The following is a 112,803-nucleotide window of genomic DNA, read 5'->3' on the forward strand; positions in this document are numbered from 1 at the left end:
AGCACATTTAGGTGAGACTCCTTGTTCCTTGTGTGTGTGTTTTATTTCGATGCTGTTGGGGAAGGGAAGAAGTGGCGCTGTGCTCTATTTTGAAAATTTTAATCCTCAGTGGTATACCTCTCACGGTTTTAATTAAAATTAAATCTCCAATGCATCTGGGAAAAGAGGCTGCAGCTCGGGAGCCTTGCTCCGCCCTCCCGTGGAGGGCGTGGTGTCGAGAGCGATGCTCTGGCTCCAGCTGCTTTGTGCAGCTGGCTGGAAAGGAAAAGGGCAGCCTTAGCCGAGGGGGAGAAAATCCTGCTTCATCCTCCGGAAGGGATGGAAACAAAAGGGGGAGGGGGCGGAATACAATTGTAATTATCCAGAGACCAAGATAATAAATGATTTTTAAAAGACACAATCCCGCCTCCACCTTATCTACCTCTCCTCACCCAGAAATGAAGGGAAGAAGGACTCTTTGAGGTTTGATTTGCGGTTTGATCCATTTCAGCTGGGCTGCATAAAATTGATGAGTCCAAAAGAAGATCTTTTTTTTTTTTTGAAAGGTGTATGCTTCCTGCAAGAAGGCGTCTGTAGGTGTGTGTTTGAGATCGTACCCTCTAGTTCATTTCTTATGCAGGGGAGCCCGCCTATTTAGGATGGGGGAGATTTCTCCGCGTTTTGGTGCCCATTAACAGTGATTCCCTGTTCAAATTCTCCATCTTGCTTTGTGCTGTCTGCCCACCAGAGTGCAATTACACTAGCCTCAGGAGACTTTGCCTAAGAAAGTGGCAGATCTAGGCACTATGGCAGGTGCTGTGATCCTAATCGTCCATGCAGGATGCTGTTTCTAAGTCTGTAGGAGGGGGGACCCTCCAGGGCTTGAGAGTGGACTCTTGTCTAACACTCACAAAAGTATTGTCCAAGGAGACACACATGCTGACAAAGCAAGAGACTATTGGTCGGGGACATCCAGGCGTGGGGGTGGGGGTAGCTGCAGGGTCAGGAACCCAGGAGAACTGCTCTGCCAAGTGGCTCTCAGTCTTGGGTTTTATGGTAGCAGGGTTAGTTTCTGGTTTGTCTTTGGCCATTCTGGTTCAGGGTCCTTCCTGGTGGCTTGCGCATCACTTAGCCAAGATGGATTCCAGCAAGAAGGAATCTGGGAGGTTGGTAAGACATGTTGCCTGGCATTTCCTCTCTCCTTTTGACCTTTCCCAAATTTTTCTGGTGGGCAATAGCTTGTTAGTTCCACATTCCTTACCAGGATCTCCTGTTGTAAGGTAACTCATGCAAGTGGTACTATTGTGCCTAGCCAGGGTGGACAGTTTCAGTCAGTGGTTCCCCTAACAAGAATACTGTATTTCCCCCTGCAAGGTATTAAAGTAATGTAAAAGCAAACAAATGCATCATTCTTTTGTTGGATCCACCACCGAATTATTCAGAGTGAATTGGAAATGGATCTGGTTGAGAGTGGAATCAGACATCACTTCCTCCCTGTTCCTCCATCCCCCTGCCCTCCTCTGACCTCTTTTGAGAAGAACTTACTCCCTATCTTTGTTGCTGACAGATTCCAAGCTATGTTCCTTAAAGAAGGGAAGATACCTCTTCCGCTTCTCATTTGCTGATTAGTTTATGGAGGGACCACTTCTACTGGTCACCTCTCAGTTCTGAGAGGTTTCTTATTCCAGAAAATTTGAGGCCTTCTTTCTCGGGAGGAAGGAGCACTTTAAATTTCTTTCAATGATAACTTTGATTGAAGATGTGATTAAATGTGGTTTATGACCTGGGCTGGCTCCTGGATTCATGGAGCTCCGCCAGGGTGGTTCTGCATGGACCTGGCTGTACTGCAGCCACTCTGTGTGTGGCGGCTCAGTGGCCTCAGAGAGGCATTCTGTGGTCCTCCAGTGAAAAGGTGACTGACTGGACAGGCTTCAAGCCAGTTTTGCTTGCTGAGGATGACGAGAAGCCATTTTGCAGGCTCAAGGAAGTTGCACTATGAGCAGACAGAAAGCTGTTTTTCACAGTCCAAAGACAGTCTATGATTTAGGGAGATGTGGAATCTTTTTGAGAGATCTTTTTTTAAAAAGACCTGTTCTAGAGAATAACATGGAACCTTACACTACCATGTGTAAAATAGATAGCCAATGGGAATTTGCTCTATGGGGAACTCAAACTGGGGGCTCTGTAACAAACTAGAGGGGTGGGTTGAGGAGGAAGATGGGAGGGAGGTTCGGGAGAGAGAGACATGAGTGTACCTATGGCTGATTCTTGTTGATGTTTGACAGAGAACCACAAAATTCTGTAAAGCAATTATCCTTTAATTAAAAAAAGAAAGTAGCAAAAATAAATAAAACCCATAAAAATAATTCCTTTGTTCCATGATCAAGTGTTTCTAGATAGATTTCACTTTGGGAAGTTAAAAAAAAAAAAAGACCCATCCTCTCTGCCCCTGCCTCTGACTTCAGTCAGTGTTTGAATGTCCGCAAACCCCCAACAGGCCTGGAGACCCAGCAACAGCTCTGCCTTTGGGAGGCTCTTTGTCTCCAGATTTTAACTCGGATTGAGCCCTCTTTTCTCAGGGCATCCACGCCCTGCTGCAATGACTGCTCCTTTGGCTGAATCAAAGACCGCCTGGTGCTCTGCATCACTGCCCCCTTTGTCCTGGGGAGAAAGGCTTCACCGAGGCCGTGATCCTCCCACCCTCCTGCTTTGTCATAGCCCGTTAGCACTCCCTCCGTTCATCTTCTGAGATTCTCTTGCTACTCATCCATCTTCCCACTCCCCCCCAACCCCATCTGCCTAGTATCTTCATTCTCTCCCCTCCACAAAGTAGCTGCTGGCTCAGACTGACAAGGGCCTTGTGGGATTCTCAACACTGAGACAGAGTCTCAGTGCTGAAGGAGTATCAGTGGGGCATGTCTAGCTCTGCCCTGCCTTGATGAAAAAGCAGTCCAGAGCCAACTTCTAGAAGTAAGATTCTTAAAATGTGTTAGTTGCTCAGGTCACGTCCGACTCTTTGTGATCCATGGACTGTAGCCACCAGGCTCCTCTGTCTATGGAATTCTCCAGGCAAGAATACTGGAGTGAGTATCCATTTCCTTCTCCAGGTGATCTTCCCAACCCAAGGATCAAACCTGGGTGTCCTGCATTGCAGGCAGATTCTTTACCATCTGAGCCACCAGGGAAGCCAGTTCACAATATCCCTCCAATATTTACTGAACACCTTCCATGTGCCAGATACTGTTCCAGACATGAAAGATACAGTACAGTGGACAAGACGGTTAGGTGTGCTGAACTGAGAGAGTTTATGTTTTAGGATAGGTTGGGAGTTGAGGATGGAAGGGGCATGTGTGCCATAAGAAGTAAACAATAAGCAAATGAAAGATCAGACAGTAAAGATCATATCTTATAGCTCTTACAGTAAAAAAATGCTCAGGCTGCTTATAACCAACTAGCTTCATTACCAGGAGCTGTTTCCTCTATAGACAGATGCTCCTCAGGTGATGAACTAGCCTCAGTGTGAAAGCCTTTCAGGACCAGGAGACAAGAGAAATGCTGCTCACAGGACCACAAAGGAAAAGGCTATAGCCTAACTGTGCTCACATCCAATTGCAGCAACGGGTGGGAGACTACGCATTCTAAGTTGCTTCTCCGTCATTTTCCAATCACTTGACACTCATCTGAACCAAATTTCCTTCCATTTTTACATTTGTGAGCGTATCTCTCTGAGAGGACCTACTAGTCATTTTCAGTGGTGAAACGGCAAACATTTCATCTCTTAGTTGGCCTAGTACATCTAATGGTGTTAAGGCGAGATGCTAACCAGAGAGCTTGGCCACCCCAGACAGGTGACACATAGCTCTTTGAGTGACAGATCCACAGGTAAGAAAACTGGAAGAACAGCAGGCTGCAGCAAGGCACAGTTCACTGTTGTTTTTTGTTGTTGTTCAGTTGCTAAGTCGTGTCTCACTCTTTGCCATCCCACGGACTGTAGCATGCCAGGTCTCCCTGTCCCTCACTGTCTCCCAGAGTTTGCCCAAGTTCATGTCCATTGAATTGGTGACGCTATCCAACCATCTCTTCTTTTACCACCCTTTCTTTTGCCTTCAATATTTCCCAGCATCAGGATCTTTTCCAATAAGAAATAGTTGTAAATGAACTTGAAAATGATGATACTTTACCCACCTGGCCCCCGTTCAGGTTCCTTGGAGAAGGAAGATGTGTTAATTTCAGTGAAGGTACAAAAAGTCAATTCCTGATTATACTTAATTAAACCAGTGGAGCAGAGCACCCTAATTTGGAAGCTTTATAAATCAGAGATGGCAAAATGGCAGCCTGTTTATGATTTGTTTTGGTTGTTTGTCCCCATGGTAATTTACTTAAATTTAGACTAATTGCAACAATTAAAATCACGAACTTCCACATGCAATTTCAGACAACTCCTACTAAATGGACCTGAACTTGTCTGTGAAAGCAGTTGGCTGAATACTGGGCTTGGTGGGAAGAAGAGAACAGTAACTTCCTATTTCAGATTATACCTGAGCTCTTATATTTTCCATAGCCCGCACCACTCCTTGTGTCCAGATGCTAAGTCTTGCTATCATTGGCACTTGTTAGCTTTTTTCCAGCCACACTTCATCCATGTATGTTACTTGCTTTCCTGCAGTTAATCTAAGAGCAGAGCCTTCAAAGCTTAGTGGCCTCTCCCATCCACCAAGTCCAGAGGTTCTGCTGAGGATCTAGATGGGTTTAGAGAAAGCACTGGATCAGGTCTGCTTCAGTGACTACCTGGCAGCAAAGAATTGTGAACAGACTCCAGGAAAATCATGCCCAATGGTAAGAAATCCATGAAGCACCAGTGTTCCACCACTGTGGAGGTGGGGTTAGTGACCAAGTGACTGATTGATTGGATGAGAGTAACGACCAGACGTGTGCTGATGACCCAGCCCTACAAAGGCACTATACCTGGGTAGATAAGTTCATTTTGTGGTCTTGTGAGTCTTTGGTTGTTTATTGACTGCTTCAGAGCTATTGGTTTTCTTTTAATAAAACTCTGGAGGAGTACATAGGCAGCTAGAGTGATTGAAGCATCGGAGGTGTATGTGAAGGAGATGGTGTAGGCTAGGATGGTAGGACAGAGAGGGGCCAGATCCACAGGTCTTTAGGCCACAGGACAAGTTTAAATTTCATTTTATACCAATGGGAAGTCACTGGAGGATTTTAAACAGAAAATGGCCTGATTTTATGTATGTTTTTAAAAGACCTTTCTAACTGCTAAGTGGAGAATTGATTGCAAGACAGCAAGAATAGAAGCCAGAAGATAAGGAGCATTTTTAGAACCGTAGTAAGAGATGATGGCCTCATAGACCACAGTGGTACCAATGAAGATGGGAAAAAGTTGAGGATGCATTTAAGAATTACTTGGAGAATTTCTTTCAAAAATGGCTTAAAATCAGTAGTTTATGCTTCAAGTTCCAGAGTTTGAGTAGTATATGCTTTAAAACCTATTCCCCCTACCTCAGAATGACTGAGGATTCAGAGCTCATGGTGGATTGAGGTTAACAGTCTGCAGTATCACATTCGTTCATAATCTTTGGACTAGGGATGGTGGTGGATGGGCGAAGCTCTTTACCATGCAGGAAAAAGAGCAGAATCCTGTCTCTTCTCTTATTTCTATTATTTGAAACCTTGGAAAAAGGGAATTTTTTTCTTGCTTTATCTCTTCAGTTCAGTTCAGTCGCTCAGTTGTGTCCAACTCTGCGACTCTATGGACTGCAGCACGCCAGGCCTCCCTGTCCATCACCAACTCCTGGAGCTTACTCAAACTCATGTCTGTTGAGTCAGTGATGCCATCCAACCATCTCATCCTGTCGTCCCCTTCTCCTCCCACCTTCAATCTTTCCAACCATCAGGGTCTTTTCAAATGAGTCAGTTCTTCGAATTAGGTGACCAAAGTATTGGAGTTTCAGCATCAGCATCAGTCTTCCAATGAATATTCAGGACTGATTTCCTTTAGGATTGACTGGTTGGATCTCCTTGCAATCCAAGGAACTCTCAAGAGTGTTCTCCAACAGTTGAAAACATCAATTCTTCGGTGCTCAGCTTTCTTTATAACCCAACTCTCACATCCATACATGACTACTGGAAAAACCATAGCTTTGACTAGATGGACCTTTGTTGGCAAAGTAATGTCTCTGCTTTTTAATATGCTGTCTAGATTGGTCATAGCTTTTCTTCCAAGGAGCAAGCGTCTTTTAATTTCATGGCTGCAGTCACTATATGCAGTGATTTTGGAGCCCCCAAAAATAAAGTCTTTCACTTTTTCCATTGTCTCTCCTCCTATTTGCCATGAAGTGATGGGACCGGATGCCATGATCTTAGTTTTCTGAATGTTGAGTTTTAAGCCAACTTTTTCACTCTCCTCTTTCACTTTCATCAAGAGGCTCTTTAATTCTTCTTTGCTTTAACTATAAGGGTGGTGTCATCTGCATATCTGAGGTTATTGATATTTTCCCCTGTAATCTTGATTCCAGCTTGTGCTTCATCCAGCCTGGCATTTCACATGATGTATTCTGCATATAAGTTAAATAAGCAGGGTGACAATATACAGCCTTGACGTACTCCTTTCTCCATTTGGAACCAGTCTGTTGTCCCATGTCCAGTTCTAACTGTTGCTTCTTGACCTGCATACAAGTTTCTCAGGAGGCAGATCAGGTGGTCTGGTATTCCCATCTCTTTAAGAATTTTCCACAGTTTGTTGTGATCCACACAGTCAAAGGCTTTGGCATATTTAATAAAGCAGAAATAGATGTTTTTCTGGAACTCTCTTGCTTTTTCGATGATCCACCAGATGTAACTGTTTCAGCATATATCTCTTACGTATAAGGACTCTCTTTTTGAAAAAAGATAATCACAATATCATGTGTGTGTGTTCAGTTTCTCAGTCATTATCTGACTCTTTGTGGCCCCATGGACTGTAGTCCGCCAGGATCCTCAGTCCATGGAATCTTCTAGGCAAAAATAATTGAGTGAGATGCCATTTCCTATTCCTGGGGATCTTCCTGACCCAAGGACTGAATCCCATCTGTGTTGACTCCTGAAATGATATCTAATCTTTGCTTTTAAATAATATGAGGAAATGAAACAAAATTGGCTACTGATATTTTGCTTATTGTTGAAATTGTGTGAGAGGTACAGTGAAGGTTCATTCAAATTATTCTCTTTGCTTCTGTAAAGGTTTGCCACTTTCCCTAATAAAAATTTTCTCCTTTTACATATTTGAAACTTTCCATAATATTAGGTTGCAAAAATAATTGCGGTTGGTGCCAAAGTGATTGAAATGCAAAAGTAATTGTGGTTGGTGCAAAAGTAAGTGCAGTTCAAAAGTAATTGTGATTGATAGAAAAGTGATAGTAATTGCAGTTGATGCAAAATTAATTGAGGTTGGTGCAATAGTAATTGTTGTTGGTGCAAAAGTAATAGAGGTTAAAAAGTAATTGTGGTTGGTGCAAAAAAAGTGAAAGTGATAGTTGCTCAATCATGTCCGACTCTTTGTGTTCCCATGAACTGTAGCTTGCCAGACTCCTCTGTCCGTGGAATTCACCAGGCAAAAATCCTGGAGTGGGTTGCCATTCCTTTCTCCAGGGAATCTTCCTGACCCAGGGATCAAACCCACATCTCTTGCACCTCCTGCATAAGTCAACCGCAATTACTTTTGAACCTCAATCACTTTTGCACCAACCCCATGTAATAACAATTTTGTTAAGAAGAATTTTTTAAATGCCACTAGCTGGATACTTGCTAATTGGCACCTCTTCAGCAATAGCACTCAAAACACTACTTTCCCCTTTATGACTCATGTGCCAAGAACACAGGCTGATGTGTTTTTTCTTTAAAATATGTTGTATAGACTCTCCTCTCTCCCACTTTTTACCTGAAGAATAGAAGAGGAGACAAAGTGATAAGAGTGAAATGTGTGCATTCTTTCCACTGGTCTCCCAAAAGGTGCTAGAACAGACCCCAACAATTCTGGGATCTTGGGCTAACAAGAAACCAGGAGACGAGTGTCTTCTTTATAGAATATCAGGGAAGGCATGGTTGGTGAAGTGGTGCCAGTGTTGAGTGGCACTACTTGCTCAAAGTTGCATTCAACCATTTGAGTATAGTTGTAATGTCTGGCTTAATAGCTAGAAGCCTGGAATGCTAGTCCCAGCCATAGGAATCTCCATCTATGGTGCAAGGAAGAATGGTCCTTAACCTGTCTGTAAGGCTTCTTCACCCAACTTCTTTATACTTGGCATTCCCCAGCTAGATTGATGGGTTTTACATAATACATGCAACTCAAAATATAGCAACACAAATAAAATTTTATTCACGATTCATTATTGTAAACATATGTCCATATTACTCTCGAAATAAAGTTTTGTGAGAAATAAATGGAGGGGAAGGTGTCTGCCAAGTTGAGGACCATTTCCTAAACCCTTCTCCATCTCTATTCATTCCCTGTTGATGACTTTGTTTCCCTATCTTTTAAGTGCAACTCATCACTGGAACGCCTTTGCATCAGCTGCACCCTGGAAGAAGCTCTGTGATGTTGTGGGTCACAAGTTTCCTCTGGCGGAGTGAACTCTTGACAAGGAACGGCTAGAGTTGAAGACGAAGATGGAAGAGCCAGCACCGGGGGAAGGCCAGAGTCAGCTCGCAAGCCCCCACCACAGCTCCCTGAGGAAAGCCATGGCAACTGCTCTGGTCCTCGATGGGGAATGCACCATGGGGCGCAGGAAAAAGAAGAGGAAAGAGTCCCGCCCAGAATCTATCATCATCTACCGGTCAGAGAGTGAGACACTGGATGAGGAGCCTGGGGAGTCAGAAGGTGGGGATCAGCCTAAAGAGGAGGAGGGAGATGATTTCCTAGACTGTCCTGTGGATGATGGTGAGTCTCTCTGGGGTCACCTGCTTAAAGCCACAGGGAGGAGGCCCAGTGAGGATCTTCCAGAAGCCAGACCTGACCTACTGCTTACTGATGATACATTTCTTCTCACGATGTTGCAGTCTTCATCCAACAAATCAACAATATTTACTGAGCATTTATTGTGGTTCTCTTCTAGGTAATATGGAGGAGAACTCTACTTTTTTTGAAATTCGTAGTATAATAGAAGAGACCAATTTATACACAAAAATTAGTAATATAAGCCAACCAGGCTAACTCTTTAATACATGTAGTTGACGTTCATAATAATCAGGAAAATGTGAATTATAACATCATGAGTTATAATATTCCTTCATTATATAATATTCACTTCCTATATGGATGGCAAAAAAATTAGGTAAAAGATATTAACATCAATGTGAAGAAATGGATATACTCTCATATACCTCATGTGGAAAAGGTATCTGCTTTTGGGAAATATGTCAATATCTATTAAATTCAAAATATGCATAGCTTACGTCCTAGAAATTCTCAGTATTTACCACATGCCCAGTGTGCATAAGGAAGCAGTTATAAAAATGTTTGTTGCTGCTAAGGAGACTGCATGACGTCTATATTAAGTGTCATTATGCAGCAATAGACGGACATGGTAGATCTATCTGTGTGTATGGCTCATCCCCAAGACATATGCCCATGGTGAATGGGATGAGCCAAGTTGCTGCTCTCATGCCATTTACCTTCCAGTCAGGCGAAGATAGATAGCAAACAACTCAGCAAACAAAAGATGATTTCAAAAGATAATAAAAGGTAACAGTGGTACAGGTTCCAAAGACAGTAAACCTCCGTGACAGGAAGGAAGGTGACCAAGTGAGGGAAGTGGGGGAGGGCTAGACCGCACAGCCTCTCAGAGGAAGGGACATTTGCTCTTGAGGTGGCCCCATTCTGTTCCTCATCCAGCCAGGGGCTAGAAGTCCACAGGGCCTTGGGGAGCTGCCGACCAAAAGCCTTCACATACTAAGGACCATGGATGCTTTACTTTCACGACCTGCAGCCTCACTCCCAGGCCTGCCAGAGAGTGGCTGTTTGGTGGGGGTGGGAGTGATGTTGCTGGTGGTGGGAATAGTGGTGGTGGTACTGGTGGAGCATTGGTGCTGGGGAATGTGTATGCAGTGTGCATGTGTGTATGTGTGGTGCCTGTGTGTGTACACAACTTGGATATGAAGGCTGGGATGTCGACCAGTTTATGAAGGGGCCTCTCTCAGAAGCATGGGGGTAGGAATAAGGAGAGAAGAGGAGTCGGCTGCCCATCAGTATAACACGCATATACGGTGCCACCTTCACACACAGTAGCTGATACTCGGTTCAGTTCAGTTGCTCAGTCGTGTCTGACTCTTTGCGACCCCATGAATCACAGCACACCAGGCCTCCCTGTCAATCACCAACTCCGAGAATTCACTCAGATTCACGTCCATCGAGTGAGTGATGCCATCCAGCCATCTCATCCTCTGTCGTCCCCTTCTCCTCCTGCCACCAATCCCTCCCAGCATCAAAGTCTTTTCCAATGAGTCAACTCTTCGCATGAGGTGGCCAAAGTACTAGAGTTTCAGCTTTAGCATCATTTCTTCCAGAGAACACCCAGGGCTGATCTTCTTCAGAATGGACTGGTTGGATCTCCTTGCAGTCCAAGGGACTCTCAAGAGTCTTCTCCATCACCACAGTTCAAAAGCATCAGTTCTTCGGTGCTCAGCCTTCTTCACAGTCCAACTCTCACATCCATACATGACCACTGGAAAAACCATAGCCTTGACTAGACAGAGCTTAGTCGGCAAAGCAATGTCTCTGCTTTTGAATATGCTATCTAGGTTGGTCATAACTTTTCTTCCAAGGAGTAAGTGTCTTTTAATTTCATGGCTGCAGTCACCATCTGCAGTGATTTTGGAGCCCCCCAAAATAAAGTCTGACACAGTTTCCACTGTTTCCCCATCTATTTCCCATGAAGTGATGAGACCGGATGCCGTGATCGTTTTCTGAATGTTGAGCTTTAGGCCAACTTTTTCACTCTCCTCTTTCACTTTCATCAAGAGGCTTTTTAGTTCCTCTTCACTTTCTGCCATAAGGGTGGTGTCATCTGCGTATCTGAGGTTTTTGATATTTCTGGCAATCTTGATTCCAGCTTGTGCTTCTTCCAGTCCAGCGTTTCTTATGATGTACTCTGCATAGAAGTTAAATAAGCAGGGTGACAATATACAGCCTTGATGTACTCCTTTTCCTATTTGGAACCAGTCTGTTGTTCCATGTCCAGTTTTAACTGTTGCTTCCTGACCTGCATATAGGTTTCTCAAGAGGCAGGTCAGGTGGTCTGGTATTCCCATCTCTTTCAGAATATTGCACAGTTTATTGTGATCCACACAGTCAAAAGCTTTGGCATAGTCAATAAAGCAGAAATAGATGTTTTTTCTGGAACTCTCTTGCTTTTTCCATGATTCAGAAGATGTTGGCAATTTGATCTCTGGTTCCTCTGCCTTTTATAAAACCAGCTTGAACATCAGGAAGTTCATGGTTCACGTATTGCTGAAGCCTGGCTTGGAGAATTTTGAGCATTACTTTACTAGCATGTGAGATTAGTGCCATTGTGCGGTAGTTTGAGTATTCTTTGGCATTGGCTTTCTTTGGCATTGGCTTTCTTTGGGATTGGAATGAAAACTGACCTTTTCCAGTCCTGTGGCCACTGCTGAGTTTTCCAAATTTGCTGGCATATTGAGTGCAGCACTTTCACAGCATCATCTTTCAGGATTTGAAACAGCTCCACTGGAATTCCATCACCTCCACTAGCTTTGTTCGTAGTGATGCTTTCTAAGGCCCACTTGACTTCACATTCCAGGATGTCTGGCTCTAGATGAGTGATCACACCATCATGATTATCCGGGTTGTGAAGATCTTTTTTGTACAGTTCTTCTGTGTACTCTTGCCAACTCTTCTTAATATCTTCCGCTTCTGTGAGGTCCATACCATTTCTGTCCTTTATCGAGCCCATCTTTCCATGAAATATTTCCTTGGTATCTCTAATTTTCTTGAAGAGATCTCTAGTCTTTCCCATTCTATTGTTTTCCTCTATTTCTTTGCATTGATCGCTGAAGAAAGGCTTTCTTATCTCTTCTTGCTATTCTTTGGAATTCTGCATTCAGATGCTTATATCTTTCCTTTTCTCCTTTGCTTTTCACTTCTCTTCTTTTCACAGCTATTTGTAAGGCCTCCCCAGACAGCCATTTTGCTTTTTTGCAGTATTTTCACAGCACTTACAAACCAGAAATACGATCATGCTGAAGAAGCACCTTTGGTAGAGTTCTTACTCCCTTCCATATTGTAGACATAATAGAAGCCCAGAGAAGTAGGGATAATAAAAAACAAGCTTAACCTGCTTCACAGTCTTAGCAGGGCCCTGGCAGGAGAGTTGATCACGGGAATACTAAACCTTCCCTCTAGGGAGACTCATTGAATCTGCTGTGAAATCACTGACTTCGTATGCTGTCAGGGACCAGAATAAAGGACCTTCTTGTACTCAGCTCCAGTCTCAGAGGCCAACACTGATGAAATGTCTGTTCTTCTGATCTTGACTTTCGCCTCTTTGTGACCTGCAGGTGTGTGGAACGTGCCTGTGGACAGCCGCTATGTCACATTAACTGGGACCATCACCCGAGGAAAGAAAAAGGGGCAGATGGTAGACATCCATGTCACATTGACAGAGAAGGAACTGCAGGAACTCACTAAGCCCAAGGCATCGTCAAGGGAAACGACGCCTGGATGCAGAAAGGCCTGCCAGCTGGGAGCAGACCGTGGGCCACACGTGGTCCTCTGGACGTTGGTCTGCCTGCCTGTGGTTTTCCTCCTCTCCTTTGTGGTCTCTTTCTACTATGGCACCATCACTTGGTACAACATCTTTCTCGTGTACAACGAGGAGAGGACCTTCTGGCACAAGATCTCCTGTTGCCCCTGCCTCATTCTCTTCTATCCAGTGCTCATCATGGCCATGGCCTCTTCCCTGGGCCTCTACGCGGCCGTGGTCCAGCTCTCATGGTCCTGGGAAGCCTGGTGGCAAGCTGCCCGGGACATGGAGAAAGGCTTCTGTGGTTGGCTATGCAGTAAGCTGGGTCTGGAAGACTGTTCTCCCTATAGCATTGTGGAGTTGCTTGAATCAGACAATATCTCAGGCAATCTGTCCAACAAGGATGCCACCCAGGAGGTAGAAACATCCACTGTCTAAATTCCCAATGACTTACTTCATTCTCTGGTCTTAGTAGCCTGTTTATCATCCTCCAATTCCACAATACTCCTTGTTTAAATTATTCCTTCTCTCCCCACTATACACTGTTCTTCTGGAAAATTTTAGCCCACACTTATCTGTCCTACCATCTTGTTGGTTTCCAGGAGGGCAGGAAACAGAAAAGCAATTTGTGCCCAAATAGTCCAGGCAATGGCACCCCACTCCAGTGGAAAACCCCAGGGATAGAGGAGCCTGGTGGGCTGTAGTCCATGGGGTCGCTAAGAGTCGGGCACGACTTGAGCGACTTCACTTTCACTTTTCACTTTCATGCACTGGAGAAGGAAATGGCAACCCACTCCAGTGTTCTTGCCTGGAGAATCCCAGGGACGGAGGAGCCTGATGGGCTGCCGTCTATGGGGTCGCACAGAGTCGGACACGACTGAAGCGACTTAGCAGCAGCAGCAGCAGTCCATCTAATGGATAAACTCTGCTTTGTTCCTTACCCTAAGATAACCCTTTATCTGGGACAAGGAAGTTCAGGTGTGCAACACTTCAGGACCTTGAAGGTATTCCTGGTGCCTGGAACCCAGGTTAGTATGTGACTAAATGTGACAGAATAAGGAGGCTCAGGGAAGACCAAATCCACTAGTAAGATAATAGATAGTGATGGAATGAAACGTATAAGAAGCAGGGTTGCTACAGTGTAGCATAATGTACGAATTTGTGTGTATCACTTAATTTTGATTTATATCAAATATAATTGAAGTCCAAATATCAGTAGTTTAAACAAGACAAGTCTGTTCTTTCTTATACAGAAGTCTGGAGGCAGACCATCAGGGAAATGGATGAAGTCATCAGAGTTCCAGGCTTTCTATTTCCCAACCCTTATCACCTTTATCCTCAGCGACCAGTGCTGACTACATCTCCAGTCATCCCATCCGTGTTTCAGACAGAACAGAGGACAGGGCAGAGAAAAGCACATACACTCTTCCTAAGCTAAGGTTTCCCAGGAGTCCCTCTCAACACTTCTCCTATCTCATTGGCCAGGCCTTAGTCACATGACCTCATGAGCAAAAGAGGCTGGAAAATGTAGTCTTTTGACTGGGCAGCTGTATTCTAAATATTTGGATTCTGCTAATTTAAGAGACAAGGAAAGAATGGCTATTTTGGTAGGCAAGTAAGAGTCTCTGGCTTACAGTAATAATTCAAATACATTCAGATCCCAAACTGTGAATATAGTTGTATTTATGTATGTATTTATTTATTTAAGCCTAAATCTTACACAGAGAACTTGTACATAGATACTAGGTACATATACTATGCATAAACCACACAGATATTAGCAACTCATGTGTTGCAATTAAATATCTGTAATGCCATATGGTTTCAGGTGTTTTCAAAAGGAAGAGTGGATAGCTGAGTGCAATTATATCATGTACAAATTGTAGTAGCATAGCTTTTTTCCAGGTAGTGAAGATGGACTGGGTGATGATATTTAATGTACGGATGAAGGGCTGTGAAGAGAGGCATTGCATCTGTCAGACATCCCCCCCCCCCCCGCCCCGTCACCCAGCCCCCTGCAGGGTCACTAACCCTAAGCAAAAGGAGATGGACTCAGCTTTGGGTGTGCGTGTATGCTCAGTCATGTCCAGCTCTACAACCCTATGGACCGTAGCCCGCCAGGCTCCTCTGTCCATGGGATTCTCCAGGCAAGAGTACTGGAGCAAGTTGCCATTTCCTCCCGGGGATCTTCCTGACCCAGGGACTGAACCTATGTCTTCTGTGTTTCCTGCACTGGCAGGCAGATTCTTTACCACTGAACCAGCCACCTGGGAAGCCCCAGCTTGGGATGGTTTGACCAAACCTCACTCAGAATTTTCTGGAGTTCATCAACAAATAGAATCTTTGCTGAGAAGCTTGGGTCTTCGTGGCCTCTGAGGGTATAAACCAGATGAATCCAGACTAATACAGTCTGAACTTAAAAACATTCCTGAGGGATCCCTTTCTAATTTTAAAAAAAAAAAAAATCGTATGAGGTCACGCAGATTTTTAAAGTTTGGGTCCTTACAAGAAGAGCTGGTGTCCATGTTCTTGTTTCAGGAAGAAGCTGTTGAAAGAACTGCTGTGAATCAAACCCAATGGGTCAGGTAACGCTATGCCACAGAAGGCCAGGGACATTTGCCTAATGCATGGTGCTGAATTCCACCTTCAGAGGGAAACCCACCCTTTGAAAAATAACTATCATTAGTTTGAAAAAACTCAATTCTGTCCAACGTTATTGAAGATAACTTTGGTGCTGTCTGGTGGTTTTGCAGAGAGATAAACAATTGAAGACAATAAAATCTAATTAATGTTTGCTCACTTTGTCTCTGAGTCTCTCCAACATTGCTTTGAACACTACAGTTTTCAGAAAAAGAGTGAGCATGGTGACTGTTTTATAGGTGTGTAATGGTCTTAATATGGGTCCTTAATATCTTGACTCTTCCCACCTACCACCAATTTGTGAGGCTTCTGTTTTGGTGGACTCGTCCAACAGATCACAGATTTACCTAAGCCTACATTAGGAAGTTGCAGCTTTATTTGCCACATTTTTTTCAGAGGTTAAGGAAACCAGTGGGCAAGGCCCAAAGCAGTCATGATTAGGACAAAGGTAAGATGTCCCTGTGGGATGGAGGAGGGTGGGGTTAGGGTAAGGAACAAGGGATACCTAGATGAAGTAGATGTAGCCCTCACCCTAGTTGAGCTCGCCAGCTAGCGGAACCCATAGGTTCATAAAATCATTTCAAAAGGGCTCTGAGAGAGAGATGGGAAAGTCTAAACTAGAGGAAGGAAAACCTCACCAAACAGACCCAAAGCAATCTCATCTCAGCTGTTAGCAAATGCCTAGAGAATTTTAGAGGAGAAACTAGAGACTTAAATGCCATATTTCAACATTCTGTTAGCTCATAGTTACATAATCTCTTTGGTAAATATCAGGAAGGAGGACTATGCTTTCCAGTTGCTTTGCGGCTATAATATACTGAGCTGGGTAAACTGTATTAGATCCAGTATAATAATATCAATGTTGCCAAGTGTTTTTTTTTTGGGGGGGGGGGTGAGGGGGGCATGCAGCATGTAGGATTTTAGTTCCCTAACCAGGAATCGAACTGTGCCCCCTGAATTGGAAGCACAGAGTTTATTTTTATTTTAACTGGAGGCTAATTACTTTACAATATTGTGGTGGTTTTTGCCATACATTCACATGAATCAGCCATGGGTGTACATGTGTTCCCCATCCTGAACCCCCCTCCCACCTCCCTCCCCATTCCATCCCTCAGGGTCATCCCAAAGGACAGCCCTGAGCACCTTGTCTCATTCATCGAACTTGGACTGGTGATCTATTTCACATATGATATTATACATGTTTCAATGCTATTCTCTCAAATCATCCCACCCTCGCCTTCTCCCACAGAGTTCAAAAGTCTGTTCTTTGCTCCTGCTAAGTCACTTCAGTCGTGTCCGACTCTGTGCAACCCCATAGATGGCAGCCCACCAGGCTCCCCCGTCCCTGGGATTCTCCGGGCAAGAACACTGGAGTGGGTTGCCATTTCCTTCTCCAATGCATGAAAGTGAAAAGTGAAAAGTGAAAGTGAAGTCACTCAGTCGTATCCAACTTGTAGCGACCCCATGGACTGCAGCCTTCCAGGCTCCTCTGTCCATGGGATTTTCCAGGCAAGAGTACTGGAGTGGGGTGCCATTGCCTTCTCCAGTCTGTTCTTTACATGTGTCTCTTTTGCTGTCTCGCATATAGGGTCATCGTTACCATCTTTCTACATTCCATATATATGCATTAATATACTGTATTGGTGTTTTTTTTTCTGACTTCACTCTGTATAATAGGCTCCAGTTTCATCCACCTCATTAGAACTGATTCAAATGCATTCTTTTAAAGGCTGAATAATATTCCATTGTGTATATGTACCACAGCTTTCCTATCCATTCATCTGCCGATGGACATCTAGGTTGTGGAAGTGTGGAGTTTTAACCACTGGACCACCAGGAAGTCTCCCAAGCCATCTAGTCCATCAACATTAAGTTGCCATCCTTCATTTCAGTTCAAGTCCAGGGGGAGCAAAATCTCCTTGGATTATGATTATCCATGGTTTCCAATGAAACAAGGTTCTAAATCTTTAAAAGAATTAATTTTAGATGACTTGATTCATTGCATCATTGAGGGCCATCCAGGGCTTAAGTTTTACAGTGTTGTAAAAGATTAGTGGCCAAAATCAGAAATTTCCTCCTCTTTAATTACTAACATAAGCTTGTTGAAATACTTCTAGGCCCAAGATGGCGCCACTCCTGCCTAGGTGCCATACCAGCAAACCAAAATTTTAGTTTACTTTTGTATCCCTTTAAATGGTCTGCTTGACCAGAAACACAGTACAATTGTCCCTAGCATCAGTGGGGGATTGGATCTAGGACCTCTGGGGAGACCAAATTCTGTGGATGCTCAAGTCCCTTATAAAAATGATAGTAGAGCTGGTTCTTTACATCTGGATTCTGCATCATTGAATTCAATGAACCAGAGGTTGAACTTGATCCACAGTTGGTTGAACCTGTGGTTGCCCAACCCATGGATATGGTATGGTGGGCCAACTGTGTGTGTAGTCAGCCAACTCCCAGACAGCAAGCCAACTCTGGGCTCTATACTTATTTCCTTGTTCCTTCTCATTCCAAACAAGGCTTACTATGTGGCCCACAGCTAATTAGCTATTTTCTATTTTCCTCTTCTTTGTTGGTTATTATCTATCCTATAGAAGCTTCCTGCCTTTGTCCTATTTTATGGTTCTTTGAATCTGCTTCAAAAAGTGTTAAATATAATCTGTATCACTGGCATTGCTTTCTTTAATCATTTTTAACAAGTATTTTATATCTTTCTCAGTTCAGTTCAAGCTTCCCTGGTGGCTCAGACAGTAAAGCGTCTGTCTACAATGCGGAGGACCCGGGTTCGATCCCTGGGTCAGGAAGATCCTCCTGGAGAAGGAAATGGCAATCCACTCCAGTACTATTGCCTGGAAAATTCCATGGACAGAGGAGCCTGGTAGGCTACAGTCCATGGGGTCGCAAAGAGTCGGACACGACTGAGTGACTTCACTCACTCACTCAGTTCAGTTCAGTCACTCAGTCGTGTCCGACTCTTTGCGACCCCATGAATCGCAGCTCGCCAGGCCTCCCTGTCCATCACCAACTCCCAGAGTTCACTCAGATTCACGTCCATCGAGTCAGCGATGCCATCCAGCCATCTCATCCTCTGTCGTCCCCTTCTCCTCCTGCCACCAATCCCTCCCAGCATCAAAGTCTTTTCCAATGAGTCAACTCTTCGCATGAGGTGGCCAAAGTACTGGAGTTTCAGCTTTAGCATCAGTCCTTCCAAAGAAATCCCAGGGCTGATCTCCTTCAGAATGGACTGGTTGGATCTCCTTGCAGTCCAAGGGACTCTCAAGAGTCTTTGCCAACACCACAGTTCAAAAGCATCAATTCTTCCACGCTTAGCCTTCTTCACAGTCCACCTCTCACATCCATACATGACTACTGGAAAAACCATAGCCTTGACTAGATGGACCTTAGTGGGCAAAGTAATGTCCCTGCTTTTGAATATACTATCTAGGTTGGTCATAACTTTCCTTCCAAGGAGTAAGCGTCTTTTAATTTCATGGCTGCAATCACCATCTGCAGTGATTTTGGAGCCTCCAAAATAAAGTCTGACACTGTTTCCACTGTTTCCCCATCTATTTCCCATGAAGTGATGGGACCGGATGCCATAATCTTAGTTTTCTGAATGTTGAGCTTTAAGCCAACTTTTTCACTGTCCTCTTTCACTTTCATCAAGAGGCTTTTTAGTTCCTCTTCACTTTCTGCCATAAGGGTGGTGTCATCTGCATATCTGAGGTTATTGATATTTCTCCCAGCAATCTTGATTCCAGCTTGTGTTTCTTCCAGTCCAGCGTTTCTCATAATGTATTCTAAAATCACATCAACATGGTACATCACTGCTCACATCTTTCTGGGATATAATCTTATTTCATATCTGTACTTTGTTAAGATTTTAAACTAATTTTTCCAATTGCCCATATAAGCATCGTTACACCTCTGTCAGAACACAAAACCTGCACATTTTAATTTTGTATAATGTTCTCACTTCATCACTTATGTAGTTCATCAGAGCAATATCAGAACAATATCATACATTTTAGCAACTTAAATTGTAATTTCAAATTAAAATTTTTTACTTGCCTTTGTTAACTACTCCAAAGGAAAGCTTAATCTACACTACAGCAAGAGTTTAAAATATTCCTATTGTTTCAGTTATTTCTTGTGTAACAGGTAAAACTTAACTGGATTAAAATAATCAATTGTCTTATTTGCTCATAATTTGCAATTTGGATGGAGCTTGATGGATATGACTGGTCCATATCTAATACTAATGAGAAAAAAGAAGGAAATAGAGGCTACACACAAGATAAAATCATGGACATAAAGCATAGAGATCTCCTTCACCATGGTGAGTCACCAGTAATTAACTGTCATACAAAAAATACTTTAAGAATACTATTTCAGCCTTAAAATAACTCCTTGAATCAACATCTAGGTGAACTTCCCGGACTCTAAAAGCCCAGTCTGAAAGTATCTGACTCTTCTGGCTTCAGTCTGTTTGTAATTTGGGTTCCCTCAAGATCCCTCCCTCATCATGGCCTCCCCACATCTTTCCAGCTTCATATCTGCTTTTCAAGATGATTAGACTTAATGTTCTAGGTTGGCAGACGCTTGCAAGTTGCTAGATCCTTTGTCCAATCAGCCATCAGCTTGTAGATCATTTGGTACAGAAAACAGCCTTTCCTGTGCAAGTTTCAACTTGGGCCTGCCTCCCTCAAAGGGGCTGCAGGCTGGACAGTTTCCTTTGAAAGGGGGGTGAGGAGATTGTCAGGCACTGTAATTGACAGCTGCCACTTCTAGAACATCTCTGTAGATTCTTCTTCTTGAATTAAACCGCACTTCCCCCTTTCCAAACTAGGTATGTGCTAAGCCACTTCAGTCCTGTCTAGTTTTTGTGACTATATGGGCTAAGCCCATCAGACTCCTCTGTCCATGGGATTCTCCAAGCAAGAATACTGAAGTGGGTTGCAGTGCCCTCCTCCAGGAGATCTTCCCCACTCAGGGATTGAACCTGCCAGTCATATCTCCTGCACTGTCAGACAGGTTCTCTACCACTAGCACCACCTGTGGCGCTCAGGGATACTCTGAAGTATTGGCAGATCTTTAGCAGATGCTGTTCATGCCTCCAGGCCTATATACATCCCACCTCCTCTTCAAGAAAAAATGCTGTTTCCACTTTTGATTCCCTGGAAAACTACTTTTCCTTCAGGAACTGGTTCTAAGGTCATCGCATCTGCTGTCTTTCCTTATCCTTCTTAGAAGAAGAAACAGAATTTTAGGGAAGTCAACTGACTTTCTGGATTCATGCTCATATACAAGTAGATCTAACTCCAGATCTCTGACATAAAACACTGTGTTATTCTCAATGTGAGAAAAGGAGAGTGACTCTTTCGGAGAAGAGATTCCTATTTACTTAATTCTAGAAATCTGGGAAGTTCGAAGACCACAAAGTCCCTTCAGTTCAGTTCAGTCGCTCAGTCGTGTCCAACTCTTTGCAATCCCATGGACTGGAGCACACCAGGCCTTGCTATCACCAATTCCTGGAGCTTACTCAAACTCATGTCCATTGAGTCGGTGATGCCATACAATCATCTCCTCCTCTGTCGTCCCCTTTTCCTCCCGCCTTCAATGGTTCCCAGCGTCAGGGTCTTTTCAAATGAGTCAGCTCTTCGCATCAGGTGGCCAAAGTATTGGAGTTTCAGCTTCAACATAAGTCCTTCCAATGAATATTTACGACTGATTTCCTTAAGCTCCTTAAAGTGAAAGTGAAGTCGCTCTTTGCGACCCCATGGACTGTATAACCTACCACGCTCCTCCGTCCGCGGTTTCTTAACCAGGGACCAAACGCAGTGAATCCGCGCATGCTCAGAGTGTCGACGCACAATTTCCCCGCCCCCTTCAGGCGCCGCGGGAAGCCGCTTCTCCTGCAGCAATCCAGCCACTCCCCTCCGAATCCGGCGGGACTGAGTTTCGGCGCTGCAGGTTCCCGCTCGGAAGAGGCGGCCGAGGGGCTTGTGGGGCAGCAGCATGGCGCGGTCCTGGAATAAGGTAGAAAGACCACTACGCGTGGGCCTACGTCTATGCCTGGGGACCGGAAAAGGTGGTTCGGAAGCAGGAATCATGGGATCATGGCGGTGCCATGGAGTGAGGAGGGGAGTTCCTGGTGGTGGGCTGATCTAGCGATGCGCTGTGAGAAAAACTGGGCATTTGGAGTCTGAAAAAAGGGAATTTAAGCCTCGCCCACTCCCCCACCCCCGCCGCCTCCTCAGTCCTTCCGTGCTCACTGTATCGCCACCGGTCCACTTCTGTCCCCATCCCACTCTGACCTCCCCACCCCCCGGTACCTCTCCATCTCCAGCCTGCCTCCAACACCTCCGTTACTTCTGAATCTGGTTTGTAAAAATCTGTGAGGATGGACGTTAGTTATGGTAAGCACCAATCCCACAGACTCGTAAAACATCAGAGAGGGATTGCAAGTGAAATAATTTGAAATGTAGAACATCCTTATTGTTGTCTAGTCGCTAAGCCGCGTCTGGCTCTTTTGCAACCCCATGGACTGTAGCCCACCAGGCTCCTCTGTCCCCGGGGTTTCCCAGGCAAGAATGCTGGAGTCAGTTGCCATTTGCTTCTCCAGAGGATCTAACGAACCCAGAGGTCACTGAGCCACCTGGGAAGCCCCGTTCTATTATTACCTCTATAGTAATCGAATATCAAATATTTTGCATTTATTGAAAACTTACTCTGATGAAGCACTGATCTAAAGGTTTTATTCCTGTCTTACTTAATCTTCACAACAAGCCCAGAAGTTGAAACGTTTTTTCTCCTTTACAGTTGAGAAAAGCAAAGCTTATAGAAAGTGATTAGCCCAAGGTCACCCAGTCCATAAGCAGTAGAATCCGAATTTGAACACAAGCTTTCTGCTCTCAGGGCTCTGGAGAATGTTTCTCTTGCTATGAATCGATGATTCTCAGTGACCCAGGTTAATAACGTATGGTGATGAATTTTTTAAATAGTGTTTTCAGTATAGGCAGAAAGTGGTACTTGTCCCTGAGGGATCACTAGAGGTAGGTGTGTTCGGAGGAGTTGTTGATTCGTTCATCCATCCGTAATCTCAAGAACTAGGCCCTTTATTAGGCAGCTGGTATACAGATAAGATAGGAGTTGGAGCAGGAGGTCCCTAGTGCCCTCACCCCCGCATAGGGAAATACTGATTAAAATGGTTATAAACCTATGCCATGTACGTCCTTTGTTCCTTTCAGCTGCTGAAAACTTTCAGCTCTAATAAAGCAGATGTTTATGGCAGGTGGACTTAACAGCAAAATTGTAATTCCCTTGTTGCTTCAGTGTTTAAATGGGGGTGGGTGGGTGGGTCACTATGCCGCTCAGTTTCTTTTTCCTGGTTTTCTTCCTGCTGTCAGAAAAGAACTTGAGATACTACATAGACCATTCTCTGCTTTCAGATAAGAAGTTCCATACTGTGAAACCCTTTGTTGACATTTTTTGGATGGCTGATTCCTGGCAAAGGACCCTTAGTCCTCTTTTTTTAGAGTTTTCTTTTTTTTAAGTAGCTTTATGAACTTATTTATATATTAAGTAAGTGCAGCAGCATATTTGGGGACTCTCTTACTTTTTAAAAGATTCTTAGGCTCAGAGCACTGAAACTATGGGATGTAAATTTTGTTGCTCTCAAAGGAATTTCTCCAAACATACTATTTATAACCTGGAGCTCTCTTAATATTAGTGCATTGTGTTTAATTTTTTGTAAATTAGGGAAAAACTTAAATAGTCTTTCCTTTCCATAGTTTTGCCTTGCCTGAGATGTAACCAAATTAGATATCATCTGTAATGTCCCTGATAGGAGCTCATCCAGGTTTTTCAAAGAATTCTAGGGTCAGGAGATAATTGTTTCAGAAAACAAGTTCATTGATTACTTCTAGGTATCATTTTTTCCTCCCTTCAGTTTAGTTCAGTCGCTCATTCATGTCTGACTTTTTGTGACCGCATGGACTGCAGCACACCAGGTCTCCCTGTCCATCACCAACTCCCGGAGCTTACTCAAACTCATGTCCATTGAGTCGGTGATGCCATCCAACCATCTCATCCTCTGTCATCCCCTTCTCCTCCCGCCTTCAATCTTTCCCAGCATCAGGGTCTTTTCCAATGAGTCAGTTCTTTGCATCAGGTGGCCAAAGTATTGGAGCTTCAGCATCAGTCCTTCCAATGAATATTCAGGACTGATTTCCTTTAGGATGGACTGGTTGGATCTCCTTGCTATCCAAGGGACTCTCAAGAGTCTTCTCCAACACCACAGTTCAAAAGCATCAGTTCTTCAGCGCTCAGTTTTCTTTACAGTCCAACTCTCACATCCATACATGACTCCTGGAAAAACCATAGCTTTGACAAGACAGACCTTTGGTGGCAAATAATGTCTCTACTTTTTAATATGCTGTCTAGGTTGGTCATAATGGAGTCAAATCAATATCCATGTGATTTCCATCTGTTAATCCTATTATCTCTCTTGCAGAGCTGTTTTTTTGTAACACAGCTGTCAACTATATGAGGATAACAGTCAGGTTCCTCTAAATCTTCTTGTCTGGTTCAAATAGCCAGTTTTTTTACCTGTTCCTCTCATCACATATGCTCCAGAACCTTCTCTAACATGCTTATTTCATATTCATTTGTAATTAGTCTTATAAGATGTGATGATCAGAACTGCTCAGTTTGTCAAATGTGGTCCAGTCAGTACAAAGCATAGGTGAGACTGTCAGTCAATGTCAGAGAATGTTAACTCTGGAAAAGACTTTAGATCTCATTTAGTCCACTTAATCCAACAACTGCTTCCTGCCTCCGCAGATTAGCAGTGAAGTTAAGTGACATGCCTGAGAATGTAGCTATTTGGTAAAAAAAAAGATGGGAGTGATTCCAGGTCTCCAGATTGCTAATCTAGTCTTTTTTTTTTAAACCATTAAACCTGTCTTTTCCTTCCATGAATTTACTACAACATTGAAAATATTTTTTACCATACCATTTAGGACCAAAACTATTTTAGAGGGTGGAATAGGGTAAGCATGGGGAATCTACCAGCCATGCCATGCTGGTGACATTTTATAATCCACCTGAAATTGTGAGCTGCTGTTTGTTTAGGTCTCCTCCAGCCCAATTCAGTTAAATTTTGGATGCCAAATGTAGGACTTTACATGTATCCATTTTACTTTCAGTTTATGTTTGCCCTATTTCCTTAGTCCCCAGTATGCATGATTACTAGCCAATGACTAGAGTCTTTATTTGGTTTCCTCTCCCTAAGATTCCCCTTGTTCACAGGACTTACTCCTACTCATCCTTTAGTTCACCTAAGGATCATGTCTAGAAAGTCTTTCCACTTCCTTACCTGTTCTCTATCACCAGTCTTGGGTAGATGCCCCTTCCTATGTGCTCTCTTAGTGCCTACTGCATACTTCGGTCATGGAATATTGCGTTGGTATCATTTATGTGTCTGTGTCCCCTCCAAGAATAGATTTGGTATCTTAGTCTTCATTTTAGATCCTCAGTGTACAAACTGATTTGAATTATCTGAGTATATCATTTTAGCATATATAGATTGTGACAGTCACCTATTGCCACAAAAATGCTTTACGACAAACTATACTCCAAATCAGTGGCTTGCAACAAAAGCGTCTGTCCTCATGCCGTGGGGCTGCAGGTCAGTTGAATTTTGGGTTTGATGGATTCGGGGCTGAGCTGGGCTGGACTTAGCTCTTGCCTGCAGGTTGTTTTCGGATCCGCTCCCCGTGGGTTTATGCTCAGGCTCAGGCCAAAGGAGCAGCAGCTACTTGGAGCATGCTCCTATCCTGGCAGGTAAAATGCTTTGTAGCTTTCAGAAATACCAGGACTGTTTAAAGTTTCTCCACAGCAAAAATTTATATGTCTTCCATCCATTCTCTATGTTGAACAACTCCCCACCCTTTATCATGCATCCCCTGAATATCTGAGAGAAATAAGCAAAGGACATGCCCTTTGTTTTCTTTTTTTAATGACCATTAATATTGTCTCACACACTCTCTGGGACTTCGTTTCTAGGCAGCAATTGTGCTGTGTATGGATGTGGGCTTGGCCATGAGTAACTCCTTTCCTGGTGAAGAATCCCCATTTGAACTAGCAAAGAAGGTGATCACCATGTTTGTGCAGCGACAGGTAAGATTCAGAATGGTCTTGAGCTTGTAGCTCGTGGTTTAACTGTCTATGGCTTCAACTCTGTAATGCAAGATGCCCGCTGCTTTATGTTGTCCACCCTTGGTATTTGGGGTAATCTGAGGAGTTATTCTTATATACACTCACGTGCAAGTCCAGCTGCCATTAGAGCCTGATGCTTTTTCTTATCTCGTTTTGGCTCCTTCACTGTATATTGTAGCTTTTCCGAAACAAGAGGCAATGTAATGTTTAAATGTGTAACCGCTATAGCCAGGTGACCTGGGTTTGAATCCTTGCTTTGCCATGTCACTTACTAACCTTGCTATCTTGAATAAGTCTTTCAACTATCTTGTGCCTATTCCATTCACCTTTTACTGGTTATAAACTACCCTCCCAAAACTTAATGTCGTAAATGACAGTTTAAAAAGTCATCCCTTGTGGTTTTGTGAGATACCTGGGTGTCTGAGATGGGTGGTTCTCTCTGAGGCCTCTCGTGCGGGTACACTCCGTGGTGGCTGGGGCTGAGTCATCTCAAGGTTCATTGGGGCCCTACATATACATCCAAGATGGCTCACTCCCGTGGCTGATAGTGTTGCCTTCTGGTGGCTGTGTGCTCAGTTGGGACTGTCTCCCAGAACCCTTACATGTGGCCTCTCCGTGTAGCTTGGGATGCTCAGTATAGCAGTTGGTTCTAAATATCCAAGACTGGATATTCTAGGAGACCTGCTTACGTGACTTTTATGACCTAGCTCTATAAGTCCCAGAAAGTCATTTCCACTGCCTTCTGTTAGTTGGGTCACTTAGCTAGCTCATGTTCAGTGGGGGAAAAGGGGGCGGGAATTAGACTCCCCTGCTGTTTTCAAGAGTAGCCTCTAAATACAGAGAGAGCAGGAATGGATGGAGGCCACTTTGAAGACATGATGCCTCAGTGTCCTGTGTGTCAAATAGGGGAAAATCATAGTACCTCTAAGAATAAAGTGCTTAGAACAGTACCTGTCATAAACACTGTGTATGTTTTTATTATCATTATTACTTCAGTTATTCATTTCTGCCCTTTCTACCTGGTTTGACGGCTGCTTTTGCTAAGTCCATGAAGCTCTGCTTCATCGACTGCTCCCCTGGACACCTCTGTGCTTCTTCTGGGTGTTACCTTTTCCACTTGGGACTAGTACCTACCACCTATCATCCTAGAGTTTTGTTTTTTTTGTTTTTTGTTTTTTTTTTTTTTACAAATTCTGATAACCTGAAGCCCTAATCTAATGTCTGAAAGAAGACGGGATGCTCTTAACCACATTCTTGGTTATAGTAACCTGTGTTGGTGATATGTAAGTAGTGCTGTTGTGCCCCCGTGTAGTGTGTATATAGTTTTTAAAGAGTAGCAGTGCTTTCGGTCATTATTTTTGGCTCTGCCCCTTGCATGGGAGTTGGAGTGAACCTGGAAGGCCAGGAGACAAAACCTGGTGCCACTCCCATGCTGCATGCAATTTTCCTCCCCTCTCCTGACTGAGAGTCTGTCGTCAAGCAAGAATACCTTGCCTCAAGATGAATACTTGTGTGGGATACAGCTAGAACTCTTGCTGGCCCGCCCCACGTGTGTGCTGGAAATATTTGAACCTCAGCAACTGGGACCTTCCCTCCATGTACAACCAGCGGTTGTAGCTGGAATTGTTAACAGAGCAGAGAGAGATGAAGGACAGAGTTCCATCCTTTGCCCATGCAGCGTTCTTCTTACTAATGGCTTGTGTTAATGAGTAGGAACGGGGAACAGGACTGCCTTTTGTGTCATACTATTTCTTGTTTTTTTAATTTCATTAGGAAATGCTTTGTAAAAGAAGCAAGTACAGAGAATAATATAATGGAAAGCTGTTTTCCCATTGTCTAGAGCTATATAGCCCTAAAGTTTGACACTATTTGTTTGATTTCTTTTTCTTTTCTTTCTTAAAGAATCTTATATTAAGGCCTCCTGTGTGTCTCCTGCTAACACTTTTCTTTCCTCTTCCTCCCGTCCATTCCTCAGAATTTTCAGTTATTACTGTGCATGTTTTATACTTTAGATTTAAGTGTATTTGTAAATAATATTTAGTATTGTATGAAGCTCTCAAAAGTATATAAAATAGTATTATGCAGTACATAAAATTCCACAAGTCACTTTTTTTCAACCTTATGTTTTTGAGATTTATCCATGTTGGTAAACACTGAACAAATTCATTCATTTTTTTGTAACTAGGGTATAATATTCCATTGTATAAATATTTTGCAGTGTGTTTTTGCGTTCTTCAGTTGATTGTTTTCAGTTTTGCCTTGTTACGAACAGTGCTGAAGTGAACTTGAACTTTCTTGTCCCTTATCTTCTTGTGTACATGTGTAAGGGCCTCTGGAGAGTATATATAACTACAGGTGAAATTGCTGGGATATAGAATATGAACCGGTAATTTTCTTCTAATCTCTGGAAAATTTCAACCGGGGATAGTCATCCCAGAAAGACAGACTAAAATCTTTTCAAATAATCTGTAGTTTTCACTGAGAATGAGAGTCTGATTTGGGTGGAAGCACATCAAAGAAACTCATCAAAAGCAGTTAGTGCCCACCCGTTCCTCCACCACAAAGGGTGTTGAAAGGACGGGACCTTTAGTCAATGAGGAAGTCCACTTAGAACCTAGGAACTGTGACTGCCCATCAGTCCCAGGGGCCAGTTAGCCCAGTGTCCTGTTGTTGCCAGTGGCCCCAGGGGCCTCCCAAGGGGAAATAAGCTTGTCTTGCTCCCAGAGGGTTAACTATCTAATGGCTTCCAGGTGGTATTGTATGATTTGCAGCCTTCTCACCTTCTCCTGTAGGTGTTTGCTGAGAACAAAGACGAAGTTGCGTTGGTCCTTTTTGGTACCGATGGCACTGAGAACGCCCTTGCTGGTGAGGATCAGTATCAGAACATCACAGTGCACAGACATCTGATGCGCCCGGATTTTGACCTGCTGGAGGACATAGAAAGCAAAATCCAGCCAGGTTCTCAGCAAGCCGACTGTATCCTTTTTTCAGCCAGAGAAGACTCTGAAGAAATTTCCTTTAACCTGGGGAATTGTCATCTAGTTCAGTGAGGTTCTTTAAGAGTCCTTGCTCTGAGCATGTGCACATTTTTGGCACTGAGGACATCATGGGTGTGATGCACATTAGGACTTAATGTGAAATTGGTTACACATTAATTGGTTGGGTGGGTGGACTCCAAGCCCATTAATTGGTTGGGTGAGTGGACTTTTATTTACACATTAAAAGGTTGGGTTGGGTGCCTGGACTCCAAGCCCTCCAGTCTCCGCCGTAGTGACATTGAGAGGATGGGAAGTATCAGAAGGGTGTGTGTGTGTTGACTGTGTGCAGAAGGCATGGTGGTGGCAATGGTTATCTATGTTTGGACGTAATGCTGTACAAAGAGTACAGCATTAGAGCATTAGCGTTCTCCTAGCCTTCCTGCATAGAGGATATTTGTATGCCAAGAATCAGACTGATGCCCCAACTGTGAGACTTAACAGTTTTTTCCACAGGTGTCCTGATTGTAAGGCGTCCTGTTCCTCTTATTTTTTTAAACAGTGATGCCATCTCTGGTCACTGGGAGGTGCTGCTGTGCTAGGAGTGACTTACAGATGCTACATTATGGCTCATTTCATGTATAAGAATGGGCTGTAATCACAGAAGATGTGTTCTAGATACAGTAAAACGGCATCATAGTTTTTCATTAAATGAGTGGAATATGTGAGATTACCTTTTGGCTTACTTCATTTTTCCTGATTGTATGTTTTAGGGAGTCTGCTTTGATTGTTAATATATGTATGGATATATGTTAGTGAAATAAACTTGGAAGAAGGGCACTTGGGCAAGTACTTTTAAATCATCACACAGTCAGCCCAGTGTCCACAGATTCCAGCACTGGGTCTCACTGGGGGAAAGTTGCATTTTGGGGGGGATAAAGGGACTGTTTGGTGTTATCTTCTGCCCTTAACCAGCTGAGTCCTGGATGCCCTCATCGTCTGCATGGATTTGATTCAAAAAGAAACTTTGTAAGTATCTCAGCTGAAGAGAGTTGGAAATGAACCTCTCAGTGTGGAATCAGACTGTTTGGAAAAAGAACCCTTGCATGGTTATAGTTGTAGTACCCTGCAAATCCAGGAATTGAACCCAGGTCTCCTGCACTGCAGGTGGATTCTTTACTGTCTGAGCCACCAGAGAAGCCGGGAGAGTTCCTTGTTCATATTCTACCTTCTGAAGGGTGGAAAGGGATCCTTTTTTTATCATAGTGACCACACTTTTAACTGAGGTGGTTTAAGTTCAGAAATCAGAGACCTAATATTTCCATAATGCTCAAAAATTTTGCCTAAGATGTTTAAAGTGTGAGTCACAACTGGGTTGATTATGTGTTTAGTAAGAACTTAGCATCAACAGCACGTGGACTTCTAGAGTGTAATCACATTGTTAACTGGAGCTAATTGATTGCTTACCCTTTTTCTGCTCAGTAACCAAGTACATTTGAATTTGTAGGAAATGATTCAGAAGAATGATTTATTAATGTGCTGACTCTGTCTTCTAGAGGAAAGAAGTTTGAGAAGAGGCATATTGAAGTGTTCACTGACCTCAGCAGCCCATTCAGCAGAGATCAGCTGGATATTATAATTGATAACCTGAAGAAATCTGGCATGTCCCTGCAGTTCTTGTAAGACCGTACGAATAATAATTGTGGACAGCTTTTGTGCTCTCATGATGCAGTGATAGGACCCCTTCATAGAGTGCTTGGTTTGTAGGAGTCGTCTCTGCTCTTGAGTCAGAAGCTGCCACATCAGTAACTTCAGCCAGCACTCATTGATTACTCTCTGTGTTCTGGTAACTCTTCTGAGTTTTGATGATAAAGGGATGAAAGTCACAGTGAAACATGGGAATTTAGCTCTGTAGCAGATGTTTGTGCTGTTCTTAGACTCAAAGAACTGAGGAATTAGAGAAATCTATTAAGATCATTCAGTTCATCCCCTGCCTGCATAGAAGACTTTACGCAACAGTTACACAGATAGGTAGTGTCTTCTCTTAAATGTCCTAGAGAACTGTGTCTTAAAGACAGTAGATGTTTTTAGGATAGAGAGGAATGTCAACTTGGGAACCATTTTAAACACATAATGCTTATTTTTAACTCTTTCAGATCTAAAGGATACGTACACATTTGTAAAATGTAATTTGCTGTGTGTATTTACAGATGAGGTAACAAACTTAGGGGGAAAATATATTTCACAATTGGCTAGGGAGAGAGTCCCTCCTCTCACTAACTTGAATTTCCCCTCCAGGTACTTTCTTTTATATCCCTTACAGAGAGTTCTTTTCGCTACATTAGTCCTTCCTGCTCCATCTAAAACCTGTTTTTCCTTGTCCTATTTTTTGGTAAAACCAGAGTGATAGTATAGAATGTTGAATTATTAGTCTGCTGAGGACACTCATTTTTCAGATTGAGAGCTCTACCAAGAAGCCTCCAGCTCCGAGTAGTAAGCCCATGGCTTCTTTAAAATTGTCTGCCAATGGGGAATTAAGAACCTCTGTTGCATGTATGTACTTCTTAAGACTGCTGAGGGGCATCTCCTTTCTGTAGAACTGTAGAAAAATAGTTCAGAATAAGCCATCAAGCTGATACTTGTTAAGATGGTACTTCAGAGAAATTAAGTGCTTTTTAAGTGATTCTTCTTACTGAGTCGAGGTTTTCCCAGCACTTCGAAAGCCCAGCGTGGTTCCTGTTCCCCGCTCATAATCTCAGATGTCTTTACATCCTTCATACATCCTGTACTTCTGTCAGTTTCACCGGAAAGGGCTACTTTTCCTTTTGTGTGAGCAATACTGTAAAGCAAGCTGAGACAGAACAGAGCCTTTTCTTCCACTGGCTTGGTATTTGACTGGTTGTTTATAAAATGCTGATTGGATTGTTTAACTCTCTCTTCCTTTGCTGCAGACCTGTAGCATCCAAAGTAGAGTTTGGGCTTTTCTTGTTTGGTGTCCCCCATGTATGATTGATTCTTCTAGTTGGACCAGACCTTCCTGATCCTTTATTTTCATCATCCCTTCTTCCTGGCTGATGCTCTGGAAGCGGCAGTAGTCTCATGCAAACACGATATGCCGTATCCTGTTCCGTGGAAGCTCTTTTTTCATGTAATGCAGGACATACACATCTGTCATGCAAACAGTATGTAGAAAAAAAGGTAAACAGGAAGCTCTGTTTTAATAATGGCAAATAAAATGATAAAGGAATCACCCTAAAAATCCACGTGGGGCGACTAACAGATAATGTTGAGTAAACTGAAGAAGCCGTTTGGGTTTCCAGGGACAAAGTAGGGTGACATGCTACAGTGGAAAGAACCTTGCTCTTTCAGTCAGATGATCAGGTCTTTGCTCATCTTTAGCTATGCGGCTTTGGCTAAATTATTTTATCTCTGTATATTCCATTTCTTTTCAGAAGATGAAGATAGAAATCTCTGTCTACCTATAATATAAAAATGAAATGAGATTGTTTATATGAAAGTATTTATAAAGTGTCATATAGATTATTATCATAAAATGTGTTTCGTTGGTTTACTTTTCAATTTGTATATTGATTATTGACTATTCCCATGACTGTAGATCCCAATCTAGTTTTATTCTCATTTCAAACAACTGGAGTGAAGCAAGAACAAAATTGGTTTTACTTATTTCTAGCAATTGACTGATTTCTGTATAATAATTTTATATCTAAAATAATGATGATAATGTTTGTGTTACAAGTATTTTAATACTTTATCGTACTGATCTTTATAATAACCTTGAGAAATCATTAATGGGCATTTGTTTGTTATTCTTGTCTGCCTAGAATGTCATCCAGCTTTTTTCTAGGAAGCATTTCTTCCTACTCTTTAACCTTATGGCTTGAATGAAAGCTGACCTCTTCTAGATCTGGCCCCCAGGTTACTCCTGATTCCTGCTTTTGATTTTGTGTTTTTTGAATTGGAGAGTAGAGGGTTAAACCCTCAATCCCTCTTTGGTAGTGGAATCAGGCTTTATGAGCTTGAGAGTGTTCAGAAGCAATGTGGAGGAGAGAGCAGGGCCAGCATAAAGGCAAATGAAGATGAAATACAGAGATAGAGTGAAAGGCTCACAGAATCCCTGTGGTGTTTGAGACTTTGGATCTAGTCATCCTGAGGCCATGTGCAACCTTGCCCTTTCAATTATTTTGTTCTGTAAGCCAATAAATTTCCCCCATAAAATCCAAACCAAAGAGGTTTCAGTTACGTAAAACTGGTAAGAGTACTGGCTAAGGTAGCTGAGTGATATTTGACAGCTGAGAAATGTAAAGCTCAGAGAAGTTGACTGACATGCCCATTTTCTCATAGCCAGTGAGTGACGGTCACAGAATTGGAACCCAGTTTATTATTTGGCTTCAGAACTTGTCTTCTTAACTACTGCTGATCTTTTCTTGATAGTTTGCCTTTCCCAATTGTCAAGAAAGGTGGAACTGGGGACAGAGGAGATGGCAGCTTGCTCTTAGACCACCACGGGCCTTCCTTTCCTCCAAAAGGAATCACCGAGCAACAAAAAGAAGGTATTCAGATGGTGAAAAAGGTGATGATGTCTTTAGAGGGTGAAGATGGGCTGGAGGAAATTTATTCCTTTAGGTAAGAAGTGAAAACGTTGTCTACAAATTTCAGTTATAAGCATATTCATTTCTCTTTTGATCAGAGAGCTCTCTAATGCTTTTCCTTTTCTGAGCCATTCTTGAATTAGCAGTTATACTAACACTTTAAGAAATACTCTGGTTTTTATTAAAGAAATGGTATACCAGCCTCTAATCCCTTTCTTTGAAGTTTGCATGGTTGGCACAAGGTTTCTCCTTTATTTCCAGGACTGTCAGGAGAGGTTGGAAATATATAGATATAATGAAAGCTTTAACAAGTCAAATGATAAAAGATGAGGTGGTAGATTTCTTCTTTATGCCAAGCTTGGGGTACATTTCTCAGGCCCTTCCTTGTCATACACCTAAAAAATATTCTTAATTATAAAAGTGGTATCAGATCTGAGATAATAATCAGTATCCTCTTGTCCTCTGATTTAGGTTTTGGAGGCAGTGTACTATAATATAGTACTTTTTTTGCCATTTATTCATTTATTTTTAGCTTTTTGACTGTGCTGTGCAGTGTGCATCCCAACCAGGGTTCAAACCCATGCCCCCCGCCGTGGAAGTGCAGTGTCTTAAGCACTAGACTGCCAGAGAAGTCCCTATATATCATAGAGTGATTTTTTTTTTTTAAAGCTTTTGTCACAAAATAGTTTGGTCAGGCAAAAACAAAACAAAACCCCCAAATTTATAACTTACTTATTCCATATGGGCTTTGTAAAGGCAAGAAATGTGAAATCTCTGAAATACAGTATAACAATAAAGCAAGCTGCTTTTTTCAACCATCCAGAGATAGTGGGAGAGACGATCTTCTTTGTGTTATTCTTGGTTGGAATTGGATATACACTTAGTTTGAGCAAAGAACCTGAGAGGGGTCCATGGCATCTGGAATGGTGTATATTTGAGGGGCTTGATTTGGTAAAAGTGGTGGCAGCATACTCTGCCACACAGTATGGCTTTTTTAAAGTTGCAGATTTTCAGGAATAATACTACTTAAAGAATTCGTTCTAGTTTATCAATAAATGCACAAAGCACGAACGTTTTAAATAAAATTCTTAATTGTTGAAGTAGATCAATAATTAAGATTTTTTTGAGTAGCGGTAGGTAGTGTAGATCTGCTGTAATTTTTCTTCTCAATCACAATTTTTACATATTTCTAATGAGCTATAGTTGATAAGTGATCAACCTGCTTTTTTAAGTATAGATACTCTTGGAAAACTGCAGGTAAATGGGGATTTTGGAAATTAAGCTGTAATTTCCCAAGGGGTTGGTGAAAGAATCAAAGAGGAATCCTGTAAAGAGATGTTTCTTTGTCTTAGTATGTATTCTAATTGTAATACATTCGAATGTGTTTTTCTAAATTATTATTCTCTCAAATTTGAACATAGCTTGCTTTAATATGGGAATACATGCCTAAAGTGAACACATTCACCATGATATTGAAAGAATTATCGGCCAATAAAATTATTGTTAAAAAAGTTTCTTACAGCAAGGAGGGAAATTACTATGTGTTGTCCTCACGTTTTTTAAGATGTTTATTTATTTATTTGGCTGCACTATGTCTTAATTGCTGCATCCAGGGTCTTTAGTTGTGACACCTGGGATCTAGTTTCCAGGGTTGGAACCCAGGGTCTCTGCACTGGGAGTGCAGTCTTAACCACTGGACTACCAGGCAAGTCTCTCTCCTCATTTTTGAAGCTATGTTGATTTCAGGTCTGCCATGAAGGTATGGATCAGAACTTGGCCATCTGATATAGTAGCCATTATCCGCAGGTGGCTACCTAAATTTAAATTCAGTAAAATTACATAAAATTAAAACTCTAGTCCCTCAGTCATACTCTCCACGGTTCAAGTGCTCAGTAGCCTATTGTACAGACACAGTTGGAAATACAACATTCCCCTCATTGCACAAAGTTCTCCAGGACAGCCCTGGGCTAGGCTTATTCTCACCTAGAAGATGTTAGTGGGAGATAACGTGACTTCTGATTTGAGGAGGTTCATATCTACTGCAGAACTTATCCAGTTGTTCTCAGATGTTACCTATAAGATGCTGGTCTTTAGAACTTCCCCTGGAACAGAATCCAAACCTCTTGATTATTTTAGACATGACTCATAGTACAACTAGCAATGTCCTGTGAGACAGGTGAAACCTGATTTCAGACCCACTCATTCTTCAGCGAATACAAAGCCAAGGTGTACCATAAGCTTTGGAGCAGAGTATCAGGTTGAATATCTACTATTCATTGTAAATTGTTCCTGAAAATTGGAGTCTCTTGAGGCCTGTTTGTCCATAACTCTGGATAATGCCAGATAATCCTTAGTGAATTCTATAAGTTCCACCTCTCGCCTGTATTTTTCTTTGTTATATTTGATTAGGAACCAGATGAAAGTAGAATTGATCTTCACTAATGTTCAAAGAAGCTAGCTCTGTACATTGTGTTTGCTACTTCCCAGTTCCCCTTCCCTGCCGACTGAGAAACCTAGGGTTATTATATCTGCTTTATTTTAATATGGACTTAAAAGTATGGACTGCTAAGTTCCTTTATCTCCTGAAAGATCATTTTCTAACTATCTCCACAATGTGCATATACTCATCATGTCTTTTATTTAAGAGAATGGAAACGAACTAAAGAATTGGAGAGTTCAGTGACATTGAACAGTGACATTATAGGATGGAGCCCACCCTTTGATATCCTAGAGTAGGGCTTTTTATCCTGAGGTCTGTGATTTTAAGGGAGTTGTGCAAATGCATTTATGAATGTGCTTGTATCATATCCTCACAGTGTCCTTGATCCTGAAAAAAGAAATGTTATAAACAACTGGCTGAGTTGAAAGAAAAGATTGAATGAGGGAAGATAGAGATGTTCCTTTTCACCTGTTAGTGAAGTCCAGCTGGAATTCAGCTCCTTCCTCAGCCAACTCGCTTGTACTCTGGCTCTCTCCCAACTGAGAGTTGCCACAAGTTTTGCTTGTCATCACCTGCTGTTCCTCTCTTTATGATCAACAGCATCTCACTTCTCAGTCTAGAAAACTAAATGCAACATCCAGCAAAGGTTAACATTTTAAAATTGCTGCTTTCATAATACATTTTTCTTTGTTAAGTGAGAGTCTGAGACAGCTGTGTGTCTTTAAGAAAACGGAGAGGCATTCCATGCCCTGGTCCTGTCAACTGACCATTGGCTCCAATTTGTCTATAAAGATTGTGGCTTATAAATCGGTAAGTGGTAGGTACACATTTTTTAAAGAAATGTTACCAGGCAGACAAATGTGCTTATATAAGAAACTGGCAATTCATGTGTGGGTTATTCAAAACCATAATTACTGCTTCTCTAACTGCTCTCCCTGTTTATTTCATCTCTATTTAGCTTTTTTGTAAAAAGCATGGTAGGAGAGGAAGTTTTAAGAATTGTCTGTAATAGAAGTTGGTTCCCTCCTCTTTCTCTTTCTCTCCATTGACAATTTATTGTTAATCACAAGTTTCAAGTCTTTCCCTCTCCTTTTCTTTCTTAAAAGAAAGACAGTGAAATGCATTAAGTTGCATTATTGCAGTATTGTAGCAGAAATACAGATACACACCAGAGTTAAGTTCAGAGTTTTTAAAGCTCAGCCACATCTAATTCAATTATTAATGATCTGGTAGTAATAGCATCTAAAAAATATGAACACATTTTGACCTATTACTGTGAAATGGCCTTTTGTAGCATATGTGCATAATAGCACACTTTCAGAAATGCGTTGTTTTTGGTAATGACTTGATGACATACCAGTTTGCATGTCAGTCTCTGATCCATGCCTCCACATGACCCTCCTTGCCTTTTTTCTTTAAATGTACAAAATAAATATAAAAACATACTTAAATATATAAAATGTACAAAAGCATGTTTTTTTATAAAGTGTTTTTTTTTTTTCTTTTAATATTCAAGGACTTAATTCCAAAGCATACTACATGCATGAACACCATGGAGGTACTTCAAGGCCTAGAATAGTGTCCCTGAGAATGAGAATAAGTCTCTCTCCTTTTTTTTTTTTCTTTTGGTAGCTTCTTTTTCGTATTTTCTTACTGATTTCTGACTAGTGATAGACTGCTTTCCCCTTTCTTCTCTATTGAAAAAATACGGTAACAAAATGTAGGGTCTTCTTTTATTAAACAGTCTGTGGGTTTTGCACAGAAAGTGTTTGAGTATCTGAATATTAATATTTATCTATGGATTACCCTTGGGGAAAATAAAATGTAGAAAGGATTATAAAATAAAATTTCCACAGTAAACCAGAGACAACAAACCAGTATAGCTGGAGTGATTGTTTTGGATTTTTTTCTGTAAAGCAGAGAGTATATTAGTTTTTCCTCTTGCGTCAGTCTGAATCCTGACTTTCCTTGTTTTCCCTTTACTGTTCTTTCGGAAATCAGATTACCCAGGAGAAAGTTAAAAAGTATTGGACAGTTGTGGATGCAAGAACTCTGAAAAAAGAAGATATACAAAAAGAAACAGTTTATTGCTTGAATGATGATGATGAAACTGAAGTTTCAAAAGAGGATACTATTCAAGGTATTATGCCAGTGAGAGTTTCACTGTTTCCTGGAAGATTTTCTTCAAGATGATATGAGGCAGGCTGGGTTTTGTATTGTTGTTTGTCTAGAGACACATCTGTGTGAGGGAATCATGGGATGCTGGGTTCTGTAACTCATCTGCTGGGGCTTGGGCAGGGCTGTTCTGAAACAGGAGTATGCTCATGCATTCAGTCTCTCTGGGTTTTATTTATTTAGTTTTAATTGTTGATGATTGCTTTACAATACTGGTTTGATTTCTATGATACATCACCATGAATTAACCATAGGTGTACCTATGTCCCCTCCCTCTTGAATCTCTCTCCCACTTCCCGCCGATTCCCACCCCTCTAGGTTATTACAGAGCCCCAGTCTGAGTTCCCTGAGTTGTACAGCAAATTCCGTTGGCTGTCTGTTTACATGTGTTAGTGTGTATGCTTCCATGCCACTCTCTCCATTCATCTCACCCTCTCCCTCTTCTCAAGTGACAGGACTTAATACTTGGCTTTGTTTTGAAGTCTGAAGCTTACTAGCTAGGGAAATGCTTATATTAACATGGGTGAAGCAACTTTTTTGTGTGAATCTTTGACTTCCATGGTGATCATTTTTCTGAATGCCAATTTCAGGTCTCATAATGTGCCAGATTAGCTCCCTTAAGGTAATTTAGGGGATAAGAAAAATTATTTATATTTGTCATGTTGCTTTATATTCATTGGGATCTTCAGAGTTGTACTTCATATATTTATATTCATTGGCTCTGTAGACTGTATTTAGATCATGTCTCTATCCAGAGGGCTTAGAAACCAGCTGAATGTTCAAGAGCTAAAATGATAAGATACCAAATGATGGTTAAGATAGAAGCCAGAGTCTTTATATAATAAATTTATCACCAGACTACTATGTGGTAAATAGTCTCAGTATAATTTTAATTTGCAAGTCTTGAAAAAATTCCTTTTATCTGTGTGGCATTGTATCACAGTGTTTGTGTATATTTATATGTTTTGCAGGGTTTCAGGGGGTAGGAGAGTGATTAAAAGTGGTAGTGGTTATGCCTTCTTTCTTTGTTCTCATGGGCTATATTTAGAATGTAATTACCATTCCATAATCTCTACTAATTCTTTAATTCAGCTCATTGGTAGAGTGTGGTTAAGAACAGAAATTTTGGAGTCAGACTGGTTAGAATCTTGGCTCCACTACTTGCTAGTCATTTAATCCTAGTATAATGACTGTCTCATAGTAGGAGGATTAACATAATTAAGGGCATAAGACCAGAAAAGTAGAGGGCCTTCTCAGTGATACTGAGTAGTTGGGTAAGATGTACTGGGGATATACAGATTCGTGGTCAGAGCAGTATATAAAAGACAACCTGCATTTTCTCTTTTAATCTTCACAGCAAGCAGTGAAGAAGGCACTCTTGTTCCCATTTTACAGAGGAGAGAACTGAGGCTGAAAGACATTCATTAACATGTGTAGTATCACATAGTTAACAGCTAGTAGATTTGAACCCAGGGCTGCAAGAGTCTGTGTTTCTCCATACTATTCGGAGTTAGGAAGGGCTCTGAATGATACACTGAAGAGTTGATGCTTAATTTTGAGAGCAGCATGAAGCTGTTTATAATTTTGAGGAGCAGAATGTCAGAGTTGTATTCTAAGACGATTAATAGGACATCTGGGTATAGGATGAATTGGAAGGAGAAGGGACTAGACATGAGGGTGCCAATTCTTTTGGATGCAAGCAAAGAAAGCAACTCTGGTTTGTCTTGGGCAAAAAGCAAATTCATTGGTAGAGCAATGGAGAGGAAAGAGTTAAATATGGTTTAAATTCAGAGTATAGGTGTATAGCTTTTCTCTCTTAGCTTTTTGCAGTTACCCACATGCTTCCTTTGCCTGTCCTCTACTCTCTACCTGCCAATAGGTAGAGTTCTCTCTTCTAGATAGAGAGATTAGTTAATACGAGCAAAGACTGTGGTCGTATTTGTAGTCTGTTCTCTACTTTTGGCTGTATACAAAAGTTGCAGTAATTGATTTGCCCTTTAAAAGATGAACCAGAAAACATGACACTTTTAATGAGAAGTTTCAAATTACTCTTAAACAATTTAAGTAAGATGTCTGAAAAAAACATTATGTACCACTCTTATGTGCTATGTATTTCCCTCTTAATTTTTTGTTGAAATTTTTTTTATCATTAGCTTTTATTAAGCCATACAGAAACGTGTCTCTTTTTAATCAAATACATGGCATGAACAGAGTGAGAGGGACTAATAAACATTGGATCACAGAATCTGCCCCCAGACACACACGTTTCTTTCTTTCTTGGAGTGAAGATGCACGCATGTGCTTTTCCTTTTTATCTGCCCAAGGTCAGACTCCTTGGATTTTGATGATCTTTCAACATCTTTAAACATATACTACTATATCTTTATCTTTAAACATATAATACTATATAGTGAAAGGGCACAACCTTGGATAGAGCAAAGACCCTAAAACAGGGTTGGAGTATTTTTAAGGAGCCAAGAGCCTAATGAATGTGTATGAATGTATATGTGTATGAATACCCTAAGTAATTAAAAAATATATATATATAGACAATCCTACCCCAGAAATAAAATAAATTTAAATGCAGAAAAATATCCAGCATATCAATTGAATGTTTCTGAATAGAAAAATTTTGGCGTCTTCCATTAGGCATTTATATATCTCCAGCATCCATTTTTGGGAACATTTTGTTCTGAAATTTTCCAATGGGTGTTTTTCTCTGTAGATCTCCAGGTTTCTGAATAAATGTGTTCTTGTTATTATTTTTCTAAATCATGATTATACTTTATAGTCATTCATGGTTTATATTTGGTTGTTAACTAGTACATTTTCTTTGCTGCTATTCTTTCTTCTAGGCTGGATAATCATCAAGGTAACTAGATGGCAGAATATGCTACTTAAAAAAATGTAATTAGATTTTAATTATCTCTGTATTATATACGTTTGTGGATCTGCTGCTTATTTTCCCTCATTGATGACAAGGGACAGAAGGTTGATTCCAGGCTTGGAATATAGAGGCTTGATCTGGAGTGTGTATATATTGTTAATGTATGTGTGGGGCCAATTTCCGCTTGTAGAGAATGAGGCCCCATATGCTTAACAGATGCCCTTCTCTGTTCTCCAGGGTTCCGCTATGGGAGTGATATCATTCCTTTCTCTAAAGTGGATGAGGAGCAAATGAAGTATAGATCGGAGGGAAAGTGCTTCTCTGTTTTGGGATTTTGTAGATCTTCTCAGGTAAAGCACATATTCTACTAATTGTAAACAAAAAAATGCGCTTTTTTCTCATTATCTGAAATGGTGTGGTTTTGATTGGACCTTTTAGTTATACTTATTTCACTTTTAATTTTTCTAAATGTAGTTTGTGGTGCTACTGTCTTTGAGTTTTGAAGACTGAAAATCAAGAGGTGAAGAAGTCAGCATAAATCAGAAGAACAAACTCAATGAAAAGTCACTTCTTAGCTTTGGTGTCAGTGGTAGCTCATGGTAGCCTTAAAGAAACAGCAGCCAATTCTTTGCTATTGTATTCCTTTCTCTAATTGTAAACTGGAATGTTTTATAGGAATGAGAGTCTAGCTGGGTTTTGAATGACCATAGATCTCTTTGAATATCATTGGTTTATGCCAGTCACCCTTCTCAGTGCCTAACAGAGATCTAAAATGTGAAGCTTGTTCATAAGTCATCTGTTCTTTAGACTGCAATGCAGAGATGCAAAACAGACACAATGGGAAATGAAGGAACTCAGTGAAGGCTGTGAGATACAATATACAGTCCTAGAAAGAGTCATTAAAGATGCATAGAGGTCTTAAGTGAAATGTTCTTGAAATGCACTTGAATAAGTAGAAAGTGCATCTTTTCAGGCTTTTCAGGGATGAAGAGATTCTTGTTGGCTCTAGAAGAACTCAAGTGAGAATTAAAATAAAATATAATCCAGTGTACCAGATCTGAACTTTTTCATGTTGCTCTAGCATGTAGTCCTTGTGTAAGTCAGTGTTAGAATAATTCAGTGAAGTTGGGGAGAATGTGTTTCATGATATGCTCAAACTGTTAGGTGCATTTTTAAGACTCATAATCCAAAATCACTGCAGATGGTGACTGTAGCCATGAAATTAAAAGATGCTTACGCCTTGGAAGGTAAGTTAGGACCAACTTAGATAGCATATTGAAAAGCAGAGACGTTACTTTGCCAACAAAGGTCCATCTAGTCAAGGCTGTGGTTTTTCCTGTGGTCATGTATGGATGTGAGAGTTGGACTGTGAAGAAAGCTGAGCACCAAAGAATTGATTCTTTTGAACTGTGTTGTTGGAGAAGACCCTTGAGAGTCACTTGGACTGCAAGGAGATCCAACCAGTCCATTCTAAAGGAGATCAGCCCTGGGTGTTCTTTGGAAGGAATGATGCTAAAGCTGAAACTCTAGTACTTTGGCCACCTCATGCAAAGAGTTGACTCATTGGAAAAGACTCTGATGCTGGGAGGGATTCAGGGCAGGAGGAGAAGGGGAAGACAGAGGATGAGATGGCTGGATGTCATCACCGACTCGATGAACGTGAGTTTGAGTGAATTCCAGGAGTTGCTAAGGGACAGGGAGGCCTGGCGTGCTGCTATTCATGGGGTTGCAAAGAGTCAGACAAGACTGAGCAACTGAACTGAACTGAAGCCAAAAATTGAGAATATTTACTTAAAGTCAATACAGTTTTAATATTGAGATTAAATACTTTTTCTAAGTTGAGAGTCTCCAACAAATTATAATCAACATACTTTTCTTTAAAATTATTTACTTTGGGAGGTGTGATTAGACTTAAAATTTATGTTTATTAAAGTCAGTGCTTATGAGTCAAGTGAAACAGAGCCTCCATTCAGACCTGTTTGTAGAAACTGGCCTCTTGGGAACCAATTCCAGATAGTCAGAAAAGAATTGCCTGTCTAAAATGGCTACAACTGTAATTCAGGACTCAAAAAACTTCATCTGTGCCACAGTAGGTGTGGAGGCCCATTTAGTTAAATGATGAAGCAAGAAAGAGTGAGCTGAAAAAGTACATATTCCATTTAAAGAGATTTTTATTGACTTAAACTGAAGTTTTAAGTCATGAAGTATTTTCTAAATCAACTTTTTTTGATGTTAAGCTCTTAAGTTATTTTTATCTTAAGTACAGTATCAGACAGATACAATAGAAATAGTCAAAATAACTACCATTTATTGAGTGATTACAATATTACAGTCAGTATACTAAGCATTTTATGTAAATTCCCATTTAATTCTTATTATAACCCTCTTCAGTTCAGTTCAGTTCAGTCGCTCAGTCATATCCATCTCTTTGCAACCCCATGGACTGCAGCACACCAGGCCTCCCTGTCCATCACCAACTCCCAGCATTTACTCAAACTCATGTCCATTGAGTCGGTGATACCATCCAACCATCTCATCCTCTGTCATCCCCTTCTCCTCCTGCCTTCAATCTTTCCCAGCATCAGGCTCTTTTCAAATGAGTCAGTTCTTCGCATCAGGTGACAAAAGTATTGGAGTTTCAGCTTCAATATCAGTCCTTCCAGTAAATATTCAGGACTGATTTCCTTTAGGATGGACTGGTTGGACAACTGTCTTAGGTAGGTGCATGTACATACTTTATATATTAGGAAATTGAGGTTCAGAACTGTTAGATAATAGGCCCAAGGTGACCCAGTTAGAAGGTGGTAGAGATGGGTTTTGAACAAGGTCTCTTTGACTCTAAAGCTATGCCATTAATCAACTGTGATCTGTGCACCAATAGACAGGCTCATTTTTGAATAGTCTAGCTTTTACATACTTGCTTTTGTGTATTGTGTTAACAAATGCATACACAGTGTCTCAAGAAGGTTTTTCCATAGCAACTAAGGTAAAGTGTACGTATGTACCTTCTAACAGACTAGTAATTAGCTTTAAATAAATAAGATCACATAGTTTTCCAGATTCCCTTAAACTGAGGGACACTAATATTTCTGGATTGAATTAGTGTGAAACTTTTCATTATATAAATTGGACTTTTTTTTTTTTTTTTGAATTGTGAATTACTCTTTTAAATTTTCAAGAGACTTTTCACTTTGTCTTCTTCCAAGTTGTCAGTGTTCTTGGTATCTAATTATAGGATGGATAAGAATTAAGCCAGAAATTCCCCAAATGTTTGACTGTCCTTTGAGAAGTCATTTAGGTGCCTTAGGAAAAGGTATCATTAACTGTTCTTGAATCAATCAACTATTACAGATTCTAATAAAAGGGCAAATAAATCTATACAAATGTAGCAGACTGAAAATATAAAATTATCCCCATATTTCTTCAAATAATGGTTTTCAGATGGGGAATGGATGTGAAGATGGAGGGTATTTGGATTATATGGGCCTCACCCCCACACCTTTGAGACTCAGTTTTCTTGAACTGCTGTTACTGTAAAAGCGCTCACAATTTCTCAGTATTAGAGGTGGGAGTACAGAAAAAATATTTGAGCATTACTTCTCTTATGGCACCTTCTTAGAAACTCTGGGCTCAAGATGACATAGATCAAAGAGATGCTGATCTTGGTTGATAGATGCAGGTGGTTATAATATCAGGGACTCTTAGTATTCATTTTCTAGTCTGTCTTTGACTCTGATGCTGTGCTAGTTAAGTAATTTAAAGGACAAATGGTACACTAGTCTCTGCAATTCATCAATGCTTCGTCATTGCTCTTAGGATGAAGTCCAAACCAGTTTGCTTATGAGACTTCATGATCTGATCTATGCTAAATCTTACTCATCTGATTTTACATTTATCGTCTTTAATTTATTTGAACCTCAAGTAGTAAGTTGTTTCTAGTACCTGTGAATGTTTTTCAGCAAGAGCATTTTGAATAGAATTTCTTAATAACATGTGGCATTATGGTTTCATATGTTCCTTACTTTGAATCTAAACCAGTTCTTTTCCTCACTTCCTCATGTAGGTCCACATGAAATATTTTATGGGAAATCAAGTTCTAAAGGTCTTTGCAGCAAAAGATGATGAGGTGAGTTGACAGTAGGTCTTTGAGGCAGGGCCACAGAATTGAATTGTCATTTCAAGCGAGTTGTTTGGGGCTTTTATGTTTAAAATAACATTAATTCTTGCAACAGCGGTGGGAAAATTCACTGACCTTTAGCTTTGAAAATGGAGAAGTGATAAATGAATTTGTCGTAGCATGAGCACAAGGCCTGAGACCATAGTCCTGCAATTGGAGATCAGGTGAATATTAAAAACAAAAACGTTTGAGCAAATACATTGAATGTGGGGATCTCATGGTCACAGGTTCAGGAAGTGTGGCATTAGGTTAATATTTTCATTTTCATAAGCAGAACATTTAGTGCTGGCTTGAACTGAACAAAGCTAGTGGAGGTAATGAAATTCCAGCTGAGCTATTTCAAATCCTAAAAGACGGTGCTGTTAAAGTACTGCACTCAATATGCCAGCAAATTTGGAAAACTCAGCAGTGGCCACAGGACTGGAAAAGGTCAGTTTTCATTCCAGCCCCAAAGAAGGGCAATGCCAAGAATGTTCAAACTGCCAAAGTACACTTATTTCATTTACTAGCAAAGTAATGTTCAGACTTTTTCAAGCTAGGCTTCAGCAGTTCATGAACCGAGAACTTCCAGATGTTCAAGCTGGATTTAGAAAAGGCAGAGGAAGCAGAGATCAAATTGCTCACATCCAGTGGATCATAGAAGAAGCAACAGAATTCCAGAAAAGTATCTATTTCTGCTTTACTGACTAAGCTAAAGCCTATGATTGTGTGGTTCACCACAAACTGGAAAATTCTTAAAGACATGGGAAAACCACACCACCTTACCTGCCTCCTGAGAAACCTGTATGCAAGTCAAGGAGCAACAGTTAGAACTGGACATGGAACAATGGACTGGGTCAAAATTGGGAAAGGAGTTTGTCACCCTGCATATTTGACTCATATGCAGAGTACATCATGGAAATGCCAGACTGGATGAAGCACAAGCTGAAATCAAGGTTACAGGGAGAAATATCAATAATAACATCAGATATGCAGATGACACCACCCTTATGGCGAAAGCGAAAAAGGAACTGAAGGGCTTCTTGATGAAAGTGAAAGAGGAGAGTGAAAAAGCTGGCTTAAAACTCAGTATTCAAAAAGCTAAAATCATGGCATCCGGTCCCATCACTTCATGGCAAATAGATGGGGAAACAATGGAAATAGTGACAGACTTTATTTTCTTGGGCTCCCAAATCACTGCAGGTGGTGACTGCAGTCATGAAATTAAAAGACACTTGCTCCTTGGAAGAAAAGCTATGACCAACCTAGACAGCATATTAAAAAGCAGAGACGTTACTTTGCCAACAAAGGTCCATCTAGTCAAGGCTATGGTTTTTCCAGTAGTCATGTATGGATGTGAGAGTTGGTCTGTGAAGAAAGCTGAGCACCGAAGAATTGATGCTTTTGAACTGTGGTGTTAGAGAAGACTCTTGAGAGTCCCTTGGACTGCAAGGAGATCCAACCAGTCAATCCTAAAGGAAATCAATCCTGAATATTCGTTGGAGGGACTGATGCTGAAGCTGAAGCCCCAGTACTTTGGCCACCTGATGTGAAGAATTAACTCATTGGGAAAAGACCCTGATGCTGGGAAAGATTGAAGGCAAGAGGAGAAGGGCATGACAGAGGATGATATGGTTGGATGGCATCACTGATTTAATGGACATGAGTTTGAGCAAGCTCCAGGAGTTGGTGAAGGACAGGAAAGCCTGACATGCTGCAGTCCATGGGGTTGAAAAGAGTCGGATACAACTGAGCGACTAAACAACAGCAACAAAGCATCCTGAAGATCCACTTACTCACTGGACTACTTCCATCATTGATAAACTTGTCTTATTCTCTTTGCCCCTTTCTTTTCATTCTCTTCCTGCATCTCAAGAGATTCTGTTTTCAGGCTGGTTTCTGACTAACAGCCCATGCCTGTGGCATCCTGTGTGCACACCTGCCCTCTCCACAAATAATTTCTATGCAGTCTTCAAGTCAGAACTCCCTTGGAGGTTTTGATGTTAACTGGAAGCTTACCATCCTGTGTCTGTTTCAGACCACTTAAAGAGGTCTCCAAGTTCCAGAAGTTATTTATATTTGGAACTGGTAAACTGGATGCGGAAGGCTTGTTTGGGTGGTGGTGTTAGGGATCTAGTCCTCCTTTTTTCCCTCACCTCTGAAAGGTAGCTGGCTGCTGATAGTGAATGGATATGCCAGTATCCATTAGAACAGTAAAACTAGGAGAAGAAAATGCTTGGCTTCCACTCAGTGCTGGATTTGTTAATGCACAGTAGGTGTATGTGACTTCTCAAATTTGAAACTCCTACTTCATGGATTTCTCCTGAATCACATCCTATTGGGAACCATGCAGTTCTAGTATATGTTGTCAACACAACTGCATTTTTGACTTCTGCCGAAGTTTTAACTCCAGCTTAATGTCCTTTTTTTACCCAAAGAAAATTTTGATCACTTCGTGTGATTGCTGGGTATGAGTAAGAAAAGTCACGTCACAAAGCCATGTTAGCACATGTCATTGTCTAGACTTGCTAGCTCAGGTCAAGGCAGCCTTGTGGCTTGTATAGTTCACATCCAGCCTTATATGGAACCTGTAGATCACAGGGTCACTTTGTGTCACTCAAGAAAAAAATTCTAACGGCAGAGGGCTACTCTGTGGTGTCAGTTCTGATGTCATACTCAAAGAATAGTATTAACTAATTGGAGCTTAATGAGATAAGCTGAGGAAGAAAGAAACTGTCATATAGAAATTTTCAGTAAAAGATAACATGGAGAAGACTTGTGTAGGTACCAGGGAAGTAGGAGGGATGAGGGATGTGATAGCCTTCTTCAGATACTTAGCAGGTTATCATATGAAGCAGGAGCTAGACTCTGCTTCCTGCCGGAGGGTAAATTGGAACCAACAAGTGGTGGTTTTGTTCACAATGAAGAACTACTTAATCAACAAGGATTACTGTCTCCATATGAATTGGTTCCTTGTGAGATGGTCCAGTCCCCATTCCTGTAAGTTTCTAAGCAGAGTCTCATCAGTCAAATGTGGGGAAGGCAAGTCCTTCATCATGTGGGTTGCCAAACTAGATGAATACTTCTGTTTTCAACTCAAATATTCTAGGAATATTCCTTTTTAAGAATATTTTCTTCGGTTATTAGCATTTTTTTTTTTTTTACAGAGAATCTACACTTAGGTCCTGGTTTTCACTGTGTGGAAGAGAAGGGGAGAGGAGAAAGGAAAGGAAATAGAGCTTTAGTTGAGCTTCCCACAAGTGTAGTGTTGTGTTATAGCAGATACTGGGGACCCCATCCTTCCTTCTTTAAATATCCCAGTTGGTTCTATCAAAGACACCAAATAAAAACTTACAGATACACTGGAAGTAATCTCTTCTTTAGTTTATCACTGTGCTGATATGGTCTCTTGTATGGGACTTGTTAGAATATATAGATTCTGTCCTTGGTACACATCTCGTTTCTGCTTGTCAAGAGAGAATTAGTTCAGTGAGAGCAGAGACACACATTTTTTTTCTTAGAGTGCCTAAGACAGTACTTGGCAATATGGCGGCCCTGGCAAGCAGTACATGCGGGATTTGAATTCCTCTGCTTGTAGCAGCGGCATCCCTACTGATGGCATCTCGGCTGCTGTGTGGTTCGAAAGGCAATGCCAAAGAATGCTAATACTACCACAATTGCACTCATCTCACACTCTAGTAAAGTAGTGCTCAAAATTCTCCAAGCCAGGCTTCAACAAAGCCTGGCTTGAACCTTTACATGAACCATAAACTTCCAGATGTTCAAGCTGGTTTTAGAAAAGGCAGAGGAACCAGAGATCAAATGGCCAACATCTGCTGGATCATCAAAAAAGCAAGAGAGTTCCAGAAAAACATCTATTTCTGCTTTATTGACTATGACAAAACCTTTGACTGTGTGGATCACAATAAACTGTGGAAGATTCTGAAAGAAATGGGAATACCAGACCACCTGACCTGCCTCTTGAGAAACCTATATGCAGGTCAGGAAGCAACAGTTAGAACTGAACGTGGAACAACAGACTGGTTCCAAATAGGAAAAGGAGTACGTCAAGGCTGTATATTGTCATCCTGCTTGTTTAACTTCTATGCAGAGTACATCATGAGAAACGCTGGGCTGGAAGAAGCACAAGTTGGAAGCAAGATTGCCAGGAGAAATATCAATAACTTCAGATATGCAGATGACACCACCCTTATGGCAGAAAGTGAAGAAGAACTAAAAAGCCTCTTGATGAAAGTGAAAGAGGAGAGTTAAAAAGTTGGCTTAAAGTTCAACATTCAGAAAACTAAGATCATGGAATCCAGTCCTATCACTTCATGGCAGATAGATGGGGAAACTGGAAACAGTGGCAGACTTTATTTTTTCGGGCTCCAAAATCACTGGAGATGATGATTGCAGCCATGAAATTAAAAGACGCTTACTCCTTGAAAGTTATGACCAACCTAGACAACATATTAAAAAGCAGAGACATTACTTTGCCAACAAAGGTCCATCTAGTCAAGGCTATGGTTTTTCCAGTAGTCATGTATGGATGTGAGAGTTGGACTGTAAAAAAAGCTGAGTGCCAAAGAATTGATGCTTTTGAACTGTGGTGTTAGAGAAGACTCTTGAGAGTCCCTTGGACTGCAAGGAGATCCAACCAGTCAATCCTAAAGGAAATCAGTCCTGAGTGTTCACTGGAAGGGCTGATGTTGAAGCTGAAACTCCAATACTTTGGCCACCTGATGCGGACAGCTTAATCATTTGAAAAGAGCCTGATGCTGGGAAAGATTGAAGGCAGGAGGAGAAGGGGACGACAGAGGATGAGGTGGTTGGATGGCATCACTGACTCAATGGACATGGGTTTGGGTAAACTCCAGGAGTTGTTGATGGACAGGGAGGCCTAGTGTGCTGCGGTCCATGGGGTCATAAAGAGTCGGACATGACTGAGCGACTGCACTGAAGACAGTACTTAGCCAAGAGCAGACACTAAGTTAATAATCCTTGAACTGAAAAGGTAATCAGTCTTTCATGACATCTGTAGAGGATTTTGATGTCAAGGTGTTGATATCATCGTGTATTTTGTGGAGGAGATGGGAATATACATACCTAACTTTGATGGAGGTTAGCTTTGGCCCCTGAGAAAAATACAAAGTGTTTGAGAGGTTAGGGAGAAGAGGGGGAGGGCTTAGCAAAGCAGATCTGAAATGGAGAGCTTGTCATTTTGCCAGTTCTTGAAGATGGGTTCAAAGCTTGAGAGCCAGAGATTTGGGGAGAGCATTCCAGTGAGGAGAAATTGTACATGGAAAAAGCTACTGGGGCGGGAAAGCACAGGACTTGCCTGTGAATAATGATCTGCTCTACCAAGCCTGAGAAAGGTGCCTGTGGAGGTTTTTATAGAAGAGAGTGACATAGTCAGCTCTCGGAATAGGGGACACCATGATGGAACAGGGCGGATAGAATCTGAAAAATGGCATAAAAGTCGAATTTGTAGAGCTTGATGAACACTTGAAGGACAGTAGGGAGGCCTTATCAACAACTTTAGGGCTTCTCATTTGGAAGTGATGTTTGTAGAAGTAGGGAGTACAGGTGGAGAAGAGGGGAGTGATACTAAACTTAGTTTCGGTCATGGACAGCTTGAAATACCTGAGGTATAACTGGACAAGTTATCCACCAACTAGTAGACTGTGTAAGTCTAGGTCTTAGGAGTTTTAAAGCTGAATATACAGATTTTTGATTCATCAACTCATGGGACTGGATGAAAGAAAGTGTCACCAAAGTAGAGTTCTTTTGGAGTGAAAGGAGGAGAGAAAGGCCAAGAGCAGAATTTCAAGATTGGAAGACGAGAAGAGCTGGGGGAATAGTGGTCCACAAAGGTAGAATAACTAGTGGAGAGTGTTGCTTTTGAAGCCAAAGAAGGAGAAAGTGTAGAGAAAGAGGGATGGTCAGATGCTACTGAAAGGTCAAACAGAATGGAGACTAAGACTTCGGCAACTTGGAGATCACAGGGCACTTCAGAGTAGTTTCCGGAAGGAAATGGCTACGTAGCTGGTTTAGATTGAAGAATAATTGTGTTCTAAGTGGTGAAACAAGAAGATTATTTCATGAAATTTAAAGATGAAGGAAAAGAAGGTTACAGATAGTAATTTGTGGAGAGGAGGCAAAGAAAAATTTTGTTTAGAGTTAGGTATAAATTCAGAGGAGGAGGAAAGTTGAAGGAAAGAGAATATAATGAAGTTCCTGAAGAGGTACAGTAAATGTGGTCAAATGCAAATGTGTACAGTGTAGCTTTCAAGTGGATGGAGGGGTATTTAATATCCGAAACAGGGAGAAAGTGGATAGCAATCTTACAAGTATTTGGTTGTGTTGTGAAAATCCTCACATGTCAGACATCATGTTAACACAGACATCTCTCTTACTAGGCAGCGGCAGTTGCCCTCTCCTCCCTGATTCATGCTTTGGATGAATTAGACATGGTGGCCGTGGTTCGATATGCTTACGACCAAAGAACTAATCCTCAAGTTGGCGTGGCTTTTCCTTTGATCAAGGACACATATGAGGTAGAACCTGCAAGTCTTTTATTCATATTAATTCTTTCCCTTCAGTTGCTTTGTTCTAAACAGTGTTTTTCAACTGTTCATGTGCATGGGAGGTACTGAGGGGGTCTGGTAAAAATGTACGTTCTGATTCTGTAGCTCTGGGGACAGGGGTTGCCTGAATTTCTGCATTTCTCACCCCCTCCCATCTAATGCTGAGACTGCTGGTCTGGGACTCACACTTTCAGTTGCAGTGAAAGAACATAAATTACGACAGTGTACAAGGAGCTTCCTAATAAAACAGCTAGTAAAGGTTGACTGTGACTTACCGTTTGCCCAATCCAGTGACTTCCTCTCCATTCTCATCCTTCCTGACGTCTCAGAACCTCAAGGGAATACAGATTACTTCCCTTTTTACAATAGTCTTTACTATGGATAAAGGCTGAGGGTGTGCTTTTCTTGTGATCCTGCTGAATTTACGTTTTTTAGGGCTGTCCTGTTGAAAATACAGATCTAGACTCCTTGCCATTTCCTGTGTCTCAGAGAACTCACTGTGGCAGAAATGGAAGAGAAGGCAGGCATCCTGACTTCCATGCCAGCCTGCCAGTCACCTTGACCCTTCTCATTTGTTGTGTTGGTCATGCATTTTGTAGATATCTGATAGTCTTTCTTTGAGCATTTCTTTTATATTTACTATTTTTGTACTGTTTGCAGTTGTATACAGCTAATCACAGGGCTCCCCAGGTGACTCAGTGGTAAAGAATCCACCTGCCAAGCGGGAGCCACGAATTCAATCCCTGGGTCAGGAAGATCCCTGGAGAAGGAAGTGGCTACCCACTCCAGTATTCTTGCCTGGGAAATCCCATGGACAGAGGAGCCTAGCAGGCTACAGTCCATGGGGTCGCAAGGAGTCGAATACGACTGAACTGAGCAACTGAACAACAGCAGCAGCTAATAGCAGAGATCAGAGCACGTCACTCTCCACGTCCTATACTTTTGCCTTCTGGTTCTTTAAATCCTGTTGAGCCGTTTTCACAGCATTTGGGATCAGCTTTAAATTTTTCCATTAATTCAGTCGTCTCTGTTTTTATCTCCACTCTTCTCATTAGTGTTTAGTGTACATACAGCTGCCTTTCATGGAAGATTTGCGCCAGTACATGTTTTCATCCTTGAAAAATAACAGGAAATGCACTCCCACAGGTGAGTTTATTTCCATTTTGCTCACTGATTTGCTCTAAACAGACTGGGGGAAACCACCTGTCTTTAGTCATGTTTGGGGGCTAGGATTTCACAGGGTGGGATTATAGTTGACCTTTGAACACTGAAGAGGTTTGGGGCACTCCCCCTCAAGTTGAAAATCCATGTATAACTTTACAGGGCCCTCAGTATTCACAGATCTGTATCTGTGGATTCAGCCAATCTCAGATTGTGTAGAAATGTACGTATTTACTTGTAATCCACATGTAAGTGGATCTGAACAGTTCAAACCCATGTTGTTCGAGAGTCAACTGTAGTTGGATTCCAATCACAGTGGTATATATGGTGATGACGGAAGGTGATTTTTTTCCCCTATAGTAGGGATAGGTTTGTTCCAAACATTCTCCACCATCCACCTTCTGACTTAGAGGTTGTATCTAGGGAGCAGTTTAATGGAAATAGATGTACATTCTCTAAATATGAGCAGAGGATTTGTCTTTTGGTGCAGTGAATTGACACATAGTATCAAACTTGTGACTGGTGTCCTACAAAAATATAATGTAACTTTAACCATACTTTTCTCTTTGCCCTTTCTTCCTAGTTCACATTTTCAGTCCAAGTCCTGTTGCTCCTTATTGCCAGGAGCTTAATGAGAAGAGGCCTCTATTAAGCATCTGGCTGCAGATGTCAGGATGCTGCATACAGTGATTCTTACACACATAGATCCTGTCTTCCGTAAATCTCACAGTTTAAGACAATTACCGTAAGCTAGAATAGTGGGCTGAAATAGGGAACGTACCAAAAAGAGCACAGAATGATGAACAGATGTTTTAGTTGACAACTTTAAATCTGCCTTGGTGTAGGATGAGGGAGCTGTGAAGTGAGTTCAGAACTGGGTGCTCTCTGTATGTTGGGAGCAGGGTGTGGGAGAAGAGCCAAGAATCAAATCCACCATGTGGAGTCAGGCATGGACTTGAATGTGTAGAAGATGCCAGTGTACTATAATATTCAGTCTTTTCCTCTTGATAATTCCAAGCTTTAAATGAGAAGAACATTTAAAAAAGAGAACTTTGTTGAGAGAGAACCTAATAGATATAAATTACTCGGGATCTAAAACATTACTTTTCGATCTGTTGATTTATTTCCTGTGAGTTGACACTTTTGTTTGCATTTGCTCCATTGGAAAAACAGATCATTAAAGCTGTTTGACATATTTCCCAAGTCAACATTTATGTAAGGGTGTGTGAGACCAGCGTGGTCTGGCCTGATACTAGCCTGGAGTAGCAGATGGAAATCACTGAATATTCACCCACACAGTTACCACCTCCTTATTGCCAGGTGGACCCTGCAGCCATCAGTGTGAGATGATTCCTGAAACCTCCATTAGAAAGTGAAAAAATGGAACAGAAATGTCTCATGATAAATGTCTGTGTGCTCATTCCTTTTGTAGTAGCTGTCTGAAAGGGATGTTTGCAAGGTGAAGAACAGAAGTATAATAAACTTTGAGGAACTGCTTACTCTTTTCTGCCTCTTGCCTAGTGGCTGTGAATGATCCCAAAATAGCACTTCAGCTTTTTAACAGCTGAACTGCCATATGAATCAGCAGAATGAAAGTTCCTTGTGGTAGTTTAGGTAGAAGCATTTTGGGGAGAGTTGCTTTGGGCTCTGCCATTTTTATTGACCTTGTAGATTTTTACTGGGAAGAACTTGCTTTCTATCTGGTATCTGACAGACATAAAGAAGAGAACACCATGTTTCTGCTCTCAAAGATCCTTAGAATTTGCCTGGAGTGGGGTAAGACATGTTTGCAGGACATTTTTCCAAAGAAGACATACATATGAATGCCCTGCAGACACATGAAAAGACGCTTGACATCACTAATGATCAAGGAAGTGCAAGTTAGAACCACATCTGTCAGAATAGCTATCATCAAAATGACAACAAATAACATGCTTCTGAGGATATGGAGAAAAGGGAAACCCAGTGCACTGTTGTTAGAATGTAAATTGGTGCAGCTACTATGGAAAACAGTATGGAAATTTCTCAAAAAATTAAATTTTTACCATACTATCCAGCACTTCTGATTCCTAATATTTTCCCACAGAAAACATAAACACTAACTCAAAATAAGATATATGTATGCCTATGTTCATTGCCACATTATTTACTACAGCCAAGATATGGGAGCAACTTAAATGTCCATCAGTAAATGAATGAACAAAGATGTGATACACACACACACACACACACAGAGACACACACACACACACACACACACAGAGTGGAGTATTACTCGGCTATAAAAAAGAATTAAATCTTGCCATTTGCAGCATGGATGAACCTAGAAGGTATATTGGGTGGGTTTTTCGGTTACATTTTATGGAAAAACCTGAACAAACGTACTGGCCAACCCAGTATTATTCCAGGTAAAATAAGTCAGACAGAGAAAGAGAAATACAGTATGATTTCACTTAGATGTGGAGTCTAAAAAACAAATGAGCACACAAAGCAGAAACAGACTCATAGACACAGAGAGCACACTGGGGTTGCAAGAGGGAAATAGAATAAGAGGATGAGTGTAACAGGTGAGAGCGACCAGAGGTAAAGACTTTTAGTTACAAAATAAGTCACAGGGATAAAACACTTCTCACATTGCGAATATAGCCAGTCTGTCAGTTTAGTCACTCAGTTGTGTCTGACTCTTTGCAACCCCATGGACTGCAGCACACCAGGTTTCCCTGTCCATCACCAACTCCTGGAGCTTGTTCAAACTCAAGTCCATTGAGTTGGTGTTGCCATCCAACCATCTCGTCCTCTGTCATCCCCTTCTCCTCCTGCCTTCAGTCTTTCCCAACATCAGGATCTTTTCCAGTGAGTCAGTTCCTTGCATCAGGTGGCCAAAGTATTGGAGCTTCAGCTTCAGCATCAGTTCTTCCAATGAATATTCAGGATTGATTTCCTTTAGGATTGACCACTTGGATTTCCTTGCAGTCCAAGGGACTCTCAAGAGTCTTCTCCAACACCACAGTTCAAAACCATCAATTCTTCAGTACTCAGCTTTCTTTATGGTCCACTGCTCACATCCATACATGACTACTAGAATATAGTCAATCATATTGTAATAACTTTGTATGGTGACAGATGGTAACTAGATTTATTATGTTGGTGATTTTGTAATGTTCAGAAATACTGAGTCACTACATTATACACCTGGAACTAATGAAATGTTGTAGATCAATTCTACTTCAATTAAAAAAAGATATGCGTGCAGGTCTATGTGATTAATGCCGTGAGATTTGTGAGAGGAAAGAACTCTGTCTGCCTTGAGAACTTGTAAAATAATCCACTCCCTCTGGTCCAATGACGTCTTCCTGTTAAGTTGGTATACTCCAATACAGGTTATGTTAAATCCTTATGAAGCTGATGTTTCATTACCAAAGGAATGTTTTTAATGTTTTTCTCCTTTGCCAGTCACTAGTTTTTTTAGTGTCAACTCGAGGGTTTCCCTGGTGGCTCAGACAGTAAAGAGTCTTGCTGCAATGCAGGAGACCTGAGATCGATCCCTGAGTGGGGGCGATCCCCTAGAGAAGGAACTGGCACTGTAGTATTCTTGCCTAGAGAATTCCATGGACCGAGGTGCCTGATGGGCTACAGTTCATTGGATCTCAAAGAGTTAGACACAGCTGAGTGACTGACACTTCACTTTTTCCATAAATAGCCAATATTTTGAATTACCATATGGAAGGTGGGTTTTGTTTGACTGTGGTGCATTCCTCTAGAGCCCACTTTTGATAGATAACCCGTTGTCAGAAGTTCATCAATTGGTAGACCTCGGAAGTACCTAAGAGACCAGCTGTTCTAAACAGCTCTCTTTGCCAGTAAGAAAACAGGCTTAGGTTAAATGACTCACATAACTGGAGAGTGCTTTTGGCAGGGCCAGGACTGTCTATCCTGCCAATGTTGCCGTGAACATCTATGAATGGAAGGCATTTGTTTGGGAGACTAATGGAACTAATCACTGCTTCTTTTTGCTGCTTTGTCTGTCCTTGTCTTAGAGGCACAGCTGAGTGCTGTTGATGCTTTGATTGACTCCATGAGCTTGGTGCAGAAAGATGAAGAGGAGGGCACCTTTGAAGACTTATTTCCAACCAGCAAAATCCCAAATCCTCAATTCCAGAGACTGTTTCAGGTGAGAGAGGAGAGATGAACCAATCATAGACTTCTTTGTTTTTTAGATGAAAGAGAGCAGAGTGAAAAGTTAGGGCAATTGGCTGGTTCAAGTCAAATCAAGAGCTCAGTTGCTCTGTTTAATGAAAGTTTAACACCTTTCTCTTTCTACTGAAAAGTGATTAAAAAATATTCTGAACTTTTAGAAAGAAAGAAGTAAAGTTCAGATGTTCTTAAATATTTTTTTCTGGGAGAAGGCTAGATTTTTGGTTTTGTTTCTTAAATAGGAGGGCAAAATAAAAAGCAGATTCTTTTATATATACATATAAATGTGTATATATATATATTTTAACAGTTTCCTCCTATGTTTTATGTGAATGAGACTTTTCCTTGTTTTTTCATATTCAAATAGTAGGGGAGTTTTTAGGGACTGTGTAGTATATAACCGTGATTTCCCTGGTAGTTCAGGTGGTAAAGCGTCTGCCTACAATGAGGGAGACCAGGGTTCAATCCCTGGGTCGGGAAGATCTCCTGGAGAAGGAAATGGCAACCCACTCCAGTATTCTTGCCTGGAAAATCCCATGGATGGAGGAACCTGGTAGGCTATAGTCCACGGGGTCACAAAGACTCAGACATGACTGAGCAGAAGAAGTGTTAGAAGTCAGATAGAGAGGTTATAGTATGAAGTTATTACATAGTCACTAAAGAAAAATTTTAATTTCTGAATCTTGGTCCAAAGGAATTAGAAGATGGAGACTGGATTAAAGGAAACCGGGAGCTTGATAAGGGAGCTGAGTTATACGATGGAGGGGGAGGAATGGACCAGTGATGAAGGTTGGTCCCAGTCCTGGAATAACCTGGCGACAGCAGGACATAGGCATCTCTGAACCCCACAAAGGTGTAGAAAGTCACCAGCAGCTTCTCCCCGAAGGGAGTGGAGGGCCTACTCTTATAACAGGTGGGGAGAGGCAGGGAGGTGGGAGTGGAGTCTTCGTATTGGGGCTCCATTGATTGCCCCTTTGACTCACTTCTCAAAGCATCCTTAACTGATTCAAGTCCATGTTAGGGCCTGTTATGATTTTATGGGGTCTTCTACTCAAAAGAAGCTGCCTAGTGTTTTGATACTAGGCGATTTCCTTTAAAAAAAACTCTTTTGTTCTAAAATCAGTACTATGAAGCTTAACAGGTCAGGCTCTGACTCAGTAAGTACTTTTGTATTCTAAGTATAATCAAGTATAGATTACTTGTATAAATTCCTTTGCTGTCTTTGACAGGTGGACTTCAAGACCTGCTGCTTTTGACAAATGGCTGTTGCCACTTGACAGAGAAGGGAGAAATAGATTAGTTAGTATGGAAAGCTTGCAAAAACAGGTCACTGTGGTGAAAAATAGAAACTTCTAATACTTGGTAGATTTATCAAGGGTGGGTACTGTTACCTTCAACAAATATTTGTTGGATCAGTTGAACAGATGCAAGCCATAAATGCAGGCATTGTTATCTTTTAAAGCTATAAGAACTGGCAACTTTGATTTTTACAACCTGCTAACTTTGTTTTCTTTTGTGGGGGTGAGTTTTTAATATGGCTTATCTGTATAAAGAAGTATCATTACTGGGGTATTTATAAATTGAATTCACTTTTTCTAAAACAAATATTGGGTACTCCTAGTGTATCATGTGCTGGAGATACTGGAAACTCACTACTTGAAAGGACTCCTCCAGCGGAGTGAAAGAGAATAGAGAGAAGAGAGGAATAGAGAGTAGAGGAGTAAAATTCCTCGGCTCAACAGTGGCGGGGTACAGAATGCTCTGGGAATAAGAGGAAGGAGAGATTCTTGCAAGCGAGTGAGTTAGGAAGATTTCATGGGGGAATAAAGCTGATGGGTGATGTGACGAGAGCATGCCAGGCAAAAGAAGTAGCACGTGGGAAAACGAGAACACAAGAAGTGTGATGCATTTAGGGACCCACAAAGAGCTGGCTGGGAAATAGGCTCTACGGGAGAACGATGGGAAAGGTGGCAGGTAGCAGGCAGGTCGTGAAGAACCAGTAGTTTGGGTTTCTGTCCCATAGACAGTGGGTAATCAGTAAAGGCTGTTGTCAGTAGGCAGGTGACGTGCATTTTAGAAAAGAGGTCTGATGGTGGCACAGGAGATGGGCTAGAGACCAGCTAGGAGACCTGCAGTGGCCCCTAGGAAGACTTGAGTTACAGCAGTGACAGAGAGTAGAAAAGAGAAAATTTAGAAGCTAGAGTGGATAGAATTTAAGGGGTTGGATGGTGGCTGATGAGAAATAGAAATTGAAGAAGACAGAATCCTGACTTGGACCACTGGAGGGGTGATGTCACCATGAATTAGGATAAGGAATATAGAACGAACAGATAGCAAAGGTAGTACATGTATTCTTGCAGGTGTTCAATTTGAGTTATCTGTCAGCTATCCAGTACAGACACTCAGGGGGAAGTTGCAGATAGGGGTGCGAAGCCCAGGAGAGCCTTCAGGACTGAATGTCTGTACATTTGAGAGCCCTCCTCATTGAGACAGAAGCAGAAGTGAATGAGGTCACCTGGGAGAATGCTGAGTGATGAGGGCAGAGAACGAAGTCCCGAACACCAGTATGACTGGACCACTGGGGAGAGACTGGAAGGCTGCTAATCAGTGCTCCTACTCCCCCCGCCTGTCGCCCCCCACAAGCTCAGAGAGGCAGAAAGAACTAGAAGGGTGTTGGAGTCAGACGTTGCGCAGTGGTGAAGAGAGCTGAGCCAGGCAAAGGGCCTCTGGGGTTTGTAGTGATGTCTGATGACTTCGAGCACCCGGTGGCAGTGGAGTGATGGGGCAGGAGCCAGGTTGCAGAGCCTGGAGGAGAAAGCCGCACTGATGAAGGAGAAGAGAGAGGGGAACCAGGAAGTTACAGGAGGAGGTAGGGCCCAGGAGGACTTTTCTAGGAGGACTTTTCTTTTTTTTTCTTTTAAAATGTCATAACTAAGGGTGAATGAGCTGGGAGTAGAGGGCAGAAGGGAGGAGAGGTTAGTAATCAACTCCTTGGCAGGAGAAGTTAATTCTAACTTTAGAAAGAAATGCTGAAAAGTACCCTTTGTCAAGTGTACAGTTACTACTGCCTTTTAAATAATTGATACTTTGTTGCTAAAATCAACATATTAGTAACTTATGATCTAGCCATGTGGCCTGAAGTTTGTTTGTTTGTTTTTTTTTGCTGCTGCTGCTGCTAAGTCGCTTCAGTCGTGTCCGACTCTCTGCGACCCCAGAGACGGCAGCCCACCAGGCTCCGCCGTCCCTGGGATTCTCCAGGCAAGAACACTGGAGTGGGTTGCCATTTCCTTCTCCAACGCATGAAAGTGAAAAGTGAAAGGGAAGTCACTCAGTAGTGTCTGACTCTCTGCAACCCCATGGACTGCAGCCTACCAGCATCCTCCGTCCTTGGGATTTTCCAGGCAAGAGTACTGGAGTGGGGTGCCATTGCCTAGTCTTTTTCAAATTGTAAAAATCACATACAGGAAAATAGTTGCTTAAAGGAGAAATTACGTAGACTGAGGACTGAGATCTCAGCGTCTTGGCTACTGAAAAGTGTCACTTTCTCATAACCTGTTTTTGTTTTTTTTTTTTAATAAATTGAGATTTTTAAAATTGAATATTTACCCTACTGAGCCTTTTTTAAAATGTGACCTTTGAGAAAACATGAGTTTGATGGTTTTGAACATCACTTGTGGGTTCCTTATTACTGACTTAAGGATAATGATACTATTTGAAAGAATTGCCTAGAATTCACAGTTCTTTCCCCAAAAATGTCACAGGTAGAATCTCCCAGAGTATTTGAGAGGTAGTGTGCTGTGTTCACAGTTCTTTCCCCAAAAATATCACAGCTAGAATCTCCCAGAGTATTTGAGAGGTAGTGTGCTGTGTTGGGTGCTGGATTTCTGCTTACTTCTTTAGGGCTTTCTAAATTGTTTTAGATATTTTAATGACTGACCTGAGGGAGAGCGTGGTGAATTGTAAATTATTCATGAGAAGGTCAGGGTAGATTCACAGAGTTTGAGATCTTTTTTGGTTTCCCCTTTTGCTGTGCATTAAACAGGCCCAATGTCATTGATGCACCAGGGAAAGTAATTAGGAAAAAGGAATCAGGACTCTGAAACAATGAACTTAATAGGAGAAGGAAGGCTTGGGGTTGGTCTATTGAAATCAGGGAGCAGTACATGAAATTTCCAGAGGAAATTGGTATTTAATTCCTACCTTGGGGTTTTCTTAATTTGTAGAATATTGACTCTGATGATATTTACTACTTAATCCCAAGTATCTATTTTTTTAGAACTAAGAAGTCTAGCTTCCATTTTCGACAGGGTAGGAAAAACAATACATATATACTTTGTGGTATGAAACAGTAATTTTAAAATTGTAGGAGCTATTCAGTTCCCTGGTTTTTTTTCTTCACAGTTACTAACATATAAATTGTTTTCTAAAATGTGGGAATAGGAGTTTTGTTCTCCAGCCTAATTTTGTAATTATCCTCTAGCAAGGGGATAAAACATCACTATATTCATAAGTTTCACTTTTTCTCTTTTTTTTCCTAAATGGTTACTTCATTCTTTGATGCCATTCCTGTGTTCCTTTTAGAGTATTTACTTTTCTGGGCAGATAACAGTACTTTGCCAAGGCCTGGCTTCCTAGTCTGAGAGCAGTTATCAGTGATTGAATGGAAGTGGCCTGCTGTCTGGGTTTCCACTTGTGTGAGCAGTGGAGAACCTGTCCTGGCCTTGATCTTGGCCCCACTCCTGGCTTTCTAGTCTGAGAGCAGTTATCAGTGATGAATGGAAGTGGCCTGCTGTCTGGGTTTCCACTTGTCTGAGCAATGGAGAACCTGTCCTGGCCTTGACCTTGGCCTTGACCTTGGCCCCACTCCTGGTGCAGCTTCCTGAAACCTCTGTCAACACCTGGAGTTCTGAAGAAGAGCACCGTATTCACTCAGCCAGTATCTGTTAGGTGCTTATCATGTTGGGGTGCCATTTTAAGCACTTGGGATTCAGCAGTAAATAAGGCCAGCAGTGTTTCTACTTTCAGGGGGAAAGTGGAGGTAATAAGTAAACTAAAAGGTTGATAAGGTAATTTTAGATAATGATAAATACTGTACAAAATATAAGATCAGGTTCACAATAGAGAATGACTAGGTGGTAAAATGAGGGTAAAGTTCTGCTTCATATAGTGTCAGGGGAAGCCTGTCAGAAGAGGTGATAAGTGAGCAAAGAACAGAATGATTTTAAAAGGGCCAGCTCCATTGAGATCTAAGGGAAGGCAGAAGAGGCCGAGGGAGTCTTACGCATGGGACCTAAAGTCTGGAGAGAGCTGGTCTTTGCGTGGAGGAGGAGGAGCCCAGGCTAGCTGGGTTGTGGTGAGTAAGGAGGAGAGAGGCAGTCAGCGGCTCTGTTATGGTTAGCTCCAGGCAGGAGAGCCATGAGGGTGGACATGGGGAGACCAGTTAGAAAGGGGCTGTGGTAGCCCATGGGAGGGGTGCAGGTGCCCAGACAAGAGTGCTGTGGTAGAGATGGATGGAAGTGAGAGGATGACTTGGGGAGGTTTGAGAGAGATCTCTGGTGTCATCTCTTGCACAGTATTCCTGGGACTCACTGAGCACCTACCCTTTAGCACCTGATTCATCCAGCTTGTGTTGTTTTCTAAGATGGTACAAGGGAGAAAGCACAGCATGCTGAAGGGAGGTAAAAGGATTATAGCTGAAAGGTTATACTCCCAAATTATCAGAGGCTGAGGAAACCCCATATATCCTCCAGGAAGCCAGAGCAGCGGACTCTTTTTGTGGGATGAGGCTCTTTTCCAGGAGGGCGTCAGCGGACGGTGCTGCTAGGCTGGGATCTGTTTTATGGTTGCTTTTAGACATTACCAGTGTCCTGCTAACCAGGGCGGTTCTGGATCCGCCTGCTTTGCTGTCTTTCACTAGTGGTAGGAATCTTGTAGCCCTCCCAAGCTACAGATGGAGGATCACTGGTCAGCTGTGTGTGGTGACCATGTCTCCGTTTCACAGTCCTTACTCCTCTTCCACAGTGTCTGCTGCACAGAGCTCTCCATCCCCAGGAGCCTCTGCCCCCCATTCAGCAACACATTTTGAGTATGCTGGATCCCCCCACCGAGGTGACAGCTAAGTGTCAGGTTCCTGTCTCCAAAATAAAGACCCTCTTCCCTCTGACGGAAGTCATCAAGAAAAAGAACCAAGTGACTGGTCAGGACCTTTTCCAAGATAAGTAAGTACGCAATGGAGTTGTGTGTGAGGTTGGAGCCCAGAAGACTGGTGGTGGTCTTAGAGGGGTTCTGTCATTAAGGACTGCAACCTGGGTTTGTAGAATCACAAAAGTGGGAGAAAGAAAACTCTTGCTTTTTGAGCCTTGCATTGGAAATCCAGCGTGGATATGTTTTATCCTGCTTGTGCATCTAGAAATTAGAGCTACCTTTGGGGTTGTTGACTTTTTGATCTGCGTCAGATTCTTAGTGAATTATGTGTATATATATATATAGGAAGATAAACGATCTTTGAATATCTGCAACTAAATTTTACCATTTTTAAAGTAAGGTACTGGGGATGAGAGGAGAGGGGTGAAAATCATCAAGTTTCTTATTTTGGAGGTAGGCTCTCAGGAGAATATCAGTGAGATTTTTGGAAGGAAAATTGGGAGGAGAATGAGAAACCTGGCCGTCTGCAGCTGTGCTGTTACTGTGTTGATGTGCTTGGTTATACCATTAGTGAGGTAGTTACAGTTTAAGGATTGTAAAATGGTTTTCATGCCCTTACATCAAGCTTTCGGGTAGCTATTGTTTTTTCCCACACATCAGAGTCTGCTTAGAATTATATCAGTTTCCATTCAAAGCAGAACACAAACAAACCTTAGGCTGTTCTTATCCAGAGTTATTTGGGTGTATGACATTGAGAGTCCCTTGGACTGCAGGGAGATCAGCCCTGGGTGTTGTTTGGAAGAAATGATGCTAAAGCTGAAACTCCAATACTTTGGCCACCTCATGCGAATAGTTGACTCATTGGAAAAGACTCTGATGCTGGGAGGGATTGGGGGCAGGAGGAGAAGGGGGCGACAGAGGATGAGATGGCTGGATGGCATCACTGACTCGATGGACGTGAGTCTGAGTGAACTCTGGGAGTTGGTGATGGACAGGGAGGTCTGGCGTGCTGCGATTCACGGGGTTGCAAAGAGTCAGACAGGACTGAACAACTGAACTGAACTGATGACATTGATTTCACCAGGTTTTGGTCTGATTATTGGTAACTTTTCCCCCCAGATCAAACTGATCTACTCATTTTTGTAGGTTGTATGCTGAGATCACAATTATTTTTTAGATCACAATTTTTTTTTTCCTTTTTCTTTGATTTCCTTCCCACAGCTGTGTCATTATTGACAAAGTAAAGTTTTCATTTGTCAGTACCTGATTGGAACAGTATTGAGTAATTTCCAGAAGTCTTCACAGGGTTCTGTAAAGTGTTAATTCAGTGAATTATCTTCCAAGTTAAAAAGACATCTTTGCATTTTCTGTGGCTTTTTAGAGGCTACTACCTCAAGCTTTGTCAGAATTGGGGGAAAAAAAAGTCCTAGGGTTTAAAGATTCTATCGTGTGCATTTCTAACACATCTGGAGAATTTTGTGTTTCTCTTTAGTCTGTTGTGCCTTTTTCTACATCAGAAGACTGCCGCTAAAAACCCTCTTTCCCTCTCTACCTTCAGCTACCTCTGGATTCCTCATGTCTCAGAACAGTCAATAAAACTCTGAGTCCTTTTCTTCCCACGACAGCGTTGCTGTCGTCTCCCAACAGTCATATGGCTATTCTCTCTCTGTTGTAAAGCTCTCTTTTATGATCTTGATTACCTTCGTGTGTTGTGGGAAAGAAATGGGCCATTTCCCACTCCTCCTGTTGATTAAAATGTAAATTAGCTGGTTAAAAAAAAAAAAGAAGAACATACCACTGAGACCCAGAGCCTGAAGACTGTTGTTCTGTGATTTGATCCCTGCTTGTTCTTTGCTCCCATAAAGGTTCGGTGTGCCACCCAGCCAAGTGAGCTGCCTGGGACCAGAGAATAATCTTGCTCACACACACCTACTCACACTCCACGGCTCTAGTCTTCCTTCTCAGAAATCTTAGTTTTTAAGAACTGCAGAAACGACACATGTAACAAGTATTTATCGAGCACCTCGTATATTCAGGAATGACTCAGTCCCTTCTGCAAGGTTCTAGAGACTCTCAGTTTTTATCATTAAACCTCAATCAGCTGTAGAGGTGGTCTCCCTAAGGGAAAGAGAGATTGCTTACAAAAAGCTATAATTTTTTGTATATTCAATGTCCCTGTACCCAGGGTACATATTTCCATGATGATGATGGTGATTTCAAAGAGAAAATAGAAGCCCATAATAGGTCAGAACGCCTCAGTTTTCCAGCCCATCTTACTGAAAAACATATCTGTCTGCCTTCACTTCCTTTCTTCCTGTCTCAGTGGAGGAGGGTACCACATCCTGTCCCAAGTTAATCCTTTCACTTGTGTCCTAGGATGCTGTCTTCCATCCTACCTGGTACCTTTCAGTCCACTAATAATTGCTTCCTTCCTTCTGTAATTTTCAGCTTCTCCCTCTGTACCAACCCCCTTCCCTCCACACATTAACATTTTATTTCTTTCCTCTAAAAGAAAATGAAATAATCCTCTCAGTTTCCTCCCTCTAATTACTACCTGTTATCATCTTCTTTCCTTCCACAGCCAGGCTTATTAGAACAGCCCACACTGCTGCTGTTCCCAGCACTTGTGGGCCCAGGCTTATGCCTCCACCACATCCCTGCACCTGGCCTCCTGAAAGACACTCGCTGCCAGATTTACTTAAGCTTGGCAGTCCTTTTCTTACTTGACCTCTTTGTAACACTTGACATTGTCAGTTATTCTTTCCCTCTTGAAATTCATATATCTTCCTTAAATTCAGCTTCTCCAGACTTTTCTTCTGAACCTTTGACAGCTCCCTCTCAGATTCCTCTGGGGCGGCTTTTCTTTCCCCATGAGTCTTTCAGGTTGATATTTCGTAGGTCTCTTTCTCTGAAAGGGCTGATATTTATTGGATACAGGTATGTTATGGGAGCTTTACGTGTATTATCTGTTTGGATCCTCCTGGCCGCCCTATGAAGTAGGTTCTTTTATTTACTCCATCTTAAAGCTGAGGACCCTGAAGCTTAGAGAAGATAAGAAACTTGCTTCGGATCACAGCTGGTTAAGTGTTAGAGTGAGGATTTAAACGTGGTAGTTCGACCCCAGAGCTTACACTCTCAACGATTATACTGTGTTGCACATCCTAAGACCTTAATTATTTCACATATGGGTCTTCAAAAATAACTGAACACCTGTCTATCCTAAAATATTTCCATCTTATCCACTGGATCTTAACTGTCTGCAAATAACTCAAGGTCAATATGTCCAGAAATTACTTTATCACCTTCTTTCTCTTTCCACACTCCTTTCAGCCCCCCTCTTCATGTTATTATTTTCAGTTTTTTAGTGAATGACACCTAATTTCTTCTAGGGAGTCATCCCTTTTCTTCACTTTCCACATCTAATTGGTTTACCAGGTTGTATTAGATTTACCTCAAGTTCACTCCTTTCACTTCAGGTTAGTATAGTGGCTAATAGCATTGATTTTAGAGTCAGATAGATCTGGATCAAAAGTCAAGCATTTCTTTTTAATAGTGGTCAAAATCGGCAAGTTGCTCTATGCCAAGCTGTGATAACAAATACCTGCCTTTTAGGAGAGTAGTTAAAAGTTAGCTGTGGACCCCTTACTGTGTGCTTAAGACAAGGTCAGGCCCTTTTGACTCTTGGTTTTGCTCATTTGTAAGAGGACAGTTTATAATAGCTAGCTCAAACGCTTGGCATCATGATTGATGGTGAGCGTTTATTTTTAAAAAAGGTTAGTTCTTACTAGCATTGCCCACTGCCATTGCTATTATGTAGGCTTCACTTTAGCCTGCTTTACTGATATAACCCCCTTGGCCAATTTCCCTCATTCCAGGCTTCCCCTTCCAGTTCATTCTGCAATCTGCTATCTGAGTGATTTTTTAGAAAAAAAAACTGATCATATCACTCCCTTGCTTAAAATTCTCTAATGCAGTGATTCTTCATCAGTGTGTGTTTGTGTGTGATGGACCCTTTTATCTTCTAATAAAAACTGTGAACCATCTCCCCAGGAAAATGCCCCAACATAATAAATTTTGCATATAATTTTGGGTGGTCACAAATTCCTTGATGTCCTTCTTGGATACTTGATTAAAAACCTTTGCTCTCCTGGCTTTCCATTACCTTCAGCTTCAGATCAAATTCTGTTACACAAATGAGAAAACCCAGATACACAGAAGGAAAACAAGTATCTATCTTACTAACTGGAGAACCACTTTCTGTCCTCAAAGTTTTTATGCCTACAGTTTAGATATTTTCCATCTTTATCTCTCACTACTTCCCAGCTTGTGCCTCATGCCGCAGCCCAATACAGCCTCTCGCTGTTCTCTCAAAGAGATGCACTGCTTACCACAATATTTTGTTAATTGCCTGTTTATATATTATCTTTCTTTTTTGACTGAACTTCTTGAAGGTGGTGATTATGTGTTCTCGTGCTGATACTCAGGCATGTCTGACCCTCTATGATGTCAAGGACTGTAGCCCACCAGGCTCCTCTGTCCATGAGACTTTCCAGGCAAGAATAGAGTGGGTTGCCATTTCCTTCTCTAGCCTTACAGATTATAAGAGTCTATATACATAAAATTTGCTAATCTGCTGCAGAATACTGGGATAGGACAGATAATTTGCAGCTGTCTACTTCCTAGTTTTCTATATAAAATAAAGATTGCTAATGGTTACAAATTTTAGAACCTAGAGCCTAAGAGTAAATGAACTAAGGTATATGTACTTGTAAATGAACTACAAGGTAAATACTGATATATGAAAGAAAATGAGAAAAGGAGAGAAAGCCACAAACTGTCTAGGGCCCCAGCATCCAGACGCAGCAGCTGTTAACGCTTGTGTGTCTGCCGTGACCTTGCCTGGATGATGTGTACTTTCCAGGGCTCAGCCCGTTCTTAGATAACTTGGGGATGAGAGTCATTGCACTTTCCCACTTCAGATAGACATTACGGGTTTAATATTTGTAAATTTCTCATTAATCCTGTTAAGTGATTCAATCTTGAGATTATTAAATGTGTTTTTACTGTTTCCTGCTCACTTCCGGACTGGCCTTTATCTGCCCAGTTCTGGAGAATCGGTATGTGTGTTTTCTATTTCTTCGTTCCCTAGAATCTTATTTGGGAGGGTTGGAGAAATTCTTCCATGTGATGTGACCTTGTGTTCTCACAGAACTTAGCTCTGTATGTTTAACGCTCTTTAATGCTACTGTATAAATTAATTTGTACTTTTGGAAGAGAAAATGCGAATAGTCGATGTATGCATGGTATTTTTCATCTTGGTGTTTTCCTGAGGAACAAACTGAAGCTCAGAAAGGACAGTCACTTACTAGACTCTAAACATACAAAAATTAATACAGAGTCAGTACCTTCAAGAAGGTATAAAACTCCAGGGCTAGCCAGTAGCAAAAACTGAGACTAGAGTCTGGATGTTTTTAATCTGTGGATTTTCCCTGAACCCTGTTATCTTTCTCTTGGGAAGAGCTGGCAAAGATTAACTAAAGTGGCTGTGACTTTTTTTTTTTTTTTTAAAGAACTCAAATTCTGATAGAATTTCATGCTTCCTCAGGTTTGTGCATTTTCCCTTGTTTTCGTCAGCAGGGTTTTGTGTGTTTGTTTATTCTGCTTGAAGGAAAGAGCTCTGAATGAGTCACCCCTTATCTTTTCTTCACTTCTCAAAGGGAAGAAGGCAAGTGGTAAATGGGAAAGATGTCAACTAGTAAAACTTTTAATTCGTGTTTATAAAACTGTAATGATGACTTTAGTTCTTTCATCGGGCTGGAAGAGGAGATTCATTATTGAAATATTATTGAATAAGCTAACTTCTGTCATATTTTTCTTTGCTTTACTTTTAAGATAACCTCTTCAAGCCTTACTGTCTGGAAGTTGGGCTTTTGAATAAAAACATCCCATTTAGAATCGTAGTTCTTGGTTACTATTTTCCCTTCTCATTCAGCCATTTCTTGGCAGCTTCTCTTCCCCCAGATTGACTATTTGTCTGGGAGAAAAATCTTCATGTCTGTCTGTTCTGTAGCTTAAGTAAGATTACGGGCAGAGTCTTTGGATCTTTCTTCTCCTTTGCAATTAACCTGACCTCCTCTCGACTTTAAGGCAGACTGTTAAAGCCAGCCTGTTACTTGAGGCAAGATGTTTGATACACTTCTTTGGAGTCATCGTTCCCTTATCACACAGATGCTTTTGCACTCTCTTAGCATATTACACAAAACACAATTAGGTTTATAAAGGAACACATTAAAAGTTTTCTTTTGAAAGTGGTTTTTTATAGTTTGACTTCTTTAAGACCATGCTCTTGCATATTTAATTAAGGATTGTCTAGTAAGTTTTGACAGCTGGAAGTAGGAGCTTATAAAACACATACATGATGAAGAAGATAGATTATTAGACACAAAGGTCTTCTGTGTATCTGGAAAGCTAATATTACTAGCTATCAATTCTCAGGTAGAAACCAGCAAATAACAGCCAAAGGGTAAATGGGTTTCGTGCTGAAATGTGAAGTTTCCATTACCTGTGCTTGCAGTTTCATCTTTTGAAAGGGCTTTGTGATGCGACTGCTAATTAAAGCCCAGGCCCCGCTGTAGTTGGTTGGTCTGTCAGGAGCTTGGAGGCTGGGAAGGGGAGGCAGCTGCTTGTAAAGGAAGACTAAGTGTGGCTACTTGTTTTTGATTCTTTAAAAATAAATTGATACTTTTCACATCAGCAGTTCTGGGTTTTGTATTCGTTCTATTTTAAGGGGAGGAAAAAGCCATTTACTTCTTTTCCAGTCATGAAGAGGGACCCACCTGTAAAAGACTGAAGACGGAGGAGGAGGAAGCCCACTTCAGTGTCTCCAGCCTGGCCGAAGGCACTGTCACCTGTGTGAGCAGAACTTCCCTGCTGTGCTCCCCTCTTTTGGGAAAGTTGGGACTTGGGGAGTTGGCATCATTCTGCTAGTCCTTTAATGTAGCACTTTCTCTGGTCCTTTCAGTGTATAAGCCATGTTTGTCCATCCCACACTTCTTCCTTTCTTCTTTTAATTATTGTCAGTGAATCACCTATAGGATAATTTATATGATATGTAGTATCAATACATAGAGCACTGTATAGAGCATGACACATCACTTAGGTAAAGTTTTTCTGGTGACTTCATTTTGCAGCTTTCTGTTTAGTCACAATGGTAGGATAAGTGGGGGCTTAGTGATAGGAGTCTTATCTCCAAGTATATTAGCTTTAAGAGTATAAGTCTCGTTTCCTTTCTGATGTACAACTCACTAGTTTAGGGTTTCTCCAAACCATGTATCCTTTGACACTTGAGATCTTTAACGGAATGGTTTTTGGAACTTGAACATATTGCCTTATTTTAAGTGACCTTTTTTTGAATCAGTGAATCTTATGTTCTTTACTACTAGCCAAATAGACTAGAAAGGGTAGCTAGTATTAGGGCATGCCTTTTCCCCTCCTGAAAAAGCAATGCTCCAGAAAAACTGAATGTCTAAAAAGTTATTTGGATTTTAGTACAATATCTTTATAGTAAAGGGGAAAAAAAATCATGACCTTTTTTATTCTCGGAGCTTTTCTGATGCTATACTAGAGCAGACTGGAAATCCGAGTACTTTTGTACCAGCATTTACCAGCCTTTATAGGACCCCATTGTCTTCTCCCCCTTGAGCTCAAACTTAGCCCCTATTAATTAAGGTTGAGATCAGAAGTTGAGAGACACAGGCATGATCAGAAAGTGCCATACAGCGTGGCAGAGACTTTTGTCTTTGAAACTCTCCCACCTAGCACTGATGTGTTTTTATTTGGGGGCCATGTTTATTTTGGGCATGTTTGAATAGTCTACCAAGATTTCAGTGCCACAGGTTTGATCAGCAGCAGTCCCCAGAAAGGACAGTTCAGTGAATCAGGGCATCAGGGTATCAGTTCCTGTGTTATCTTAGTGGGACAAAGATACTCTGAACTGACCCTGCACCACAGCATCCTCCCCTTCCTAATTGGTTGGGTGTCAGGATGGACAGGTAGTCTGCCTAGTAAGCTAGCCTGCCTGGTGCCTCTGGCGTCAGACTTCTGACCCCTCTGGAATGAAGTCAGTTTGCATGAGGAGAGGTGAGTGGAAGTACAGACAGATGGCAGCCCTTTGAACACAGAAATCTGCTAGTTTTTAACAAACCATGGAAATGAAAATGAACAGGAAGGGCCTCACTTTGTCTTTGCCTGTTTTATAAGAACACACTACATTAAGTTGTCTTGTCTTGCCTGGGGTACTTCCAAAAAGAGAAGTGATCTGCAGGTTTACTGTCTGTGGGTGTGTTCTAGGTTGGAAGCGTGAATCCTGCTGAGAACTTCCGTGTTCTAGTGAGGCAGAAGAAGGCCAGCTTTGAGGAAGGTAAGAGATATAACGTGGGCTTTGCACTTAAGGAAAGGTGTTTAGTTAGGTTAATGTGATTTAAGTCTAGACTAATAATTGTCACTTTTTGTTACACTGTTTTATAGAACAGTTTTCTTTCCTGGTAGGTCTTTGTGACTGTCCCTCGTTGGTGAGCTCACCGAGGCCACAATATGAGCACGGGAAGGTAGATTTAGCACTGGTCTTTGAAACAGAGAGGAGCCAATTCGTAGGTCTCCCTGTTAAGAAAACAGTGGGCTGGAATCCTGGAGCTTTTAGTTCCACTTCACTGAAGTTCTCTGGGAATAAAACATCTTTGTGTCATATCCTCCCATTTTCTGAGACATAATTCTTGTTTGCTCCTAAGAGTTTGAGCCCTTGACAGTAATCTCAGAAAGACCTTACTCCTGCTCTTAGATTTGATCCTTCTGAAATTGATTACATCCTCACATTTTTCTTATCAGATGAAACCCAGAATTCCATTTAGTCTTGAGCTGATACCAAAGCAACTTGAAGGGATGGATAGAGGGTCTCGGACTGACATTCATTCACTTGACTGCATTCCAGTTCCTGTTCATTTGCCTTTAACAAGTTGCCACTGGCAGTTGTAATCCTTCAGCCTTGTTTATATAACAATGTTGTGTTCATTATTGCTACCCAGGGTCAGGGCCTGTGAGCTGAATAGAGGCTTGAGGTAGAGACTGAATCTGTGTTCCTCCGGGGCACAAGTACTTACCAAAGAATTTCCCCAATAAAAGTCATTTTTTCAGAAAATCCTGGTACCAGTTTTGAAGCTCTGATATTTTCTGTGCTTGCTCACATGACTGCAGTATTGCTCTGTAGGGTAATTGAGACAAAAAGTGAGGTTAGGGGCCAGTGGTGGGGTTCAGAGAAGAGGGGAGCTGCTGGCACCATAGAAGCGGAAAAATTGAAGCTATGGCAGGAGAGGAGGGAATGAGGAGAAACAGGTAAGAGGAGAGGAAGTGAACAAATTTGCATAAGGGTGCCGTGTTCTACAGTATATTCTCAGCTCATGACTTAGGATTTTCTTCAGTGTTGGTAAAACTCTGGGATGCTTGGCTTGAGTGCTCTGCCTGGGGGAGTTGGTAAGGAGGCAGAGTTTGGGGTCTGAAGTTAAGTTCAGGCAGAGCAGAGAAAGCTCCTGAGAACACCAGATGCCAGAGTCTAAGGAGGTCTTGCTGTGATTCATGGGGTCTCAGAGAGTCGGATACGACTGAGTGACTGAACTAAACTGAAAGAGGTCTTGAGACAGTAAATTCTTGAGAATTTGCTTATATCTTAGGAAAACACTGTTTTTCCTAAGCTAATTGGGGATTAAAGCAGTCTTGTGAAAATAACAGGGGCAAGTAACCCCTCAGTGGCATGTAGATGGCAATGTGTGCCTGCTCAGTCATGTCTGACTCTTTGTGACCCCATGGACTGTAGCCCGCCAGCCTCCTCTCTCCATGGGATTTCCCAGGCAAGACTGCTAGAGTGGGCTGTCATGTCCCCCTCTAGGGGATCTTCCTGATCCAGGGATCAAAACCTGTGTCTCCTGCATTGGCAGGCAGATTCTTTACCACTGAGCCACCTGGGAAGCACATAGATCACAATGGGTATTATCATTATTCCCATTTTACAGGAGGAGAATCTGTAAAACTGGAAGAAATGAACTTCCCCCCAAAATCACACAGGGATTCAAATCCATGTCTCCTTCAAATACTGGATTTTTCTACTTAGCAGTACTATTTCTCCTGATTGCTAATGCTTTCCTTTCCTATGCTGTTTGTTTGTTCAAACGTTACAAGGTCAAGCATCTCAAACCTGTGCCTGTAGCTAGGATTTTGGCCAGTAAGCTCTTCTTTCCTGTTGAAGGTGATTGAGTCCTGGCACACTGCAGCGTTGTGATGGTGGATGTCCCTCTGGACCTCATTCCGGAACTTGGTCGGTCAGAGATCTCCAGTGACCTCACAAAAGCAGGCTTTCTGCCGAGCTGCAAAAGAATGGGACCACCCACTTGTTAGCAGTTAGTTCTGTCTCATGGTCCTCATTTGGCTTCCCTTTCTGGCTTCAAGCTTCAGAAATTTTGTGTCCTCGTTCCTTTTCTACCTTCCGTGTTCTTCTACTTGAACATCTCTTGGTGAGCCAAGAGTCACCTTGTAAGCCTGAAGAGCTCTCCCAAACTTAAAGCTACCTCCCTGGTTTTGATCTTCTAGAGATCTCTGCCTTGGCCAGGGGAGGCAGAAGTCCTTCTCTCCTCTCCTGTATATCTATTTTTTTAATGGAGTGGCCAAAAATGTGATTAATAATGGGTAGTTTTACCCTTTGTTAGAACTTGGCCCTTTCACTTCTGTTATAAACTAAAGCACGGGTGCAATTCCTTTGTCCTGAACCAACAGCAGAGTCATCCAAAACTCTCAGCTCATATAGCGTTTTGTGATCCTGTCCCCTTGACGTGAGCCGTCAGCAGCACACATTTTCTTTTCTGGTTTTTAGTGTAAGCGATGTTCCTTGTCCTAAGCTTACTGGCGGAGAGCAAGTTAACACTGAACCCCAGGAACGTATTCATTCTGGCTGTTGGTGCTTCTGTAAGATGTCTTTAATTCTTATGTGCCCTTCTCTTTCTGGCCCAACTCTCCTCCTTCCTTGCTAGCCACCTGCCATTCTGTTGCTACAGTTTCACAATAGAAAATTCTTGACCACAGCTCTGTATAAAATAATCATCTCTCAGTTGTGAAGATGGGTGTTTCCCTCACACAGTATTCATAAGCCCGTCAGTTCCATCATCTGTGATGTCTGTTATGTGCAGTTGTGAGTTATTGAGAGAACCTGAGTCTACAGTTCTCGGAGACTCCTGAGTTGTGACAAGGTAGCGGAGCTCTGTTCCACCAAATTGAATTCACAGGAGCATGACTGGTTAAAAAACAGACCTGTCAAGAAAAGGCATCCTAAGTTGGAGTGGTAAGGACTCCTGTTTGGGGTCTGATATCTAACATTAGGTTTATTTGCCTTGAGTGTAACGTACGCAGCCATTTGGAAGATGATGATCACTCAGTTCTGTGGCCATTGAGGTCTTTCATGCTTCTCGCATCTTTTTCTCTCACTTTGTTTGGCTCCTGTCTCATCCTCTACTCTGCCATCTTCATTCTCCAACCTCTTAGTCTCATATATCAAACAACATCCTTCCAATTTTAAAGGACATTTCTTAAAATTTACTTCTGTAGGATTGCCCAAAACTAGGCAGAATGTTATTAACACAACTAGTAATGAAATTATATTATTCAGCAAAGTCAAATAAATAATTTCTTTCTACTCTGTGAGTAGAGCACTGACTCATATAATTTTCTACCATGAATCAAGTCTAACCTCTGGGTTCTCAATCCAAGTTTCTTAAGGGATCTGGGAAAAAAATTCCCATATGTGTATGTTTTCTGTATTTTCTTTTGTTAATGGTTTATTAATCTTTGCTGTGAATTATATAACCTACCATACCCCTTTGTAGACAAACATAAGAAAATAAAAAATATGGCCTTTATCTGTTTTGCACAGAGCAAATAACAGAGAAAATTAGCTTCTGTTAAATACCTTAAACATCTTGAAAAAAAGGATACTAAATACAAACAGAACTAAAATTTTTAGTATTGTTAGCCCTATAAAAGTTTTTTTTTAACAATTTGACATACTTTATTAGTTTTTCCCGAAACAACAGTGATCCATCTGAACATGAGAGAGAAAATACATGATTACAGATTCCAGAGATTTAGTCTATACTTTTATATTTTTATTAAATATTTTACTGTCCTTCATTGACTTTCTTTTTGACCTGTTTTAAATTGTTAAACTCTAAAACTTGATGATCCATGCTTATTTTATACCTCACTTATCAATGTGAATTTTAAGTTTGTTTGGAATTGTAAAGGACCCCTACTAGAAGGATATGCTATTATTTGATGTGATAATTGTGCATCAGTGACCATGGGAAGAGCTGACTCATTGGAAAAGACTCTGATGCTGGGAGGGGTTGGGGGCAGGAGGAGGAGGGGATGATCCAGGATGAGATGGCTGGATGGCATCACGGACTCGATGGACGTGAGATGAGTGAACTCTGAGAGTTGGTGATGGACAGGGAGGCCTGGCGTGCTGCGGTTCTTGGGGTCGCAAAGAGTCGGACACGACTGAGCGACTGAACTGAACTGAACTGACCCTTAGGATCTTGTTCATCTTCCATGTGGCCTATGGGTTTAGGCCCAGAATGGTTGAGATGACTTTCCACAGATTATTGCAAATGTGTGGATCAGATTCAAGAGCCAGTTGTTGCCTTTTGTGGCCTAAGCATCTCCATTGGTTGCTTACATTTCATTAGATGGTACACACCTGCTCTGGAGTTTACATTTTAATATAATAAAACTCATTAACCAAATAATTCCAATGAAATCATTGAAAAGAAAAAGAAAAAATAGAAAAGACATGACATAGAAATCAAAGACTAGCATATACACACAACCACTTTATAAGTAAGTGTTTTCAGTTTTCACATTTGTCCCTAAAAGGCTCCTGTCCATTCTTACTCAGCTTCTAACATCTTTTCAGATTGCTGTCAATCTGTGGGTCAGAGTATCTCTAATTGCGGAGTATGGCTCTTGTAAATTGTAGCCTAGCTGTATGTTAAAAATCAGAGCATGCGAATAAAAACCTGTTAACTAATCGGGACGCTCTCTCAGCAAGCACCAAGATTTCTTCCTGAGAGCATTAAAACACCTATGTGTGACACACGCAGCATTTTCAGTCTCCCAAAGTTTTGTTTTCTCGTGCCAGATGGTAAAGTTGGTTGTCTTAAACTTGCTGAGTATTTTTTTTTTCCTTTTTTATGTTAAAAATAGAAAGGATGTTTTTTCCTCTGGCTGAAAATGTGGAACTCATGTGAGTGGTTTCCCTGTGTCAGAACAGCTAGAACACAGAGTTCATTCAAGCCTGCATGTAATGCGGTGGCCCACTGGCTTGCATTGATGACCCGTGCCAGCAGTGCAACCAGGCAGGTGCTCACAGTTGGCTCTGCTGGAAACACAGAATTAATCATGGGTTCTCTGGAGAAAGGGTGTGGTATCCAGCTTGCTGTTGGTGTTCACCCTTGCGAGAAGTGCTAATGAGAGTGATTTGTGAAGCAGAGAGCTGTTGAAGTACTTGTGGCAGTTTGGTTCTTTTTCTTCATTGCCTGTAATTCACGGTGCATAATAGATCACTGTCATGCAGGGCATTGTACTTGGTTCTCCTAGTTGTCCTTGAATTGAGCTGTCTTTCACGACTGCTTCGTAAGCCCAGCTGGTTGAGAAAGGAAACTGATTTCTGATTTTGCTGATCTGCAAACTGCTATCATCAATGACTGAAAATGACTGCTTGTAGGAAACATCAGAAGCCCTTAACCAATTAAAATGTTTAGGAAAGGATGTTAGTCTTTTGTTAAAATAGTCACTAATAGGTTGAAATGTGTTAAGAGAAACCCAGAAACAGCTTAAATGCAGTAAAAGTGTTTTGGTTCCCCCCACCCCACCCCACCTTCAAATTGCAAGCCCAGGGCAAAAAATATGCTGACACGGAAAGAAATGCTAAGTATAATTTGGTACTGTTAGTCCTGTCTGTTTCCATGTCTACATAAAACTTTTAAAAATGGCATGCTTGTTTCTTGGGCCAGAAAAGGGAAGGGAATTTGGTTCAGGTATAGAACACAGTTCCAGCAGGGCTTGAGAATATTACCAGCATAGATGTCCTTGGATATAGAGGGGAAAAAATCAACTTTTTTTTTCTTTGCAATTCCTCCTGGACATTTGGGGGGAAAAAAAACCTTTTAGTTAACAGTTATGATTAAAGGCCTTGCTGTAGACTGAATTGTGTCCTCCCCAAATTTGTATATTAAAGCCCTGACCCCTCAGGTGATAGTATTTGGAGACGGAGCCTTTGGGAGGTCATTAGATTTAGATGAGGTCATGATATTGGAGCCCTCATAATGAGATTAGTGACCCTTATAAAAAGAGACACTAGTTTGCATTCTCTTCTCTCTTCTCTTTCTTTTCTGTCTGATGTGAAGGTGACTGTTTGCAAGCCAGAAAGAGAGCCCCCACCCAAACCTGACACCAGCTTCCAACTGTGAGGGAATAAATTTCTGTTGTTGAAGCCAGCTGGTCCATGATATTTTGTTATGTCAGACTGAGCTGGCTAATAAGGCTCGTTTTCTTTTCCTTTGTCAGATTAAACTACTGAAATCCTGTATTTTATCTCTTTGTCTTTTAGCAGTAATGAGATGCAGTCATAACACTCAGGACGGTCACTGTACGGTGTTCCATTGGTAGGCCATTGGAGTCAGGAGCCATTTCTCATAGGGGAACGATCAAACTATAATTCTCTTGCCCTTGGAATCTAGCAGAGTTCCCTTGGGACATTAAGGACAAGATTTATTGTTTGAGTTTTTTAGTGGTTATTCTGTAGAACACCTAGTGTCTGCCTTCTATCTGTGGTAAATCTCCACAAATCTTTAGTTAAATTGCACTTGTTTATTGCCAGTTTTTAAACAGTTTATTGAAGTATCATTTTCTGCTATAAAATGTACTCATTCTAAGTATAATTTTGTGATTCTTTATAAATGAAAAAGGTTATGCAATCATGACCACAACCCAGTTGAAAAACTTTTCCCTCAACGCCACAGTTTCCCTTGACAGTTTACAGTCAGTTCTTTCCCACCATCACCTCAGCCAACCACTTTCTGTCTCTGTAGGTTTGTCTTTTCTGGAAATTCCATGCAAATGGAATCACTCAATATGCAGGCTTTTGTGTCTGGCTTCTTTTATTTAGCATAAGGTTTTTGAAGTTTGTCTATGTTGTAGAATGTATCAATACTTGACTTCTTGTTTGTGCTGAATAATATTCCAGTTTAATGAATATGCCACATTTTGTTTATCCATTCACTGATTGATGGATATTTGGATTGTTTCCAGTTTTTAGCTATTAAGAATAATGCTGCTATGGATATTTGTATACTCCTTAGGCTTTTCTGCCAACAGGATCATACTGTGCAAATAAAGGCAGTTTTACTTCTTCCTTTGTGACTTGCATTGCTTTCAGTTTCTTTCTTTTTTTTTTTTTTAATTTTACTGGCTGGAACATCCAGGACAATGTTGGCTTTTTAGTCTTTCACCATTAGTATAACGTTAGCTCTAAGTTTTCTCAGATTTCCTTAATCAGCTTGAAAAAGTTTTCTTCCATTCCTAGGGGACAGAGAGTTTTGCTGTGAATGAGTGCTGAGTTTTATCAGGTGCATGTTCTACATCTGTGAGATGATCACCTGGGTTTTATTTGTCTATTTATGTGGTATACTATATTCATTGATTTTCAGTTGTTAAACCAGTCTTGCACTACAGGAATAAATTCCAGTCAGTCATGGTAAATAATCTTTTTTGAATGTTTCTAGATTTATTTTGCATGTATTTTGGTAGGATTATTGTAGGTATATTCATAAATGATACTTTCCTGTAGTTTTCTTGCGATATCTTTGTCTGGCTTTGGTATCTGGGAAATGCAGGCCTCGTAGAATGAGTTGGGAAGTAGTCTTTCCTCCTTTTCAGAATTGGTATGGTTTCTTCATTAAATATATGATAAAATTTGCCAGTGAAGCCTTCTGGGCCTGGTTTCTTTGTGGGAAAGTTTTTAATACTAATTCAGTTATTTTACTTATGATAAATTTAGTCAGATTTCTTATTTCTTCCTGAATCACTGGTGGTAATGTGTTCCTTTATACAAATTTGTCTATTCATCTACGTTGTCTAATTATTGGCATAGCATTGTTCATATTATTTTTCCCTTATAAATTTTAAGTTCTGTGGTTGTTAGGTATATGACTGCTTTTATTCCTGATTTTTAGTAATTTGTATCTTCTCTTGGTTAGTCTAAATAAAGTTTCTCTTTTATAGAAGATCTAACTTTTAGTTTTACTGATTTTATTATTTTGTTTTAAATTTCATTGACTTCTCTCTGATCTTGATTTTTCCCTTCCTTTTGCTTGCATTGGATTTAATTTTCTCCTTTTATAATTTCTTGTGGTAGAAGTGTAGATTATTGATTTGAAACTTTTTTTCTAACATAGGTATTTAAATCTGTACATTTCCCTCTAGCCAATTCTTTAACTGTGCACCATAAATTGTTTTCATTCTTACTCAATTAAAATACTGTTTAATTCCTTTTGTGATTACTTTGATCTTTGGATTATTTAGAACTGTGTTTAATTTCCAAATACTAGGAAAGTCCTAATTTTATTTCTGTTGTTGAGTTTTAATTTAATTCTGTTGTGACCAGAGAACATTTCAAGTGGCTTCAACTCTTACATTTATTGAGACTTATTTGAAGGCTTAGCATTTAGACTCTTTTGACAAATATTTTATATGTCCTTTAAAAGAATATTCTGTTGTTGCTAGGTTGAGGCTTCTGTAAATGTCAAGCTGATCACTTTGGATGATAGTTTGTTCAAACCTGTACCTTTGTTGATTTTCTATCTAGTTGTTTTCCATGAGGTTTTGAGTATGGAAGGTTATTTACCTCCAGACCTTGTGGGCTAGTGAGACCTTTATAATTTTTGCCTCATCTAGCTAAACAACTGTCTAGAAACCCAAGTGAATGTCTACAGAGTATCAATAAAGAAACATTGTCAATTCAGGTAATAGGGTGTATTTTAAATAAAGGTCTTCAGGTATTGGAGTTTAAAAAAAAATAAACATATATATATATATATCACAGGATTATGTTTGTATTTCAGAATTCTGTGCTTTGTGGAATTCATTTACATTAGTAAAGTATTGGTCACTGAGTTGTGTCCAACTCTTTGTGACCCCATGAACTGTAGTTCACCAGTCCCATCTGTCCATGGAATTCTCCAGGCAAGAATACTGGAGTGGGTAACCATTCCCTTCTCCAGGGGGTCTTCCCAACCTAGGGACTGAACCTGCGTCTCCTGCACTGCAGATTCTTTACTGGCTGAGTCACCAGGGAAGTCCCTTACATTAGTAAGTGACAAACTTATACAGTACAGGGGAAACCGTGGCAATTTTAGGAACTTTAGCAAGTCTCACTTTAGTGTTTATAGATTCGGAAAATTCAAAGGTTTCATTGCTTCCGCCTTTCATTTGTTTCTTCTTTGTGCCATTTTTCTCAAGCATGGGTGTATTTTGTTTGATTCATTATTTGTCTCACACATAAGGTTGGATTATCCCACCATTGTCCCATTTCTGATTGCTCTTAGATGTGCTATAATGAAGCCACTTACACATTGGTATTTTAAGTATAAGGAATTATGGAGGAGATTGAATCTATAAACTAAAGATAAAATTTGCCTTCTACAAATCTGATTCAGATTGGTAGACTAAACCTGAAGGCCAGTGGGTGAAATTAAATATTTTCTAAGGTCCTTTTTCATACTGCCATTTAAGTAAATGAGTAATAAATAGAGAGAAGTAGGTGGTAGAGAAAGAAAACTAAAGGAATTAAAGGGTCAGTGAAATACAAGTGTCCCGAGTAACTGCCACCCATAAATGCCAATCCATGAAAAGTGTGTTTCCATTTAGAACTCACTGGAGATAGAAATAATTGTTTATTGTTTACTTATCTAATAGTCTCTTACAGTTTCAAGATGATTTAATTGCTTCTTAGACCTCTCGTTAAAAAATAAGTATATACTCATTGAAAAATAATAATACAGAAAGTAGCACATAAAAAGAAGAAATCTCTTCATGCATTGTCCCTCTCTCTTCCAAACCCTCCTTATAACCAGCATTCTCTGTCTTGCTTTCTCACTCTCTCCATAGGAATAACCCTGTTAATCCCTGTTAATGTTCTATATTATAGTCAAGATGATTAATTGTTTTAGGGTATGGTAAATTGAGGCTATAGCCATAGGCAGTGGGGTCAAGTATCTTGACCTAAGAGGGTAAAAAGAGCTTACAACAAGATGGGGTGAGGCTAATTCATTCTTAGTAAATGACAGCAACAAAGATGCCTGCATATATAGTTATAGTAATGTGGAAATGATATATCTGACTCCTGTATACATCTTTCATAGGCTGTTACTCTTTGTCTCTGCATTTTCTCTTTTAAGGGATCTTTGTTTTAATTATTTCTTTCTCTATAAAAATTAAAGAGTGGTGATAAGAATTCTAGGCTGTCCATTCCCCTCAGTGATAGCCAATAGTGAATACACAATGTATGGATTTAAGTTGAAGGAACACAAAAAGACCTCTTCATGTCTTTTAGACATGAAGCTTTTAGAGGAGTAACTCAAGAGGCCTCAATCATTTATTCATCCATTCAGCAAATGATTGTTGAATGCCTATTATGTGCTACTCATTTTGGCAAGATACAGACAGTAAATGAATAAAATCTATGTCAAGTGATGGTAAGCACTTGGATTCGTTTGCTAGGGCTGCTGTAGTGAAGTACCAACTGGCTGGTTTGAGAATAACAAGTTTATTTTCTCTCAGTTCTGGAAGTTAGATGTCCAAAATCAAGGTGCATAAAGTTGGTTCTCTCTAAGGACTCTTGGGAGAATCCATTCCGTGTCTGTCTCCTAGCTTTTAGTGACAGCTGGCAATCCTTGGTGTTCCTTAGCTTCTGGATGCATCCCTCCAGTCTGCCTCATCTTCAGCTGGAATTCTGTGTGTCTGCATCCAGATTTCCCTCTTATATGAACACAGTCTTACTGGATCAGCACCCCCTCCCCCTTATGAACTCATCTGAACTTGATTACTCTGCAAGAACCCTATTTCCAAATAAGGTCACATTCTGAAGTTCTGGGAAGAACGTGAATTTGGAGGGAACCCTGTTCAATTCATAATAGCACCATCACTATAGAGAAAAATTAAAACAGGATAGTGGTGGGAAAGTGAATGCTGGGGTTGTTACAGGCTTGTGATTTTATGTAAAGGATGAAGGAAGCCTTGCTACTTGGTTGTCATTTGAACAGAGAATTGAGGAACATGGAAGGTAGAGTGTGGTAGCTATCTCTAGGGAACACTTTGCAGCCAAGAGGGAGCATTGCTCAGGAGTATCAGGGAAGACAGTGTGGCTGGAGGAAAGAAGCAGAGATGAGATCAGAGCGGTATCTGGGGCACATGTCATGTAGGGCCTCCTAACGTTTTGCTTTTATTCTGAGTGAAATGGGAAATTGCTGAAGAGTTCTGAGTAGAGGATGAGCTGATTGATTATGTATAAAGGCACTCTGGCTGCCCTGTTGAGACTGGGCAAGGTTGAAGTAGGCAGATGAGTTAGAAGGCCACTGCAGTGATCCAAGTGAGAGGCAGTGAAAAGAGGTCATACTCTTTCTTGGCAGGTTTTGCTGATAGTCTGAAAATAGGATGTGAGAGAAGGAAACAAGTCAAGGGTGACTCTTAAGTATTTGGGCCTGAACATCTGGAAGGTGGGAGAAGGCAATGGCTTCTTTCCAGTACTCTTGCCTGGAAAATCCCATGGATGGAGGAGCCTGGTGTGCTGCAGTCCATGAGGTCGCTAAGAGTCAGACACAACTGAGCGGCTTCACTTTCACTTTTCACTTTCATGCATTGGAGAAGGAAATGGCAACCCACTCCAGTGTTCTTGCCTGGAGAACTCCAGGGACTGGGAAGCCTGGTAGGAGGCCGTCTATGGGGTCGCACAGAGTCGGACACGACTGAAGCGACTTAGCAGCAGCAGTAGCAGCAGCAACTGGAAGGTGTTGACATTTAGAGAACGTAAAGACATATTAAGTTGGTTATATAGGTCCTGACTTTAGGAAAAAAGCCTGGGTTGTAAATATAAATCTGGGAGAAGTCACCATAGCAATGGTCTGTAAAGACATGAGAATAATGAGATTCTTGAGGAGGGGGAGGTGTGAGTTCTAGGGCACAGGTGGAAGGAGTAACTTAGATAGCTGCACACAGATGGTTTATCCAGAACAGTAGGAAGGATGCAGAGTATGGGTGTAGGTGCAGCTGGGTTGACCGATGTGAGGAGGAATCATGGAAGAGGCTGGCAGACCTGAGCAATGAAAGGCTGGATGGGAGAGGGCCCCAGGAAAGGCATCCCAAGTGAGGCAGCAGCCAAAGTGCTGGGGTGTCCCAGTGCCATGAGCATTAATAGGACTTTCTACAGAAAAAAGGGATTTTTGTTACTGCTGTTATTTTGCCTCTTGAGTTTACTGTTGATGAGTGTTTCTAACCACTTTGTACCTAGTTCTAAGTTTCTTCTAATTTTTAGTCACTTTCTAATCCAGTTGTTTCATATCTGTCTTTTCCTTTCCATCCTAAATACCACTACTACAACTTGGGCTTCCATCATTTCACCATTGGACAGTTACCTCATCCTATATTAATTACCCTCAAAATTCTTGTTCATCTCATCCTATGTGTTGGTACCGATTTAGCTTCTTATAGCACAGATTTGATTATGGGTCAGCCCTTCTTAATCACTCTCTTTGTCTTTGAAATTAGTCCTCCAGTCAAGACTTCATACAACCTGGTCACATCCTGCCATTCTAGACCAGTCTTCTACAGGTCCCCTCTGTGTACCCTGTGCTCAAACCACACTGGACACCTGCTAATACTCCTGTGACATTCACTTCACTGCCCTTCTGTATGAATGTCCCTTGTTTGTTCTCACCCCACCAGATCCTGGCCCCAACCCTGCAAAGAGATTCTTGAGATTTAGGAGCCCGTGTATCCTGCGATATTAATGCCCAGTAGTAGTTTTATTGTAATATGATTCGTTATCAAAGATGCTGCTGCTGGTCTATGCAGATAAAACCTCCATTTGTTTTTATGCTCTCTGAGTACTGCCGGCCAGTAGTAGTTTTTTTGTCTCCATCATTGTCCTTAATAAAACAGTGCTTGGGAATCATCATGATTTGAATTTTTAAATTACAGCCAGATTAACCCTCAGGTTTTCTGGATTGATTTATAAATCTTAGCCTCATCAGAGAAGAAACATCTCTGTATTTTGAGTTCTAGAATATTATACAACTTCCTTCACAAAAATCAAAAACAGAGGGGGAAAAAAATGGAAAAAAAAAAAAGAGATCTGAAGGGTCCTTAAGGAAAGATACCAAATAAGCACAGGACATCATTATTTACCTATTTTTAAGAAGATTGATACATGGAGTATGGTTTTTAAATTTCTGGTTCTTGATATTCCATTTAAGAATTAGTCAGTTTCTTGAGGCATTGTAAAGCTCTGTGTCCTGCCTCCCCCTCCTCTATCATCCCCAAAAGCACATTCAGCTAGCAGCCATCTGCTCCTCTCCTTGCAGAGGAGTCTGACTCATCACTCCTCACTGTGTCTCTTCCACTGATACATGAATCTCAGTTCCATTCGGTTACCAACTTTCAATTGGACCCCACTGCCAGAGCGGTCCCCTGTCCCAGCATTTTCTCTTGGCTGTACTGTTTCTGCGTCTGCTTGGTTCCCTCTGCCTACTTCCTGTATAAGTTTGATGACACCCACTCAGGTATGAAGCTGGACAAATACTATAAAATTCCTACAGTACCAAACACTGTCATCTTGCATTCTGCCCCTCTCTACTACTCATCCAGAATGGAATCTAGATGCTTTAGTTCTGAATTCTTCTGTATCACTGTGGTATTTAGTAAAATATCTTATTTTAGTATGCTTTGCCATCGTTGAATTTAAAATTTGTTTTAGGACCTTAGAAAATTATGAAGATGCTCTTCCTCTGCCCTCTCTACTCCCTACTCCCGTCTTCAGTGCGTACTTCCAAGCATATAGCATGTACATTACATAAGTGAGCTGAAGATACCACTTCCTCATTTGATGAAAAGGACTTCCTTTCGTTTCTTCCTTATGTTAGTGTCACGCCCCAGTTTTGCGCTACTTAAAGTACACTCCTGTCTGGAAACGAAGTAATTAGTTAGACTAAAGAGTGGCTGTTCTTTGGTCTTTAGTTAATTGCTATAAGCCTTGTAAATATGAACTGGTAATCTTCAGGTTTCATGGGATATATTCGGTCGGTCTTTAATAGTTAAAAAGAATAAATAAATAGAATTTTTAATAAAAAATTGAAAGACTATAGAATTCCATAAAACCTCCACCCACTGACCAGCAAGCCTAAAAATTTCCAACTGACTTGGAGACAGATCTAGTCTTACACCCAAGTTATTTAAGATGAGAAACATTATTCATCCAGAATGAAAAAGTCTTGTCATCATGTTCCCTTTCATAAACTGATCTTGAAGGCAATGGGCTAAACCAAATGCCATTTTTCTAGTTTCTCATTAGCTTACACTATCACTTGTTTTCTAGAGTGAGCTAAAACCAAGAGATCTTCAAAATCTTTCTTCTTGTGGCTATAAAGTAGGCCTCACAGTTAGCTCAAATAAAAACAAAAATAAAATGAAAGAGATCTCACAGTCTGCTGGATTGGAGTCTGAACAATAAAGACTTTGCATTTACTCTGCTCTTTGTGCCTGGGGTTTTAATTTAACACATCAATGAAAAGGCAGCATTTAAAAAGAGGGGGAAAACACCCAGCAAGACTTACTTTTATTAGTGCAATTTGTAAGAAGTTACTGCACTTAATGAGAAAATCGTTAAGCATGAAAAAATGGGCTGTGACTTAATTTACGGAGCTTAAATGGTGAAGTTTTAATTGAGTTTTTTAGTTATTGGTAAAAAATATTAGTAATAATAAACAACTACCAGGGCTGTATCTGTACTGTTGAAGTGGTCAACGCTTTTACATACCTTAGTTCAATTTTCTGTGCTACTGGTCATGCATAATATTATAGCTGTGGTATTCTCTGTCATATCTGCTGACTTTTTCTGTTCTTTCAAGGGAGGCAGGCAACTTCTTCTGTCTGCTACATGAGGAAATTTGGGGCAGAGAGTCTAGCAGAACAGTTTCTAAAAGGGGGAAGGGTGGGACAGAGGTAAAAGGCAGGACAGACCTGTGTCCACTCCACAGTCCACTTGCTTAAACGAGACAACAATTGAAGTCACTTTCAGGTTCATAACGCTTATCCTTTCCCCCTGGTTCTCAGTTTCTCTTGTGGCCGCCAGTGATTTATTTTTCCCCAGTAAGCAGATTTCATTAAAGACTGCAAAACTAAAAACAGGAATAATACCAGACCAAGAAACACAAACATTCAGGACAAATTCCTGGGATCATAGATCCAAATTCTTTTGAAAGTAGAAGTCAAAAGGGTATTTAAAGAAATAAATCGGCACATCTTATGTCATTTAGAGGGAAAATATTTAGGATACCTTCTTTTTGTTCTTAACATTCCCTGAAGTGCATTTGACTCCTTAAAGGTCATGAACGCCATGGGAAGGGTTTAGTAATGAAGAAAAGTCCTATATACTTTATATTCCTTTATTATTTAAGTTAAAGACTGCTTTGTTAACTTCTGTCTCCTGCAGATATCTGATGTGTAAATGGAGTGTTCAGTCCTGTGGGTTCATGATAACACACTGTACCAGTGGCCCCTAGATCCTCTGCTCACCCTTTCCCTGTGTGCCTTGGGTCTGCGGGGAGGAGTGGGATAGAGCCTGTCCCTGCAGGTTGCATCTTCCAGGCTCCCACAGCTACTGGCTTCCTACTGGGTTCAGATCCTGGTGAGAAGTAAGGAGGGAGGGAGAAGCCAGGGTGTTCCTCTTTCTCCCCCCACCACCCCCACCCCAGCATCTCCAAGTCCTCCATGGTTTCCGCGCCTATAGGACAGGCTTTATTTATCCCCTCCTGTTATCTCCTTTCTGCTCTGTTCTTGTTCCCTTGCAGTGCCAGGGGGTGCTAGGGGCTTCTTGCTATTTCTAATCTCTGGGTTACAGCACCCATTCTCAGTTGGCTTTACAGTTCTTTATCAGCTGTGTTAACAGTTGTCTGCATTAAACTTCCTTGGTTAAATATTCAATGATTTCTGTTCTTCTCTTTGGACCCTGTCTGAATGCGCACAAAGCCTCTACCCACAATGGCCAGTTTATACCCTATTTGAGACACAGGGAAGCCTCTTTGTGACTGATTTTTGTTCCCTGTATTAAAACACAGACTTGTTTTCTTACCAGGCAAATGTTTCTTGTTAACTTTTTGCTTTAAAAACAGTGATAGTAATTTACATGTGGATTTCATTGGCTATAAACTGGACTGCTCACTTAGATTTTTATTTGTTACTGAAAGATGTTACTCCTTTTAATTCTCTTAATGACTGACCTGATCATATACTTTTTTTATTTAAATGCTAGATTTTTTATTGTCACTTTATTTTCTTTAATACAGATGCCATTGTTATTGACTATGTAAACTGTTGAACATTTTTAAATGATTTAACTGCGGACATCTGTAAAATGTGCACCTCTTCAATAAGTAAAATTCACATAAGGGCACTGAGATCACGAGAAGAATTAAATTGAGAAACATCCTGAATGATGCCTGGGTTTAGCAAAATCATTTGCGATAGCTTTCCAGTCCCTTATACATAACGTGTGACAGTTGAGTGAACTACTGCTCTTTCGGCTCTGTAGGATAGAGGGAAAAAACCCTCAGTACATGACTTCCTTTTACTTTGTTGGAAACATCTTTGCAGAAAAGAGAGGAGTAAGTAAATGTCAAGTCAGAGACCAGCAAGCAGACAGTAATGACTGAGCAGCAGGAAGAGGGGTGATTAATTTTGTAGAACTCTGGGGGGCCTCCCTGGTGGCTCAAATGGGAAAGAATCTGCCTGCAGTGCAGGAGTCTGAGATTTGATCCCTGGGTTGGGAAGACCCTTTGGAGAAGGGAATGACAATCCATTCCAGTAATTTTGTGTGGAAAGTTCCAGGACAGGAGGAGCCTGGTGGGCTACAGTCCACAGGGTCACAAAGAGTCGGACAGGACTGCGCAACCATCCCTTTCACTTTTGGAAGGTGTTTTTCTGGAGAGAGCGAAAAAGCATACATTTCAGATTAAAACAAAAAAAACACCACCGTTTTCCTCTTACATAACACTTTTGAATCTTGATAAGATTTTAATGTAACACTAAAGTATTACAAGTATGAAAACTCATTTTGTGTATCAACGATATGTACTCATGTCAGATTCTAGTTAGCATATTAATGCCCCTATTAAAAACCTCAAAATCCAGAACAGACAGGTTTGAAATCCAGAATAGACATTTTGATTTTGAAGACTTCTTGAGATAAATGACAGCCTTTGCCTGACTTACTGTCCTAAGATGAATGGCCCTTCCAGTGGCCATTTTTTATATTAGCTGCTAATGAGTATTATTGAGCCTCTGAGTAATTCTGGAAAAGCATTCTGGTGAATTATAGTTGGGGTTGTGATTTACTGAGTGTGAATACCGTGATTGATGTGGAAGCAGAGGAAAGCATCCCAGTGTTCAGCATTTCCTACATGAGGAAGAGGAGAGAAGGGGGAATCAAAAGCATAATCCAGCCAGAGTTAGATTACTTTTGTCAGCCACTTCTGCATTTTTACATTTATTAAAAATGACAGAGAAATGCCACCAAAGTTTGGATGAGAAGTCCTTTATCCACATCCCATTTTGATATTCAGTATATTAGAGCATCGTCCATCACATATATTCACTGGTGTTAAAAGGTTCATTATAATCAGTGAACCACAAAATAGTCTAGATAGGGGGCCAGATGCACAGGCCACATAACTGATTATTCCAAGAAGGATAGAGTCTGGTTCTGTGTATTCATTGGGCTTATCTGAAGTTTGGGTATGTGTATCTACCTGCATTCCTGAACCTTCTGGGGGAAAGGACAGAAGAGTCCAACCTGTAAATAAGAAACTAGATCCAGATGGGCCCGCAGACACGTAAGGATGTCTTTCTTAAATGGGAGCTGAGGATTGAGATTGCTGCTGCTTTTCTTTGCAGTCTTTCTCACCCATATCATTATTGCAGATGGATTATTGGCTTTCACATTTGCTTTATTTTAGTTTCTTTTGAATGTTTTTTCCTATAAGATGGCAGGTGTGTGTGTGTGTGTGTGTGTGTGTGTGTGTGTGTGTGCGCCATCAAAATTCAAGATAAAGATGGGTGCAGAGACTGCTTTTTGCAGAGCAATTCAGCACTGTCTAGTTGTTTCATGGGCTCCCGGGCCCAAGGACACCCTATGTTTTAGAGTCCTTTATCTTCTGTGCTCATTACACTCTTTTCCTTGCAGAATTTATGTAATAATAATCTGTAATATTATTTATGTAACGCTTGATAACACAGTAGACAATTCTCCTCTTCAAATAATTTCTTCTCTTAGTATCTGTGGTGCCATACCCTCCTGACTGTCTCCTGGCCTCCCTAACCATCCCTTCTTGGCCTCCTTTATCAGCAACCTTCCCTCGGTACAGCCTCTGAATCCTGAGGTTCCTCAGAGGCTTGGTCTTGAAGCCTTTCTCTCCTGTGCTGTCTCTGTCCTGCCCCCGCTCCTCACTGCTCACTCTCCTCGGGACGCCCTTCCCTCCCCGCTCTCCTCCTCTTTCCTCACTGCTCCTGGCCATGGACTCCGCCTGCTGGACCGTGTGCTTTTCTACACGTACTCCCCGCGCTTTCCCACCTCTCTGCTCCTTCTGTTTTTTGGCTGTCTGATAGCCAAATTCTACTTTTCCTTCATCGCCCAGCAAAAAAGCCATGTTAATTCACAGATCTTTCTTATAATCACCAAAGAGTTTTAAAAATTCAGATTAGTTGATATATTTCTGTAGCACTCAGCGCTCTTCATGTTGACCTCCTGTTACTATTCTTATGTATATGTGTTATATTCTCTGTTAGCGTGTAAACTCCCTAAGGGCAAGGATCCTTTCTTCAACTTAATTGTGTCTCCTATAGAACATAATGTAGCATCTTAAATGTCGCAGTTACACAGTAAATGTGTTCTAGGCTGAATTAAAATAATCACTGTATCAAGCAAAGAGAAATATTATAGCTTTACCTTATAACTTGCAGAGATTTCATCATTCACATTTGAAAAGAAATGAGAGATGTGATGTCTCTGGGATTATTGCCCTTGGCCTTTAAAAATTCTCATTTGTGCCCAGATAGGAAACGCCGAGTGAACTTGCTGTCAGACTGTCTGAGAAAGCAGGCTGCTTGAGTGGAAATATCAGACATTTCTCTTACTTTACCTTTCCAGACTAAAAGAGGGAGATAGCTTCTGTTGGTTTCAGCTTCTTGTTGATAGTTTTCTGCTCTGATTACTGATCAGGGTTGTATTCTTTAAAACTTTGTTTAAAAAGTCCTATCCAAACATTCCTTCTCTGCTTTGAATCATAGTTGGATGTTAATTCACTGCTATGGGATACATGGCTAAAGATTTCTGAAATTTCAGAAAAGTGTTTCTTTAATCCCTCAAGTTGGTTACGTAGTTCGTTGTGATGGAGATCATAATCTCCTAGTCGGTAGAAGAGATGAAATGGTTACCAGGATGTTTTCACTTGCTGCAAAATTATTATATTAGGGAATACTTCACCCAGTTTTTCAATCCTGTCCACATGCTACAGGATCCTTAGCAAATACGTTGATGGCACCGCATTTCATGTCTTTCATAAGGGGTTGAGCAGTGCTCCAGTCACTGTGGTTCAGCTGGTGGCCTCTAGCCTTTATAGGGAACCCTTGAAAGTAGTTTTCATTAGTACTGCAGGCACACATTTGTAACTGTGGGAAGGCTCACGTGAGGCCACACAATGGCAAATGTGCACTCTTAGAACATCTTGACCATTCAGCACAAATTGCTGAACAGCCAGCTAGCGAGCAGTTTCAGGGAACAAGTAAGAATGAGCCTCTAGGTCATGACTTGTGTTCATCTCCTTGGTCTGTTCTTCCGCACAGATCATAAGGGTCTGTTCTGACCCGCTTAAACACTTTAAGTTCCCTGGTGACTTTATGTTTTGATTTCCTCTGCTTTTTAAAATGAAGAATGTTTTGCTTATGAGGCAGTCTCAAATTGCAGCTCACCTTGGAAACCGTAATGCTATTAATGCATTTCCTCTTTCTGTATCACTTATGATGTTGCTTGCTGACGACCATTATCATTTGTTAAGTATCCATGGCTTTGTAGAGTGCTGAGTACCTGAGAGATCTTGAGATTCAACTAAGGGCAGAAGATAAGTAGCAATGATTCCATTCTATAGGGATATTACTAAATTAAGTTGAAGGCTGGTCTTTTCTAATGTGACCTGTGATTGGAAGAGGGTGGAGTGTCCTTGGCTGATTATTTTTCTTTGTCTGACACCATTTGACATTTACCCTGAGTGGAATTAGGGGAGGAAACGGAAGATCTATTTTATATGATGTTATCAGGAAATGCAGTTTTGAAATACCCAAATGGTCCCTAAATTTGGGGGGGGTGGTGTAAATAAAAAGCAATAACAGCTTAATGTTTGAAATTCCAAAAGGAACATTTAGCTATAATTCTAAGCACTTAAGAAATTTTATTTCTTGACAAATTCTGCATTTCATCTTTCCTTCCCATCCACCCCTGTAAAAGAAGAATGGCTTTTGTGCAAACAGACCACAAGGGAGGCTCTTGATCCATAAAAACGCACTACTTACAGGCACGCAGGAGCATCCATTCTCTCTAACAAGCATCACTCAGATTGAGGAAAATAAATTTATTGTCTTATGTTCTAGCTAGTCACCAGCTAATAAACCACATCGAGCAGTTTTTGGATACTAACGAAACACTGTATTTCATGAAGAGCATGGACTGCATTAAAGCCTTCAGGGAAGAAGCCATTCAGGTAACTCTATCCTGTGTCCTCTTCCTAAACAGTTGGCCACTATCACAGGGGAGAGACATACAGCACCCCACAGATAAGCCTGGGCTTTGAAAATAATCATCCTTACTGTGAAGAGCAACATATGCCAAGAGGAGTAGAAATGACTAGCTCATGTTACTATTGCTGTCATTTCTGAGGAAGAATAAAGATGGGTGGGTGACTGGGATGTTGTATCCCTCGAAGTTAGCTTTTTATTACACTATAGCCCTGGCTTTATGATTTCTACGTAGTGAGCCAACCAAATTTCTCTTCTATCAGATTCTATTTGGCTAACTATTTTAGGGAAATGGATGGAGAAAATACAGTTAGATAATTATTGAGAGGATTGAGTGAATGGCCAAATTACTTCTTGAATTGTTTCGGTAGTTAGAAAGGGTGATAAGAAAATAAAAATATTGTTAAAATTAGAATGGGATGAAAGATTCAGAAGTAGATAAATCAAATGCCCTACAGATAAATATCAGTTTTATCAAATATCAAATTTTGGCCAAATAGAGTCAATATAAGACTAAGCGTGACTCAGTCAGGTGGAGAAAGATTTGCTTAGCTGAAAAGGTAGTGGCAATAATCTTTTAGTGCACACATCCCCCACTGCCTGGATGGAGTATCTGATAACACTTCTGTGCACTGTGGCCACCACGTGTCCTTTAAACTGCCGGGTCATTGGATTCCAAAAAAGAAAGAGAGAAAAAGGTAGAAGAGGAGCCAAAGAGGCTTTAGAGACATATTAGTCAATCTTAATGACCTTTTTTAAACTAAAAATATAAAAAGAAAGTTGGGAATATGTGAATACTGACTGGTCATTACTCTTATTATTAATTTTTTGTGAATTTTTTAAGTCTATATTTTAGATACTGCATATTTATAGATGAGCTAATATGGTTGAAATTTGCTTCAAAACAATCCAAGAGTCGTGGGAGAAAGTGAGGGTGTAGATGTTACAAGGGTGATGGGTACATAGCATCCACTAAATTGCTCTGTTTTTGTTTGAATTTGTCTATATTAAAACCTAAAAGAACAAAGTACCAGGCCACGAAAAAAACCTGGGTAGCTATGGAAATTTCTGTGCCTTCAACAGATGGAAAGATTTACAACTCCCAACAAACGAAGCTGAAATTTACCAAAGAAGAACATTTTATGTATTTTTAATAAATATGGTGGATTTGTGTGTGTGTATATATATACACACATATATACATAAAACGCTTTGGGGGTGAATTATGTTTCTGTATGAGCTCTGACCTGCCACCTTCCCTACCCCCACACGCTCTCACAGTTTTCAGAGGAGCAGCGCTTTAACAATTTCCTGAAAGCCCTTCGAGAGAAAGTGGAAATTAAACAATTAAATCATTTCTGGGAAATTGTCGTTCATGGTAAGGTGTCATTTGTCTTTTTCTTCAAATAGTTATGCTATATTTTCCAAGTATAAGTTCTGAATATAAATTATATTGTGTAATGTGTTATGTGAGGACCTGATAATGTCCCATGTGGATTTTTCCATGTGAATTTGGGAAATGCTCAGTATTTGGTGAACTGAAAATCTTGATTAATAAGCAGACATACAAAGTGATAAATAATAAGTAAACATATAAGTCCCATCTTAAACTCTCTGTGTAGTGTGGCCCTTTCATGACTGTGCCCTTCTGTTTGATGACCAGAGAAGCTGTATAGGCAGTCACTGATCTCTGTCTCAGATTCTTAGACCTGTAAGTCCTGCTGGATGCATAGCATTTTCATTAATCTCCCCCACATTTTGCCCTCCTCCATTGCCCTCCTTTCACTGCCATGTTCTTGGGCATTTTATACTAGCCAACCAACGTCTTCATGCACCAAAGCCACTCACTGATTTGCAGTGACCAATGCAAATTAAACATAGAAACAGGGCAACAAGCATTCTTTCACTTTTAGGCTTGTTGTTTGATTTCCATCATGCCCTTTGCCCATTTCCTTTAACCTGGCTTGATTTTCTTTTAGAACTGAAGCACAAGATATTACCTGTTAAAAGTACATATTATGAAAACAATGATGTTGCAAAGTACAAAACTTCTTACTTGAAGTAGAGCCCCCAAATTAGTTTCGACCTGTCCTTCTGTGCAAACTCTGTAAAAAAGGAGTCACATGCCTATCTCTCCAGCTTCTAAGAGGCAGTTTTTTGTCACACAGACAACCATTTCCCTGACAGTTAATTTTTCAGTCCTTTAACTTCTACACTGGGGAGCAAAAGCAATTAGAATAGGTGGTGAATTGGGCTTACTCAAATCACTTTTGTGCTTCTGCTGTCGACCCAGTAGATGAAAGAGATTGGTTTTGGTACCTATTGAATGCCTCCAGTATATTGCTTGCTGAAAAGAAATTTGCAGAACATACACAAGATACATATATATATATATCTCCTGTTGAGAGAATACACATGACCTTGTGCCATTTCTAGGTACAAATGGATGTTAAATGCATGTGCTTTTCTGAGAGCGTTTCGTGCATCAATCATTTGAGACAGAAGAAAATCTTAAGAAGAAGAGAAAACTACAGGGTAGATTTTCCATCCTTGATTTGCTGTCACTGAGCTCAACTCAACACTCTGGGCTAAATGTTAGGCAAAATCTTTGTAAGAGCGTGTCTCCTTCTGACCTTAGCTTTCTGCCATTCCATCAATAGCTGGTCACACTGCTAGAAGTCAGAAAGTCTGCAGATTCCCGTATCTGGTACCTAATGGGTTTGGACCAAAGCATAGTTACTCAGTTTGCATTTCTTTACTGAGCTCCTGCTATGAAATACACTGAGGGAAATATAAGGATGAATAAAATGTAATCCCTGCCCTAGAGAAAGTATAATCTGTTAGGAGGGATAAAATATTTACAGTCATACAGGATACAGTATGGTGAGAGCTATTTCAAAGGGATAAACAAAGTGATCTGAGAGTTCTAAGGGAGAGATTGAATCAAGAAAGACTTCACACAGCAGGTAGCATTTGTGATGTGGCTTTCATTTTCTATAAGCAAACATAGGAAAAAGGACGATGGAAGATGGAAAAAATGATGTGAGTTCAGCACTTTTCATAAAGCTTTATATTTCCTATAAGGAAGAGCACATTTATATTAATAATTCCAAAAATCTCCCATGCAAAGCTGGGAGGAGGTGTGGTGGAAAGGAAGGTGGGATTGGGCTTGAGTCTCTGTACTTGAATTTTCCTCTGTGAATTACTTTATAGATGGAGTTACTCTGATCACCAAAGATGAAGCCCCTGGAAGCTCTGTCACCACTGAGGAAGCCAAAAAGGTATTGTGGGGTAGCTCTCTGTCTTTAGATGAATTATTGCAGTGGAGATTATTTTCTTGGTGCTCATTCTTCCTTGAAGAGGTAAAATTCTAGGGGTAACTAGATTACTATACCATTCTTTACTCAACCAACAGGCAAATTGCTTCATCTGCAGCATTCTCATAGGAGAAATTGTAATCTCACTCAGTTTGCCATAAGCTACGATAATGTTTCTAGAACTCACCTACAATTGCACTTCAGTACCTCTAGAGTTTGTGATCCATAGTAGACCCTGGTTATGGCTAGGAAATCCATCTAGCCCAGTGATCTCCACTCAGGCCACACATTAGTCACCAGGGAGTTGTTTTCAACAACAAAAAAAGAAATATATATATACACACACACAGACACACATACACACATATATATACACACACACACATACATTGATGACCCCTTACTTTCCCCTGAAATGGGTCTGAAATGCATTTGGAATGTGGTTTTGAGTTTTTAAAGCCCCTCAGGTAATTGTATGGTGCAACAAGGTATTATATTAGAATACTAGCAACACTAGTATTCTAACATAAGGCACATCCAGGTCTTTATAGTAACACACCCTGGATATGCAGGCCCCATGGACTTCATATTGATGTAAATGGTCAACATACTTGGTGTCTTCCTGTGTGGAGGATGAGCATTACATCTGATACAGTTGTGAGTCAAAAACATACAGCTGTTTAGCTCAGTTCTTCTTCATTATACTGCAGATTTGTGATGAAATTTCAATGAAATTAAATTGAGTAGCTCAGAAGTATATGGTTCATAACATCCAGTGTTATTTACAGTCAGTGGTTGACCCAGCCTTGCTAGTACAACACATGTCAGCTGTCAGTTATGTACTAAGCCTCTGCTGTTTGCTGGGCACTGTACTGAACGATAAAACAGCACCCCTTCCAGAGACTCAGTTGCTTACAGGGTAGCAGAAGGAAGCAATAGAGACTCAAAAATTAACTGCCCGGCTAAGGGAGAGCGTGGTCAGGGACTATGAACAGGAATCTAAGGGAACAGCAGAAACAAGGCCAGAGATGTTCATCTATGGGCTAAACTCAGGCCAAAGTTTAACAATCTTGAATTTTCAGTTCAGAAAACTCATTTGGCAAAAACCATGCTATTGTTTGGCAAAGAAATTAGAATATACAAGACTTTTTATTAAGCACTCTGCCTGGCAAAAGCATTTTGTTAAAGAACAGATATGGCCCCTGCTCTCAGGAAGTAAGATTTCAGAATTTAAAAAGCATTCTTCAAGATGCTGACCGTTGTCTCAGAGAAGGTTCTCTGATGTCTGTACCCACTGCTGCCACAGTCAAGACTGAGTACTGTGGGCTTCAGAGTGCCCTTTAACTGGTTCTATTTCTATTTGTTATTTTATACAATGGCATGGTAACACTTACCCCTTGAACTAGGGTGTGTCATTCAGGGCTCTGGAGAGAGAGCCAATACTGTGTGTATGGGGAGGGTGTGGAGGGGGAATTAATTCATTTTAAGGAACTGGCTCACACAATTGTGGGGGCTGGCAGATGTGGAATTTATAGAGCAGGCCAGCAAGCTGGAAATTAAGGCAGGATTTCTGTATTACATTCCAGGGGCATAATTCCTTCAACTGATTGGATGAGGCTTACCAACATTTTTGAGGGTAACCTTCTTTACTTAAGTCAGCTGATTGTAAATGTTAGTCATTCATAAAATACCTTCACAGCAACATCTAGTGTTTGCCGTAACAGCTGGGCACCAGAGCATAGTGAAGTTGACACATAAAATCATGTAGAGTGAAGGCTTATCAATCAGTTTTTGGTAAATGGGTAAAATAAGGCAGATAGTTTCATTTTAATCGTTACTGCATTCAAAAAAAAAATCTGTCATCCAGTTGAGAGTTGAGTACGTTACAGTTTTGGGAGGAAGCGGAAAGCCCTGACCTGAAAAGGCAGTCTTTTATCCCAAGCAGTACCTCTTAACCGATGCTGTCAGAGTTGAGTGAGGCCAGAATACGAGAAAAGAAAGAAAGCTAAGAAGGGATAATGTGCTTCCTGCAAGTGTCTGGGCCTTAGTCTTTGTTGCAAATGCAATATCACCTTTGGAATTTAAGAGCACAGAGCATAACCATCAGGAATTTTAATGTCTGGTAATGAAGCTGCAGAGAGGAATTTCAGTGAAGACTAGATGCGGGTGGGTGTCCTTACATGATTCTAATATCAACAGAACTGATTTCAGTTGGTTGCAATTTAAGACAACTCCAAAAACATCACCATGTTTGAAGAGAGAGAAAACACGGTCAGCATAGCAGAGTGAAGCTTGCTGTTGTGGCTGACTCTCGGCACACACTCTGTCGTGTCTGACCTGTACGATTATGCTTTTGTGTCTGCTTCGGTATCACAGGAGCCCTTTTTTTTTCTTCAGAATGTAAACTTAGTCCTCTATGTTTAAAAAAAAATTTTAATGGCACCTGTTGATTTTTGGAGAGAATTGTGGAAGGGAGAAGGTACATATGAATGATAATGGGTAGAATTAGTACACTTCTGGCTCAAGGAAGTGGTTTTAATAGGAGAGACATGCTTCAGCTTTTTCTCTTAGCCAAGTTATGGAAGTATAATCAGTTTTGACCACACAGTAAAATACTCATTTACATTTTCTTCAAAGCAACTATTATGTTTGGTCACTTCCCAAAGAATCAATTACAGAAACTGGCTGTATTCAGACATTGAAGAACAATCTTCATAGTCCATTAAAATTCTTTCAAGATATTGACCATAAGTTATTTAAAGTTGGTATACTGTCACATTATTGCTGTTAAATGTTGATGATTTGAAAGGAAATATTATTCAGGGATGCCCATTTTAAATGAAAATCATGACTACTCGTCCCCATCTTAAGGACAATTGTTTCTCTCTGATATATTCTAGAAATGTGTGGATTTTATGATTCTTTGAGAATATAGGTAAGTCATTCTTGCTGTAGAAATAGAAAGTTCTCTCATGACATAAGCTTAGACAGTCACTTTTCCTTTCAATAACTGATACCTCTGTTTCATTTTGAAGCCTAGATATAAATATAACCCCTGTTTTCCAGTCATGAATTCTTTCACTTTTTCTGTTTTCTGGTAGGTAGTTAGACATGCCATTAATGTTTGATGTTTGTATATATATTTTTCCTCCAGTTTTATGTTGTTTCTTTTTATTGAGTGAACGTTGCTTTATACCATTAGTAAATTTCTGTGCACAACATTGTATTTCAGCTTCTGTATACACTACATACTCACCGCCAAAAGTTTAGTTTCCATTCATCCCCATACAGTTGACCCTCTTTACCCATTTCGCCCTCCCCTCATGCCTTTCCTTCTGGTAACTACTAGTCTTTTCTCTGTATCTATGGGTTTGTTTTTGTTTCATTTGATTTGTTCATTTGTTCTGGTTTTGTTTTATATTCCACATATGAGGCAAATCATACAGTGTTTATCTTTCTTCATCTGACTTATTTCCCTTAGCATAATCCTCCCAAGGACCATATTTCAAAAAGATACATACACCTTGGTGTTCACCACAGCATTATTTATGATAACAAAGGTCGGAAGAAAAAAACCCTACATGTCCGTTGATGATGAATGAGTAAAGAAGGTGTGGTATACATGCGCAATGGAATACTACTCAGCCATAGAAAGATGAAGTCTTGCCATTTGCGACAACATGGAGAGGCCTCTGTAGCTCCTGTGCCCCTTTTCTGTCATCTCATTCACAGGGCTTGGCTCTGTGGCGGGTAGGAGTTGTGCCTGTTTATCCTGCCACGTTCCAGGAGCATCACAATCCAGGACTAGGGAACCACGGGCCGTGAGAGACCTGCACTTGTAAAAGGTCAAGAAAGGCTGATGCTTCATTCAAAGTTTGTCATCTTTATAAAAAAAAATTTTTTTTAAATTTTTTCCTACTAACCTGTGTTAGGGTTAAAACAGTGGTTCTCAGCCAGGAGTGATTTTATTCCCCAGGAGATACTGGCATTGTCCAGAGACATTCCAGGTGGTTACAGCAGGGGGCATGCGACTGACTCCTAGTAGGTAGAGCCCCTCCCAACAAAGAATGATGAGAAGCCCTGGGCTAAAAGGATTTAAACAAGTCAGATTCTTTTTTTTTTTTTTCTTTCTTTTATTTATTTATTTATTTATTTATTTTAATTTTAAAATCTTTAATTCTTACATGTGTTCCCAAACATGAACCCCCCTCCTACCTCCCTCCCCATAACATCTCTGTGGGTCATCCCCATGCACCAGCCCCAAGCATGCTGTATCCTGAGTCAGACATAGACTAGCGATTCAATTCTTACATGATAGTATACATGATAGAATGCCATTCTCCCATATCATCGCACCCTCTCCCTCTCCCTCTGAGTCCAAAAGTCCGTTATAGACAGCTGCGTCTTTTTTCCTGTCTTGCATACAGGGTCGTCATTGCCATCTTTCTAAATTCCATATATATGTGTTAGTATACTGTATTGGTGTTTTTCTTTCTGGCTTACTTCACTCTGTATAATTGGCTCCAGTTTCATCCATCTCATCAGAACTGATTCAAATGAATTCTTTTTAACGGCTGAGTAGTACTCCATTGTGTATATGTACCACAGCTTTCTTATCCATTCATCTGCTGATGGACATCTAGGTTGTTTCCATGTCCTGGCTATTATAAACAGTGCTGCAATGAACATTGGGGTACATGTGTCTCTTTCAATTCTGGTTTCCTCGGTGTGTATGCCCAGCAGTGGGATTGCTGGGTCATAAGGGAGTTCTATTTGCAATTTTTTAAGGAATCTCCACACTGTTCTCCATAGTGGCTGTACTAGTTTGCATTCCCACCAACAGTGTAGGAGGGTTCCCTTTTCTCCACACCCTCTCCAGCATTTATTGCTTGCAGATTTTTGGATCGCAGCCATTCTGACTGGTGTGAAGTGATACCTCATTGTGGTTTTGATTTGCATTTCTCTGATAATGAGTGATGTTGAGCATCTTTTCAAGTGTTTGTTAGCCATCCGTATGTCTTCTTTGGAGAAATGTCTATTTAGTTCTTTGGCCCATTTTTTGATTGGGTCGTTTATTTTTCTGGAATTGAGCTGCATAAGTTGCTTGTATATTTTTGAGATTAGTTGTTTGTCAGTTGCTTCATTTGCTATTATTTTCTCCCATTCAGAAGGCTGTCTTTTCACCTTGCTGATATTTTCCTTTGTTGTGCAGAAGCTTTTAATTTTAATTAGATCCCATTTGTTTATTTTTGCTTTTATTTCCAGAATTCTGGGAGGTGGATCATAGAGGATCCTGCTGTGATTTATGTCTGAGAGTGTTTTGCCTATGTTCTCCTCTAGGAGTTTTATAGTTTCTGGTCTTACATTTAGATCTTTAATCCATTTTGAGTTTATTTTTGTGTGCGGTGTTAGAAAGTGATCTAGTTTCATTCTTTTACAAGTGGTTGACCAGTTTTCCCAGCACCACTTGTTAAAGAGATTGTCTTTACTCCATTGTATATTCTTGCCTCCTTTGTCAAAGATAAGGTGTCCATATGTGTGTGGATTTATCTCTGGGCTTTCTATTTTGTTCCATTGATCTATATGTCTGTCTTTGTGCCAGTACCATGCAGTCTTGATGACTGTGGCTTTGTGGTAGAGCCTGAAGTCAGGCAAGTTGATTCCTCCAGTTCCATTCTTCTTTCTCAAGATTGCTTTGGCAATTCGAGGTTTTTTGTATTTCCATACAAATCTTGAAATTATTTGTTCTAGTTCTGTGAAAAATATGGCTGGTAGCTTGATAGGGATTGCATTGAATTTGTAAATTGCTTTGGGTAGTATACTCATTTTCACTATATTGATTCTTCCGATCCATGAACATGGTATATTTCTCCATCTATTAGTGTCCTCTTTGATTTCTTTCATCAGTGTTTTATAGTTTTCTATATATAGGTCTTTAGTTTCTTTGGGTAGATATATTCCTAAGTATTTTATTATTTTCGTTGCAATGGTGAATGGAATTGTTTCCTTAATTGCTTTTTCTACTTTCTCATTATTAGTGTATAGGAATGCAAGGGATTTCTGTGTGTTGATTTTATATCCTGCAACTTTACTATATTCATTGATGAGCTCTAGTAATTTTCTGGTGGAGTCTTTAGGGTTTTCCATGTAGAGAATCATGTCATCTGCAAACACTGAGAGTTTTACTTCTTCTTTTCCAATTTGGATTCCTTTTATTTCTTTTTCTGCTCTGATTGCTGTGGCCAAAACTTCCAGAACTGTGTTGAATAGTAGCGGTGAAAGTGGACACCCTTGTCTTGTTCCTGACTTTAGGGGAAATGCTTTCAATTTTTCACCATTGAGGATAATGTTTGCTGTGGGTTTGTCATATATAGCTTTTATTATATTGAGGTATGTTCCTTCTATTCCTGCTTTCTGGAGAGTTTTTATCATAAATGGATGTTGAATTTTGTCAAATGCCTTCTCTGCATCTATTGAGATAATCATATGGTTTTTATTTTTCAATTTGTTAATGTGGTGAATTACATTGATTGATTTGCGGATATTGAAGAATCCTTGCATCCCTGGGATAAAGCCCACTTGGTCATGGTGTATGATCTTTTTAATGTGTTGTTGGATTCTGATTGCTAGAATTTTGTTGAGGATTTTTGCATCTATGTTCATCAGTGATATTGGCCTGTAGTTTTCTTTTTTTGTGACATCTTTGTCAGGTTTTGGTATTAGGGTGATGGTGGCCTCATAGAATGAGTTTGGAAGTTTACCTTCCTCTGCAATTTTCTGGAAGAGTTTGAGTAGGATAGGTGTTAGCTCTTCTCGAAATTTTTGGTAGAATTCAGCTGTGAAGCCGTCTGGACCTGGGCTTTTGTTTGCTGGAAGATTTCTGATTACAGTTTCAATTTCCGTGCTTGTGATGGGTCTGTTAAGATTTTCTATTTCTTCCTGGTTCAGTTTTGGAAAATTGTACTTTTCTAAGAATTTGTCCATTTCTTCCACGTTGTCCATTTTATTGGCATACAACTGCTGATAGTAGTCTCTTATGATCCTTTGTATTTCTGTGTTGTCTGTTGTGATCTCTCCATTTTCATTTCTAATTTTATTGATTTGATTTTTCTCTCTTTGCTTCTTGATGAGTCTGGCTAGTGGTTTGTCAATTTTATTTATCCTTTCAAAGAACCAGCTTTTGGCTTTGTTGATTTTTGCTATGGTCTCTTTTGTTTCTTTTGCATTTATTTCTGCCCTAATTTTTAAAAAGAGTCAAAATATAATGAATAACGCAATAAATGAGATCAGAAACACTCTGGAGGCAACAAATAGTAGAATAACGGAGGCAGAAGATAGGATTAGTGAAATAGAAGATAGAATGGTAGAAATAAATGAATCAGAGAGGAAACAAGAAAAACAAATTAAAAGAAACGAGGACAATCTCAGAGACCTCCAGGACAATATGAAACGCTCCAACATTCGAATTATAGGAGTCCCAGAAGAAGAAGACAGAAAGAAAGATCATGAGAAAATCCTTGAGGAGATAATAGTTGAAAAGTTCCCTAAAATGGGGAAGGAAATAATCACCCAAGTCCAAGAAACACAGAGAGTTCCTAATAGGATAAACCCAAGGCAAAACACCCCAAGACACATATTAATCAAATTAACTAAGATCAAACACAAAGAACAAATATTAAAAGCAGCAAGGGAGAAACAACAAATAACACACAAGGGGATTCCCATAAGGATAACAGCTGATCTTTCAATAGAAACTCTTCAGGCCAGGAGGGAATGGCAAGACATACTTAAAGTGATGAAAGACAATAACCTACAGCCCAGATTACTGTACCCAGCAAGGATCTCATTCAAATACGAAGGAGAAATCAAAAGCTTTACAGACAAGCAAAAGCTGAGAGAATTCAGCACCACCAAACCAGCTCTCCAACAAATTCTAAAGGATATTCTCTAGACAGGAAACACGAAAAGGGTGTATAAACCCGAACCCAAAACAATAAAGTAAATGATAACGGGATCACACTTATCAATAATTACCTTAAACGTAAATGGGTTGAACGCCCCAACCAAAAGGCAAAGACTGGCCGAATGGATACAAAAACAAGACCCCTCTATATGCTGCTTACAAGAGACCCACCTCAAAACAAGGGACACATACAGACTGAAAGTGAAGGGCTGGAAAAAGATATACCACGCAAATAGAGACCAAAAGAAAGCAGGAGTGGCAATACTCATATCCGATAAAACAGACTTTAAAACAAAGGCTGTGAAAAGAGACAAAGAAGGCCACTACATAATGATCAAAGGATCAATCCAAGAAGAAGATATAACAATTATAAATATATATGCACCCAACATAGGAGCACCGCAATATGTAAGACAAATGCTAACAAGTATGAAAGGGGAAATCAACAATAACACAATAATAGTGGGAGACTTTAATACCCCACTCACACCTATGGACAGATCAACTAAACAGAAAATTAACAAAGAAACGCAAACTTTAAATGATACATTAGATCAATTAGACCTAATTGATATCTATAGGACATTTCACCCCAAAACAATGAATTTCACCTTTTTTTCAAGTGCTCATGGAACCTTCTCCAGGATAGATCACATCCTGGGCCATAAATCTGAACTTGATAAATTCAAAAAAATCGAAATCATTCCAAGCATCTTTTCTGACCATAATGCATTAAGATTAGATCTCAATTACAGGAGAAAAACTACTAAAAATTCCAACATATGGAGGTTGAACAACACACTTCTGAATAACCAACAAATCACAGAAGAAATCAAAAAAGAAATCAAAATATGCATAGAAACTAATGAAAATGAAAACACAACAACCCAAAACCTGTGGGACACTATAAAAGCAGTGCTAAGAGGAAAGTTCATAGCAATACAGGCATACCTCAAGAAACAAGAAAAAAGTCAAATAAATAACCTAACTCTACACCTAAAGCAACTAGAAAAGGAAGAATTGGAGAACCCCAGAGTCAGTAGAAGGAAACAAGTCAGATTCTTAACTAAGGCAGAGGATATTGGCTTAAGTTGTATAGAATTTTATTCAGCTGGAAGGAATCCTAATGATGATCTAGCTGAGTTTTTATTTTTAAAACTGAAAGCTTACAAGGAAGCCTGATAGATAAAACATAGAAGGGTGACACTTCTCCCTTGATGGACAGTGGGAGTGGAAGTTTGGGGTTACCCATGCCCTGAGGACTTGGAAGAGCCCTCAGGGAACAGAACCTGAAAACCACTGATCTGGTCCAAACTCCTTATTTTATATACACATGAAGAAACTTAGGGCTGAGACATAAAATGATGTGCTTACAATCTCGTAGTGTCACTGGCCAGAAACCCAGTGGTAGGACTGAGCCCCAGCCCTCCCTTCTTTTTATTCCATATTAAGAGCTCAGAGAGGAAAGAGAATTTATTCCCGTGGCTTTGGAATATTGTTTCTCACAGGATTCCAAGGTTGAGATTTGCCTAAATAATCATTTGATACAAACTCTTACGGGGGAAAAGGCATCATTTTAGCACTTGTTTTCCTTATAGCTGCCTAATCTAGCCTTCTTTATTGGTGTTGACATCTATTGATTTTTCCATCTTAGCATCATAGATGCTCAAAGCTTAGTTGATCTGGTCATTTTCCAGAGGCAGTCTAGAGAGGTGAAGTTGACTTTCTCAGTGTCACAAGTTCATGGCCAGCAGAACTGGTTAGAGTCCAGACTCTGGACTCTTAATAGTCACCTCCATGCGTTTTCATGCCGCCAGCATAGAATGCCAGCAGCCACGTGTACATAAAAGATTCTCACACTCCCTCTTCCAAAAAAGATCCCCAAAGCATTGTGAAAGATTATAAGATTAGAATTAGGAGTCATTTCTTGAGAACAGTTGTCTCTGACTGCTGACCGCTGTTGGACCCCATGACATTTTCCTTTGTTCTTTTCTTCCTTTTCTGCCTTAAATCCCTAGTGAAGTTCTATATGTTAGTACAAGAAAAGCAGTAATTAAAAGGTCACATTGTTACTTTATATTTGTTTAGAGCTTGATATTTTTAAGATATGATTTTAAATTTTTTATTGCACTAGAACATAGAGTAAAAGCACAAATCTTAAATATGAACACTGCTAAATTCTTACATAGTCGTATATCTGGGTGCCCACCGCCCAGATCAAAGTACAGAGCATTTCCAAAACCTCAGAAGGCTCCCTGATACCCTGCCCAGTAGTCTGACATCTGTCACTTGAGAGTAGTTTTGCCTAGCTCAACCTTCATATAATTGGAATCATGCCTTTTATGACTCATCCATGATGTTAAAATTGTTCGTTCTTTATTACAGCTATGTAGTATTCTCTTTTGTGGTTATACCACAGTTTTTCATCCATTCTCCTAATGACAGACATTAGTTGTTTCTAAACACTGGCAACTGGGAATAAAAATGTTATGGATATTCTTGTGACTGTCATTTGGTAAACATATATTGGGTGTATTCCTAGGAATTGGAACATAAAATCTACAATTCCACAAGGCCTTTTTTGTATATTTTATTTCATCTGAGAAGCAGTGCAACCCCAAGAGATAAATGGGGTCAGTACCCTTTTTGTTTTTGAGGAGAGCTAGTTATAGAAAGGTCAAGTGGCTTACCCAGGGTTACTGGGAACGGACAGTGCCTCAATTATACGGTTCTTTTCCCCCACGCTGGTTTGCAGATTTCTCTCCTGAACTGTATTCCCTATAAAGCATGAAAATAGCATTAATGTAACCTAAGTGTGTGTCATTTTAAACAAAATACATGCCAACAGGTTTTCATTCTTCATGATGCTATTGTATATCTAGACCTTGGTGTTGGAATCAACCCAATGGAAGCCATGTGTTTCAATTTGGGGATTGCTAAGGGCCTTAGGACAAGCTGATTTTCAGTTTTTAGTCTTACGGAGGCACAGAACTGGAAGCTTCTGTATAGAAGTGATTGATGCAGTTTCTCTGCTTGTGGCCAGGATTGTATTTCAGTGTACCTGAGAAGTAGTGGTTTATCCATCTCATAAAGATCTGCAAGTAAGAAGGTTCTTTCTTGGTAACCTCAAATACATGATGGTGGCTTGAGGATGGAGGACTGTGTCACACAACTGTTTTTTTCTATTTGTCCTCATTTTTCAGCATATTTCAGAGAGAAAGAACATACGAAAAGTCAGCTGTTGACTGGTGCCCCTTTTGGCTGCATTTAGAGAATCTGTTGTTGCTTTTATTGGGAAAACAGGCCAGTCATTGAATTCCCTGCTTTATCTCTAGCTTCCCTGTCATGCACAGCCTGGAAATTACTTGTAGTTAAAAACTTTGACGGTGAGGAGTGATAAGTGTAAGAGATCAGCTTCGCCTGGGGCTGTGGGAAGGATAATGGATGGCAGCCTCCTCTTAGCTGTAAATTGCTTAAGCAGAAATGTAAAGCAGATCTGTCAGGAAATCAGCTCCAGATGTTTAGCACTTGACGGAAAGGAGAGTTTATTTGCCGCCGTTTCTTTCTTCCTGGAATTTGGCCTCATCTCAGAGACATGCCGTTTATGTTTAATGGTATGTACTGTGGTCATATGGTGCAGACACTCCTGTCTGAATTTATCCTGTAATTGCAGTGTGAAAGGGGCTTTGCAGGTGGGATGGGAATGGGAATTGGAGCTTTTAGAGACTGTGTGCCAAAAAGCATTAGGGATTTTCTAGATTCATCAATGGTTTAGTCACTAAGTCATGTCCAACTCCTGCGACTCCATGAACTGTAGCCTGCCAGGCTCCTCTGCCCATGGGATTCTCCAGGCAAGAATACTAGAGTGGGTCGCCATTTCCTTCTCCAAGATTCATCAATGCGTACCTACTGTGGTGTAGGTCAGGTTTCTAAGGGGGTATAGTGGCCTACAAAACGATTAAGACCACTGAGTTTGTGTTTGAAGGTACCAGTCACTTGTAGCCCCCAGAAGCTTCCGGTAAGACACAGCTCTACTTTTTTATTCTTTTCTCACCTAAAGGATACGTCTTTATCTTTTAGGCTGATGTTCTTGATGTAGGGAGAATCACCTGGGGGTTAATGATAGTAGGAGAGGAACAAAATAAAAATCGTTTTTAATATTGATGATAATTAGAATCATAAATAAAGATTAATTTGGGAATCCGGGAGCAGAGTCTGACCTTCAGATGTAAACCACATGCAGGTGCACGTGTGGATTGCTGGCTCATTTATCTCTATGTGGCTCTCAGGCATCTTTATTAATAATCAACCCGAATGAATAAGTAGACTTGATGATACGAATCAGTTCTGTTCTGTCCCAGGCTGTGCCTCGACTGCTAGCATCTCCTGTCTCCTAAACCACAGAAATATTTCCAGCACTGACCACAGTCCAGTTCAGAGTCAGCAAAGGGCTATAGAAAGATGTATACATGTTCTTAGAGAAAGGTGAACTCCTTAATCTCTCAATCAGAATTGAAGTCAGTGATGGATGAGCTGGTTTTGACTGAGGGGGAAAAAGTCTGGGAGGGAGGATGAGTCAAAAACAGACTGTCATAGGCACATCCAGGTGCTAACGCGGCCTCGCCCAGCTCTGCACATGCAGCCTTCCTCTTGCCCTTCTTACCCACGTAAGTTTCGGCACATAAGGAATTAAAGGACACACAGTGCTTGCTTCCTGAGACTTGTTGTACACAGCCTTGTATTTGAACTGTAACTTTGGTCTGTGGTATAAGGAGACATCAGTTTAGTTCAGTTCAGTTGCTCAGTCGTGTCCAACTCTTTGCGACCCCATGAATCGCAGCATGCCAGGCCTCCCTGTCCATCACCAACTCCCGGAGTTCACTCAGACTCACGTCCATCGAGTCCGTGATGCCATCAGCCATCTCATCCTCTGTCATCCCCTTCTCCTCCTGCCCCCAATCCCTCCCAGCATCAGAGTCTTTTCCAATGAGTCAACTCTTCGCATAAGGTGTCCCAAGTACTGGAGTTTCAGCTTCAGCATCATTCCCTCCAAAGAAATCCCAGGGCCGATCTCCTTCAGAATGGACTGGTTGGATCTCCTTGCAGTCCAAGGGACTCTCAAGAGTCTTCGCCAACACCACATTTCAAAAGCATCAATTCTTCGGCACTCAACTTTCTTCACAGTCCAACTCTCACATCCATACATGACCACTAGAAAAACCATAGCCTTGACTAGACGGACCTTAGTTGGCAAAGTAATGTCTCTGCTTTTCAATATGTTATCTAGGTTGGTCATAACTTTTCTTCCAAGCAGTAAGCGTCTTTTAATTTCATGGCTGCAGTTACCATCTGCAGTGACTTTGGAGCCCCCCAAAATAAAGTCTGACACTGTTTCCACTGTTTCCCCATATATTTGCCATGAAGTGACGGGGCCAGATGCGTGATCTTCGTTTTCTGAATGTTGAGCTTTAAGCCAACTTTTTCACTCTCCTCTTTCACTTTCATCAAGAGGCTTTTCAGTTCCTCTTCACTTTCTGCCATAAGGGTGGTTTCATCTGCATATCTGAGGTTATTGATATTTCTCCCGGCAATCTTGATTCCAGCTTGTGCTTCTTCCAGCCCAGCGTTTCTCATGATATACTCTGCATGTAAGTTAAATAAGCAGGGTGACAATATATAGCCTTGACATACTCCCTTTCCTATTTGGAACCAGTCTGTTGTTCCATGTCCAGTTCTAACTGTTGCTTCCTGACCTTTTAATCTATATATAGTTCTTAGGTTTCAGAGGCCTTGATTGTGTCCATGGTACCATAAAAATTACAGAAAATACAGGGAAAGCAGTTCTTGCCCTGCTTTCATGTCGAGAAAGTGTACACATGAACACACCTTTCCCTCTTGGGTGTAGCTACCACAGATTCGAAGTGGCCTGAAGGGCTTGTTTACTGCCCGCCAGCTCCATGCATACCAACCCTGAGGGATACTAACTGGGAGAGGCCTGCCACACTTCCATCTCCCCTTTTAAAAACCCTCCCTCCTGCAGGCTGATCTCTGCTGCCATGCTAAGTACTTATCCTACGAGATCTGTTCTAGTGTTAGGATGGACAAGAGATTGATAAAACCTAGGTCTTTGGTACAGTTGTCACACACCTTGAAGGACAAGAGTCCCCACTGCTGTCTTTGGAGGGCAGGAATGTGCAGATAGTCTTCATGGGCACTCACTCCCCTTTGAAAATCTGAGTTGCGATCCTCGATCCTTGCAAACTTCAGTTCAGGGCCCTTTGCTTTTCTGCATATCTGCCTTGTAGAACAGAGAAGGCGATGGCACCCCACTCTAGTACTCCTGCCTGGAAAATCCCATGGACGGAGGAGGCTTGTAGGCTGCAGTCCATGGGGTCGCGATGAGTCGGACACGACTGAGCAACTTCCCTTTCACTTTTCACTTTCATGCATTGGAGAAGGAAATGGCAACCCACTCCAGTGTTCTTGCCTGGAGAATCCCAGGGACGGGGGAGCCTGGTGGGCTCCCGTCTATGGGGTCACACAGAGTCGGACACGACTGAAGTGACTTAGCAGCAGCAGCAGCCTTGTAGAAGTTCCAGGTCTAGAATCCTGATGCTAAACAGAAGCGTACACTGCAAGTTTTCTCATCCACCTTCCTGTTTTCAAACAATTTCTAACACACATTTAAAGACTGCCAGAAAAAGAATTGAACAAACCCACCCATTTTTGTGTTTCACATCTCCTAGAAGTCCTTCCTTTTACCTCTTTTTTGTCCTCAGTGGAGTTGAGTAGATGCTTATAATCTTTAAGTCCAGACACTTGACCCTCAGTGCTCCCTTCAAAAGAAACTGAGATTTATTGTATGCCAATTACACCTCAGTAAAGTTTACTTTTGTTAAAAAAAAAAAAAGGAAGAGACTAAGTCATACTGGTTTGAGGTGTTTGGTTCTTTTCTTAACCCTAATGAGCCCACATACCTGCTGTGAAAGCAAAAATGGGAATACCTGGTGTCCTCGGGGCCTGATGCAGGCCCCTCCACATGCTCACTGCCTTGGCGAGCCACATCATCTCCTCCCTCTTCCCAGGAACCTTCTCCGTGACTAGTTAGTGGACTGTTCAACCTCACATGGGTCCTCTCATCCAGAACCAAAGGAAGGGGCGTACATCAAGATGGTGCTTCTTTTGGGCCATTTGCATGTGTTCCTCCATCAAAGGAGGCAAAACTGTCCTTGTGATATTATCCCTGACTTTCTGTTCGCAGTTTCTGGCCCCCAAAGAAAATGCAAATGCAGACACAGCAGCCGCCTTTGAGGAGGGTGGGGACGTGGATGACTTGGTAAGTACTTCTAATACATACCAGCTGTTCTCATGCTTAAACTTGGCTGAGCTGTAAATACAGCCACCAAGCCTGCTTATCATGGACTTATGTGTGTTTTAGTTTCTAACATACCAGCAGCTCTCAACACTATTATTATTTGTCATCATTATAAATGTAATCAGATAAGTAATTTCATAATAGACAGTCCTGTGCTCTTTGGTTCTTTAAATTTATTGTTCATGCAGTTTAATCCTCTCATTGAAGGACTGAAAAAGAGCTGGGAAGGCTATTCCTTTAGCAGCAAAATGTCATAATTTACTGAAATTGCTCTCCACCAAAATAAGCAGTACAGTGTGCAATCTGTGTGGGCTGACAAATAAAAGCTGCATTTAAAACGCCTCATTCTTAAATGTTCTCAATGAACTTAATGTAAACAAAATAGACTGATCGGCATTTGGGGATTTCTGGACCTTACCACACCATGTCTGGATGCCTGGAAGGCTGGGTACAGTGTTGGCTTTTGTATCCATCTTTCGTGTGTGGGGACTTCCTGCCTTTAAGCCTCACATGACAGCAGTCCAGTAAGAACTTGCAGCCTCTTTGTGGAGAAGTTCTTAGTATTGAAATAAAAAGAGATGCTTCGATTTTAGCTCCTGAAATCGTTTGTTGTTTGTTGGCTGTGTAGTCCCGCAGTCGTGTGCGACTGTTTGCAACCTCATGAACTATAGCCCTCCAGGCTCCTCTGTCCATGGAGTTTCTCAGGCAAGAATTCTGGAGTGGATTGCCGTTTCCTTCTCCAAGGGATCTTCCCAACCCAGGGATCAAATACATGGCTCCTGCATTGGCAGGCAGGTTCTTTATCACTGAGCCAACAGGGAAACCCCCTAAAATAGTTAGTGGTGAGTAAGTGTGCAAGTCCGTGCGTGTCACCAGTGAGGGGAACCACTGTCGCTTATGGTCCCCTCCCCCAAGAAGCAGTGCTCTGAAGTTGGTCTGTTCCCTTCCTAAATGTGTTGTTCCTGTTCACAGCTGGAGTTGATTTAGCTCATGGATGTGTGGAGAATCTGTGAGAGCGGCTATCACTGTGATGCTGAGAGTTCTAGACAGAGCAGCCTGGAGGTCACTCAAGCAGACCCGGAAGTTCTGGCGGTGGTCCCTGCAAGCTACACAGAAGTGAATCACCTGATTTCTTGCAGAATGAGTACAAACGTTTATAAGGGATAATGTAGACCACATACGTGTTTATGAAGAGTCTTGATTTTCTGATTGGTGTATTATTTCTTTTTTGGTCTTACTGGTCTCAGTGTATTACGCATGTGCCTTCCTGACCTGGTACACTGGTGTGGATGCGGCCCTCATGAAGGTATCTCATCCAGAACGACAGCGTGGCCACTGGTGGGCTTCTCAGTCTTCCCCAGGAAGTCTCGTCCATGGTCTGATCCTCTAACAGCATCACAACTTACCCTGATCAAATGGTGGCATTAGTTTCTTACCAGCAGAAAGCTGTCTTTGGGCAGTCACGGCTAAGGGCTGGCCCATTCCTCTTTTTATTTAAGCCTTTGAGTCATCACGTTACTTTGGCCTGCAGCAGGGAAGGAAGGGGAGTACCCATTTTAAGCAGTTATGGTGATGTTCTCATGAAGGAAAGAGGCTATTTTGGCCCAGCCTCTGACATATCAGTGAACCTAAAAACAAAAGGAAACAAAAACACAGTAACTCAGAGATTCACCACCAGTAGTTAGGATTTTGTCATTTCATTTCACTCTACCTGCAGGTCTCACAGAAGCTTTGGTTGTGTTAAAACATTTCTTCCTTAATTTCCCAGTCTTCCCCAGCTCTACCCAAGTCTCCTTTTCCTATCTTTCTGGATGATGTTTCCTTTCCTAAAATAAGAAAACAGCAAAGTCTTTTTTTTCTGTCCACATTCTTCCCTGAATTCTGACTCCTCCTTCCTGGGTGTCACAGACTCAGTGGTGCCCTGTCTCCCGTATCGCAGCAGTCCCATACGTGGTCATTGATGCACTTCACTCCACGAACATTAATATTAAAGGTGTCAGTGATTCGTTCTTCCTGTGG

General features: G+C 41.0%; 2 protein-coding genes across 2 annotated transcripts; both read left to right on the top strand.

The window, feature by feature from the left end:
* Nucleotides 1-8,640: 8,640 nt before the first annotated feature.
* Nucleotides 8,641-13,169, top strand: TMEM169 (transmembrane protein 169). Its single transcript, XM_052636222.1, has 2 exons — nucleotides 8,641-8,911; nucleotides 12,547-13,169. The coding sequence occupies exons 1-2, from the start codon at nucleotides 8,641-8,643 to the stop codon at nucleotides 13,167-13,169; spliced, it is 894 nt and encodes a 297-aa protein (XP_052492182.1).
* Nucleotides 13,170-21,290: 8,121 nt separating this feature from the next.
* On the top strand, nucleotides 21,291-111,986 carry XRCC5 (X-ray repair cross complementing 5). The gene is made up of 21 exons (XM_052664340.1): nucleotides 21,291-21,410; nucleotides 25,440-25,553; nucleotides 28,385-28,568; nucleotides 29,548-29,596; nucleotides 30,124-30,246; nucleotides 33,020-33,211; nucleotides 36,313-36,427; nucleotides 37,619-37,757; nucleotides 40,917-41,029; nucleotides 44,743-44,805; nucleotides 51,255-51,392; nucleotides 52,478-52,568; nucleotides 56,621-56,754; nucleotides 62,799-62,995; nucleotides 69,740-69,833; nucleotides 71,271-71,340; nucleotides 91,986-92,095; nucleotides 93,411-93,507; nucleotides 95,343-95,410; nucleotides 110,671-110,745; nucleotides 111,757-111,986. Exons 1-21 carry the CDS (start codon nucleotides 21,390-21,392, stop codon nucleotides 111,769-111,771), a joined length of 2,202 nt encoding a protein of 733 aa, XP_052520300.1. The 5' UTR covers nucleotides 21,291-21,389; the 3' UTR covers nucleotides 111,772-111,986.
* Nucleotides 111,987-112,803: the final 817 nt, after the last annotated feature.

This window comes from Budorcas taxicolor, chromosome 2, assembly GCF_023091745.1.
Source record: "Budorcas taxicolor isolate Tak-1 chromosome 2, Takin1.1, whole genome shotgun sequence".
Taxonomy (NCBI): domain Eukaryota; kingdom Metazoa; phylum Chordata; class Mammalia; order Artiodactyla; family Bovidae; genus Budorcas; species Budorcas taxicolor.

Excerpts from the sequence above, each read along its gene's own strand:
- TMEM169 (XM_052636222.1), top strand. The coding sequence starts at position 8,641 with ATGGAAGAGCCAGCACCGGGGGAAGGCCAGAGTCAGCTCGCAAGCCCC. Across the intron at positions 8,912-12,546 it reads AGACTGTCCTGTGGATGATG|GTGTGTGGAACGTGCCTGTG; the intron begins GTGAGTCTCTCT and ends TGTGACCTGCAG.
- XRCC5 (XM_052664340.1), top strand. The coding sequence starts at position 21,390 with ATGGCGCGGTCCTGGAATAAG. Across the intron at positions 33,212-36,312 it reads GAGGAAATTTATTCCTTTAG|TGAGAGTCTGAGACAGCTGT; the intron begins GTAAGAAGTGAA and ends TTCTTTGTTAAG. Across the intron at positions 41,030-44,742 it reads GATTTTGTAGATCTTCTCAG|GTCCACATGAAATATTTTAT; the intron begins GTAAAGCACATA and ends TTCCTCATGTAG.